General features: G+C 43.4%; 2 protein-coding genes and 1 long non-coding RNA gene across 6 annotated transcripts; 1 reads left to right on the forward strand and 2 right to left on the reverse strand.

Annotated features, from left to right (window-relative positions):
- Nucleotides 1-6,432: 6,432 nt before the first annotated feature.
- LOC107970102 (uncharacterized) lies at nt 6,433-18,153 on the forward strand. Of its 2 annotated transcripts, none has more exons than XR_008537199.1 (3): nt 6,433-7,160; nt 7,619-11,901; nt 12,903-18,153. It is a non-coding gene; the product is annotated as an uncharacterized LOC107970102 (long non-coding RNA). The 2 variants fall into 2 exon arrangements; XR_001712394.3 differs by having other exon boundaries at nt 6,804-7,160; nt 7,619-8,370.
- A 582-nt stretch (nt 18,154-18,735) lies between these two features.
- Nucleotides 18,736-21,028, reverse strand: GARIN4 (golgi associated RAB2 interactor family member 4). The gene is given in 1 exon segment (NM_001246439.1): nt 18,736-21,028. A coding segment is annotated over 1 exon segment (1,785 nt). The 5' UTR covers nt 20,632-21,028; the 3' UTR covers nt 18,736-18,846.
- A 3,737-nt stretch (nt 21,029-24,765) lies between these two features.
- On the reverse strand, nt 24,766-80,440 carry ATF3 (activating transcription factor 3). 3 transcript variants are annotated; one of them, XM_063792364.1, is made up of 4 exons: nt 80,294-80,440; nt 30,273-30,516; nt 27,306-27,413; nt 24,766-26,182 (listed from the first exon to the last, which is right to left on the reverse strand). In XM_063792364.1, exons 2-4 carry the CDS (start codon nt 30,510-30,512, stop codon nt 25,985-25,987), a joined length of 546 nt encoding a protein of 181 aa, XP_063648434.1. In that variant the 5' UTR covers nt 30,513-30,516; nt 80,294-80,440; the 3' UTR covers nt 24,766-25,984. The 3 variants fall into 3 exon arrangements, with proteins under 3 accessions (XP_063648434.1, XP_016793872.1, XP_016793874.1); XM_016938383.4 differs by lacking the exon at nt 80,294-80,440 and adding an exon at nt 36,571-36,930; XM_016938385.4 differs by lacking the exon at nt 80,294-80,440 and adding an exon at nt 36,230-36,822.
- Nucleotides 80,441-118,267: the final 37,827 nt, after the last annotated feature.

Raw genomic sequence — 118,267 nt, forward strand, 5'->3', positions numbered from 1 at the left:
CTTGTCCTGAGTGTCTGCTAGAGCTTGTCCTGAGTGTCTGCTAGTCCCAGGACAAAGACCCACAGCCTGAAGCGGAGCCACAACATCTGATGTGCAGGCTATTGAATGAGAAATAAATACAATTGCCATCTGAGATTTCAGGGTTGTTTGTTAAGCAGCATGGTCAGAGCAAACCCTAGAATACAGTTATTTTGAGAAAGACTGAAAACACAAATGACCAGTGACTTAACACAAAAAGGTTTTCTTCTCTCATGTAAAAGTCCAAAGGTAGGCCATCCAAGGAGTCACCGAGACCCAGGACCCTTCCAGCTTTCAGTTTCACCCTCTTCAGGTTGTGGCCCTCATTTTCATGATCCAAAGTGGAGTGAGTGATCAGGGTCCACATTCTAGCCAGCAGGAAGGAAGACTGAAGGATGGCAGAAGGACGTGCCTGTCCCTTTAAGGAGACTTCTTAAAAGTTTTACACCGGGAGTAATTTTGGAAATATTTAACGACCAGTAAGGCATGGGTTTCAGTTAATCAGAACGAATACCAGCTATAAACAACAGGTACATCTCTACCTGGGCATGTGGTGTAACTATCAGCCCTGATCACATCTTTCCATTTATAGATCTCATTGGCAGATCTTAGTCACATGCCCACACCTAGCTGCAAGGAAGGCTGGGAAGCATAGTCTTTACTCCAGACAGCCTTGGATCCAGACACAAGTTGGAGGTTGTAGTATCGAGGGAGAAGGAGAAAGTATTTACAGTGGGACAGCTAGTGTCTCTGCTACGCAATTAAAGACACTTAGCGGCCGGGCGTGGTGGCTCATGCCTGTAATCCCAGCACTTTGGGAGGCCGAGGCGGGCGGATCACAAGGTCAGGAGATCGAGACCATCCTGGCTAACATGGTGAAACCCCCTCTCTACTAAAAATACAAAAAATTAGCCGGGCGTGGTGGCAGGTACCTGTAGTCCCAGCTACTTGGGAGGCTGAGGCAGGAGAATGGCATGAATCCGGGGGACGGAGCCTGCAGTGAGCTGAGATCACACCTCTGCACTCCAGCCTGGGTGACAGAGCAAGACGCCATCTCAAAAAAAAAAGACGCTTAGCAGAGCTCTTGGTACAGGTCCATAAGCCCTTTCCACAATTTAAAAAAGAATTTTCCAAGTTTCTCTGAAAACTTTTATGAAAAAGTATTTTCGTAAATCATTAGCAGAATCTGACCTGATGTGTCGATTCCATTTGGTGTGAATATTCATACATTTGCTGCAGAACTATAATGTGTTTGATTATGAGGTACTGCCCTGGATCCCTCTGCATACATACAGTATATATACACATACACACATATGCATGTACACAGTATTACCTTTATAAAATCTAAAAAAAGTCTGAACTTAAAGCACGTTTGCAGGGTTTTGGATAAATCAGGTGATCATACATCCCAGTTTTACAACTGTAGTCCTGGTGAAATTATTGATAGCTCCCCCACCCCTCCTTTTCACTTTCAAAATTGCCTGGTTTGCAATGATAAATTATATGGTCAACCTGTGGATAAAGGATTGTGAATCTGTACAAAGTTAAGCTCTCAATAAACGGCAGCAGTTATTACCATTCCCAAGTCAAGCTCTTATAGAGCCTATGTATATACAAGAATATACTAAAATTTTTTAAGCTAGCCATTCAGTTCCTCACACCTAAACAGCACCCTCATCCCCATTTTGGCTCCATTCTTTATGAATTGGCTTCCAAGACAGCATGGCAGCCAGCTTCATCCCAGCTGCCTCTTAGTGGTCACAGGCTTGGAAGTAGTGAGCACTAAATCAAAGCTGTTTTATTGAAGCAGGAAAAGGACTAGCGCATTTTGAATGTTGACAGGCTTTTCTTTCTTTATTTATGGTGAATTTAAAAATAGGCCTGGAGATGATTTTTTGCAGCTGAATTCTACATTCATGATACCCCCTTTCCACAGTAGAGATGTGGGGAACATCCGACTGGGAAGTCTGTTTCTTGATTTGAGGTTCTTCCTCCAGGTTCCACAGTCAGGACCTCAACTCCTGGGACAGGCACCAGTGTCTGTCTAAGCAGGGCCAGCCCTGAGCAGCACTGTAGAAGGTCCCTTTCTTTTCCCTCCTCCCTGCATTCCTTCACCATCCCCGCTCGACTTACCCTCTTCCAATTTCCCACGGCAAAGCACAGTGTGATATTTCCCAAACTTGGCTCATCTTCACTTGCATCTGGGGGTGTTTGAAAACACAGATTGCTGAGCCCTGCCCCTAGGAGAGTGATTGAGGAGGCTGGGGCCAAGGCCAGGAATCTGAATTTTTAACTGTCCCCTTGGTGATTCTGAAGAGCCCCCCAAATCAAGAAACACTGGGCCGGGCACGGCAGCTCATGCCTGTCATCCCAGCACTTTGGGAGGCCGAAGTGGGAGGATCATTTGAGGTCAGCAGTTCGAGAACAGTCTGGCCAACATGGTGAAACCCCATCTCTACTAAAAATACAAAAATTAGCCAGCCGTGGTGGCAGGCATCTGTAGTCCCAGCTACTTGGGAGGCTGAGGCACAAGAATCACTTGAGCCTGGGAGGTGCAGGTTGCAGTGAGCCAAGACCACATGACTGCACTCCAGCCTGGTTGACAGAACGAGACTCCATCTCAAAAAAAAAAAAAAGAAAAGAAAAAAAAAGAAACACTGGCATAGTGCAATGAGCAAGGGCTTTGGAATCAGACAAAGCTGAGTTCAAATCCAGCTTCTGCCACTGTGGTCATGGGCCATTACAAATTTCTCTGAGTCTCAGTTTGCCCATCTGTAAAAGGTGAAAATTGAGTAAAAAATATATATATGTAGTTGTTGTTGTTGTTGTTTTGAAGGGTAGCATTTTGCTCTGTTGCCTGGCCTGGAGTGCAATGGTGTCATCAGCTCACTGCAACCTTAAACTCCTGGGGTCAAGTGATCTTCCCGCTTCAGCCTCCCGTGAGTAGCTAGGACTACAGGCACGTGCCGCCATGCCTAGATAATTTTTAAAATTTTTGTAGAGAGAGATTCTCACTATGTTGCCGAGGCTAGTCTCAAACTTCTGGCCTCAAGCAGTCCTCCCGCCTCAGCCTCCCAAAGTGTTGGGATTACAGGTCTGAGGCACGACACTCAGCCAAAACAATGTATTTAAAGATCCTGAAACCATAATTGGCAGATTATAAGGACTCAATAAATATTAATTCCCCCCAAGTCCTGAATCACAATAAAGCATAATTGATTAATAAGACAGTTGTGGGTTACTCTTCCAGAGAGACCAGCCCAGCATTTAAAGGGGGAGGGACAAAGTGTTAAGACCAAGAATCAATTCTCTCACTGGGTACAGTGGCTCAACACTCATAATCCAAGCATGTGGGGCTGCAGTGAGCTGTGTTTACATCACTGCACTCCAGCCTGGGCAACAGGCTGTCTCAAAAAAAAAAAGAAAAAGAAAAAAAAACAATTAATTATTCTCTAGACCTTGGTGGAAATGTTTGAGGGGAACAGGAGAGATCTTCCTAGCCCCTGTAAATTATGCCTAAAGGATTTCTTATCTTTTTTTTTTTTTTTTTGAGACAGGGTTTTGTTCTTGTTGCCCAGGCTAGAGTGCAATGGCACGACCTCGGCTCACTACAACCTCCACTTCCTAGGTTCAAGCAATTCTTCTGCCTCAGCCTCCCAAGTAGCTGGGATTACAGGCACCTGCCACCACACCTGGCTAATTTTTTGGTATTTTTAGTAGAGACGGGGTTTCACCATGTTGGCCAGGCTGGTCTCTAACTCCTGACCTCAGGTGATCTGCCCGCCTCAGCCTCCCAAAGTGCTGGGATTATAGGCGTGAGCCACCTCGCCCGGCCAATTTCCTATCTTAATGGAAAAATTTTAAAACCTTTACCCTTTATTTTTCCCTTCTTGCCAATAATCCTTTTCCTGCCCCTCATTTCAAAATCAGATTGGTCTGATTCTATCATGCCAAAACTACTGGTTAATCTTAGCTTATATTTTGTAGAATGACAGCCTATGGGGGAAAGGCTGATTAAGTCTGTTTCTTTTGTCATGATCATAGTGTAGTCCTTATATGATATTTACTCAGCTCTTATTGGCTTGGGGCAGGGATGACAGGATGCAATGGTGAGTTATCAATCACTGATAATGGCTTTGGTAGGCTTTCATAATGGCCACAACCATGTTCCATGTCCTCTAAATTCATAGCTCCACATACATGGGATGAAGCCACAGGTGGACATCGTTCTTGGACGAAGGTGGTAGAGAGGACTCTTTTTGGCATGAATGCTGAAAGGGTTTCTCCAGCTCTCCAATAACAACAAAAGCAGCTTTTTCTCCCATGTTGTTGTATGCAGTCAACAAATATTTATCAGTTACTTGCTTGATTTTATGTTTTTGTATAGGCAATTTCTCTAAAATCTTTAGGAATCTAAAGTTCTTGGTTCTAGGAATCTAGTTCTTGGTTATGGGAGACGCATAGAGGGGGAGAGACGAAGTAGATAACATTTTATAGTTTAACTTTTGCATTTCTGCTATATTGTTTGGCCATACGGCTTAATGAGAAAAGAAGGTCTTTGGAGTTTGACATGCTTGGTTTCAGATCTTGACCCCAACACGCTGTTATTGAGGATAAACTCTCAGTGGCATAACACAGTGAAACTTTATCTCATATAAGTCATAGTCTAGTGCAGGGGGCAGAGGGCAGGATGAAGGATGCTCTGTTCCATGTAGTCATTCAGGGATCCAAGCTCCTCCCATCTTCATCACATGGCTCCATGGTACCCTGGGTCATCCAGATAGTGATGTGAAAAAGGGAAGTGGAGGTTCATCTGCAAAGTCTTTATGGGCCAGGCCTGAAAGTGGAAAAAAATCACTTCTGTCCCCATTTCAGTGGCCAGAACTCAGTCATGTGGCCTGCCTAGCTGCAAGAGAGCTAGGAAATGTAGTTGAGCATGTGTCTAAAAATGAAGAAAATGGATACTAATGAGCATTAAGAGGTTCTGCCACAGCTATTCATCAGCTTTGTGACATTGAGCAAATGACTTCAACTTTCTTAGCCTTAGTTCCCTCATCTGTATAATGGGAGTAATACAAATCTCGTGGGACTGTTGTGAGACTTAGAGGAAATAGTATACATGAAGTGCTTGGTACCCAGTGCGCCCTTCCCATTTTAAATATACAGATGAGCACTTTTTCCTTCCTCTGGGCAATCCCAAATATTGGCTAGTTGAAAGTTGTCCTTCAGCAAACTTTTATCTCATTAGGGGAATATGGATCAGCACACACAGCTCCTATGCCCTGGGAGTAGAGGGTTGAGTTTGAGTAATCTTTCAGGGAGGCAGCAAGGTGGTCCCTGAAGCTTGAGGGAGTTTTTCTTAAGGTCTTTTCACAACATATGTGAAGGTTTTGCTGAGCTATTATCTGAATAACCAGGAACAGTGGTTCTTTAGTTACCTTGAGGAAAGTACCAGAACAAAATGACTTCCATGGCAGCACCAAGCATTTATGTTAATAGAAGGAAAAAAATCTGATGAAACTACTGGACTATTACAAAGACTTTGGAAAGAAGACTCTTTCCTTCTCTTGAGATCTTTAAGAAAAGGTCAGTTTCTTTTTTCTTCTTTTCTTTTCTTTTCTTTTCACCTCCCTCCCTTCCTTCCTTCCTTCTTTCTTTTCTTTTTCTTTCTTTTCTTCTTTCTCTCTCTCTTTTTCTTTCTCTCTTTCTCTCTTTCTTTTCTTTTCTTTTTCTTTCTTTCTCTCTCTCTCTCTGTCTGTCTCTCTCTGTCTCTCTCTCTGTCTCTCTCTCTCTCTTTCTTTCTTTCTCTTTTTTGACAGGGTTTGGCTCTGTTGCCCGGGCTGGAGTGCACTGGTGTCATCTCAGCTCACTGCAACCTCTGCCTCCCAGGCTGAAGTGATCCTCTTGCCTTAGCCTCCTGAGTAGCGAGTAGCAAGGACTACAGGTGCCACCATGCCCAGCTAATTTGTTTGTGTTTTTGTACAGACTGGGTTTTGCCATGTTGCCCCAGCTGGTCTCGAACTCCTGTGCTCAAGCGATCTGCCAAGTGCTAGGATTATAGGCATGAGCCACTGCTCCTGGCCAGAAGAGGTCAGTTTCTATATTTTGGGGTCGTTCAGCACATTTCTGTTTAGGATCAGAAGAATGGGCTGAGGCTTCAGGGGCCACCTGCATCCCTCCTGTCCTTTCTCAGAGTGGTCCTTTTCTCCCTTCTTCAAGAAATGAGGCACCTAAGCCTTTGTGGCTGAGTTGACCTGCCCCTTAGCAATCCTCTGAGGGCTGCTTTATAGGAATCTCCAGGATGCCTAACCCCTGATCGGGTTCCAGAACAATGTCCCAGAACATTCTGTGCACTTGACTGGCCATACCCAATGAGAGCCAAGTTCAAGAGGGTCAGTGTAGGGAGATGTAAGGGAAGAGGAGAATAGTGAAGTGCTGTCATGGGAAGTAAGATATAAATAAAATGACCCTGTTTCCAAAGAGGCAGTACAGCCCAGAGGCTCTGTTCTTGGGCGTGCACATTGTTGGGTGGTTTTGACAGGCTGTGGAGCTAAACCAGAGCTCAGAGTCAAGAAGGAGAAAGGAGGCACAGGCTTGGCAGCCAGATGGTTTTTCTTCCTCTGCCTTCTGTTGGGTGGCTTAGAGGATGCACACGGAACCCAGACTGCGCTCTTTCCTCTGAATGACTTCTAGCCACATCCCTCCCTGACCCCAAACTGAAAGCCATTCTATTTTAACATTTCTCTTGGGAAGTAGATTCCAAAATTTCCCTAAGTCTTCCCGTAAGGGGAGCCTCTGATTTCCAGTAAATCAAGGGTCACATAGTTTTCTATATTCATTTGCATTTGGTTTGCATAAATTAGCATGCTACCAAGTCCTGGACTCTGAGTCAAAGCAAGCCAGGGAATTAATGCAAAAAGGCTCAAGCTTCTGTGCCCCTGGGAAATGGCAGAGGAAGACAGCTTCAGCCTCAGAGCGCACAGCACTGATTTGTAAGAAACAGGTCTCATCATCCCCTTGGCCAGCAGATTTTCACCCTGGGCCCACTAAGAAGCCTGCCAGGGGGTCCTCTGTTGTCTGGACCCTGAGGCTTCATCCTCAATGTGTTGGAGCCTAGGAGAGAGGATTAGAGTTATGCGGTAGGTGTGGGAGTTGTGTTTGATGGGCTAGGAGTTGGGTGAGGAGGGAATCCTCAGTTTTGGGTAAAGGCAAAAAGGCAAGGAAGCCAGGAAAAAGCAAGGAGTTGGAATAAAGACAGTGTGGGAGAAAGAGAGTGAGCTGGGTACAGGGGTGGGAGCAGATGTAGAAGGAGGAGGACAGAGAATCTGACTCAGGATTGAGACAGCCCGTGGGAAGTGGATCCCTAGTGTAGGAACAGGAGAGAGCCAGAGAGGAGAGGTAAGAGGGGGCAAGACTCGGGGTTTAAGTAGAGGCAAGCCGGCAGGCAAGCACTGCATGGCTAGTTGAGAATGGAAAGGGGACGTGGTGATCTAGGAAGTTTCTGTTTAAAGGCAGAGAGTGTATGGTCAGGCAGGGGCTGTATCTATTTTCTTGTTTGTTTATTCTGTTGTTTGTTTGTTTGTTTGTTTTGAGACAGAGTTTCCCAACGGTGCAGTCTCTACTCACCGCAACCTCTGCCTCCCGGGTTCAAGCAATTCTCCTGCCTCAATCTCTTGGGTAGCTAGGATTACAAGCATGCGCCACCACTCCCAGCTAATTTTGTATTTTTAGTAGAGATGGGATTTCTCCATGTTGGTCAGGCTGGTCTCGAACTCCTGACCTCAGGTGATCCACCCAGCTCAGCTTCCCAAAGTCCTGGGATTCCAGGCATAAGCCACTGCACCTGGCCTGTTTCTATTTTCTTTTGCCAGGCAGGTTATGTTATACTGGGGTTTCTTGCTGAGGTCTGTCCTGGGACTGTCTGAGGTGTCACAAAGAGCCCACAGGTACAGACGAGAAATTTGAAAGTGACTCCAGACGCAGCAGATGACAGCAAGATGGGACTCCAAGTTCTTTTTCTAGAAATTACAAGCTGCTCCGCTACCCACACATGTAGCTCATTCTCCCTGTGGCCAAGACACTCCTGTGCCTGAGGGAAAGGCAATGCCTGCGGCAGAAACGGAGCGGTCCCCCAGCCAGGGAAGAGAGTGGCACCTAGTATGGTACCCAATGCTCTAAGGCATGGAGCTTATTGACTGCTGACTGTAGACCAGCCACTCACCACAGTGTAGGTTGGAAGCCTTCTAAGGCCATGCGTTTTGCAAACTCAGCCCATGATGGGGCCAGGAGTGTGGGCTCCAGTGTCACCCCCTTGGGATTTAATCCTGGCTGCACCTCTGGGGGCCTTGGGTAAGTTCTTGTAACTCCTCTATGCCTCAGTTTCCTCATCTGTAAAATGGGAACAATAATGCCTACTTCATAGAGTTGTGGGGAAAGAACTAAGCACGATAATCCCTGTAGAGCTCTTAGAAGAGTGGCTGGCAGAGAGGAAGCACTCAGTAGAGGCTGTGATGACACACGGCAGCCCTGATAAGATGCAATAGAAAGATTGCAGAGCTTGGAGAGAAACACCGGATGGGCCCCCAGTTGCTTGGCTCCGTGCCCGATATGGCAGCTGCTCTTACAATTTCAACTTCAGTTGCTGCAGACACGGCAGCTCACTGTGTGGATGAGGGCCAGGTTCAGGCTCTGGCCAACCACAGGTTGGGAAATGACACTGTTAGCTGACGATGTATCATCTGGTTTAATGATGTTTCTTCCTGTTTTAAGTTTTCCTTTCCTTTTTTAGGAGAGTATAAGGGAAAGAAATAGTCCCTTCCTTTCTTTGGAGAGAAGGAATCCATGAGCTGGAAGGAGGGACCCTGGCACGAAGAAAGGCACAGGCCCCTCCCTAACTTGTTTCTACCACTCCCCTTTGAGGGCCCCTGGGGAAGGTTGGTTAGTCTTGAATCTGTGACCAGGAGAAACCAAAAATCCTTAGTGGGGTTTCTCCCTGTCCTAGGCCTCCTGTCAGAGCTAGCGGAGATCTGCTGGAAGGAGGCTGGGAGGAGGGGATGTACAGATGCCATCATGCCTGGATGGAGCACCAGAAGGTCTTTATAACAAGTATTTGTGGAGCTCCTAATATGTGCCAAACTGTGGTAGACCTGGATACGCAGAAACACGGCCACTCCCCTAAAGGAGGTTGCAGGCTATACCAATTAAAATAATTATTTCAGTCCCTTCTTATCAACAGAGTCGTCCATGGAGACTATTTCTCCCCCTGCCCCAGGCACACAGAAGCCTTGAGGCTTTCACTGTGGCCCCACGGTGACAGCACACCCAGGTGGCACTCTCAGCTTATCACTGATTTGCAGAGCTGCTGTCTTGCAGCTAAAAGCAATGTGCTGGTGGATTTTTAAAAAGAAGTTCTGAGAGGCTTCTTAGAAGGTCATTCTCCACATCACTAACTATTCGGATTCCGGAGCACGGTGCCAAGCCCCTCCATTTACTGCAGCCTTGCCCTTCCTCTCAAGATCCAGCCGCTAATGCTATGGGATGGCTGGTGGCCCCACTTGGGCTCCCCCAACCCCCACCTCGACCCCTAGCTTCCGCCTGTTTGGAGCTGTTATCAGAGGAAACAGACTTGAACATGACGGAGTTGCTGTCTCTTGGGCCTGACCAGAGAGTTGTGTTTTCTTGGCCTATATCACCTCAGATTTATCCTCGGCCTGACCGCAGTCATTATCAGCTAAATTCACCATCTCTAGATGCCCAGAAGATTTCAAAAGTGGACTATAGGCTGCCAGTTGGTGTTAGAGTTCAGAGAATCCCTGGACTTCAGCACTAGAAAGGAGCAGCTGCTATGTCGGTGGTGTCAGGGGCTGGATGCAGGGGCTGTTGCACTGATCCCAGCTTGCTCCATTCACAAGCCCCTCATCCATCTCTGAAGACTGGGACCAAAGCCAGGGCTGGGGCAGGCCTCTCTGGGCACAGGGGCCTGTTAGCATTGGTTTCATTCCTTCACCAAGAGGCCTAAAGACATTGGAATGATGAGGCAATTAATGTGAAACGGAAACAAGTGGCTTTAGTTCCAGGCATTTGAAACTGAAAGGAAGCTGTTGACATTCTTTGAGACCCACTCTAGGCTATGATTTATGCTGTGCTAGCCAGAACTCTGCTACTTACTTGAAGTAGGACCTTGGGAAAGTCCCTTCTCTAGGCCTCAATTTCCTCATACGTAAAAGTGCATCTGGGATTAGTCAAGACCCTTCCAAGCCTGACATGCTATGGTCTAAGTGTCCCAGTAATCTCTCTGTCACCCAGGGATCAAAGATTTACAGATGTGTAGGAGAGATGGGGAGGAACGGACTAAGATATGTCCTTGTGAGTTTAGTTAACTAAAAGACTGGGGGAAAGAAAGGGAAGTAAGAAAATAAAGTGAAAAGGTGGAAGAAGGCAGAGTGTAAAAGAGGGAGATAAGGAAAGTACAAAAGATAGAGATGTCTGCTGCAATTTCTCAGTACTCTTCAGATACATCCTGGCCAGGTTTACTTTCTTAGGGGCAGGGTAGATTGTGAGGGTGTGGAAAATGGTATTTTTTCAAAGAGAGTCACAATAGTATTGCCATCTCACATGCTCTTATACAATGTGATCTTGCCATTTCTCTACCAAGATAAATGCAGTCTAGTTTCTCTCCCTTTAAATCTGAGCTGGCCTTAAGACTTGCATGAACAATAAAATGTGGTGGAAGTTATTCCAAGTGACTTCTGAGGCTTGATCAGAAGCAGCTTTCCCTTAGTTACTTTGAGACATTTGTTCTGAGGGAAGCCAATCTGACTACCTGAGGCCATTGTGCTGGAGAAGCCACACCTTGGCATTCCTGTTGACAATCCTAGCTGAACCCTGCCTTCTAATCATTTCCCTCAAGGCTTATCAAATAAGTGAATGAAGCTATCTTGGACTCTCCAGACCAGCCCATGCTGCAGCTAAGTATTACTGATCAATTTCACTTTATACCACAGGGAGCGGAAGAATCACCTAGCTGAGCCCTACCCAAATTCCTGCGGTGTTTGTGCCTAGATTTTTTTTATAAAACAAAACACACTGGAACAGGATGGTAGGAGATTTTTTTGTTTTTGTTTTTTAAACGCTTGTTTCAAACAGCAATGAAAAATCCTTAAAAATGTATAAATAAGACTTCAAGATTTTAGAGGTGTGAAATTTCAAAAGAAATCTGGAGGCTGGGCGTGGTGGCTCACGCCTGTAATCCCAGCACTTTGGGAGGCTGAGGCAGGTGGATCACGAGGTCAGGAGATCGAGACCATCCTGGCTAACACAGTGAAACCCCGTCTCTACTAAAAAATACAAAAAATTAACTGGGCGTGGTGGCAGGCGCCTATAGTCCCAGGTACTCAGGAGGCTGAGGCAGGAGAATGGCATGAACCTGGGAGGTGGAGCTTGCAGTGAGCCAAGATCGTGCCACTGCACTCCAGCCTGGGTGACAGAGTAAGATTCCGTCTCAAAAAAAAAAAAAAAAAAAAGAAATCTGGAAGCCAACTTTCAATTTGCCCATTAAGGACTTTAGTACAAAACTACCATCTTCTATAGGTCATTATATCGTTTTTGTTTTTGAGACAGAGTCTCACTCTGCCACACACATTGCAGTGCAGTGGCGCAGTCTTGGTTCACTGCACCCTCCCTGTCCCAGGCTCAAATCGTCCTCCCACCTCAGCCTTCCAAGTAGCCAGGAATACAGGTATGCACTACCATGCCCAACTAATTTTTAATTTTTTTTTTAGTAGAGATGAGGTCTCAATGAAGCAGTGTTGTTGTCTGGGGTAAATACCCGGGTTCATCATCTCGAGCCAAGAAGATTAAGGACATGAACACACATGAAGAGTAAGTTTAGGAGCAGAGGTTTAATAAGCAAAAGAAAGAGAAAGGAGAACAGCTCTCTCCCTTGCAAAAGAGAGGGGCTCCCAAAGGGGAAAACCCAGCCTGCGGTGGACTACGCCCGATTTTATAGGCAAGCTTGAGAAGGCAGTGTCTGATTTATGTAGGGTTCACAGATTGGTTTGACCAGTATGATGTTTACATAGTATTCACGGAAGGCTGCACGCCCCACCCTAATCTTATTATGTAAATGGGGTCTTTGCCTGGCTGGCGCCATATTGTCTTCTCCTTACTGTACATGTGGCTTGACAAAGGGAAGGGAAGATGAAGCTGCCATTTTGAACATGCCTAGTCCCAGGTAGCCTTTTCCTATTGGCACAACTGCTGGCATTCACCTGTACAAGCTTCCAGCTTGCTTACCTATGTCTGCAGCTCGATTTTACAGGCTGCTCTTTGTAGGAAAAAAAAAAAAACTATTTTGGGACTGCTTTTCATGAAAAGAAAAACCTTACCAAGGACTCCCAGACCCTCACTATCTGCCTAAGTAATTTCTTCTTAACTCCTGTATCATTACTATATTGCCCAGGCTGGTCTCAAATTCCTGGGCTTAAGTGATCCTCCTACCTTAGCCTCCCAAAGTGCTAGGATTACAGGCATGAGCCACTGTGCCCAGCCATGTTGTGTTTTTTAAAGTACAGTTTATCATGAAAAAGGGAGAAAAGGTACTACATCCAACCAGAATGGCTAAAATGAAAGAGATAAACACTATCAAATTTTGACAAAGATATGAAACAACCAGAACTCTCATATATGCCTGGTGGCAGTGTAAAATGGCATAGCCACTTTAGGAAATAGCTTGGTAGTATCCACTAAAGCTGAAAATATGCATATATTCAATTCTATTCTTAAGTATATATCCTACAAAAATTTATGAGCGTTTTAACCAAAAGATCTGTGTACAAATGTCCATAGCAGTAATCTTTTCTTTTCTTTTTTTTTTGCTCCAGTCAAGGGAGAAGCAGTGATGTTTTAGTATCCAGAAAGTGGAAATAACCCAAATGCCCATCAACAGCAGAATGAAATTGTACTATATTCACACCATGGAATGTTGTATAGCAAAGAGAATGAATGAACTATTACCAGAGAAGACATGGACAAATCTCATAAACATGATGCTGAAAGAAACCACAGTCAAAAAAGTACATTATTATGTGATTCCATTTATATATAGTGGGAAAAGGAAGCAACATTAATTTATGGTGTTAGAAGTTAGGATAGTGGTTACCCTTAGGGGTAGTAACTGAAAGAGAACATGAGAGGGGTATTGGGGGTGCCGTGATGTTTTGGTTCTTCATCTGGGTGCTAGTTGCATGGGGTTGCTCACTTTATGAAATACCATTGAGTGGTATGCTTTTGACCTGTGCACTGCTCTGCATGTGTGATATACTTCAAAATGAAACATTAAGATACAGGAGGAAGGACATAGTCTCAAAGCAAAGGACAGTTTTTTTGTTGTTGTTTGTTTGTTTGTTTTATTTTGTTTTGAGACAGAGTCTTGCTCTGTTGCCCAGGCTGGAGTGCAGTGGTGGGATCTCGGCTCACTGCAACCTCTGCCTCCCAAATTCAAGCAATTCTCCTGCCTCAGCCTCCCGAGTAGCTGGGATTACAGGCGTGCACCACCAGACCGGCTAATTTTTGTATTTTCAGTAGAGACAGGGTTTCACCATGTTGGCCAGGCTGGTCTTGAACTCCTGACCTCAGGTGATCTGCCTGCCTCAGCCTCCCAAAGTTCTGGGATTACAGATGTGAGCCACCATGCCCAGCTAGAACAAGTCTTTAAAAACTAAATTTAACTTTATGAACAGTTTTACGAAAAATGTACTATATTTGTCCACATTTTCCTCATCTCTCCTTGAAGCAGTGTAAATTGCTTTAAGACAGGGTTCTGGGGCTATGCCAATGTCAGTGGGAAAAGAAAACAGGGGTGACAAGACTGGCATCAACTGATGCTGTGAGGAACAGGCCAGCTCTTTAAGGAAGGTGCCTCTCATCTGCTCCTGGCTTCTGTGCTCATAGTTCACACTCACGGTGTTGTGTGCATGTCTAGGAAGATGCTTCCCAACCTTTTGCAGACCATGGCATACGCAGAAAATGACAACATCGGAATGGCACACTGGCATACCAGTTGGAGATCCTTGCAGTCAATGCTGACTGGACTCATCCTTCAGCCGCCCCCAGGAAGAGAGAGATCAATACCTTGGCACATCTGTGGGAAAGCTCCCATTAGAGAGTGTGGGGAAGACACAGGCCTCCACAACACATTTCAGGTTCTCTAAACTGGCAAAGGGGAAGAGTCTGGGCTTCCTTTGCCCTTTTGTTCTCGAAGAGCCCAGCTGTGCACACCCCTCACCCCTGCACTATAGCTCCCATTTGGGTAGTGAAAAATCACAGGACTCAGGGGAGTTATGCAGCATTCGGGAATGGAGACCTGGAAAGCCACACACTCCTCCTTGCTTTCCTGTGAGCCTCTCTTCTTGCTGTCCCCTTTACAACCAACAGTCCCTGCAGGGGGAAGACACTCTGCTTTAGTCAGTTCCACCTCCCTTCCAGATCTCATCCTCCTTCCAGCCTAATTTTCCTCACACTGTCATGCTCCTTCCCACTGCTCGCCCCCCACCCCCTACTCTCCTCCAGCACATCACACATTGCGCCTGGGCACACTGAGCTTGTCTGCCATCTATGAACAGGCCCACGTCACCCAAGCCCTTCTCTTTCCCTGTCATGCCATAGCCTCTTCCAGGAGCGCTCAGCCTGCTGTTTCTGCTCAGACCTCCCCTCCTCTGCAAAGCCTCCTTCTGTGTGCTGCCCGAGAGCCATCCCCCACTTGGGTTTGTGTTACTGCTGTGTATGGCAGCATCTTCACTGTGCCTGATTTCCCGTCTTGGCCCATCGTAGGTGCTCAACAATTGTTTCTCAAATGACCAGCAGCCTGCAGAGGGACCCTGACACGAACTCCACCCCACCCCGACTCTTGGCAGTTACTCACTGTCCCCTTGAGTTGGGATCCCAGCCCCTCAGGGGACCTGTCTTGCAGCCATTCCACGCTCTGTCACCCCACTGCCAGGAGACTAGAGCCACACTGCCTGGATGACACTCATCTTTACCAGCTCGCAGCTCTGCCGGCTGCCTGCTCAGGGGTGGCCGCCAGCTGAGGGATTGAGCTGATTATAGGTGAATCAGCACCAGGCTGATTGTGGTGTGAAAAAGGGGAAGGGTGACTGTGTCTTAGCCTCAATCCTGGCTCCCCTCCTTCCAGCCCTGACCGCCTCAATCCTGGCTCCCCTCCTTCCAGCCCTGACCTGCAGTAACAGCACAGGGCCACCAGAGGCTCTATTGGGCGACTCATGCCCTGCGGAGAAAGGCCCAGTGGGAGAGCATCTGACCCAGTTCCCAGCAGATGAGAAAGGAAGAAGAGTTCAGGAGGCCTCTACTCTCAGAGGTCTCCAGCACTGAAACCCCGCAGCCCCACCTGGCTGCCTTATCCTTGTGTTTTGCCCCTCATGGGTCTAGAAGCTGTTGCGTTACACCTTAACATCTTCCTCCTTGCTTGCCATGAGCCCCTCTGCTTGCAGCCCCCTTTACAGAACAACAGTCATGGTAGAGGGAAGATGTCTCCACTTTTGTCAGTTCTGCCTCCTTTAGGAGAGTGTCAGGCCTAACCCATGTGTGCTCTGTCTTTCAGGGCATGGAAAAGACTATTGTCCTGTTTCGTCTTTTCAACACCTCTTGACTCTCTCCCCCTGGTTTCCTAACAGCCAGCTAGGTTCAGGGCCTCCCATCTCTGGCCAGGATTAGTGCAATGGCTTTCTGAAGGGTCCCAGGCTCCAGGGAGCCCCTTGCCCATCAAGTCTCTACCCTGGAGCCAGACAGCCCTTACTCCCATCAGACATCAGCCTCCAGTGGCTCCGAAAGGCCAGGCATCCACACAGCACCCCACGGCCCCAAGAACTGGCTGCTTGATTTTCCTGCCCTGTGTCCCTCCTCTCCTTGGCCCTCTACCCAGCAATCACCCCAAAACACTGTGATGTTTCAAGCCTTTGTACTTTGCACACATTCTTCTCCATGGCCTAATTCCCTCTCTCCACCCCTCACTCCACACCTCCTCCACCTTTACCCTTTCTCCCCATTCTTTCTTCATCGGGCACAGCCCTACTTATCCTTCAAAACTGCCACTTCCTCTGCGAAGCCTTTCCTGACCCGTGTCCCCGAATCCCTCCTCTGAACAAATCCTGTTCCCTAAACATGCATCTCTCATTGTATCTGTCACTCAAGGGTTGCAATAATTACACACACGCCTGTCCTTTGTCCTCCACTGGCTCTGTACCTCCATGTGGGACCCATGGCCAGCACACATTGGTGGTGCCCGAAAGCTGTTGCACTGGAGTTGTTCCTTCTGCCCCGTCACCTCCCACCTTGAGCAAGTCCTTTAGATGACCCGAACTCCAGTTTGTTGATCTGCAAAATGGAGAGATGTGAGAATCAGAAGAGAACACGTAATGAAAGGGTGTTATAAACTGCTAAGGGCTGTACAAATGTTTGTATTGCATTTTTGTCTTCCAGACTAGTGTTTACCTACACTTGCCTGTGTGGAAATCAGAAGATTAAAGGAATGCGATGTGATCTTTTTGTAATTTCCCCACTTGGGTCAAGGGAAAAGCTGGTCAAGAGTAAACCATTAATTCATCCCCCTGCAGGCCCCCCAATCTTCCCTAGAATTCTGGGTTAATGATTCTGAGGTTGTTTTCCTCACAGAGCCAATTCATATCTAATCTTTGGCATGTTCCCCCCTTTATTAAGAATAACTTGACTCACTCCATTAATTCCTCATCCTGGGGTCAGGAGCCTTGTTTTGCAGAAGGAAATGGTGGCTGTGTGTATGTCTTGGGCCTTCTTTCTTTCTCAAACCCCTTTCATGGATTCATGCCTAAAATTCCCTCTGTGGACAGAAGAGACCTCTCCTTACCCGCATAATGAAATGTGTGACTTTTCTCAAAAGTAGCTTTAGGAATTAACTGTGGAGGTCCAAGTAGCAAGGATGCTGTGACCTAACTCGTTACCCCCTCACGTGTGGTTTAATTGCTTTTGGAATCCCAGCAGAAAAAATTTCCTGAAGATCTGGTACAGAGAAACCATTCTGGGCCTGGCTTTTAAATGTTTTATTAGCAGCTGGGCAAGTACTGGGCTGCAAAGAGATGCAGCCCCCGTCAGAAGCGATCCCTGGTGGGGAGCAAGGCCTGGAATTCCAGGAGGGAGGTCTGTTTATAGCTGAGGCAGAGGCTGGGGAGCGAAGCCTGGGAGCCAGACATGGCTTAAGGGTGGTCTGGACACTCTTGAGATAAGGCCAACTAAGGACTATGAGCTCATTGAAGTTCCAAAGCCAACTCACAGCAGCTCACCACCAGACATGTCCCCTGCCCCCACATTCCCTCCTCTCAATCCAGGAATTTTGGTGCTCATCTCTATAAAGTTTTAGACCATGGTGGTAGGAACCTGGTAAGTCTCAGGTTCTTGCGTTGCCCGATTCTCCTTTGATTTGCTGGGTTTGCCTCCTTCCCATGTCTCAGACAGGGCTTTGCATAAAGAAGTGGGCTGGTAGATCTGCAAAGGTCCCTCTGTGTGACTGGAGCAAGTTACCCTCTTGAGCCTCAGTGTCCTCTTCTGTAAAATAGGGATATCATTCTTTCTTTCCCAAGGCTTTTGGTAATAATGTCATTCTCATGTGATTCTTAACAAAATGGGCCTTTCAGACTTAGATCACTTTTGTGCATGCATAAAAATGAAAGCATTGAGGAGAAGGAATTGGTGAATATATGTCTGGAGCAATAACTTCATCAGAACTGCCACGGTGATTGTAGGACCATTCTGATTCCAGAGGTATTAAAATGCAAAACACAATATTGAAATGCAAAACCCAACAAAATAATAAACAGCCTTGTACCTACCTCCTCCCTTAAGAACTAAAACAATTCCCAACACCACTGAAAGACTGTGTTCACCTCCTTGATCCAATCTCTTGCCTTTCCACCCCAGAGAAAACCACTGTCCTGAATTTTTTCCCACTCCCTTGGTTTTGTTTTACCAAACATGTATCCAATATGTAACATATTATTTGTATTTGATCTTGTTTTTGAATTGTCCTGTAGGTAGAATTATATCTTATTCTGCAATTTGCTTTTTAAAGTTTTTGAAAGAGCAAAACTTATCTATGCTAATACGCTAATGTGTGTAGCTGCCATTTATTTGTCACTGCATATACCCCTCTCAATTCTGTTGATGGAAATTTAGGCAGTTTCCAGTATTATTTTGCTATAAACATTCTCATGGCTGTCTCCTGCAACATGTGTGTTTCTTGGGAGTGTACTTAGGAGTGGAATTGCTAAGTCTAGACAATGCTCCTCCCTGTTCTGGTTGCCAACACATGCTGCTGCTCCCTTACTCCCTCCTATGAATAGTGCAAGCGGGTGAGAGTTCTGTTCTTGCTTCGTCTTTGGATTTTCCAGGGTTGGGAGGGGGCAAGTTTATAAAAAGGATGGGGAGATGGTGGAGGTAGAGCTTCAAGCTCCCAGCCTGACTTTCAGCCATAGTCCTGGCGAACCAAAGCCAGGAAGGGGTTGAGGAAAGCTGGAGCACTCATCTGGGCTCTGCTGAGCATGGGTGTGAGGTGGGGCTACCCTTGACTGGATCCTGGGGTCTCAGGCTGCAGCACAGTTGACATCACAGAATCCACTGTGAGGTCACTGCTGGGCTGTGGGACACAAAAATTCAGCCAGCAAGCCACTCTCAGATGTATGATTCTTTATTTAAACGGCGGTAAAGAATGCCGGAATAGGCTTTCCAGGGACACTCCCATGAGCTCTGGGCTCCTTTGCAGCTTCCAGCTCTGGGTCTTATTTAATGGGCTTCAAAGGTCACTGTCTCCATGATGTCCGGTGTCATAGAACCAACCATCTCCAGCCCCTGGCCACCCTCTGCTGTCTCGGCGATGGCCACGTTGGTGCTCCTCTCCGCCATCTTAGCCATGATGTCCACATCTCCGCCATGTGGTGTGCCCACTGCTTTTGTAGTAAGGTTGGCTCTGACGTTCCTCAGGAAAGAGCTGATCCTGCCAAGTCCCTTGCTGGAACCGGAAATGGTGGTCGATAAGCTCCTCCCAGATTTGTGAGAGGTCCTGGACTCCTTTGAGATGGGCGTGTGGCTGACACCTTTATGCGAGTCCCCGTGCCTGCTGCTCCCCGGGTTGCCACAGCCTTTCTCATTTTTGTCATCTCTATTGGCTCTGTGGCTGAATGAGGACCTGCTGGAGGACTTTCGGGCAATCTTGTCTCCCCTTGTTTTGTGGCGGCTTTCACCTGTCCTGCGGCGATGGGAACTCCTTCCGAGAGCCCTGTCCTTTTCCCTTCTTTCCCTCCCCTCCTTGCAGCCTTCAGCGCTGGCCTGGGTTCGCTCCCTTCCATGCTGTCCACTCAGGCTGCTCTTGCTCTGCCGGGTGGAGACGGGAGGTCCCGCTGCTGCATCCATGTCTGTTTCTGCAGCTGTCCTGCTGGTCAGTACTACTCCTGCAATGGCCAGGCTCACGCTGCCCTCTCGGGAAAGGCTCATGGATGCGCTGGAAACATGCTCTGAGGACTTGCCTGCAGCCCCTGCCACAGCCACCTTCGTGCTGTTTGGAGCCATGCTGGCAGTGCCTGCAAGGGCCATGTTGCTTTTGTTTCCTCCTGCACCGATGGTGGCCGCCCCAGCTATGGCTGTGCTCACCTGTCCAGGGGCAGAATTGGCTGCTGCCACACTCAAGGCACCTGCTATGGTGCCTGTTGCTGTCCCTGCAGCTGCCCCTGCTGCTGCTGCCTCTTTAATCGCCCCTGTTGCTGGCTCCTCAGCAAGTTCTGTAGATGTTTTGGGGATGGATACATTGAGCACATTAGTGGGTTTGTGAAAGTCATTTTGGAGTCCCTCCCCTCCAGCATAAGCAGCAGAGGTGGCCCCACACACCTCAGAGACCATGTGGAGGCTTTGAATGCTGACATGGTCCTGATCCCCCTTTCCTTGAAGGTTCAAGGCTCCCAGGCTCCTCCTGTCTTCCTGAAACACAGGCATCCACATCATGTCTTCAGCTGGAATGCCACAGGTACTGCTGTTACTCTCCATGGGTGGCCGCAAGAGGTAAATTAGTTTTTCCCAATAGGCAAAGAGGTCATCCCGTGTGTTGAGAGCGGGACACAATTGCAGATAGCAAGATCTGCCAGTGGCAAACTTCAGGCGCAGCTGTTGTTTCTCATGGTCTTGAACAGAGATCCGTACAAACTTCAGGGGCAGAAGCCTGGTGAGCTCTAAGTTCTTTGCTGCCTTGCGTTTTTTTCTCTTGGTGGCCTGGCCATGTCCAGCATACTCTTCGCAGCCGGTGGCCGGTCGCGCCAGTAGCATGACATCTGGGAGTGGGAGGATGGGGCTGGTACGTGCAATGCCCATGGTCACCATACGGACACGGTTGTGCACATCAATCACTTCTCCCCTTTTGGTGATCTGGATAAAGTCGCTCTCAAATATCGGTGCATACTTGAATATATCATACTCCCCCTTGTACAGTTGTCGCTGCAGTTTCCCCATGGTGGTGTTGAACATGCTCATGCTGGAGCCACTCTGGGCCGTATAATACGGCAGCAGAAAATCAGCATTCATGGTTGTCTTTCAGCACAACGGCAGCACTGGTGAGGCAGGTCTCTGGGTCTTCCTTGGCCTTGGTGGCAGATGAGGGACCAGTGGTGCTCCTGGGTCACAAAGATGTCTCTGCAGCTCGTCTCTCAATCCCACCCCACCCCACAGGCCCCCGCTGTTGCCTCAGAGCCTCCCAGAGGCCGGGGTGGGGGTGGGAGCACGGATGATTGCTGTGGGGGGTGCTGTAGGGTGCCTGGACTCCAGACTCTTCCAAGACGTGGAGATGCAGGGTGGGCTCCAGAGAGGTTTTCTTCTGGACCTAACCCCCTGACCTCCACCTCTGATTTTTTTAACTACAGTTTGTAGTCTCTAGAGAGACTACAAACTGTAGTCCTAGTGACAGGAAGTGACGACCCTCTCTGCCTAAACCCCCTGTGCAGCCATATTTATCTTCTGCTTCCCTTTGTGACCTGTTGCTGTCACATACCCCTTTGTTCTCATCCCCCAGGCCAGGGCCACAATGCCCTCACTAATACTCCATTGCCCCCATAGAGGACAGCCCCACCGTTCCAGGTACTCAAGTGGGTGCTAAAATAAAAATTTTTCAAATGAGAAAATGTGTGGTTGCTTCCCCTTCCTCACCCCCAATTCAAAAGATTCAGCAACTAGGCAGAGTCTACAGGAACGCAAGATGATGGGATAAATTTGAACCATTTGAGTACACGGTTTAAATTTTTTTTTAACCTAGAATTCGCAGTCTTGGTTCTTAGCCCACTCTTCCATAAAATCTCAGTTCATGCTGACAATGGAAATCTTTAGTAATAACCTCAACCTTTAATAATAACATGAGAGATTGCTTCTTCTAGGCGCCATACTATGTATCAAACTCCATTCCAGTTTGATACTATTGCAACTCTTCTCATCTTACAGGTAAAAAAAAAAAACTGAAGTTGTGTAACTTACCTACATTCGTAGAACTCGTAGGCAGTGGAGGTATTATTTGAATACAGGTCTTGCTGCTTTTAAAGTCTTCCTTCTGAACCACTACAGAACTTACAAAAAATGCTTGGGCAAGCCAAATAAGTTGCATAATTAATTCTGTGTGTGTGTGTGTGTGTCTGTGTGTGTGTGTGTGTGTGTGTGTGTGTGTGTGTCTGTGTGTATGCATGCATGTTATGGAGAATCCAGGACAACCACTTCAGAAAGGGGCTGGGCTGAGTTGGGGATTAAATTATCCAGGGGGCCACCTCTATTCTTCTCCTCCATCATGTTTATACCAACATCCTGTGTCAGGGAGCCCAAATATTTTCTCAAGGCCCCCAGTGTTTGCCCCGTGCCTCTTCTTACCCCCTACCCTGTGAAATGCCACGAGAAGAGGGTAGGATGGAAAGTGTGAACTTACATTCCAGGAGCCTATCAAAGGCCCTCCTCTACTAACCTCTCTACTATGCAGAAGTACTTTGGAAGCCATTTACATCCATGTGGAACAGGTGCCACTATACCTCCTGCCTTGCCATGCCCACAGAGCGAGCCCAGGAATAAGTAATTTCCAAGCTGTTACCTGGAAGTTCTGAGAAGGAGCCCCTGCTTCCAACTCTCTTTTCTCCCAGCTTGACATCAGGCCTGAAATCCCACCTTAGAGATTCAGTTCTTGAAGATAAAGGCTAGCTCTTTCTTAACATACACACACCTGTCTATCAACTGATGAATGGATAAACAAAAGCTATAGTATCCATACAACAGAATACTATTCAGCCATAAAGAGAAATAAGGTACTATTACATAATACGCTAGGCTGACACTTGAAAACATCATGCTAAGTGAAAGAAGCCAGCCGTATTGTGCGAAAGGCCACATATTGTATGACTCTATTTACATAAAATATCCAGCGCAGGCAAGTCCATAGAAACAGAAGACAGATTAGTGGTTGCCAGAGACTGGAAGGAAGGGGAATGAAGAGTGACTCCTTAATGGGTACAGGATTTCCTTTGGGGACAGTGAAAAAGTTCTGGAACTAGATAGTAATGGTTACACTGCATTGTGAATGTACTTAATGGCACTGAATTGTACACTTCAAAATAGTTACAATGGCAAATTTTTTGTATATCTTACCACGCACACACACACAAATGTATATACTCTTGTTTGAAATCATTGCTGTTGAAAACAAGCATAGGCTTCAGCTTTGGAAAGATCCACTGTGAGACCTCGAGCAGGTTACTGAGCTCTCCACTCCCTCATCTGTAAAATGGGGGTAGCAGTTGTTGTGAGGATTAAATGGGATAATACATGTGAAGTGTTTAGTGTATTGTCCTACGCAATAAATGTTAGCTTCTGTTAGCATTAGTCCTCAACAGTCCTTTTAACCTCAGTGTAAATTCCTCCCTGAAAGCAGTGTTTGATGAGACCGTGTTAAAATCTTCTGGAGTTAGAGCCACCATGAGAACACAGGATGCTCAGTGGGCAAATGGGACCTCCTTTCAGGCAGATTCTAATTGGAAACGCTGTTCACGCCACAAAGAAACAGTACATGAACCCAACCAGAGGTTACGGGACAGGGAAGAGAGGAGAAAGCTTGATATGGGTTGGAGTGTTGAGGGTTTATTCAAAGCCCATGGGGAGAAATTAGGATACAGACGGAAAATAGTATTTTAGTTAACAGAAAGTGGAAAGATTCCATTCCAGAACTCCTGTCCTGGGCCAGAACCCTTTAAAAGCTCTTGACTCTGAAACAGGTGTCAGGCCAGCTCTCAGGGAAAGCCAAGGGGGCAGGTGGAAGGCAAGAGAGAGGAGGGAGGGTGGCTTTCCACACCCTGGCAGTGTGACATCACCACTACCAACAGGAGACAGCTCAGTGCAGACACTGCCAAACCGGGTGCTTGATATTGGTGGTGGCCCCATCTAAGTTTATTCTCTCAGATCCCCCCACCTTCCCTTTCCTCTAAATGTGAAACAAAAGAAACTAAATGCCTTGATGGTAAATGCATAGTCATCATCCTTTTTAAAATTAAAGTATCAAAACATAAACTTGGCTACATAAAACAATTTTTAATGCATTTGTGATAGACCTTCATTTACACTTACCATACACATCAAGTTTTCTTGCCATAGCCACCATCCGCCCCCAGCTTCCTTCCTCTCTAATCCATTGTTGTCCCTGGCAGCTTACAAATTGTCTTGCGTTTCATAATGGCTGGTGGCTGGTGCCTCTACCCATAACTAGAAGGTAAATGCAAGGGATGTTTTCCCCTCCACCAAGAAAAGGAACATAAATTATCTCCTGAAAGAAGTGCTGAATGGTATTAACATCAGATGGCTCTTGATGGATTAGGAAAGACCCCTGATGTGCAATTAAGAGAGTAAAATGAAGACACCTGTGTCTTAAGAGATCATTTAAAGGAACCATACATGAGGTCAAAGAAGTAGGCACAGAATTCATGTGTACGAATCTGACATTTAACGAAGACATTCTTCTCTGAAGAACGGCACCAGCGGCGAGTGGCCAGTTTTTATGTCTAGCCTGTGAATGTTATAGAGAAGCACAAAAAGCAAGGGGGCCTGGCTCTCTTGCAGGCCTAAGGAATCATACGCCCTGGAAATTCCAGGAAATTCAGTGGAATGTCTTTCTTTGAATTATCACACCCATGCTGTCTAAAATGGTTCTTTCTTCCTCCGGTACCCCTTCCCATTCTTTTCTGATATGTATTTGCAACAATGAGACACACGTTTAGACATGAAACAGATGTAACTCAAGTGAGTAACTCTCTGAGACGAGTTCTGTGGCAGAATGTTAGGGGTCAAAGGTTCAAGCTGAACAACAGGTGTATGTTTTAGGTGTTTGTACATTCAGAGAAAATACTTAAGGTATCTAGTAATTCAGTTGTATATCAAAATTCTAAACACCAAACTGTTGATCTAAAGGATATATTTGGTGCCATGTTTCAGGGTTTGTCAATGAAAAATTGAGCATAAGGTGCCCGAGACTGAGGAACAGGACTGAAAGCCAACTATCCCATCTAGTGATGCCCCAAAGAGCAAAGGATGACATCTGGAGAAGTTTAAAGCTAGGTACCCCCCATAATGGGGAGGGAAAGGCAGGGAATCGCTAGATCTCAGCAACCGACAGATTTAAACGAACAGAAACCAGCACAACACATGTTTACCATGTCTTGGTTCCAATATTTATTATTCTGACAGGTTAGGATACTAGGATAAATAAGTAATATTTTCTCTTACAGAAAATTGTAATGATACTATTGAGTACAATTAAACACTCTGAGAATTTCACAGAAACATCAGAATTTTAACAGACAGTAGCCAGCGTCCTTGTGGCCAGTGTGAGTGACTTCTCACAGCTGCAAACACCCTGGGCCAGATTTCTTAAAACAGCTACATGACAAAAACAATGCTATTGACATCCAATAATGCTAAAGCCTGGGTACCACCTAGGCTCCACTGACTGTGGTTTCCAAACATGTCTCCACTGACTGTGGTTTTCAACCACAAGGAAAGGAAAATGGAATATTCTTTGGCTCTTCCAGCCTAGACACAACTCCTGACCTAAGACATTGAGTGGAGAGTCCTAACCCTTTGGAAGTTGAACTTTCTGCTTTCTTCCTGTGACTTTGGAACTGAGTTTGCAACAGAGGACCTGCCATCATGCTGCCCATGGATTTTGTGTTAACGCTGGGAGAATTCTGTCCTCCTCTTGCTGACAAGCTCTTCTGGCCACCTGAATATCTTGAGATACTGCACGTGGTGACAGCCCCGCCCCCCAAAACTCTTAGAAACCAGATCTGAGAAAAAGCATATAAAAGTCACATCAGTGTTGTGTGACACAAACATCGGAAGAGTACATTGCCTAGTTTTCTTGCACACACAATTTCTGGACATAACAGCATATTTGCTAGAAAGCACAAACCTGGCCATTGCACAACTTCACTAAATGCTGTTCTCACTCCACATCCCCTACGAGTGACAACGGTAGCCACGGTGAAGGAGATGGCCCCATCCCTCCCACCCGAGGTACAGACACTGCTGCCTGAATCCTAACGGTGGGCATCCTGGTTTTTTGTAGAATCCAGATGAAAGGCGGGCAGGACACCAGCTGGGGGCCATCTGGAACATAAGAATGGCCAGTGTGTTAAGGCCTAAATCCTGGAGTTGAGGCAAAGATGCACTTGCCCTGGTCCAAGACCCACTCTGGGGCAGAATGGGAAGGGCCCGCTGAATCACTGCAGGCCCTCCCGCCTTGATGGTTCTCTGCTGCTGGGATTCTAGAGGTACACAGGAAGACAGCTCTCCAATGGCTTCAGGGTTTTGGGTATAAAATGAGGATTCAATGAGGACTCCCCAATCGCCCCCATACCATGACTGCTTAGCTCTGCAATGTTCCTTCTTTTATCTGTTGGATAAAGAGGTTTCTCTCATCTTCTGGAGTCCTCCCATTCTGAGCCCGGACAATACACGTGGGCCGATGAAGGTTGAGCATGTATATCAAATGCTGCTTCTCGTTCTTGAGCTCCTCAATCTGAGCCTTCAGTTCAGCATTCACACTTTCCAGCTTCTCCGACTCCTGGGGGACAAGCAACAGAGGCATCAAGAAAGGAGCCAAGGGCCAGTGAGGAGGGGGTGGCCTGGGCTGCTGCCTGGATGCAGGGGTGTACCTGGGACACACTGGGGCTCATGAAGCTGCGAGAGGAAGATGGGAGATGGGAGAGCAGCACTGGGTTTAGGAAAATGCAGACCCTCTTCTTCAGAGAAACCCTGGTGATGCCACAGAGGCGGCCTGTGACTCTGCTAATACTGAAGCTGCAGTTCAGATACCTCATTTGCATGAGTCAACAGCCCATATGCAGGTCTTCTGGACCCAAAAGGGCCTTAGGAGCTGGGGAGAAATCCAGACTTATGGTGGCTTAGTCGATTCTGAGTCACAGATCTCAATGAGAAGCTCATCTCCCCAGAAAAAATGTATATGGCAACACACAAAATTCCCTAATTTTCACTGATCCCCTGAAGCAATCAACAGAACTTTTGGGGATCTGTGGGACTTGGGCTAAGACTCTGTCATGGCCTGTCCACATTTGGAGGAGGGACACAGCCACTGGAAAGACTGCTGAGCACCACCGGCCACCCTGCTTGCCCACAAAAGCTATTTCCCCTAGTGTCTCTCAGGCGGGCCGGCTGAACGCAGCCAGGGGCTCAGCTTACTGGCTAAGCCAGGGAGAAGGGCTCTAGAGTTAGGAACCAGACAAGAATGCAAAGCAAGTGTAACCACTGCTTGTGGATTAAGGAAATAACTTGTTTGAAGAGATTAATTAAAGGCTTTTCATAGTGAGCCAAATGAGAGCTGGCAGCTTCCTTTTCTCAGGAAAACAGTCAAGTGAAGCCTCTTTAACTGGGCTGGCATGTCCTGCAGCCTGGAAGCTGATGGACATGTATGAACCGGCCGAGGCTGCTGGGAGTCAGGCATCAGACGAATTCACACACCTGTTTTTATACATCCACAGTCACATCCATTGTGTTAACTGCTTTGCCACCTCCTCATTCTGCAACTGGCATTTCTGCTACCAGCTACAAGGCCCTTCTTGGGAAACTATAACCAAGTAGGGGGTTTTCTAACTCTTCTTCTGATAGCCACATGAAGCTGGTGAGGACAGGCGTGAGCGAGAGGAAGGGTAAGGCTAGAAGGCACTCACTTTCTGCAGGCACTCCGTCTTCTCCTTCTTCTTGTTTCGGCACTTTGCAGCTGCAATCTTATTTCTTTCTCGTCGCCTCTTTTTCCTTTCATCTTCTTCAGGGGCTACCTGTAAAATCCAAAAGAAACACATTTAAAGGGTAGTAAGAAATGCCACCTACCTCAAATACACTGCCTTTTACTGCCAGCAAAAGCTGGCAGACAAGGGCAATGCTAGCGCTAAAAGACCCCGAAAAACTACAGCTCTAGACTTTTGTGTGAAAACCCCTACACACACACACACACGCACACACACACACGTGAGTGAACAACAAAAATCAAAGTTAAAATTATACCGGCAATATATTAGTAAATTAAAAGTTAGCCAATTTTAAAAATGCATTTGGATTTTGAGATGAGGATAATATGCAAATTGATAACTATTGGTATTAACTATAATCATTTAAAGCCGAGACAGATTCTGTCTGGTAAACATCTCCTTTCTTTGAGAACCAGGAATGATCTCAGGATCACTACCTAGCCACCCACTCCCGGCCTCTTCTTCAATTCAAGACCCAAGGGCAACCCCACTCACCTCTGACTTCACCTGGAGCATCAGAGCACCAGCTTCCCAAATTTGGGAGAAGCCCATGATGCTCCTGTAGAAAAGGCACCTAAGCCCATTCCCAACCAAAGCGGCATTAATCGGCCCATGCTGGGGTGCCACCTGCAAGTGGTGAACTAGGACAGTCTTTTAGGTCAGTCCCACTACTCCTTGCCCAAAGGCTGCAATCATGCCAGTTGAGTAAGCGTGAAACACTTCCACTTGCCACCACGAGGAAAAGGCCAACAAAATTGTGGAACCTCAGCTCTGACATCCTTAAGCCACTATGGCATCGCCAGAAGCCGCCTCCCAGACTTCTCACCATGTTTATTATTCCAGGGGTCTTACCCAAGGTTGCCAAGTGTGGAACAGTGCAAGTGTGTCAGACAGAAGTGAACCTGGAGCAACACCTGGTCCCAAGGCTGTGAACATTGCTACAGGGAAGGGTGGGGCAGGCTGCCTGGTCCTTGCTCTACTGTCTGGGTGCTTGGGTCCTAGTAGTGATAAAAACAGGGACCACCACGCTCCAAGCTTCTTCAGAACAACTGGACACAGAAGGTGGCCTCATCCTGACTCATGGCTTTAAGTGCCATCTATATGCCGATAATTTCCAACTCTATTATCTCTAGCCCAGACTGTCCTCTGAACTCCAGACTCACATATCCAACTGCCTGCTTGACATCTCCACAGGGGTCTGCAGAATAGGACAGACCTCCTGCTCTTGCCACCACCCTAACCCCTATAATCCCAAATCTCAGCAGCAAATGGACGCTCCATTCTTACAGCTATGCTGGCCAGAAAACTCAGTCACCCTTGAGTCTTCCCTTTCTCTTACACCCCACATCCAATCTATCAGCAAATCAGCTTTACCTTCAAGTCAGATCCAAAGCCAACCACTTCTCAGCACCTGCACTGCTCCCTCCTGCTGCAGGCCCCCTGACTCACGTGGATTCCTGCCACGGCCTCCTTTCTGTGCACTCAGCTTCTGTCTTACCCCTACTGCCCATTCTCAACGTAACAGCCAGGGTGATCATTTAAAAATATAAATCAAGGCTGGGCATGGTGGCTCACACTTGTAATCCCAGCACTTTGGGAGGCCGAGGCGGGCGGATTACCTGAGGTCAGGAGTTCGAGACCAGCCTGGCTAACATGGAGAAACCCCGTCTCTACTAAAAAAATTCAAAAATTAGCCAGACGTGTGGCGGGCACCTGTAATCCCAGCTATTTGGAAGACTGAGGCATGAGAATCCCTTGAACCTGGGAGGCAGAGGTTGCAGTGAGCCAAGATCATGCCACTGCACTCCAGTCTGGGTGACAGAGCAAGACTCTGTCTCAAAAAAAAAGTGTGTGTGTGTATCTGTGTGTGTGTGTGTGTCGAATCTTGTTGCTTCTCTGCTCAAAAGCCTTCTGTGGTTTCCTACCTCACTCTGAGCCCACGGCTGCATCTATACAATAATAGTCTGTAAGACCCAATATGACCAGCCCCTATTTATCTCCCACCCCTATACTCTGCCCCACTGCACAGCCCACCAGGCACCAATACTTCCACCTCAGTGCCCTTAATTTCTTTTACCAGATACCCACGTGGCTTCTTCCCTCTCCTCTTTCCTTCTTCCTTTCCTTTTGACCTCTGCTCGAAAGTCACTATCAGTGAATCCTTACCTGACTTCCTAATTTAAAACAGCAACCCCGGCTGGGTGCAATGGCTCATCCCTGTGATCCCAGTGTTTTGGGAGGCTGAAGCAGGAGGATCGCTTGAGCCCAGGAGATTGAGGCTACAATGAGCCGTGATCACCCCACTGCACCTCAGCCTGGGTGATAGAGCAACACTGTCTCTAAAAGCAAAATGAGTCTTGCTCCATCACCCAGGCTGGAGTGCAGTGAGGTGATCACGGCTCATTGCAGCCTCAACCTCCTGGGTTCAAGCGGTCCTCCCACCTCAGCCTCGCAAGTAGATGAGACTATAGGCCATATACCACCTTGCCCAGCTAATATTTTCATAGAGATTGGGTTTCATTGTGTTGCCCAGGCTGGTCTCAAACTCCCGGACTCAAGTGATAATCCCATCTTGGCCTCTCAAAGTGCTGGGATTATAAGCGTGGGCCACCATGCCTGGCCTGAAAAGTTTTTAAACCCAGCAACCCCAACCCTACCCGTTCTCTCTGCCCCGCTCCCTGCTTTTTTCTCCTTTGCACTCATCTCTTAATGTGTACTTACGTATGTTATGTACTGTCTGTCTCCTCCCAGGAGAAGGTAAGCTCCCTGAGGGCAGTGGTTTTGTTTGTCTCACTCTCAACAACAGCCCCCTGCCTAGAACATGCCCAACACACAGTGGCTGCGAGCGAAACATGTGCCGAAAGAATGAATACCTGTGATAGAACCCACCTCGGCTTTTGTGATGGACACCCCGAGGGGTCTGTCGCTGACAGTGACTGACTCCAGCGCAGAGGACATCCGGTGGCAGAGGTGCTTGTTCTGGATGGCAAACCTCAGCTCTTCCTTGACAAAGGGCGTCAGGTTAGCAAAATCCTCAAACACCAGTGACCCAGGAGGGGACAGGCAGGGGACGATGGCAGAAGCACTCACTTCCGAGGCAGAGACCTGGCCTGGGTGTTGAAGCATCATTTTGCTGAAAGACACATTGAAACCCAAACTGTTTCAGGGGCTCTGGGGCATGGGATCAAGTCCCCCTCCCCCACCAGACCTCCAACACCAGAGCCCCACCCTCAGAGAAAAGTCCCATAAGCCCTTGGGTTTCTGTTTTGTTTTCATTTCATGCCATCCTCATCTTAAGTAAAACAGGTTCTTAAAATACACATAGCTCAGTGACATGAACAAAATGCCTATTTGAAATTTATAAGGGATGATGTTTCAGGCTACTCTGAATTCACAAGATCTATGAGTTTTGGCTGGTGTGCCTATGTGCAAATGTGACCACAAACAGTCCTGAAAGAGGAAGAACATTTTTTAAAAATCAGTGAGGCCATTTTAAAAATCATGAGTAATCTCATTTTCAGCTTCTTTTTCTTTCTCTCTCTCTCTCTTTTTTTTTTTTTTGTATATTACTCAAAATAAAGTTTCTTTCACTTAAAAAAGCCTCTTTTCCAAAGAGGCTTGACGTCAAGCTGAAACTATCAGTGAGTGGAAGTAAAAGCAAAAAGTGGGGAATCCTTGAATTTAGCAAATACATCTCTGAAGCTTCTCCCCCGAAGTTGGGCCCAAGCAATGGGAATGAGAAAGGTAACTGTAGCCAGGTGCGTTTCTTCACCCCAGTCTTTGGCAGGGGATGGGGAGGTGGATTCTTAAGGTTAAGGTTGGCAAAGCAAAAGGTCTTAAAGAAAAGTGAGGCACTGTATTGTGGGGGAGTTGTTCAGGCCTGTGGTATAGGGATAGACTTAGGCTGGGTGTGGGGGCAGGGAACCCTGGAGCTGGCTCTGGCACTAAACAGCAGTGACTTGAGCTAGTCATTTCAGCTCTCTAGGACCCAGTCTGTGTCTGGTAAATGACTGACAGCTCCTCCAATGCAAGCATTGAGTCTCCACCATTGCTTTACCCAGAGCCTGGCCTCATTGGCCAACTGATAAATGAAGTGGGGATGGGGTCATCAAATCAAATGGCCCCCATGGTCCAAGGTTACCTTTCTCATTCCCATTGCTTGGGCCCAACTTCCGAGGGAGAAGCTTCAGTGATGTATTTGCTAAATTCATCTCCCTCTGTTATTCTATAGCTCGGTGAACCCAAAAGGATGACAAAAGGAAAATAAAGAGTAGAAATAGTGACAGTTCCATGGCCCCAATTTGGAAGAGTCTCCCATAAGTCTTGGCCTGCTGTGTACTCCCTCCAGCGGTGGCCATTCCCCCTCCTCCCTGCAGTTGGTTCCCAAGGGACAATGAGTATAGGGATGAGTGGAGGATGAGTGTGGTCTGGGCATTCCTCTCAACCGGGGATCTGTGGTCATTAGCACAGTCCAGACAGAGAAGAAGCCCTCTGGCAAGTCTCAAACATTTAAGGAGTGCCTCCTTCATACCAGAAACCTTAGGGGCACTATCTCATTTAATCCTCACGAGAACCCAGTGAGTTAGGATCTAGCTGCCTTTTATAGATGAGATAATTGAGGTTTAGACAAACTAAGTCATTTGCCCGAATTCACAGAATTAATATGGGGCAGCATCAGGATTTGGAATTAAGTTAGTTTGGCTCCAGGATTCATGCCCTTAATTTGTACATTGCAAAAAACAAACAAATATTATTCTACATTACAAAAACAAACAAGCATTATGTTATATTGCACAAACAAACAAAAAACCAGAGCAAATTTTCTGGGGGCAGGCCTTAAGGTAGGTGGGAGGCCTGGAAATGAAGTGATAGAGGGGAGGCTAAGTAAAGATTCCTCGGGATAAATTGAACTCTGTTTAATGAACTGCTAATCTTTATGTCACGGTGCATACCCAGGCTGCTTGCTACCTGCCTTCTGGGAGTGTGAGCAAGTGGGTCTCTTATCCACAAAATTCCCAGACTGAGGTCAGAAGATGAAGATTTGAAGCCCACTTACTCCATTATGTGTTATCATTGTACCTCCCCGTGGCTTTTTCTCCTCTGTTAAAGAGGGCTTGTAATAATCGCCCTATTTTCCCATAATATCCTATGAGGAATTGAGGAACTAATACATGAATATGCCCTGGAAAACATTCTTTGGCCAGGAGCTCCATGATTACTAGGCCTCCCAGAGATCTCTCCAGCCCAGGGCTGGCTCTCTGACAGAGGCTCTGTGGAGTCCAGGAAGGAGGGCAGCTGGTCACCCGCTTTGATCTCAAAGGCTTCTGAATAGAATACCCTGACTTCAAACTCCCCCTGGAGATCTAACATACACCAATGGAGGCAAGACTTCCAGGCCAATGAAATCTGCCCTTGACTAGTCAAAGAAACCCAGGCTATGTATGTAATTCTTTTCCCAAAGCCCTGTGTCATGAGTCAGAACTGAAGTTCTTCTCTCAATTTAATCCTATAATCTTAGGATGCTGGGAGGATACTTGTCACTGTCAGGCAATAAACTCTGAGAAACTAGCCTTCTAAAGCCAGAGGCTTAAGATTCTCCCATGCATTCATGTTTCCCTTCCCTTTCCAAGTTTATTAAAAACTCAGTGATTCAGGGATGACATTCAGAGCTACCACTGGGCTGGTCTTTGTTTGGAGGCCTGGATGGCTCCCTTCTACACGGGTACTTTGAATTCCACTGCAGTAGAGTGTAGTTCCATTTTGCCACCCAACTAGGTTTATTAATGAGCTCTCAGGGCTTGGGGTCTGCTGTTTATGACTCCCGCCCCCTACCCTTCTTCTTATGTAAAGTCAGCAGTCCCAATGAAAGAAGCTGAAGAATGTCAGTGGTATGGAATGCTTTTATGAAAAGCATTGGGTGGGCTTCCTTGGGGACATAAATGGTTGTAAAAATGTTAAAAGCCTTTCAGAAAATAAAACAGATGTATCTGTCGAGATTTGGGTTTTCTCGGCACTAGGCTAAAGCTTAACTTCTTGGGATACTTTCTAGTTATTCCTTTACTCAGTCTCTTGAGGTATGATTCAGCCTAGACTACGGCTGTGTCCCCACAAGGAAATGAAGTTAAATCTTCACACAATTTTTCAGAAAGTTGAGATCCTCAAACATCCCGGTCATTGAAAAAAATTGTTTGGGGACCTCAGATCAGAGTTGACTTTCTATGCTGATCATAAAATTGTTCAGACTTGCTACCAAGAACTTGCATTTTGTTTCTGCTTGATTATTTCCAATCAGAAATCATGTTGTATCATTGGCAGTTTCATCATTTTCAAGAAAGTGAAAGTTTACTCATGTATTCCTTTAACTGGAAATTCAGCTCCCAGATTTTTATTTCCTAGTAGCTACAGCTACATTGAATTTTCACTTTTAATTTTCATCCTCTTTCCACTAAGCATTGCTTGCTAACCATCTTATGTTACTAGGAAGCCAGTACTGGCCTTTCACTAACTCTTCATATCTTGGTCTTCCTCCCAGACCTCTTGAAGAGGTGCAAAGCTGGGCATCAAGGGCCAGAGACAATGTTTCTAAGCCTATCAGTGCCACTCATAAGCTGAGCACCCACCAACAAATCACTTAGGCTTTCTGGGCCTCTCATTCTCTTCCTCTGTAATTTGAGATCAAAACTGCCTTCCCCAAAGGGCTGTTGAGAAGGACATATGAGATTTACATACACACCGGGTAGTCATTACTACTGTGACTCCATCTTCTCCATTTCAGGAAAAACTCATTCTGTTGTTATCAATTCAATAAAGCCCTGTTAGTGAGGAATTAACTGGAACCTTCAAGACATTCAGGTCAGTCAGAGCCTCTTTTGTACTCTCATTGACCCCAAGTTCTTCACAGACCAGGTAGGTTTCACCCCACTATTTGCTGATGCCAGCATTTCTGCATTACATATTTGAAAGAGAACCAATTCTCACATATAAACCATTTCTCCCTTGGAAAGCTTCTGAGGCATCTTGGCTATGTCCTTCCTCCTCCCCTGGCTGGGTAACACTCGAAGCCACTGGCCCTGTCCCATGCCCAGCCAATTTTAAAAAGGAAGGAATCATGGACTCTATCTAATGGAAATCACGCCCTCTCAATATTAGAATCATCTAGGTCAGATTCTCATTTTATAATGAGTACATTGGTCCAGGGAGGTAAAAATGACTTGCCTGAGGTCATAAAGCTGGTGAGTGGCCCAGCCCATGCCAAGCTGCTGAACACCCACCGACTGCTCATTTTGCTCCATCACCAATAGGTATCGACCGCCTCAAGGGATCAACCAACAAGGCAACCAGAGAACAGAGCCATTAGCCAGGTAGATAAGGGGTCAAGAGTCCTGGCACCTGGTACCAATCACAGAGGAGACTTTGACAGGACTGAGATAGGGAGGGGCTATCGAAGAAAACGGCCATGGAGAAAAAGGAATTCTATAATGGCTAAAGGGCAAGGAGGAAGAGAGAGAGAAAAAGAAGGCTCCCATCACTGCCACAGATGCTGGGTGCTGTATCTTATCCCCACTGCGGGCGTGGGGTGCTGCCTTCTTTGCTGTCTCTGAAACCATTCCGACAGTAACTGCAATCCTCACCCCATCCCATCTTTGTCCAGGATATCCTTAAAGCAGGAGCCTGTATGTTGTAGCATTATTCTACAACCAATGCTAACTGCAAAACAATGGGGACAGTAATACCAATTTTTTGCCTTCACTTTAAGTTACAGAGACAGAAACTTCGAATAGAAGATATGACTGTCACCTACAACGAAAGGGGTACACTGAGAGAACATCCAGATTTTCTGGCTCTCCTTTTCTTTCTGGGTTCATCAAGGATTTAGTAACTATTTTATTTGTAAGAAAGCATATGTGACCTATGCAATGAAATTAGGGAAAAGAAAATGTTTAGGAGGAAAGGAAGTAGATGAGAGATGAAAATGGGAGTAGGGGGAGCAGAGAAGGAGAACGAATCCGGTGGAAAGAAAGCTGGTGAGGGAAAAGATGCCCTGCAGAAAAGTCCCCTTTCCCCCACTGTCTGGACACTGGTGAATGACATTAGACAGAGACCCACCCCATTCAAGTCCCCTCACTGGCTCCTTTTCTCCCCACTACACCACTCCAAAATCTGAAAATCTCCAGACAGAAAGGACCTTAGTAGTTATCTGGTCCAACCACTGCATTTTGCCCTCCAACACGCAGAGGGGGCCGGTACTGCCCATGTGCCCTTATTTCCCGGCTCCGCATACTGAGGCCCAACGACATCGATTGCAGTGTAAGCGCTCAGAGTCCTGGCACTAGACCACAAAGCCATTCTCTCAAATATCTGCACAAGTGGCTCCACACCCTCGCTTCCCCGCCACGGTGGGTCTCCCGCGGACCCGCCGAAGGAAAAGCCAGAGTGAGAGTCCCAGGTGTGTGGGAGTCCCGGGCTCGGGGTTCGGACACCAGCCGTTGCCGGGAGCCCTCCCCGTCTTCCGCCCCGGGACAGCGCGACACCAGCGCTCGCCACTTCCAAGCTTATCCCAGCTAACTTTTTCTCGGGGTTGCCTTCACGGTCCTGCCGCCAGTGCTGCGGGGTACCCAGGGCGACCCCCAGCGGCCGCGCCCGCGACGCCTCCCGCCCTCTCGCCCCTTCCCCATTCATTCCTCTCAGCGCGTGGGGCAGCCCTCCCGCAAGCCTCCGGCCTTCGTGCCTCTCTGCGCGCCCCCCCGGGAAGGATCGGCTCCCACAGTGCCGTGTCTCGAAGCGAGGGATGGAGCGGGACGGCGAGCGAGGCAGCCTCGGACACCCCAACGCACCCGCCCACCCACCTTACGCCCTCTCCCAGCCGGGCAAGCCAGCGCCGTCGGCGGAGAGAAGCGGCGCTCGAGGCTGGCGGCAGAGTGGACGCCCGACCTCCGTCACCAGGAACCTTTCGCGCCCCAAGTCAAAAGAGAAAGTTAGTTCTTTCGCTTTGAGGGAAACTTTTCGAAGCGCCGAGGAGCAGCGGTGGCTTAGAAGAAGTTTAAGCCAGAGTTATTTCCAAGCCGGAGCCTGGGGGCGCGGATCCGGGGTGGGTCAGGGGTCGGCGGACTGGTTACTTAGAGGGGCGCGAAGGGAATGAAGGCGAGCAGCCCTCGTCGCGCTCACTCCCTCGGCTTCCAGCGCTCACCTCCAGGCTCCGCTCGGGGCGGCCAGGGTCCGGAGGACGGGCAGGGTCGGGACGGGGTCGGGCGGGCTGTTTGTCTGGCCGGCGGGCGAGCACCGAGGACTCACGGCCGGCGCGCGGGCTGAAGGGTGCGCTCGGGCGGCGGCGAGAGAAGAGAGCTGTGCAGTGCGCGCCTGGCTGCGTGCGACTGTGGCTTGGAGAGCGTTGCATCACCCCTTTTATAGCCCTCAGGCTGGCGGCGCGGTCGTTTACTCCGTGTTGCCAGTCCCAGGCTGACGTAATGCTATTAATAGCTTCCCGGGAGAACCGGCCGAACGGAGCGGAGGAAGGGGGGTGGAGGAGGGGCCAAGGCGGGGCCGAAGGCGGGTGGAGAGGGGGGGCACTGGTGATGCAAGTTCGGGGAGGAGCCAGCCCAGGCGCGTTCCCCCAGCCTCGCTCACTGAGACACACACCAGCCCGCCCTCTCTCTCCATATCAGGACCGGAGCCGCCCGGGATAGCCGCCAGATGTGCGTACTCGCTGCTGCGTGTTCCAGGCATGACCAATGGTGCCCAAGCCAGCGGCATGACTCCACCGCGCTGGCATCTCTCCCTCCGCTAGGTTGAGGAGCGGGGGGGCGGGGAAGGTGGGGAGGCGGGTCCCGGCCCCAGCCCAGACTAGGTGAGGCTGGGAAGCGGGCACGACCTTTCTCTAAAATGCGTGGTCATTTTCTGGAGCTTCAGGAAAATACCCCCTCCCCCACTGGCCTCCTACTTCTCTAGCAGGGGCGGAGTAGGGGCAGAAGCGTTAGTCTGTGGTGTGGGGAAGGTGTCCAAAGTCACCCTTCGGTGTATCCACGCCGTTACCCGCCGGGTGTGACCTCTGCGGCGGGGACCGCGAGAAGCCCGCCGGTTAACACAAAAGCGGAGGGCAGCCCTCGGCTGGCACCATGCGCCCGAGCCCGCAGCCCCGGACACTCCACATGGACGCACACGCAGGACAGCTCCGGGCTCCGAAACTAGGGCGAGTGGTAGGACCGTATCGGTTCGATTTTTTTTTTTTACAATCACAAAGCGTTTGAAATTGACAAGAACATGTCAGTGAAACCAACAAGAGCGTGAAAAGATCGGAGTCCAGGAGGAATCAGAGGCAACCCGGTGGGAGGGTAGGAGGGGGCGGAAGCCAGCGGCCAGGAGGAGGGGGAAAGAGAAGGTGCTTTGGGATCCGCAAACCTGCCCAGGCCTGGGGGTCGCCCCGCTCTCAGGCAATATTTAGGGAAAACCCATCTTCAGCTTTCACGTGTTCTTCTGCTCCCAGAGCCGATTGGACTGGGACCGGACGGCCCGGAATGGGGACGCACTGACCACAGGCGGAACCCGCAGCAGAAATCCCCTCTGCCCTCAAGCCAGGGTGGCGGGAAAGGCGGGGCCCCGTGGTCCGAGATTCGAGCTGAGACCTCAGCAGAACTGGGTTTGAACCTTAAAAACGATTTCCTGGTTCTTATTCCCCGACCCCAACAATTTCTGCTCAGAGAGCGGCAGAACCAAGGAACCTTCTTGACTGCCCGTGGATGACTATTTGTAGACACAAGTGTGGCCTGGGACTTTCGCACCTGCCTGGGAGGGAGACCTGCGCGGCCGCAGGGTGTGGGGGCACGGTGAAGGGCAGAAACACCTGCTCCTTTCCACCTGCCTCTGGGAGAGAGGCGGCCGAAGGTCACAGTTTGGTAATTTGGGGTAGAAACTAGAGGTGTCTGGAGCCTGGGTCTCACTTGAAGTCCCCAGTTCCCCCCACCGGGGTTCCTCGCCGCCAAGCCCGACCTCACTCAGACCACCCACCTCCCCACGGGCCTGGGAACACGCGGAGGGCGGCCTCGGAAGTCTTTGCGCCCCGGCGGACCCGGGAGCCCTGGGGTTCCACGCGGGATCCTCCGAGATCCTGCTCTGAACCTGAACCGATTTCCAGCGGCGTCGCGCGGGAAGTGCAGGGCGGGTGTTTTCGCTTTACTTTTCGCCCCGGTAACGGCTCTCCGGGCCCCACCCTCCGCTTCCACGCCCTCACCCCCGCGCGCCGCTCAGCACACCTCCACAACCCGCCCTCCCGCTGGAGTGCGCGCAGGTAAACCCCGGGCGTGTCGGAGCAGCCCCGCGAACACCGGGCGGGATTAGGTGGAGGAGTGTTTGTGCATTTGAATGAAGTTATTTGTTATCTCTACTTAGCTATTTTATCTACTTATAGATTGTTCTGGAATAAATAGCACCATTATAAAGTGAAGCAAGGAGAGGAGGGAGAACACGTGAAGCTTTTTACTCTTTCTGCTGTGAAACAGAAATTTTGACCAGTTTACAGGTTGAACTATGATTCCATTAATACACCCAAGCCAGATCTGTGGAGATCTGCTCCTGTCCTTAAGGGGAGATTCAACTTAGGGCGTCAAGTAAACAAACAGCCAGACCGTCCTCCACAAAACAATGCAAGGGAAGGATAATTGGGGTGGGGGGAGAATCCCCCAACACCCCGGTAGGTTTATTCTTATTACCATTGTGCCTCCAGTTCTTTTTATCAATCTTGCTTCATTCTAATTACTCTTAGTTTGGAATCTCCAAGTTACACCTGGATAGAAATGCTGTCAGCTGTTCACGGAAGTCTGATCCTCATATTCTAAACCCGAAAAGTGATAAGAATCTTGACAGAGAACTAAGTCCACTCCCACTTGAATGAAACTCTTACCCAGGGAAAACAAAAACTACTCCTGCCTGCCTCCCTCCCCTCAGCCCCCAGGAGAACCGTGAAATGCCTGCTGAATTGAGAGACTGGAAAAGAACAGAGCAAGGCAGAGCCCCTGAGGTCTTTGCCACAGGAGAGTGATCAACATCTGAGTCCTTTGCATCCTTATTTTACCCTGACTTAAGTTAATGCCACCAATGTCCAGTGTGCACACTCTCAGCACACACACAGGCAGTGCCATGAAGTGGAGGGGACAGAAAAGCTTTCCACACCAAAACTCTTCTCTATGCAAACCAAAGAATGGCTGTCTCGCCTTAGAAGGAAGCCCTGGCTAGGGTGATTTCAGGGGTTAATCCTCAATGAAAGAGGGTTAAGCAGAGACTTGAAGATTGCTGAGGTTTTATGATGGTGAACTGCCTGGGGAATCCACATTCAGATCAGCCTTGGTATGTTTTGCTGAGTGAGATAAGAGTTGGAGACTTCATGCTGGGACATGTGCAAAAGGAAGGGAAAAAATTAAAAGGGGAGGGGAAGGAACTAGGCAACTAAAAACAGCCCACTCGTGGCAACCAAATCTAAACAGAAAAACATTGCAGGGAGCCAAACGCAAAAGAAAAAACAAAAAAGTTTGAGATATTTAAAGTTTCTAGCAGTTTCTTAGTTCAGTGCACAGTCCCTTCCCACATTCCTCCGCCCCATTACTCTGTTCTCTAAACCCTAAGACTGTATTCGTGCCCAGAATGCTAGAAACACAAGATAAGATCTGCCAGAGAAGAGGCAGAGTACTAGCAGCTCTGTCTGCCTGGCTCAACCTACTTCTTCGCTTTGGAATGGGAGTGGAGTCCATTTTCTTATACTTTATTCTGTTTCCGAAGCTCACTCTTTCTACAAAGTCAGTTTGAATGTGGGGATTGCTAGTTTAATAGTGTCCAAAATGGGCATTGTCAGGAAACAGGGGCAGCATCACACAGTAGGCACCAAAGTGTGGAAGGCACTTGGATTCTGGATTCAGCACTTAGATGCTGTGTCACCTTAAGTAAGTTATTTCCTCAAATGAAAAATGGCACTAACAATAGCACCTAATGCATAAGATTGTTGTGACATTTCTCTGAGGATGTGGCACCCAGTCAGCCCTCAGTAGTGGTATCATTAATTAATTATGAATCAAGAGAAGCTTTCTGAGGTACCCTTGAATCTCTCCAGGAACTCATTCAGTATCACTTGTCAGTGGAAAATAGTGGATGAAGTCAAGCGATCTCCAGGAATGACAATCAAGAGGGGGCGGGAGCGAGAGCCCAGGCAGACACCAATGAAAGCCATCCTCGTTCCCCATCACAGCAACTCAACCACACACCTGGGGCTCTCCTCAATGCTGGGTGGCCCTGCCAAGTATCCTGGGCTAGGAGCAGGGGATTTGGGTTTGGGGTCTGGTTCTGTCTTTGGTATTCTTGAGCAAGGCACTCCCCGTTTCTAAGGCTCCCAACTTTTCTGAAGTGAGGAGCCTTGGGCTGAGCTCTGACGGTCCTGAATGGGGACCCTCTGCCAAAGCCACCCTATGAGCTTCTGGCAACTTTCCCTAAGAGAGATGGGGAGAGAGAAGACATCATAGGTAAGGCACTGAATAGAACAAGGACAGACCCATTTCTGCAACCTTTCTTCCCCTCCAAAAACTAGAGTTAAGAAATGTTGTCCAACTTAAACACAGCCTGTCCTTCTCCCACCTCCAATACTTCCAAGGCACCCCCATGGACTAGGTGCCTTGTGAGAGAGGGACGTGGCAGAACACCCCAGGCATGGATTACATCTCTGGTGACTTCTTGCGTGTAGTCCATCATCAACAACCATAGACATCTACCTTGGTCTACAGGGCCAAAACCCAGGTAGCAGATATTCCCATTTGAGAGATTGAATCCGGAGACCCCAGAATCCAAGATGAAGTCCTGGAAGTCAGTGGATTAGCAGGACTCAGGAGACCGGGGATTCATCCACAGGTTTACCTCCAGTCAACTGAGTGAGTATACAAGTCATAAACACGATGTCTCAGTTTCCCAGTCTATAAAACGGAACCGCTTAGCATTGACTCCCCCTAGGTTGTTGTAAGAGTCAAATGAGATAGTATATGTGAAAGTGATTTGAAGATAAAAGATTCATAGTTTTAAAGATTTCTTTGGGGAAAGTTTTACTATAATTTTTTTGTCATTATGAAAATTTGGGAAACAGACAAGGGAAAAATATTACCCACAATCTCAACACTATTAACACTGTAGTGTGTTTCCCTCTAATCTTTTTTCTCATGTACATGATTTTAAAATACAGTTATGATTTTAGATTGCATGCACCTTTGAAATTTGCTCTTTTGCTTATTACCTCGAATGGCATATGGTCTTTCTTCTTAAAAATATGTCTTATTATAAAGTATAGCATATATACAAAAGATTATATAGAACACACACACACACATACACATATATATACACACACATTTTAATAATCAAACACATTAGGAACTCACCACTCAAGAAGTAGACCTCTTTGCTTCCCAGAGGTAACCACTATCCTGATTCTTATTACCATAACTTGCCAATGGATGTTCTATGATTTACTTAATCATTTCCCTACTTTTAGAATTTAGAGTGTTGCTAATATTTTGCTTGAATGCTATACAAATTGAAATCTTTGTATAAGAGAAAGGATATCAAATACCATCATTGCTCAGGATGCTTAAATGGGGTTAAAGAATGAGTCTTGATGTCTACCTTCAAATGCTACACACGGCATATATATGGTGGAAGATGGAAGGACCCCCAAAGATTGTGACTACTTGTGCATTTTCCTTGTTTCCTAACATCCAAACAAAAAATCCTGCAGGCGCTTTTTCCTTTTTTTAAATCCCTGCCCCTCTCTGCTTCCCATCCTCCTTTATTTCCTCTTCATCTACCTTGAAGCAGAAAATGTAGTCTGCAGCATGGGCTAGTAATACAGAATTAGAGCAGCCAGGCTGTGCTTCTCCCTGTGCCTTCAGGCAAAATTCTCACTGTAGCTCGGGCAGCTCTAGCATCTCTATGCCAGTTTGGTGACATGAGTGGCTACCATGTAGCTGGTCACTTCAGTCTGCACCTGAGCAGGTGCAGATGTTTGGCAGTGATTCTCAGAACTAAAAGACACCATAGCCAAAAGGACCCTAGAAGTCATTCACTTCCATTTTCTCAAACTGGACATGAGCACACACAGGTGTACCAGGGCCATGAGATAAACAAAGGAGATCTTACTTGAGTGTCTGCCTTAAATAAAAAATCCTTAAAATATTGTGTTGTATTAAACATATATAGATATGTGGAATTTGAATGTAAGTCATGCAAGGATTTCTAAGGAAAGAGAGAAGATATCAAATACATTCTGGGTCTAGCATGGGCTGCCAAAAGTTTTATTCCTGGGACCTTGAGAGGATTAGTTCCCTCCCTTCTTTCTAAGTGTAAAATGTTACTATGTAGCATTCTGGGTGTTCCGTGCTATGTACTAAGCCCTTTACGTACAGTTAATGCTTTTAATTATTGTAACCACCCTTTGATGGACTGTAAACATCTCCATTTTATAGATGAGGAAACTGAGGCACAGACAGGGTAAATAACTTGCCAGAAGTTACCTAGCTAGTGAGCAGTAGAGCAGGACTCAACCCAGGCAGTCTGACTCCCAAGTCTGAGTGCGCAACCACAATACCTACCACCTCCTGGCAAGTGCTCACGGGAAACTTGGGATGCTCTGATGCAGTTCAGGGCCCTCCTTTGATGGATGAGGAAACTGAGCTTACAGAGAAAATGTGGCTCTACATCGTGTCAGAATCATAAATTCTCATACCAAAAGGAACCTTAGCAGCCATTGAGACTTGTGAACCCCTTTTTTGCCCTCCACCTGGGGAGATGCTGCTTTTGCTAAGAATAGGGCCAAGGTGAAAAAAGCTGATTGTAAGAAGAGCACCCTAAAACATTTTAGGGGCACCTTAGCTAGTGGCTGGCAAGGCATACTATCCTTGGGGCTGAAAAGGGGATGGTGTAGGGTAGAAGCCAGGGATGGCAGAAAGAACCTGTGGTCAGATAGAACTGAGTTCAAATCCTCTTTCTGCCACTGCTTATTTAGTTTTAAGAAGGTCTTATAACCTCAGTTTCTCCTGTAAAATGAGGATAATGTCTGCTTCCTCATTTATATCTGTTTCCTTAATCATGGGATTAAGGAACAATACACCTTTATTATACATTGTATGCCTGTATCAAAATATCTCACATACCCAATAAATATATACACCTACTATATACCCCCCAAAATTAAAAAACAATTCACCCTCAAAAGTGACATTCAATAAATATTGCTTTTTTCCCTCTTCACGCCTTACCCTTGAAGCTACCAAGTCATGTGGAAACCTGAGACACCAAAGTGTCTAGACCCTCATGGAAAGTTCCATCTCTCAGGCTGGCTTACTGACTGATTTTAAAACAAATTTAAAAAAACTTGATGTGTGGCCAGGTCCTATTTAGTAATTACTATTTACTGAGCACATACTACATGCCAGGCACAATAGTAAGCACTTTTAAAAATACCCAGTATCTTATTTCATCCTTATAATAACCTGTGAGGTAGGTTTTTTATCTCGGTTTTACAGATGAGGAAACCAAAGCACAGAAAGGTTAAGAAAATTGCTCATAGGCACTTGATTTAAACACAAATCTAACTTATTTCAAAACTTACATTAAGCGATACTGTCCTCAAAATCTTAGAGAGCATGATGTGTGTTTACTTTTCTTTAGCCTTCCCTACCTTGTTGAAAATGAGCACCCTCGCTTTACCAAAGTCTTGCTGAATGCACAGATGCTTCTAGAGTTGACCTTACCAGAAAATTCTTACTCCTGATGTCCCAGAGGATTCATGCTTAATAAATTCCAGATCCCTGTGCCCTCAGGGATACTTTCCCCCCTGCCAAATTTGCAATTATTTCATAATTTGCTTTAACCACAAACATAAGCCCTGTTATTGACTGAGTAAACTGAGTAGGGCTTTTTGGACTTTTATTCTTTTCCCAAAATACGATGAACTTGAATCATCAGATGATGAACTTGTACTTGAAACTAGAGTGGCTGAGGGCAAAGTGAGTCACTCCAGTGAGTTTATGCCTATCAATCAATGCATCAAATTGTGTCCTATTACCAGACACTGCTCTCAGCAGTCTACTTAGACACCTTGGGGTTACAAGGACAATATAAGAGCATTTCTTGACCTGAAGAGTTAAAAATCTTGTTTAGGTGGCAAATTAATATACATGAAGCAGAAGTCCAGCAATATAGTAGGTATTTTATATATATGCTATATATATGTATGTATGTTTAGTCCTCCAACATTTTAACGAGCACCAACTATATGCTGGATACCGTGTCAGAAGCTGCAGGTACACAGTGATGCGTATCTGCCTTCCAGGTGCTCACAGCCCATGGGGAGACAGACTTGATAACAAATAGTTACAGCTTGATGCAGCAAGGGCTAAAGTGGGGCAGGACGGCTCTGCCCAGGAAAGCTGGCAAGAGCTGATGGCTGAGGTGACTGTCAAGCTGGATGTTGAGCCGACCATTTTCTAGGCAAGGGAAGTGGACGGGCATTCCAGGCATAGAGAAAGTCATATGAAGAGGCTGTGAGTGCCAGGAAGGGGCTGTGCCCTGCTCATCTCTGTCCTTATTTCCAGCTCTTTGCACAGTTCCAGGCACATGCCAGACCCACAGTGAATACGCATTCAGTGGATGAAAATACGGAATGGAGAGAACATGCAGAGTGTTTGGAGAACAGTGAGGCAATTGCTGAGCAGGAGTATTTGTGGAAGGGAGGAGACGTTAGGGAAGCAAGTCTGGGAAGAACAGACTGTGATAGCCTTTGAAGATGTAATAATCAGTTTGGACTCTGTCCCCAGGGACAAAGGGAGGGGGTCTGTCAGTGGCAGATGGACACAAACAGATGTTTTTCAGGAAGACTGCTGGTAGAGGGCTGAGGGTGGGCTGGATGGGAGAGGAAGATGCCCATGGAGGGCCATCAGGAGGCTGCAACACTGGTCAGGTGAGGCCATCGGAGGCCAGATGAACTGTGAAGATGGTGGTATCCCCACTCTCATATGTTGTTCACTCAAAATAAAAATTATTCAAAAAACACAATGCTCTTATGTGTACTGAAATTAAAATAGCCTTTTTCCCCTGGATCTTTTCATTGCAAAATTCAGGATTGCTTTATTAAAACTGAGCTTCCCTCACTTTCGGGGGCCCTCCCCATTACAGGTACCCTAAGCAGGCATCTGATCAGTCTTGGGAGTACAGCAGCGTTGCCTCACCTGAGGCAGGGCTGGTAAGGAGAACACAAGGGGATGATTTTGGGAAACTTCTAGGCAGACATCTTTGGATTTTGGTAGAAGCTTGGTGTTAGGATAGATGGAGAGGGGAGGAATGCCCCTATCTCAGATGTTATAGAGCATAGCATTGGGGTGGGAAGGAACTGATTGGGTATTGTAGGCAGTAGAAGTGGGAAAAGACTAATAAGGGCATTTCGGGACAAAATGCTTAGCAGTGGGATGTCAAAGAAGGGAATGGCCCCTGGCCATCAGCATGTTGGGGATATCAAAGTAATGGCAAGACTCAGAGGAGAGAGGAGAGAGAGGGAGGAAGAAGAGCCAGGTTGGGGCCTAAGGCATAATGTAGAGGTCAGTGTGGATTATTGGAAATTTACGGATAATTACCAAGTACCATGAAAATCTACCTCACTGGTTCACAGCTGTAATCTATGCTTTCCCTCAGGCTTTGGATAACAATATTTATCCCAGCTAGCTTTCTGATAAAGTGATTAATGAAGACCAGAAATGGTCCCTCAAGAACCAGGAAAAGCCAGTGATCCTTAGCCTGACATAATTGAGAACTGACAAACTAGACACTTACTTAAACAAGTCTTTTTTCAGTGCTATGCCACTATTTTAAAAGATATTCAAAAAGAGATTACAACTTAGGGAATGCTGTAGAGATAATGTGGGTTTTAAATGCAAGATACATATCATCTCACCCCAGTTAAAATGGTTTTATCTAGAAGACAGACAATAACAAATGCTGGTGAGGATGTGAAGAAAAGTTAACCCTCGTACACTGTTGGTGAGAATGTAAATTAGTACAGCCATTATGGAAAACAGTTTGGAGGCTCCTCAAAAAACCAAAAGTAGACCTACCATATGATCCAGCAATCCTACTGCTGAGTATATACCCAAAAGAAAGGAAATGAGTATATCAAAGAGATATCTGCACTCCCATGTTTGTTGCAGCTCTGTTCACAGTAGCCAAGATTTGGAGGCAACCTAAGTGTCCATCAACAGATGAATGCATAGAGAAAATGTGGTACTTATACACAGTGGAGTACTATTCAGTTATAAAAAAGAATGAGATACTGTCATTTGCAACAATATGGATGAAACTGAAGGTCTTTATGTTAGGTGAAATAAGCCAGGCACAGAAAGACAAACATCATATGTTCTCACGTATCTGCAGGATCTACAAATAAAACAATTGAACCCATGGACACAAAGAGTAGAAGGATGGTTACCAGAGGCTGGGAAGGGTAATGGGGGTGGGGGAAGGTGAGGATGGTTAATGGGTTACAAAAAAATAGTTAGAATGAATAAGACCTACTATTGATAGCACCGCAAGGTGACTGTAGTCAAAATAATTTGCTTGTACATTTAGAAATAACTAGAAGAGTATAATTGGATTGTGATACAAAGGATAAATGCTTAAGGGGATGGATACCCCATTTCCCAAGATGTAATTATTCCATCTTGCATGCCTGTATCAAAGTATCTCATGTACCCCATAAACATACACACTTACTATGTACCCATAAAAGTTAAAAATAAATAAATTTTAAAAAGTAAGATATATATCAACACAGAACAATCATAACTCAATAAAAGCTATAAATAAACAACAAAATACATAGAATAAGGGAAATAAAGAAATTTCCATAAAATATTAAAAGTATTTAGTTGTTGGAAGTATGGGTGGGTAACTTTTTTTCTCTTCTACTTATATATTTCTGAATTTTCCCATTGTTCTATAGTGCGGATGTGTTAATTCTTAAAAGATGAAAGTATAAACTTTCATGAAGGCAAAAACTAATATTACTGTGTGTCTTTCGAAGAGTGTATTTGCCTACTTTTTTCCAGTCCTGCCATTAAGGGGTACCTAAGACTGAGATTCCATCCAAATCAAATCCTGGCTTAATTATGTATCAAGCACTCCTTGAATGCCTACCATGTGCCAGGGGCTGAGATGGAATCCAGGAAAGAATAAAATTGTTTCTAAGGTAGGAGATGGAATGATGAATTAATCTTCAATAAGCTCAGTTTTTGTCCTGCTAAACCTCATAGTGACTTATATAAGCGAAACGGAAAGAAATCCAAAGTGTACTCATCTACACTGAGAACACTGTGGTAAGTGGAAACGACACTCGGGCCAAGGTTCAAGTTCTGGTTCTGCACTAGCTGAGAAACCTGAGGTCCCTCTCTGAGGGTCAAATTCCTCCTGTGTTAGTCAAGGAGGCTGTGCTAAGGGAAGGGCTCCAGAAGGCAGCAAGAGTCTCAACCTCTGCCACTTACTGGCCTGGAACGTTGAACATAAAGCTAATACGACCCACCTTGCAGGGTTGATATGGGGCAGGGGGTGAAAAGATAGATGATTACTAGATAGATGAATGGATGGATAGCTAGCTAGCTAGCTAGAGAGATAGAGAGATAGATGATAGATAGATAGATAGATAGATAGATAGATAGATAGATAAACAGATATAACTCAGTACCCAGAATATAACAACACATTAGTAAATGGGAGCTTCTATTATTATAAATTCTGAAATTCCTTACAGTTCTTCAATTTTGTGATTATAAGCGCTGTGTCTACAGTCAATGATGATGAAGATGATGATCATGATGGTGATATTATTTTCTAAGGGCCCCTTTTTTCTTGTCGTCATTCCCTATTGACCAAGTTTCTACAGAAGAGACACATACCTAGTCACATAAAAGTGAGTCACCGAGGAGGCCCCATATTGTCTCTGTCTGTGTTGGACATGTCTTGCTGGACAAACCACCCTTTCTCTCAATTTCCAACACTTAGTGTCTGTTTTCTTATCTGAAGATTGCCCCGCAACTTCCTCACATAAAAGTGCTGTGAAGAATAAATTCATACACTCATTCCTCATGTATGTATTGAGTGCCTACTGTATGCCTGGCATTGTTCAAGAGCTGGAAATCCAAGAATGAACAAGACAGAAAGAGGCTCCACACTGGGCACTTAGCAGATACCCCAACATTAATCTCTCCTCTTAAGCTTAATTTAAATGGAAATAAGACAGCAGTGGGAATTCAAAGAGATTCTCAATTCAGAAGAACCAGTGTTATCTCTTCAGCATTCCTTTAAAGAATTTGGGAACAAAACACTGACTGTTAACTAGCTCACCATTCACGTGCCAGAGGGAAGCCACCTTCTTTTTCCCCCTTGGCATTGGCCTTGAAAGGGGAGCCAGTGGGTGAGAGGGGACATTGTCCTTTCTTTCTGGCATATAGAGCCTTAGCTTTAACTTTCACACTCTCCACAGCACTCTTCTGCCTTGGCTCTGTTGCATGTCCTGACATGTAGAACCAAAGGAAACACAAAGTGAAAATGAAACGAATGTTCCACCTGAGTCACTGTCTGTGTTTCTCTTTTATCACCAAAGCAATGAACTCCCACACAACTGAGGCTTGTTCTATTTAGGTTGTAAAACGTCATCTTTGTAATTAAAGCACACTATTATTGTTATAAAGTAAACAATTGGAAAACATGTTCTTAGAAACATCTCTCTGATTCATAAATATTTGGGTGGTGAAATCACAGAAGTGGAATGCTAACCTTGCTAACACGCTAGTGATAAAGATCAGTAGGCACTTATGTTACACAGGGGAAAGTTAGCCTTAGTGTGCAGTAGAAAAGTGAGGTGGAAAATAGGAGTTATCTTGTAATGGCCATTTGGAATCATGGAGGTTTAAAAAATATAAACTATTTTTTCTCATGTTAAATTTCACTTCACTTGTGTTTATTAATTCATTGAAGGAATATTAATTCATCGAAGGAATATTTTGTTCCCACTCCACTGGGGCCACACCCCACAGTCACTTTAAGCCCCAAGCACTTGAGGCGCTAGTGGTTTCATTTTCTCATCAAGCCTCTCACATCTAACATTCTTGCCTATGATGGAATTTCCTCCTCCTCCTGCCACCCAAACCTTTCCATTTGCAAAACTGCTGTTTCATTTTATCTTTCAAAATCCAGTTTCAAAGTCACTTCCTTGTGTAGGTAATATAATGTTAGTCACCTCTAGGACTAGCCATGTAATTAGTGGTGCCTATTACAAAACGCAAATGTGGAGCCCCTTGTTCAGAAATTATTAAGAATGTTGAGTCAGTGACAGCAGAGCATTAAGCCAATGTGAAACTTGTTAAGGGTGGGACTGAACAGATCATCCGGCTTATGAGGCTAGCCGTGGACACACCTTTTCTGTGTTCCCATAGTTCTTAGAGGATATTTTTGTTTCTTGGCCATTCAGCATCTATCCATCCCAATTCGAGTAATGGTTTCCCAGTTTTCGTCCGAGAAAGCCACTCCCCGCACATTTCCGGTCCCTGTGCATTGGGTGACCAGTCAGAGCAAACCAGGCCAGGGACCACTGTGGTTGGTCCAGGAAGGGGCTCAGGATCCATGTAGAGCCACTGAGCTGCGGGAGCACTGGGCTGGGGCTGCTGGAGGCAGCTCACTAGCTGGACTTGAAGGCAGGGGGCTGTAGCCTGGGGCTGCTGAGGTTGCCATGGGCAACTGGAGAAAAAGGATAGAGCCAAGAGGCTCTATATCAAGCTGGGTGGCAGCCACACTTTCTGCAGAGTTTTCAGCTATATGAACCGGCAAATCCCCACTTTTTGTTAAGCCATTTTGTACTGTTTTTTCTAACGAGCCAAAGAGTCCTAGGGGCTACACATCTATTTGGTCTTTATATACATATTTTTATACATGTGTTTCCCTACAGTTTTATGAACTCCTTGGGAGTGGGTATCCTATTTTGCTCATCTTACCATCCTCAGTGGTTGAGATATTATTAAAATATCCTTTTACTTTTTAAATAAATATAACTGTAATAGTAGATGGCAAAACAATAATTGACAACCCTGCAATTATCCTCAGTTTTTGTTGTGAAACTTAACCAGTCTTTAGAATCGGAATGGCTGTGAGCCCCTGCACATGTATTCAGTTCAATACATGCTAAGTCCAGGTGGCCAGGCAATCAGCCAATGGGTTAATTCTGCTCACAGGTGCTGGCAACACTCTCTTCTTTCCCCTGACCTGTAGGCCTGTAAGGGGCCCAGTAGCTTCAGCCCACAAAGCACATTCACACCCATTAGCTCCTCTGCATCTCCCACAACCCTAAAAAGGGATCAGGCGGGGCGCTTCATCTCCATTTTACAGACTGGAGATTGAAATAAAGAGTCTGGGCAGTTTCAGCAACATGCTCTGTTTCTGTCTATAGACCCAGGCTCTCTTGTACCCCTGCCACCCTCATCTGAGACTCTTCTGCCTTGTGTCTCTGCTCTGTCTTCTCCCTCCTTGCTCTTTGACCCTTCCACCCTAATAAGGCAAAATGTTTAAGAGGTAGAGTGACTTTTTAAATCTGACACCAGTAGGACTCTGTTCATCTATAAAGGCACAAAATAAGCACAATGCCAACTCTGGAAAATTGTTAGGTTTTTTGTTTTCTTTTTTGTTTGTTTCATTCATAGCCTCTGAATATTTACTTTTTAGAAATAAGTTATTTGTATTTAATTTTAAAAGAAAAATAATGATTCCCAGCTAGAAAGTTGCAATAAAACATATTCTAGTCCTTGCCAGTCTTCCATTAAATTCACGAAGCATGTAGACTACCTGGAATGTGTCTTAGCCTCATGCATCATTTCCCCAGGCCTCATCTGCAGGGGCTGCTGGCCAGCTGCTCGTCAGCTCCACCGAGCCCCGAACTGGAGGAAATGGAATTTAACTTCACAGGGAGGGCTAGACCAGACAGAGGGAAGACTTATGCTCTGGGAGTGCTTAGACATTGGAACAGGCTACCAAGGCGGGTGGGTGATGATTCCTTCCAGGTGGATGTGTGTGCCTCTGAGTGAGCACCCATGTGCAGGCAACTCAAGGACTAATTGGAAATAGGGTGCTATCTTACGTGAAATCTGAGAGCTCAAGAATTCCAGGAGTGGCTACTCAACATCACAGATTGAACAGGGACTTTGGGGAGTTTTAAAGATCTACAGAAAAATAAAGACAGCCCTAGGGCTGAGAATGGTGACTGATATAAATAGAGACACAGGCACATAGGTATGCTTACAATCATTTACAAAGTCTTAAGAACACTTTTTTTTTTTTTTTTTTTTTAAAGAGACAGGGTCTCTCTCTATCATCCAGGCTGGAGTGCATTAGGGCAATCATAGCTCACTGCAGCCTTGATCCCCTGGGCTCAAGTGATCCTCTAGCCTCAGCCTCCCAAATAGCTGGGACTACAGGCACATGCCACCATGCCTGGCTAATTTTTTAATTTTCTTTTTTTTTTGGTACAGATGATCTCACTTTGGTGCCCAGGCTGGTCTTGAATGCCTGGGCTCAAGCCACCCTCCCACTTCAGCCTCTCAAAGTGCTATGGTTACAGGTATGAGCCACCACACCAAAGAATACTTTTTTTTTTATACTTTAAGTTTTAGGGTACATGTGCACAATGTGCAGGTTTGCTACATATGTATACATGTGCCATGTTGGTGTGCTGCACCCATTAACTCGTCATTTAGCATTAGGTATATCTCCTAATGCTATCCCTTCCCCCTCCCCCCACCCCACAACAGTCCCCGGTGTGTGATGTTCCCCTTCCTGTGTCCATGTGTTCTCACTGTTCAATTCCCACCTATGAGTGAGAACATGCGGTGTTTGGTTTTTCATCCTTGTGATAGTTTGCTGAGAATGATGGTTTTCAGTTTCATCCATGTCCCTACAAAGGACATGAACTCTTCATTTTTTATGGCTGCATAGTATTCCATGGTGTATATGGGCCACATTTTCTTAATCCAGTCTATCACTGTTGGACATTTGGGTTGGTTCCAAGTCTTTGCTATTGTGAATAGTGCCACAATAAACATATGTGTGCATGTGTCTTTATAGCAGCATGATTTATATTCCTTTGGGTATATACCCAGTAATGGGATGGCTGGGTCAAATGGTATTTCTAGTTCTAGAACCCTGAGGAATCGCCACACTTACCAAGAACACTTATTTTTAAATGCCATGTTATCAATGGATGTATCGGGCTGGCAGCACCCAAACCCACAGATCTGTTTTACTATCTCAAGAAGTGAGACCATCAGATACAAGGGCCTCTTGCTGTGATGTAATAGAAAGCACACAGCCCACCAAAGTAGTTGAACCTGAATGCAATCCGGCCCCTAGATCTGACCGTTTGTTTTTGTGAAATTCAGAGGATAGAGGAAATGGTTAAACAATGCTGAGGATGTAATCAGCCAAATCCAGAATGAGGGAAATTCTACAGGACAAATTAACTCATTTCTTCAACAAATAAATAGCATGAAAAATAAGGAGAAAGAATATGGTAGGTTAAAATAGACTTAAGAGACATATCAACCAAATATAATGTGTGGACCTTGTTAGGATCCTGATTCTGTCTAACTAACTGTAAAATGACATTTAAAGACATACTTTTGGAAACGTGAACATAGATTAGCTAATTCGATGATATTAGAAAATTATTATTAAGTTTTTTAGATATGTTGTGATTATTATCTTAAAAGCCCTTATCAGTCTTTAAAAGGAATAAAATACTTAGATGAACGTTGAAAACATGAGTGAAATAAACCAGATTTTTTAAAATGCTGTATGATTTCACTTAGATGAAGTGTCCGGAATGGTCAAATTCAGAGACAGAAAGTAGAATAGTGGTTACTAGGGGCTAGGTTAAGGGAGAAATGAGGAGTTATTGTTTAATGGGTACAGAGTTTCAGTTTATGATGCAAATGTTCTGGAGACAGATGGTGATGATGGTTGCACACAGTGTGAAGGTACTTAATGCCACTGAATTGTACACTTACAAATGGTTAAAATAGAACATTTTATGTTATGTACTTTGTACCGCAATTTTAAAAGAAGTCCTTATCTGTTAGAAACATACTCTGAGATGCCTATGATTTGCTTTAAAATACTCCCACCCGGCGGAGTTTGCAGTGATCCGAGATCGCTCCATTGCACTCCACCCTGGGCAGCAGAATGAAACCCTTTCTCAAAAAATAAATAAATAAATAAAAATTTAAAAAATGCCCATCCTACCCTACCACCCCATAAAAGAAAAGTGTGCGGAAGGGGAGATGAGATAAGATTGGCAAAGTATTGCTAATCATTAAAGCTGGATTTCAGGTATATGAGGATTTATATGTGTATGTTTGCAAATTCCCATGATTAAAAAGTTTAAAAATGACTGCAGAATGCCTTACTATCAAGGATAAATGAATACAGTGCAAATCTGCCCACAAACGTAGCTGAGCCCAGCTGATTGGAAGAGTACACACAATGGACTGGGGAGGGGGGGATGGAGAGCATTCCCCATGGCCAATCCTTGGCCATCGAGTGTCTAAAGAGCACTTACGTTTTCAAAACTACATCCTGACCTCTGCTCTTGCCAGAACATCTCAATGACCTTCTCAACTGGTTTCCTGAGCTTCTGGATTATATTTTTCCCACAGACATAAGCCAAGATATCACTTTAGATTTTCTCCCTTGCAAGAGGAGCCTGGTGGCAGTTGTTGAATATAGTTGAGGAACAGAATGTCACAGGCTGGCGAGAACAGTCAGGAGAGGACCTCTCTGTCTAAGGAGCCTGGGGAGACTGCGGTGCAGGAGGCTCCATTAGGAAGATGGGTCTTAACACATGCCCTTAAGAAGGTGGGGAAAAGCATTCCAAGTAGAGGATCAGAATATGCAAAGATATGGAAGCATAAAGGAGTATGTATCTCTCCAGAAAGGGAGAGCAGCCACACGTCCCTGGTACAGGATACAGGGGAAGAGGCGGCTGGAAACGTTGGGATCAGATGATGGACGGTCTTATGTGTATTGCTATGAATTGTATTCTTTCCACAAACTGAGAGGCTACCAAGAGCCATGTTCTTTGCAAAGATGCACAAGAAACCAGGCACATGATAAAGGAATATTTTTCACTTCTGTGAGGTCTTTCCTCCTCATCTAAGTGGTTGGCGCACTTACCTTATAGTAAGAGCCATGAAAGTACATTATCCTGCTTCCCTAATGCTGCCCATATCCAATGCTAACTCGGTAAGTCTTTCAACAGGAGACACATTAAGCTTATATTACCATTCAAAGTGGTGCCCGGGAAATGTGCAATTTCTGATGGCACAATAATACAGATGGCCGTTGCAAAATGAGTATCCAAGTTTATGGCTCTGTGTTCACACTGAATTCAATTTTTGAGTATTTCCACCTGTTACATTTTAAAAATTGAAGTAATATATGCACAAGATAAAAGAAATCAGATAATAAGGAAGTGTTTATACTGAAAACTAGCAGGGCTCACCCCACACACATGCCACCAACCAGAGACTACTACCTTTAACGGCCTCTTTTAAAAATTATTTAGATGGTGAACTTCCTAACTCCAAAAAGTATGCTTATGTGACTTTTTTTTTTTTTTGCAGTTTTTAAAAGGATTTATTTGACAAGTTTCACTTAGCGCAATATACCTAAAAGGAAATCACAATACAATGAAAGATTTAAATCAGGGCCTCAGAATTTCATACAAACACCAAGACCAAAATCCTAAGTATTGGTATTGTGTCTCAAATTTTTCCCATTAACTTAAAAAAAAAAAAACTTAAACTTACGTGCCTTACAGATTATTAAATGAAACTAGAATTAACAAACATGCCAAAATGTTTCACTTTTAATTGTAGACACAGTTCCTATATTGTTTTACAAAAAAATAAAAGCAAGTCTTTCAACATGCATCCAAACAGTGTTCAATGTAACGTGGCAAAGGGCAACATTTAACATAATTCCACTGCTTTTACCTAAATACACTTACTGGTTAAGTACATCCTATAACTAACTTGAGAAAAGCTGGAACTTAAGTTTAACAGTTATAGTTTACTCAGCTTCACTGTTACATCCTAGATGAGTATTGTATTAAAAAATACTGGGCCTTAAGTCTTCATAACAATCCTGATATCCACTTAGAGAGTAATCATAAATCACAAGCTTGCATTGCAGAAACGTTAAACTGAAGTTTTGTTTTTTCCTTAAAAAAAAAAAAAAGTTGACCAAGAGTCAGTGATCAGGACCGATCAATTAGCTTATGTGACTTTTTAAAAACAGTTTCTTGGTCAATTTAAGACATTCTTTTTTTCTTCTTCTTTTTCTTTCTTTCTTTTTTTTTTTTTTTTTGAGACGGTGTCTCACTCTTGTTATGCAAGCTGGAGTGCAGTGGTGCAATCTTGGCTCACTGCCACCTCCACCTTCCTGGGGTCAAGTGATTCTCCTGCCTCAGCCTCCCAAATGGCTGGGATTACAGGTGCTCTTTGGACTCACCTCTATAAAATTGAACATAATCTCTTATTCCTTTCCCCCAACTTTTTTATTTATAATTTAGTTCTTCTATGGGTTCCCTCTGTACACTTATATGATATACTTAACCTTCTATTTCTTCCTCCATCTAGAAAGTAACTTTTGACTCCCTAGTACATTAGCTGAGGATATCAGCACAGTTCCCTTCTGTCTCTCCCTTGCTCCCATTATCAGCTATTTGTACCTTTAATTTTGCATCAAGAATGAAAACATTTACAATGAGCTCTGTTTCCATTCTCATGTCTTCCTTGCTTTGTGGGTAGGTTGATTTTAAGAGCGGAGAGCTAATAGACAAGGTTTGCATTATTATGACTATGTCAACCCGGGAGTGCTGTGATGCCGAGGAGTGTGCTAGGATCACATTTCTCCACCCGGCCACAGTCACCACTCATGGCCACTTCAAGGAGAATGTGCCTAGTGAAAGCAGAAAAACAGACTCTCTCTCATGACCTGGGTTCAAATGTTCAAAGCGATGCTATATTTTAGATGGCTTCAGATTAGAAGAATAATTTTGTTTTAAAAATATAAATATGTCTTCATATTCACAGAAAAAACTATATACATGTATTACTTATATTTTTGAAAAGGAAGTTATTGCCAAGTATGAAGGCGACTAAAATATGGCATCATTTTGAGCATTTGAAGGAGTGATTATATGGATGGTGGAGGAAGAAAGCAAAATTCAAAATGTCCAAAATAAGAAATAAATAGATAATGTCCAAATGGAAAAAATCAGGAAATGAGCAGTATACACACATGATTTATAAATATGGAGAAGATACAGTGAAAAGAATTGAAAGCAATTGCCTTCAGGGAGTGGGAATCAGGTGTGGGGTTGCATGAGCTGGGAGACTGTTTTTGTTGTTGTTGTTGTTGTTGTTGTTTTTTCATTATAAGCCTTATAGTATTGTTAGAGTTTTTAAACTTTGTACATGTATTACTTTGATAAAAAGTAAATTTAAATTTAAAAAGAGAGTAACTGTCCTTCTCATCCTACCCACAAGGTAATTACTGCTGCCCCAATCTGATAGGCATGAGGCGCTAAAAACAGACTCCAAGGCTCTTTGTGTGAAATGAATTTTGTGTCCCGGTGGTGACACCCTAGGGTGACGAGATGTGATTCTTTATTGGTGGACACAATGTCAGCAAACCTGTCTTCACTCTTGAGCCAACTGGTTCTACCTTTTCCTTGGTGGGAGCTGGTGGAAACATGCCGGGTTAGGGCTGTTTCTGAGCAGGGTGGGGAGTGGAGAACGTGCAGTTTCAATTAATCCCCTTGTTTTCAACCAATCCACACCCTGCTGGGAGTCTCCTAGTCCTAAGCCTCTTCTGTTGGGTTTCAATGTCTCCTTAAAACAAGCTTCTCAAGGAGAGAGGGATAGACACCTGGCTGCAGGGGTAGAAGAAGCTACCGAGGAAAGCAAAATTGAGTCAGACTTAATGGCTAATTTTCCCTGGTCTCAACATTCTCCCTCTCACTCACCTCCCATAATCGCTGTCACCCCACATGCTGAGTCTCACAGGGGTCTACAGAGGGAATGAAACCCGCCCCCGCCCCCGCCGCCCCAGCAGGTGCCTTGCTTGGACTGCTGCATTGCTAAACTAAGTACAGTCACCGTATCCCACACTCCCTATTTCCCACAATTCTGTTGACATCTCTTGTCTGCTGTTATCTGTCTTCCTGTCCTGTCTGTCCTTTAAGATAATTCATTTTTTAAATCCCTGCAGTGTTATTTGCAGGGGACTTGGGACGAAAGACAGGAGATACACACATATGTATGAGTGAGTGAATGAATGGTTAATGCTTCATTTTAACTGGAGTTACAACTGAAGTTCCATTTGAAAGGCTGGATTTTATTTCAATGGAAATAAAATGGAAAGGCTGGATTTTATTTACTGTTTTCTGCCCTCTGTTTTAAGTTCATATTCTGGGGTATTTCCGTCTTAGCAAAACTTTGTTCCTTGACCAATGGCAGCTTCCCTGAGTCCAGCCTGTGGGCTTCTAAGCATGTGGGTTGGTCACAAGAGGTACAGACTAGAGATTGTGGTTTGCGTCACATAACCCACCCCCATGGCAGCAATCCTGACTTCTGCAAAAGCCCACTCACAAGTCAGTTGTTTGGAATGCAAAACATAATTTCCCATAGAAACAATATCATAAAGGAGTATTTTAGTTCTCAGGTCAGCTTTCCAAAAAGTCTGTCTAATGCAGATAAAAACTCATAGGTACAAATATTCTTCATTTATTAATGTATTCATCCCAAGCATTTATTGAACGCCAATTATGTATAATTTAAGCACGATATTATTATTGTAGGATTCTATCAAACACGGTCTTTTAAATATATCACTTTCCTCTATTTTTTAGCTTCCATTGTTTTCAACTTGGAAGCTCTTCTCCAAAACGTAATCTTCTTCTCCCGCCTTCCCTCTAACTCACCTATTCCACTTTAAGAGAAAAAAGCAAACCTTGTGTCAGAGTCGGTGAAAATGTTCATTCGTCAAAGACAGAAAGTCCCCAGAGCTTCTCTGCACCTGGAGGGCTCCTCTGCCCTGCGGAGGGCCCAGCCCAGCGTTACTTTCACAGTAAGAAGCTGCTCATTGTACTTTCCCCAGGGCCCTGCAGGGACTTGGGTGAAACTGAGAATTGGCTCCCCATCAATTATCTTTGGGATTCCTAAGGTTGCAGCACTGACCTGAACAAAAAGTCACTTTTTAAGGCTTAGCGTGATAACTGTTGGTTATTTTTTGCCTTCCCATAAAATTCAAAGGTAACTGGGGCATGTTGCCAGCTCAGCGCTTCACATGTTTATTTTCTCCCACGTCAATTCATGTCTGGCTTCCAGAGGGCTCATGCTGTCACTCTTGAGGCATGGATGACAGCTACTTTGTGGTGGAGATTGGAAATTCTCACCAAATGAAGTTCTTTGGCACTTTCTCCAAAGTTATTCAGGGCAGGAATATTATTCAAGATGGCAAACTCATACCGATGTAGTCATTCATTCATTCACCGAATACTCCTTTAGTGCTCACTGCATGCCAGGCATTGCTCTTGGTGCTGAAGATGCCCCGTGGAGTCACTGCTACGTCATTAACTCTGCACTTTGAGCAGCAAAGAGGAAGAAAGTGCCATGTCCTAAGAAGAGTATGCCCTCCCACTGGCTTGCCCCAAATAAAAATTCACCAGCTTAGCAGAAAGGGAGAAAGGGGAGAGGGAGACATAGGGGAGCTGCCTGTGTGTGTCCTCCTTCCCCAGTCAAGCTCTGGGTCAAGAGATAATAGAAACTTCATGACAAATTAGGGAACCCCAGGATGGAGGTGCCCTGAGCCCCCTTCCACAGGTAATTTCCCCCAGAATCCTGTGTGTGAAGGTAGAAGAGGCATGGCTGAGTGAGGCATCCAGGCGGATGGGCTGAGGACAGACTCACAGTCTGGTGCAAAAAAAGGAGCCAGGACCTCCCCTGCCCACGGGCAGGACCCCAGAGGGTTGAGAGGGGCTGGAGGACCCAACAATTTTGGGAAAAGGAGAATGCCAAGGCCACTGGAGACCACAACATATCCTGGGTCATTTGGGAGGAAGTCAGGAGGATGGGTGCCAATGACTAAAGGCCCGGGGAACCTCACACCTCAACAAAGCCACTGTGGACAAAGAGCAACAACCATGGAGCAGGTGCCTCTCTCTCTTGGCACCAGGGCAAAAGTAACCCTCGTTACACGCATACACATACACACACACACACCTAGAACTGAGACCCCTCCAGGAAGATGGGAGAAAATCTGCCTAGGTTGATAACCAGAAATGATCCTGTAACCCTTCGTTTGGCTGAGTTTATCTGAAGAAGACTGTTTTCTGTGACAGAGGGAGGGTTCAGAAACTAAGAATTACAAAATATAATCGATTACAGTTTTGCACACATGAATATGTGGCCTATGAAACTTGCTCCTGCTTCACACACAAATAAATCTTTAAAACCACATGTCTTCATAAATTCTCTGGGAAAGCAAACAGGTGGTGAAACAGAGGCAAGCTCCTACATCGGATGGGGTGGTTTGAGGTGGCCCCTCCACGGAGAGCTCCCCTGATGGTGAAGCCTGAAGGAGAAGGTGCCAGCCATGCAGAGAATCCTAAGAAGAGGGCTCTAGGCAGAGGCAACAGCACCAGCCAAGGTCCTGAGGCAGGAAGGGATTCAGCTATTTGAGGAACTGAAGGAAGTTCGCCAGGACTGGGCACAGGGGCAAGGCAGAGGGAGCCAGGCTGAGTCTGGAGAGGTCGACAGGCAGGAGGCTCCAGCAGCGCCTTCGCGTCCCCAGGGCTCAGCAGCCCCAGAGCTGCCACACATAGGAGCCCCGCTCACCTTTCACCCCCCAGCTCTGTTAGTAATCCTTCCTCTCACCATCCTGTGGATCGGCCTCACTATTCAGGCACTTCTCTCTGTCCCCTTAGAGGCCTTCCCACCCCCTCGACACTCAGAACACATCTTATCTTGCAGGGTTTCTCTTCTCCTCCTTTTGGTATCTGACAGGTTGGAGAGGGGACACCATAAGGTGATCACAGGGCTGGAGAATGGGCAGCCACAGGGCTGTGTTTACCATGCAGATTCCTGAGTCTCTGTCCCAGGTATCCTCACACACAAAGCCTGCCTGGGGCCCTGCTATCTGAGTGACCAGAAAGTTCCCACAAAAGTTCCATCCAGGTGGCCCGGGAGCCGCACTTGGAGAGACTTCAGGTGAAAGAGAGAGGCCGTGTTAGGCAGGAAGGGGAAAGTGAGGGACAACTTTATAAAGAATTTTAACTCCAGCATAGCATGATGATGAATTTTATGTGTCAGCTTGACTGGGCCATGGGGTGCCCAGATATTTGGTCAAGCATGATTCTGGGTGTTTCTGTGAGGGTGTTTTGGGTGACCTTAGCATTTAAACTGATGGATCAAGTGAAGCAGATTGTCCTCCCCCTTGTACGTAGGCCTCATCCAGTTGTCTGAAGTCCTGAAGACAGCGAAAAGGCTGAGTAAAAGGTAACTCCTCCTGCCTGACTGCCTTTGAGCTGGGACATCAGTTTTTTCCTGCCTTTGGACTTGAACAGAAACATCAGCTCCTCCTGGGTCTTGAGCCTCCCAGCCTCAGACTGGAACTGCACCATTGGCTCCTCAAGCTTGCTGACTACAGATCTAGTGGCCCACCAACCTCCATAATTGCATGAGCCAAGTCCCTTACAATAAATCTCTTATACACATGCATCTTATTGGTTTTGTTTCCCTGGAGAACCCTGACTAACACAGGGAGTAACAGCTGTTTTCTGCTTTCAGGATGCTCAGAACTTTGTATTCCAGTGGGAGAAAATCTGTCCGGACGGTAAAAGTTGTTCATAAATACATATTGGTATAAGAAATCAAGAAGTGGTATGCAGCATAGGTCTCTTCGGGGGACTTTAAGAAATAATTATAGCTACTATTTACAAGTACTATGAGTACCCTGTGTGTGAGAGGTGATATTTTATCTCCTCCCCGTTGTAAATACTTATGTAACGTCTGGCTTTCTTGCGTTTCACCTACCATGAGGGCAGAGATACGGTCTGTTTTGGTCATCACTGTATCTGTGGGAGACAGCCCAGGATATGGTAGATACTTGGTAAATACCTGTTGAATGCGTCAGTCTATGTATTTCTAATCTTTACAACAATGCCACATGGTAGATACTATGATTCCCATTTTAAAAAAAGGAAACTGATGCCCAGCGGGAGTGTTGTTATTCTCCGATTACTATGCCCCACCCCTTCCATCCACTTCCTGCCCTCCTCTGTGCCCTGAGGGGCTAAACTCTACAGACTTATAACCTGCACTGCTGGCTAGGGAAGGAGAGAGGTCAAGGTTAGGACCTCTGTTTCAGGGTTTTGTTCCGACAGTGGTCGTGTTTCTTCAGGGCCACAGCCCCTGTCAGTTGGCCCTTGTCCATGATGCCAGCTTTCAACAGGATCCAATAAAATATTCCCTCCTCTTGCCCTGTAGGCCTGGGTGGTGACAGCTTTCTGCAATTACTAGTTCCTCAGTGCTTCACCATCCCCTGTGGGTTCCTGTAATCCTGCCCAAGCCTCAGTTAATAGTCCCTTTGCTAAACTCTCCTCAGTTAAACCTGCTGTGTGTGCCATCAGTTTCCTGCTGGCATCTTGACTGATAAAGAGAAATGAAACTCGGGAGGCTGAAACAGGAGGATCACTTGAGCCCAGGGGTTCCAGAGTGTAGTGCACTATGAGCATGCCTGTGAACAGCCACTGCACCAGCCTGGGCAACATCACTTAAAAAAAAACAGAGAGAGAAATTAGGTAACAAAGCCACACAGCTAAAAAGCAGTGGAGGCAGGCTTCAGACACTAAAGTGTCTAGCTATGAAGCCCATTTTCATTTTGTTATACCTCATATTCTTCTCTCAGAAACCAGTTAGGAATGAGCCTGCCCCATGACAGCCTATGCTCTCCCCTAGAACATTCCATAACCCTGGCATTCTTTAGCGCTTTCCCTTTCCCTGGAGAGATGAAGGGTGGTACCATGGAAATAGGGGTCAGCCTTTTGCAACCCAAGAGACCTGGATTGGAATCCAAGCTCTGCTACTGGCTCTGTGACTTGGCAACAGCTTGACTTCTCTGAGCCTCTGTTTCTCGGTGTGTAAACTGAGAATTATACTTCAGCGGGAGCTAATGAAGATTAAGTAAGCAAATGTATTTCTATCAAGAGCTCAGTCAAGTTGGGCTTTCCCCTCCTTTCTCCTAAGTGCAGGTCTCATGGAAAGGCCGGAATACTTGCCTGAAATCACTCAGTCTCTGGTTTAAAAGTGCTGCTCAATCCCTCTGCAGGGAGAGATGTCAGGAGCTTTGACTGTTGGAAAAAACGCACAGGCATGTTTCAGAAGGTTACTACCAGAGTGCTCAGTGCAGGGGACGGAAGCCCAAGCCTTCTTTCAGGCATTATTTTACTGACTTTCTTGTGACATGGCAAAAGGTGAATCCCATGACCAGTGTGTGTTTTCTCCAGCACTAATGACTGTGACTAAAATAGAGCTTTGTGGGGGAGAACCCACACAGCCCTCCCCTTGGAGAAGTTCTGAAGGCTGCCCTGCTTTGCTTTGCCAGGGTGCATTGGGTTTGAGAGCCATTGGTTGGCGACTTCAGTCTCTTTATAAGCCTCAAGATGTGCAAAAGAAAATGCATTAATACGAGCTCACCATTACAGAATTTACAGAGGCTGGCCTGGTTCCTTCCTAAAAGGTGGTGCACAATGAAGGTTAACTTCTGAGGTGGGAAGGGTTGCCAGATAAAGTACGGGGCACCCAGTTAAGTGTGAATTCCAGATAAATCGCAAATATAAGTCTGTCCCCTTCAATGTTTGGGATATAGTACACTAAAAATTCTTTGTTTCTATTTGAAATTCATGCTTACCTGGGCCTGACGTATTTTCATTTGCTAAATTTTGCAATCCTGTAAGTGAGGGGAAGGGAGATGTTTCACTGGCTTACAAAACATTGTTTTCAAGCATTCTTCACACATTTCAGAAGCTTCATTTTACTCAGAAACCAATGTGCTTGTTATGAATTGCTTTTTTATATTCATTAAAAGAAGACTCCAAATAGCATCCTCTTAACTGAGTTCTGATGTCTATTCCTCGAAAATAATAAAACTATATTTCCTTAAGAATATGCAATTATATCCTTTATCTAGAAGCCATGTATCTGAAAACTTCAAATATCAAAATGCTGGCAAGCTTTTATTATATCTGTGTGTAAGATATTTCACATGTATATATTAAGTATGTCTCCGGGTACTGAGTAATTATTTTAGGATTTTCATTTTATGAAAATCAAAATCACCATTGTATGGTTTGCATTTTCACAGTATGGACCATATTTTGTTTATGCTGTCTATTTCTCTTCAAACCATTAATTATACGATAAAGTATAATTTTCTATTGCAGTGCAAGTGTCTAAGGAACCACAAACAGTTTTTGTATTTCAAATTCCATAAAACATTCTTCCACTGACACAAACAAAGTCATCAACAACAAAATAAAACTCCTATGACACCCATAAGAAATGCCATGGGTTCATGCAGTTCACTCAGGGCACTGCTGAGCTTTTCTTACATATCTACTCAAAAAGATCTTGGTTTTTTGACTTTCCGTCTCAAGCAGGTGCAGGGGAACAAACTAGGAATGTGGCTAGGACTTCCACTAAAGTCAGGTACACTGAGAGCATACGAGCAGAAACCCCACTGAGACACAAGACCAAGAACTCCAAGAGCCCTGCAGGGGCCGGCAGACCTGGGCACGCGCCAGCCCTTAGGCAGCACTGTGTTACTGAGTCACATAACCATGTTGCATGTCCTCATGAAAACTTTAAATTATATCCAAGTCAAAAGTTTTGTCTTCCCATCCCTCTCTGGAAAAAGTACCACAGCACTGTAAAATATACTATTATATGGCCAGGTGCAGTGGCGCACGCCTGTCATCCCATCACTTTGGGAGGCCAAGTTGGGCAGATCACTTGAGGCCAGGAGTCCGAGACCAGCCTGCCCAACGTGGTGAAACCCTGTCTCTACTAAAAATACAAAAATTAGCCGGGCATGGTGGGGGGCACCTGTAATCCCAGCTATTCGGGAGACTGAGGTGGGAGAATCACTTGAACCCGGGAGGTGAAGGTTGCAGTAAGCTGAGATTGTGCCACTGCACTCCAGCCTGGGTGACAGAGCGAGACTCTGTCTCAAAATAAATAAATAAACAAACAAAATATATTACTACAGTTTTGGAAATCCTAGACAATGTCACAATTTTCTCAGAAAATTAGAGTGCTGCAAATGTGGGATAATTACTGGATTTTAATGTTTGTCCTCAGTAGTGAACACAGAGTGAAGAATGACTATCATATATTACATAAGAAAGTGAAGGCTGGGTATGGTGGCTCACGCCTGTAATCCCAGTGCTTTGGGAGGTGAAAACAGGTGGATCATCACTTGAACTCAGGAGTTCGAGACCAGCCTGGCCAACAGTCTCTACTAAAAATATAAAAATTAGCCTGGTATGGTGGTATGCACCTGTAGTGCCACCTACTCAGGAGGCTGAGGTGTGAGGGTCACTTGGGCCTGGGAGGCGGAGGTTGCAGTGAGCAGAGATCGTGCCACTGCACGGGCAACAGAGCAAGACTCCATCTCAAAAAAAAAAAAAAGTGGAAATTTGAAAGAAAACAGTAGTGAAAATGAAAGCATTCTTCCTCCCAATAGAGCTCACACTCTGTAGAGAAGAAGGATACAAGTAAGTAATTGTATCCATCAGTATAGCTTAAATTATGCTGTAGTAACAAACAACTCTACAACTGTTTCTTTCTTTCTTTTTTTTTTTTTTTTTTTTTTTTGAGACGGAGTCTAGCTTTGTCACCAGGCTGGAGTGCAATGGCTCAATCTCGGCTCACTGCAAGCTCCACCTCCCAGGTTCAAGCGATTCTCCTGCCTCAGCCTCCAGAGTAGCTGGGATTACAGGCACACAGCACCAGGCCCAGCTAAGTTTTTTTTTTTTCTTAGTAGAGACGGGGTTTCACCATGTTAGCCAGGATGGTCTCGATCTCCTGACCTCATGATCCACCTGCCTCGGCCTCCCAAAGTGCTGGAATTACAGGCGTGAGCCACTGTGCCCAGTCTACAAATCTGTTTCTTAACCAAGATAGTTTATTTCTCATTCACCCTACTCCACATCGGCTGGGTTCTGCTGTTTTTCTCAGAGCCCAGGCTAATGAAGCAGCCATCACATCTGGATACAGCATTGTTATTCTACCATGAGATACTCATTTTACAGAAGAGGAATCCTGGATTTAGGGTGATTAGGTGACTTAACTAGGCAAGGGCAGAGCCAGCCCTAAAACCAAGGTCTTTTAACTCTTACACCAATGCTTCTTCTCTTCTACAGATAAAAGTTGTGCTGTGTACTAGGCTGACCGTTCCCCCAGAGGGACTGGGAGTAAACAAAGCTCCAGATTAAACTCCAAAGGTTCAGTCCTTCAGTTTTTGACATGTTAGCCATCATTCATTCACTCAGTTTGCCATGTGTTGGCACTGTTTTATGCACTGGGGATATGCTGGTAATAAAAAAATATATACTGCCCTGCTCTTTGTGGTGCTTAGAGTTTTATGATGGGGAAGGTACATGGAACTGAGTTTCCCAAGCTTGGAAAGGAAGGCTAAATAAAATGGCTCCAGAAGGCTGGGAGCCATGCCTGTAATCCCAGCACTTTGGGAGGCTGAGGCAGGTGGATTGCCTGAGGTCAGGAGTTCGAGACCAGCCTGGCCTACATGGTGAAACCCCGTCTCTACTAAAAATACAAAAATTAACCAGGCATGGTGGTGCATGCCCGTAATCCCAGCTACTCGGGAGGCTGAGGCAGGAGAATCACTTGAACCTGGGAGGTGAAGGTTGCAGTGAGCTGAGATTGTGCCGCTGCACTCCAGCCTGGGCAATAGAGTGAGACTCCGTCTCAAAAAAAAAAAAAAAAAAAAAAAAAGTCTCCAGAGAGCTGCCTGGGGCTCTAGCTCCTAGAAGTTGCTTGTCTAGGGATGTGGAAGGACACAGACACAGCCTGGTGGTTGGGAATGAGTCCATGCCTGGGTCTGCTCTGTCCCTATCGTCACTGAGCAACAGTAACCCTGAAATGCCCCCAGAGACTCTGGTTCTGGGACGGGGAGCTGGAGGGCTGAGTGGACCACTGCAATAGTGGAGAAGAGGGAGGGATGAGCACCGAGTGAGGGAGAAAAAGACACAAAACCAAACAAAACAAACATCACTTTCCCCTGAAATGAGCCTGCAAACTCAGCTTTCAAAATACATGAAGAAATCTAATGCTAAGGAAGACAGCCAACAAAGTGAATAGTCAGGACAAGATTCTACTCCCGGTTAAAGGTAGAAAAAAGAGCCAACTAAAAAAAACCTCAGAAATGATTAGTATAAACATTGAAATTTAAAATGCACCAGATAGAAAATTTCTGCCTGGATAAAGTTGAAGAAGGCATTAGTGAAGTGGAAAATGGTGCGGAGGAACACATCCAGAATACAGGCAAAGAAGAGAAAGTATTAAGAGACATGGAAGATTGATTGATCATATTGTACACTATAAATACATATCATTTCATCTGTCAGTTAAAAAAGATTAAAGAGTTAAATGAATTTATCTACAAAGGAATAAAAATTAGTCTGACAGCAAGCAGCCTTCTCATAGATACCAACTCTAATGTAACAAAAATTCTGAAAGAAGAGAAAGGAGGAAATGACAGTGATGCAATATTTAAAGACATAATGGCTGAGAATTTTCTCGAAGTGAAGATACATTGCAGCTGAATTGCAGAACACTATGAATAAAGAGATAATCGTAAGTTAACAGGTATCACCTCACACGTCAGAGTGACTATTATCCAGAAAAGATAGAAAATGTTGGTGAGGATGTGGAGAAAAGGAAACCCTTTCACACTGTTGGTGTGAATATAAATTGGAACAGCCATTATGAAAAACAGTATGGAGGTTCCTCAAAAAATTAAAAATAGAATTACCATATGATCCAGCAATCCAACTACTGAGTAATATATTCAAAGGAAATGAAAACAGTATGTCAAAGAGATATCTGCACTTCAGGTTCATTGCAGCATTATTCAGAATAGCCAAGATATGGAATCACCCTAAGTGGCCATTAACAGATGAATGAATAGAGAAAATGTGGTATATGTACACAATGAAATATTATTCAGCTGTGAAAAAAGAAACAAATCCTGTCATTTGCCACAACATGGATGAATCTGGAGGACATTACGTTACATGACATATGCCAGGCAAGGAAAAACAAATACTACGTGATCTCACTCATATGTGGGAATTGAAAAAAGTTGATCTTACAGAAGCAGACAGCAGAATGGTGGTTACCGAGAGCTGAGGCCGTGGTGGGGGTAGGGTGGGGGTGGGGCTGGTGAGTTGAAGCGATGTTGGTCAAAGGATATAAGATTTCAGTTAGAAGGAATAAGTTTGAGATCTACTGTACCACATAGTGACTATAGTTAATAACAATATATTGTATTCTTGAAAAATGCTTAACAGAGTGAATGCTAAGTGTTTCCAGCACAAAAATGATAACTATGTGAGGTAATGTACATGTTAATTAGCTAGATTTAGTCATTCCATGTTATAATTTTACTTTAAAAATCACATTGTACACTATAAATATATATCATTTTATCTGTCAGTTAAAAAAAGGTTAAAGAGATAAATGAATTTACCTACAAAGGAATAAAAATTAGTCTGACAGCAGCCTTCTCATAGACATCAATAGATTCTAGGAGATAATAAGGGTAATATGTTCAAAGTGCAGAGGGAAAATAAATATCAGTCTCGAATTCTATACCCTGAAAAATAAAGAATTTCAGGCATCCAACGATGAAGAGAGTTTACCAACCACAGACTGTCACTTAAAGAACTACTAAAGAATATTTTATTTTGGGCCAGGCTCGGTGGCTCACGCCTGTAATCCCGGTACTTTGGGAGGCCAAGGCGGGTGGATTACGAGGTCAAGAGATGGAGACCATCCTGGCCAACGTGGTGAAACCCCGTCTCTACTAAAAATACAAAAAAAAATCAGCCGGGTGTGATGGCACGTGCCTGTAATCCCATCTACTCAGGAGGCTGAGGTAGGAGAATCACTTGAACCCGGGAGGCGGAGGTTGCAGTGAGCCGAGATCACACCATTGCACTCCAGCCTGGGCGACAGAGCGAGACTCTGCCTCAAAAAAAAAAAAAAGAAAAGAATATTTTTTAATAACTTTTTTATCTTTAAAAACTTTAACTCTGGAATAAAAATAAGATGGGGAACAGGGTCCACATGTAATCAAAAAGTGCTGAGGTCCTTGCTGTGGTCAAAAGGACAAGTAGAGTTCTACTTACGAAAAAAAATCAGTAAAAGCAAAATGAATAAACAAATAAAAACAGCACAATAAATAAGTAAAGTGTTCAACTTAAGAAACTAGGTAAGCACAATAGAGAAATCTAAACTAGAAATAAGAAAATAATATAAGAGAAGAATGAAAGAAATTATATTTAGGGAAGATGAATAAAACACAAAGTTAGTTTTTTGAAACAACTTACAGAAAAAGATCAACCCTGAGCTCAACCAATCAATAAAAATGAGAAAAACACAAACAGAAAGTGGCAATAAAAAGGGATAGAAATAGATACAGTGGAGATTTTAAAATACATAAAGAATACTATTAACTGCATCTGAATAAATATGGAAACTTAGGAAAAATAAATAATTTTCAAGAAAAAAAAATTTGGTAATTTATTCAGATAAAACCAGAACTAAGCCTTAGCTACTAAAGAAATTAAATTATTAATCAAAAGTTCTTCCATCTCCAAAGACATCAGGCCCAAACATTTACCAGATTTTTAAGAAATAGATAAGCCCTGTTTTAAACGACAAAAATTCTTTCAGAGGGTAGGAGGAAAAAGGAAGAGAATTTCCTAACTTATTTTTTGAGATATTAAAGCCAGACAGGGACAATCCAAATAAGGAAAATTATAACTTAATCTCATTTTTCATGTAGATACAAAATCTTAAAGAAAATATCTTGACCAAGTGGAATTTCATCTCAAGAATGAAAGAATAATTCAAGATTTGAAAACTTATTAAATTAACAAATTAAAAAGAAAGGCCTTTTTCCTTTATCTTTTATCTTTTTAGTATCTCAAGAAATGCAGAAAAGGTATTGACAGAATATAGCATTCATTCATGGTTTTAAAAATCTTAGCAAACTAGGTATAGAAGGCAACTTTCCTTACCTGACAAAGGCTATACATCAAAACTCTACAAGCAAATATTATATTAACTGGTACTATTTTAGAGACATTTTCATTAAAGTCAGAAACTACAGAAGGATATAAGTTATAAGCCTCTATTCAGCATTATACTGAAGTTCTTAACTGATGTAATATAAAACAATGGAAAAAGAGAAAGATTAGAGACTGTTTTTGTTTGCTGAAAATGTGATTGTCTACATAAAGAACTCAAGAACATTCACATACTCTTAGAACTAAAAACTGTCCAGCAAAGGTTGCTAGATACAAAAAACATGCAAAAATCAATAGCATTCTTAATAGTAATAACTAATTAGAAAATATAATTGAAAAAATCCCATTTATAATAGTAACAGAAATTACATGGCACCTAGAAATAAATTTGTTAAAAGGTATGAAAGACCTCAAGGAAGAAAACTATGAAAGTATTATTGAATAAAATACAAGAAGACCTAAATAAATGGAGAGAATTACTATGTTTATTGATTACAGTACTCGGTAATATAAAAATGTTAGTCATCTTGGTGGCACCTCTGGTGTCGTGGTATCATGCAAGATTCCCATAAAAATATTAGCCATCTCCATATTTATTTGTAGATTTGATGAAATTTTCATATTAAAAATCTTCAAAATGTGTGTGTGTGTGCACAATTCTTAAGAAGCTAATTCTAAAATTCATGTGAATGGGTCAGGAAGAGCCAAGAAAATTTGGAAGAAGAAGAAAAGAGGGTAGCAGGACTTGTCTTGTTAGATATTTAGACTTATTGAAAAGATTGTGGTAGTACTGGCATAGGGAATAGAAATAGATTAATGGAACCGAACAAAAGCCCATAAATAACCTATATACACGAGGAAGCTCTGTACCTGACTGAAATAGCCTCACAAAGCAATGGGAGGAACTCGTGAGACTGGGACAACTGGTTATCCATATGGGAGTAAGTTAAATTAGATTCTCACTCACATCAGCCATAAAGATTAAAGACACAGATGTGAAAGGCAAAACTTTGCAACCTTGAGAAAAAACAATATATAGGAAGATACACTCATTATCATCAAGTACAGAAATATTTTATATAAGATACAAACATACAAACAATAAGAGGGATATATTTGATTACATTAAGAGAAAAAAACTATGTGTTAAAAAAGACAATACAAACAAAATGAAAAGATATTATAGAACAGGAGAAAGCATTTGTGATGAATATACCAAAATGAGAGATATTTTAAGAAACAAAAATTATATAAGCTTGATTATTTGATCACAGTGCAGTATAACTAGCTATTAATAATAGAAATTAAAACAAAAAATCATTAAATATAAGGACAGAAAATTAAAACAGAAATTAAAGTATAAGAACATAGCAGTTAGAAGATAATTAAAATAAGAGCACAATATATCAAAAGGTATGAAATATTGTACTATGAAAATATGAAAATATGAAAGTTGTACTAAAAGTTGAAGTTACAATCTTATTTGTTTTTATTTTCAAGGAAAGGAAAAATAAAAGCATTCAACCCAAGGGTTTATAAAAACAACAATGACAACAAAATCCCTAAGAAATCAGTAGACAGAAAAGACTAAAGGCAAAACCAAAACTAACTGAATTAGGATATAGGAAAACTTATGGAATTAATTCAAGAGCACTTTTTTTTAAAAGTAATAAAGTAGACAAATATTAGAGAAACTAAAGAAGAAAAAAAAAACCCTATGAATAATAAAATTAGAAATAAAAAGGGGAGGTTCAGCACCAGATAAGGAGGAGATATTTTAAATATAAGACAATACTTTGCAAAATTATAAATTATAAATCTGAAAACCTAGATGAAATGAATAGTCTGAAAATATATACATTATCAAAATTAGAAGTATAAAACCTACATATGCCAATCACGGCTGAAGAACTTAGAAAAAAAGGAAAGATTTCCCTCCAGGAAAAAAAATGTGTCTAGGCCTAGAAAACTTTATAGGAAAAAAATCTTTCAATTCTTAAGGAATACGTAATCACTATGTTTCAGTAATTTCAAACACTGACAAATATGGAAAATCTATCTAATTTACTTAACAGATATGACCCTGATATAAAACCCTGAAAAAGACAGCTCAAAAAAAGAAGATAATAAACCTATCTAAATTATGAACATAGAAAAGAAAATCCAAATTCAGATAACAGTATCAAAATAACCCAAGGAGGGTTTAATCTAAAATAAAAAGATTTTATGTTTTAAGATCTTTAAAATCCAATACTATAATATATTACATCCACAGGCTAAAAAAGAAAATCCAAATAAGATTCTCAATTAATGCAGGAAATACATTAGAATTCAACAGCTGATCCCTATTAAAAAATAATTACAAATTTAAGAACTTTTATTAACATAACAAAAAGTGTTTATTTCAAACAGTCAAAGTCATCTTTAAGGATGAAATACTAAGGCAATATTATTAAAATCAGGACCAAAACAAAGATATAGTTTGTGGCCATTTTTACTAAATTTTGACCTGAAAGTTCTAACCAATGAAATAGGGCACTTATAAAAATAAGATGCACAAACACTGGAAGGGAGAAAATAGATTTGCAATTACTTGTACATGATATAATTACATTCCCGGAAATTCAAAAGAACAATTCAACTAAGAATTATTAGAATCGATATGAGAGCCCAAGAAAACTGCTAAATATAAAAAAGACACAAAAGCCAAGTACCTTTTGTATATACAAATTGTCTGTATAAAAATTTGTATATAGAAATTTGCTACATTGCTTTTCTATATAGAACTATTATCCAATTAGAAAATACAACTTTTAGAAAAGATAAAATGACAATAGCAAAAATCAACAATGATGACATTGGAAACTTCTATGGAATGCCTTGGAAAAGCTATAATGAGAATGCGAAGGACCCGTAGGAAAAAATTATAAAATGCTATTGGGAAATGCAGATTTGAATACTAAGCTTTATGGCAACGAAGTCAGTGCTTTGCAAATTAATTTTGAATGGTCAATATAATTTCAATAAAAATCTCAATAGTATTCTTTTCAGAATTTCACAAAATCATTCTAATGTTCAACCAAAATAATAATTAAGTATGAACAGCAAATAAAATGTTTTTTGTTTGGTTTGGTTTTTGAGACTGAATTTCACTCTTGTTGCTCAGGCTGTAGCTCAATGGTGCAATCTCAGCTCACTTGCAACCTCCGCCTCCCGGGTTCAAGCCATCCTTCTGCCTCAGCCTCCTGAGTAGCTGGGATTACAGGCATGCGCCACTATGCCCAGCTAATTTTATATTTTTAGTAGAGATAGGGGTTTCTCCATCTTGGTCAGGCTGGTCTCGAACTCCCGACCTCAGGGGCTCTGCCCGCCTCGGCTTCCCAAAGTGCTGAGATTACAGACGTGAACCACCATGCCCGGCAACAAAGAAAATGTTGAACATGAAAAGGAATGATGAGACAGGGGCCTTGCCAGCTCTTAAATCATTTTTAAAAACAAGTATCGATAAGAGTATGGAACTTGCAAAAGAACAAGTGTAAAAATGTACATATCAAGACATAGAATAGATATTCTGAGACCACTGTACATATGAGAACTTTATGGTAAATAAAGCATCACAAATTAGCAGAGAATAAAAGTATTGGCGGCCGGGCGCGGTGGCTCACGCCTGTAATCCCAGCACTTTGGGAGGCCGAGCCGGGCGGATCACGAGGTCAGGAAATCGAGACCATCCTCGATAACATGGTGAAACCCAGTCTCTACTAAAAATACGAAAAAATTAGCCGGGCCTGGTGGCGGGCTCCTGCAGTCCCAGCTACTCAGGAGGCTGAGGCAGGAGAATGGCGTGAACCCGGGAGGCGGAGCTTGCAGTGGGCCGAGATTGCACCACTGCACTCCAGCCTGGGCGACAGAGCCAGACTCCGTCTCAAAAAAAAAAAAAAGTATTGGCTGGGCGCGGTGGTTCACGCCTGTAATCCCAGCACTTTGGGAGGCCAAGGTGGGTGGATCAACTGAGGTCAGGAGTTCAAGACCAGATGAAAATGGCCAAAATGATGAAACCTCATCTCAACTAAAAAATACAAAAACTAGCCAGGCGTGGTGGTGGGAGCCTGTAATCCCAGCTACTCAGGAGGCTGAAGCAGGAGCATTGCTTGAACCTGGGAGGCGGAGGTTGCAGTAAGCTGAGATCGCACCACTGCACTCCAGCCTGGGCAACACAGTGAGACTCCCATCTCAAAAAATAATAATAATAATAATAAAAGTATTATTTAATGCATTGTTCTGGGTTAACTGATTATTTAGAAAAAAATTAATTTAGAGATTTACCTCAAATCATAATCAAAATAACTTTTGATGGATAAAGAGATATAGTTAGATGTAAAATACATACACATTAAAATAAAATAAAGAAAAACCAGAAGCACATGAAAAAATGTTCAATAACTTTATCAAGGGAATGTAAATTTAAACTACAATAAGCTACCACTGCACACCCAACAGAATGGCTAAAATAGAAAAGTCTGACAACACCAAATGTGGACAAAAATTTGGAGCAACTGAATTCTCATGCATTGTTGGTGGGAGTGTACAATGGTATAACACCTTTGGAGAAAAGGCTGGTAGTTTCTTATAAAATGAAATATACATCTATCCTATGCCCAGCAATTCCACCCATAGGTATTTATCCAAGAAAAATGAAAGCATATGTCTATAAAGGACATTTACAACGGTGTTCATAGTTTCATTATTCATAATGACACCAAACTGGGGACAGCCTAGGTGTCTATCAATAGAGGAATAAATAAACTGTCATATAGACATACTATAATGAAAGCTTACGTTTAGTAACAAAGACACAAATTCCTGAAGCTCACCAACACAGATGAATTTCAAAAACATTATGCTGTCAAAGAAACCTTATGCAAAAGAGTTCATGCTGTGTGACTCCATTCCATATAAAGGTCAAAAACAGACCAAACTGATGATGAAAAAACTAAAATCTGTGGTTGCCTATATGGGTAGAGTAGGAGTGAGGACCAGCTGGGAGAGAACACGAGGGAGCTTTCCAGGATGATGGTAATTTCCATTTTTTAAAAAAGTCTATAGATATGATTTATATAACACACTTATTTAAAGTGTACAATTCATTGTTTTTTCGTATCCTCATAGATATGTGCAACCATCACCTGAAAAAGTCATACCCTTTGAGTTTTACATCTTGCTAGGCATATGCATCTGTCATTTGTCAAAACTTACTGAATGATCCATTTAAGATTTGTGCATTTCCCTGTAATTACATAAAATATGGAAATTTTACCTTTAAAAGGCTGTTTTCTATTAGAAGAAAATATGAAATAATTTTAAAAGTTCTATGTGGAAAAAGTAATTCTCCAGAAAAAAAAATTGACAGATTCGATTACTTTAAATCTTAAAATCTCTCTGTGCCAAAAATATATAAATATAACTTACATTCAAATGTAAATGTCAAGCCAGGGAATTATTATTACTTTAAAAAAATAATAGATAGGGAGGTCTTTGTTGATATATTTTATATATTATAAAACATTTTAAATCACTGCAGATATTAAGATTCCAACAGATGTACAGGCAAAGGCTCTGAACAGAAGATTCATAAACAGAAAATAAACTTGTTAACAAACATGTGGAAAATTTCTTTGTGTCTATAGAAATTAAAATTACATCAAGAGCAACATATATCAAAGACTATGATTCATATATTGTTTGGTTTATTTATTTTTGAGAAATATGTTGATTCTTTTTGAGGAAATATATTTGAAGTAAATAAGAATTGCCATGAACATAGATTTAGCTACAATAATGTTTATTACAGTACTATTTACAATATTGATGAATCAGATATTACCCAAATGTTTAACATAGAGTATTAGTAAGGTAAACTACAGTAAAAAAATTACATTAATTGGAACTCCTGTACAATCATTAAAAATTATGTTGTAGAAGAAGAAGAATTCTTATGAGGTGGAAAGAATGAAGTGGGAAGATGTTTACATTTCGAGTGGAAAAAAAAAAGCCAAAAAAAAATTTACTGGTTCTATTACACTAGCTCTTTCCCCTGCGTCTCCACTGTGGACACACAGGCATTGAGCTTCTGTCTACTGTCTCCTTTCTCTTCTCCCCATTTCCCTTTGGAAGCCATTCCTGTCTTTCATCCTAGTAAGGAGGAAATAGGCTCGCATTAGAAAAGTGGAAAAATGAAAACAAGAAGGGTGTACAACTCTTTGTTATACAAACTCTATGATATATGGTGTACATATATGTACACTATGGTGTACAAACTCTATGATATATGTACAACTACGTACATATATCATAGTCTTTGATATATGTTGCTCTTGATGTAATTTTAATTTCTATAGACACAAAGAAATTTTCCACATGTTTGTTAACAAGTTTATTTTCTGTTTATGAATCTTCTGTTCAGAGCCTTTGCCTGTACATCTGTTGGAATCTGTTCTGGTTAACTTTTTTATTAGGGAAAAAGTATTGCCACTATTAAAAATTCGAAGTCAGAAAGTGTATATGATGAAAAGTCTCTCTACCTCGTCCTAGGCTCTTTAATCAGTTTCTCTTATCTCTTTCCAGACATACTTTTTAGAAAGACGTTTACCAAAAGCAACAAACAAACAAATGAAACACAAGATAATAAAAAGAAAAGAAGGCAGGGAGGAAAAAGACGGAGGGAGAGATGGGAAAAGAGGAAAGGAAGAAAGAGTAGAAGAAATAAAGAAAAGGGTGCCAGGGGAAAAATTCAAATAAGTTTATTCTGTAAGGGCTCTAAACAGCCAATGTTTATTTTAGAATATATGTTAAACATTTAGATCCTTCAGCAACCTGCTACTAACTTAAAAACCCTATTAAATTAATATTAAATTTACAAGTATTTTTAAAATAAATAAACCAGGATCAGAAGTAAGGAGCCTTTTTACTTGAGATGCCTTAAGGAATAGTCATCCACACCCAAATTAGGATGCCGGTCCAACAAACATTAATAAACCTACAGTAACGACGGAGTTGGGGAGGTGAAATTATCACTGTGTTGGACAGGCAATTTTGAGAGAAAGAGAGCAGTGGAGGTTTAGACATTAGAAATGCCCTAGCCTGTATTTACCCCGATCAGAGAATCGGCCTAGGACAGAAATACCAAATGACAGTCACCAGGAGGACACACTAAATTTGCCTTCTGGCATCATCTTCAAATATTTGGGATGGGACCACAGATCCTGACTCTCCTTAATGGCCATTTTGGATTGATTTGCCATGAATGGACTGGCTTAAATTTACTACTCGAAGTAAGCCTAACAATAATTATTAATGGGTCCACGAGGAAGAGATCACTCAATACAAGTAGTCCGCAAAAACACGCCTGAGCCCCTTAGTTCAGGGTAGGTCGATGTTTTTGGTGTGCTCTTTCTCTGGGGCTCCTTTTCCCATGATGCAAATGTGGAGCATGCAAAGGATATATACTCAAGAGACGAGGCTTAATAAAATTGTGTTGGTCATTAAAGACATTCTTAAGTAAACAGAAATATTTTTGTGTGTAATTCAGCTTGGTAGCCCCAAAATAATAACCAATTTGTTTATGAATAACTTATGTATAAGTGAATGTATAATTAGTTCATGATTTTTTTCTTAACACATTAAAAAAATTATTGACCACTCTCCATGTGAATGACACCTTGCTAGATGCAGTAACAAACCACAAGAGCAGAGCTCTGGCATTCATAGCTTTTATCTCATTCGTTAATTCTGCAAATACTTACTGAGCACCTTCTATGTGCAGGCTCTAAGTTAGAAACTGGGGCTATAATAGTCGGCAGATCCTGTCCCTACCCTACAAAAGTTCAAGGCTCTTCTTCTGACATAGGCAAAGAAAGTGTTATTAATATTCTCATTATGAGATGAGGAAATTGAGGCATTCCCATTCCAATATTCAGTTCTGGAACAGGACTGGAGCCCAGTTTTTCTCTCCTGAGGTCTAAATACTTGGCACACTGCACTCCACGGCTCTCAGAACTTTCCCCATAATAATGAGACAAAGGAGCTTTAAGAAGACATTCCCCAGTCCCCCTCCCCATGGGCTTCTGCCCCCATCTTTAAAACTGGGGGAAATGATTTTTGTCCTTGTTCCTATTTTAGAAGGAGCAGCACAACCTTAGACTATTATTATAATTATTAACACCCGTAGCATTATAAAAAATAAATAATTTGCTAAGCTCTTTAAATCCACCTTTCCCTAGAGTTGAGTAAATGGAAAATAAGCTATAAAGACATTTTTTTTCCCTATAAAAGGATCAGACATCAAGGCATTCAGATAACAATGCTAGATCTGGATTGGTCCTCAGGGAACTCTTAAGTTCACCTGCCTTTCATGACATCTGAATCCTTTGCACAGAAACAGAGACGAGAGAGAAGGGCTGTTTTTCCTGAGAGCATTTTCTTATTTCTTCACTCATTGCAGCTGTTAACAGCAGCTGGTTTCTTGAGTGTGCTGAAATGCCCACTGCCATGTAAACACTCTCTCTAACACCCTGCATTACTCATAGTTTGAAAATCACTTTGACTTCTGAAACATAATTATGTTAATGTCAGATGAGTCAGCAGGGGGACAGCATGCTGCTCCTACGGCAGCTGCACCTCCTGCCAACCTCTGAACGTCTCAGTGCCTGGGGCTTCAAAAAAAAAAGAAAAAAGAGAGAAAGAAAGAAAAAGAAAACCCCTTTCTGTGGGCGGGAAGAGAAATTATATTTATGGCTCAAAGAACAGCTTCAAAGAAGTGGCCAATTTCACTTTCGCTGCAACATGAAAGGAAGAGTTAAGTAAAATCGCTACCCCTAGGTTAATCTGTTTATGTGAAGAATAAACAGGAATTTGGAGACTTTCTCTAGGGAATCTGTGACTTTCCCTCAGAGATGGCTCGAGACAGGTCACTCTGGTCACTGTTCAGTCGTGATCCATTAGTCGCCGTACGAGTTTTTACTTTCCCAGGAAGTGATGCCAAGCAGTGCAGGAGGTGCATCCTCTTGGGCACCAATAGGAACCAGGAGGCTGCTCAATTTTCAGGGGTCCCCAGACCCTGGATGGGCTTCCCAGCGCGTGCTTTGCTCCAGCAGCATGACCCCCTCAGACACTTTTGTGAGCTGTTTTCAGCGTCATTTATAACCTCTCAACTGTTTCCCCTTCCTCGGCTGCTGGGAAAGGAACAGGAACTGAGCAGGACAGGGCCGGAGGTTTCTATGGCACAGCTGACCGTGACCTCCACCCCCTCTATGCCCTGGTCACAGTTCAACCTGCCAGTAACCCCAAACATCACCCCTCAGCCTGCCTTACCCCACCTGCCCTGTCCAAACTCAGGGTGTTGCTTTACATCCACATTGTGCCTCTGAAAAGGCTCTCAGCTTCATCCTCACTGATGTCTCGTAATAACCCATATTTTATAAATGGGAAAATTGAGTTTCAGAGAAGGGGTGTCCTTGTCCAAGGTCGCACAGCAAATGGCAGAGCCAGACACTCAAACTTGTGCCCTTTCTGGTCTGCCAACAACAGAACCACAGATCCACACTTAAAGGACAGAAGAGGACTAGTGGGGCTGGAAGAACCCCAAGTGCACATGTTTTTACAGATGAGAGGAGTAACCAAAACCTAAAGAGAAACAATGACTTGCCCAAGGTCACACAGCTTTTACTTGGCAGAACCAGCTGCCAAACAAGATCTCCTGACCCTCACTCCAGGGCTTTTCCTCTCTAACCTCTTTACTTCCTCACTCTGGACTTATTCCAGTTTAAACACAGGAAGAACCAGCTCTCCCCATATCCAGCCCATATCCAGTTAATCTATCCATGTTACACTGCTGATACAAAGCATTCTATTCCCAAAACACAAGGGCCCCAGAACAGGCAGGAATGTCAAGGAGGAGAACACACTAGAAGGAAGGGGTTAACCAACTCCAATGGCTTCCCATTATGAGTAATCAATGCCCTACATTGACTACAGCACTGACTAGTGGTATCCCCAAACCACGGTTTCATCCTGGATGAGACCGAGACGGCATCGCTGCCTCACTGGGATGCCACAGGTCGTCCCACAGGTGTTATGTAACCTGCAGAGGGGTCAGTAAAAAACTTAATCCAACCTAGAGATTCTGCAGCACCCTAACTCCAGGACTTTTGGATCCCTATCCCTCAGATCACTTCATTGGGTACCAGATGCACCGAACTGCTCACTTTCCCCCCCCTCTTCTGGGTGGCACCCACCCAGCAGGGCCACAGTGGGTACTCCCCCAGCTGGAGGTTTCCTGACCAAACACCTTTCTCCTGTAACATTTTTCCCACTTAGCCCCAAAGCCAGAGAAAAAGTCAAGACTCACGTTTTGGGGCAAGGTGCTGAAAATCCTTAGGAAACAGCAGAGCATCCTATATAGAGGAGGATTTCTCTTCTTGTCACATCTTCCCATCTGATCCCATCCAATTTATCCTCAAGGCATGGTTGGTCAACTAAAGCTAACCCCACCTCCGCCCCACAAAGCAACCAACAGCTGTTACTATATTGAGTGGCCATATGATGTCATATCATAGGTGACTAACCCACCGAGGCTTCCCTACGAGCCATCATCTAAATATGACAGCCTTCCATCATCCTGACCTTTTCACGGGAGAAAGCTGAGTGAGGGGCTTGACACTGATCTGGGGCTCCAGTGCATGTCTGGCCTTCTGTAGCCAGCACCTCTGGGGACACACACGAGCAATTGAGGACACACATGCCCCCATGCACAGATTCCTTTCCTAGTAGAAGACACTTTCACCCAAGACAGTTTTCTTCCCCTGGCTGACTTTGAAAATAGTAGCCATCAGAATAGATAAGAATCACAGTCATAGGGAGGAACGGGGAGGCCTGTATATATTTACCATGCTGTATATCCAGGTGCTGGATTAGATTCTTTACATACAGTTTTGCATTTAGTTCTCAAAACACTCTGAGGAAGGCATTACAATCTCTATAAAGTTAGAGAAACTAAGATTAGAGGGGTAAGTAACTTTCCCCAGGTTACAGGGCTTGGCTCAGATTCCAGCCCAAATCTGTGTGACACTACAGCGGAATGAACTCTACAGAAAGTTGTTACCACATCACTTGGCTTTTTTAAACATCAACTTTATTGTGTAGAACAGTTTTAGATTGACAGCAAAATTGAGTGGAAAGTACTCAATTTCCCATATACTTCCTCTTCCTACACTTGTATAGCCACCTCCTTTATCAATAGCCCCCACCAGACTGGCACATTTGTTACAATCAATTAACCTAATTAACAAATTATTAATACCTGAAATCCATAGTTTACACTGGGGTTCACTCTTGGTGTTGTACATTCTATGGGTTCAGGCAGATTTTTAAATACAAGTATCTACCATTATCGTATCATACAGAATAGTTTCACTGCCCCAAAAACCCTCTGTGCTCCACCTGTTCATCACCCCCACTCCTCAACCCCTGGTAACCACTGATCTTTTTAGTCTCCATAGTTTTGCCTTTTCCAGAATGTCATATACAGTCATTCATCACTTAACAGCAAGAATATGTTCTCGGAAATGTATCGTTAGGTGATTTCATTGTTGTGCCAACATCATAGAGTGTACTTACACAAACCTAGGTAGTATATAGCCCACTACACACCTAGGCTGTATGGTATAGCCTATTGCTCCTAGGCTACAAACCTGTATGGCATGTTACTGTATTCAATACTGTAGGCAATTGTAACACAATGGTAAGTATTTATGTATCTAAACGTATCTAAACATAAAAAAGTTAATAGGTTGGCTGGGTGCGGTGGTTCACGCCTGTAATCCCAGCACTTTGGGAGGCTGAGGCGGGCGGATCACGAGGTCAGGAGTTCGAGACTGGCCTGGCCAACATGGTGAAACCCCCATCTCTCCTAAAAATACAAAAAATAGCTTGGCGTGTTGGCAGGCATCTGTAATCCCAGCTACTCGGGAGGCTGAGGCAGGAGAATCGTTTGAACCCAGGAGGTGGAGGTTGCAGTGAGCTGAGATTGTGCCATTGCACTCCAGCCTGGGTGACAGAGTGAGACCCTGTCTCAAAAAAAAAAAAAAAAAGTTAATATGTTTTACTACTATGTTATGACAACTATATCACTAGATGACAGGATTATTTGAGCTCCATTATATCTTTTTGTTTGTTTTTTTTATTTTTGTTGTTGTTTGGATACAGACTCTCACTCTGTCGCCGAGGCTGGAGTGCAATGGTGCGATCTCAGCTCACCGCAACCTTCGCCTCCCAGGTTCAAGCTATTCTCCTGCCTCAGCCTCCCAAGTAGCAGAGATTACAGGCATGTGCCACTGTGACCAGCTAATTTTTGTATTTTTAGTAGAGACAAGGTTTCACCATGTTGGCCAGGCTGGTCTTGAACTCCTGACCGCAAGTAATCTGCCTGCCTTGGCCTCCCAAAGTGCTGGGATTACAGGTGTGAGCCACAGCTCCTGGCCCATTATATCTTTTGGGACTCCTCTCGTATCTGCGGTTCATTATTGACTGAAACGTCATGTGGCATATGACTGTATGTCCATGTGTTTTCTATCCAATTACCACACAGGGTTATCTTTTTTTATTCCATCCATTCATACATCCAATATTTATTGAGCACCAAATAAATGGGATGAATATTTGTGTCTCCTCCAAAATTGTATGTTGAAGCCCTAACCCAAAGTGTAATGGTATTTGGAGGTGCAGCCTTTGAGAGATCATTAGGTTTAGATTAGGTCATGAGGATGGTGCCCTCATGATGGAATTAGTGCCCTTAGAAGAAGAGGAAAAGACAGGAGAGCTCTCTCTCTCTTCACAGGCACAACACCAAGGAAAGGCCACGTGAGGACACAGCAAGAAGGCAGGTCTGCAACCCAGGGAGCCGGTCCTCACCAGACACTAATCTGCTAGCACCTTGATTTTGAATTCCCCAGGCTCCATAACTGTAAGAAATAAATATCTGTTGTTTACACCACCCAGTCTTTGGTATTTTGTTATAGCAGCCCAAATTGACTAAGACAAGCACCTACCATATGTTGATCTTAGATAACAAGTCCTTAGAGGACATTGAATCTGTTTAGGTAAGTTTCTGCACAGAGTTGCACCCATTACAGCACCTAATTCCATTAATAAATGCTTCCCCAGCCCCTCATCTTCACTACGACACTTAAAAACAATTTCTGGCCAGGTGTGGTGGCTCACACCTGTAATCCCAGCACTTTGGGAGGCCAAGGCGGGCAGATCACCTGAGGTCTGGAGTTCGAGACCAGCCTAAACAACATGGAGAAATCTCGTCTCCACTAAAAATACAACATTAGCCAGGCGTGGTGGCACACGGCTGTAATCCCAGTTACTCGGGAGGCTGAGGCATAAGAATAGCTTGAACTCGGGTGGCAGAGGTTGTGGTGAGCTGAGATCGTGCCACTGCACTCCAGCCTGGGCAATAAGAGCAAAACTCCATCTCAAAAAAAAAAAATCTTTAAAAATTGAGATGAGGTCTCACTATGTTGCCCAGGCTGGTCTCAAACTCCTGAGCTCAAGCAATCCTCCTGCCTCAGCCTCCCAAAGTGCTGAGATTAAAGGCATGAGCCACTGTACCCAGCCAAGAGATACTTTTTGATTGGGGTTGGGGAGAGGTGGGTGGGGGGATAAACACAAAGATAGTGAGTGACTGAAAATATGAAGGCTGTGAGGCCATCTGCATGAATAATTATCATCAAACTGTAATATATTTATTATGTATAACAATATAGATATCAAATTATTGTGATTATTATAACAAACCATTATGCAGCACTTCCTGTGTTTTAGAATTAAGTGTTTTTACATAAATGGTAAATCTACTTGTTGCCTGAAAAAGCTGTACAGGCTGAAATATAAATAGAATAAAGAAAGTTTCAAATAAATTCCTGGAGGGCAGATCCAGAACAAGTTATTAAAGTGGAGTTAGAAATAATCAGGGTGCATTCCTAACCTATGAGAATGATGTCACGAAGGGCAAGTGCCACAATCCAGTCCAAGCCATGGTAGTGTCTCCATTGGAGGCACAGCTCATGGCCATTACTAAGGAGTTACTATGGAACTGGATTCCAACAGGGACCCCTGAGCTTCCTGCATGCAGGGAAACCCCTCCACCTCTGTCAGGGCCCAGGCTATGTGTGTCTCGCTGCCCCACAGCTCTCCCTCCGCAAAAGTGGAGCTTTGCTTTGTGTCACACAGTGAGTCACAGGCACAGTTGGAAACTGACCCAGGATTCCTGTTCTTTTGCTTGCCGGAGATCACAATCCTTCCACATTAGTGGCCAGTTACATTTATGGTTCTTAATGACATTTAATGGGGCTTCTGGGATAAAGAAATGATGGAGAGTAAAGACTGGAAGATAAAAAATTAAAACTGAAATGACACACAAGATCTTTATTATTGAAGGTTTAAAAATGGCAATCCACTTCACCGTGTCATTCCACTGGGAAATGATTCCTGGGTCTGAGGAGGAACAACTCCTCACCTGTCTTCAAACAAGGTGGGAGGGAGAAGGAAAGAGGAAGTGGGAATAGCTGGTGGTCATCAGAAATCGTGTTCTCCAATTCTTCCCTATGATTTCATGTCTATATTTACTTCGTGTCATTTGTCTTCCCTTCCATCGTATATATGACATGTTCCCGTTTGCCACGCATGTTCATTTTGCCATGCATGTTCATGCCCTTTGTCCTACCTGTGTCTTGTAACAGTAGTGTGTGTGTGATCCGTGGAAAAGAAGCAGGCTGGAAGTCAAGTGACTAGAAATCTCTACCCCTCACAGGCCATGGGACCCCGGGCAGGCCACCTCACCTAGACCTTAGTTATAAAACAGGGACTTGCCTGGTTGGCCTGGAGGTAGTACACCGCTCTAAGTTTCCGTGTGTGTGTCCACCCCCAATACAGAGGAAGAAGTTCCTGTCCCCACAGAACCCCCATCCTCCCCACCCCCAACAATACCTGAGGCTGCTAGCGGTTTTCTCTCCTGGGGAGCACACACAAGGTGTTTGGTCACAGGCACTAGGAAACCTGTAAGAACAGGAAGAACAGCGGGCAATGCTTCTATCAGCATGAGGGGCAGGAGCTGGGGACACCAAGGAGAGAGCTTGCTGGTGGCTGGAGACTGGGGAGGGGAGAGGAGTCAGCTCTAAATATCTCCCAGAAGTGAGCTGGAGGCGGAAGGTGCTTCTGGTACACCTGGCATGTGTAGCCTGAAGAGGTGGCTGCAATATTTAGCCAAGTACCAGTAGTGATTGTCAGATGTAACAGTGACAGTGGCTCACTCACTTTGCTCCATTTCCAGGACACGGTCACCATCATTTTGCTCAAAATTTTGAGAAGTTGTTGTTTCTAATTTGTTTTTGGCACAAGCATGCTGTTCCGATAGGAAACTTTCTGTTGTTTTATGCTCGAGCGGGGACGATGAAAGAGGAGATAACCAAGTGTTTCTTCTGCACTTGGGCAGATCTGGTCGCTGGTAGGCCAGGTGAGGACTCTTTAAGTAGAAATGGCCTCTCGAGTTTCCAGAAAGGAAACACAGAGTCAAGGGTGGGTCTGGCAGGGCTGGGACGAAGGGGAGCCAAGTGGGGTGCCTAAGGTGTAAAACTGAAGGCGGCGCTCATGGTCAGGCCCTGCAAGCACAGGGTGGGCGCCTGATGCGATGCCTCCTCATACACCTTCTCATGGCTGGGCCCTGAGGCCGACCACCTCCATCTCTGGAGATCTGGTCTGGCGCCGGTTACCTGCTGAAAGGCACTGAGATTGTGTTCCAAGTGGAAAAGCTGGTTCTAGGGGACTCACATGCATAGAATAAGACACACATTTCACAGCCCACCTTCATCACCAAAACCATGGACTTCCGAGTCTGATGACCTGGGACTGACTTCCAGCTCGCCATTCATTAGCTGTGTGACCCAGGGAAACGCTTAATCGTGTGCCTTGATTTCCGTCCTCATCAGTAAAATGGGGAGGACTCAGACAAGAGGACTAAACGACAAGGGGATGGAGGATCATGAAAACACCTGGCACAGAGCAAACCTCAGTAAATTGTGAGTTCCCTGTGAGGCCCTGATGTTGTTTACGATCACGTGTTGGCCAGGGATCCTGGCCTCTGGAAACTTCCATTGGCAACATTAGCACAGTAGGAGGGTTTGGAGATCAGTCCACGAATTTACCACCCAGCGAAATTAACTGGTTTCTAGTCACACCACTAATGACAGTTTAGACACAGTCAAAACAGTGATAAATGGACCTAGTTGGCCCAAGTTGATGGATTCATAAATAAATATTTAAACCACAGCCTTTCTCTGACAGCAGAGGCATCAGAGAGCAGAGACGCTATAAGCAAAGAGTTAAGGAGTCAAGGGCCATAGAAAACTCTTCCTGACACTTGGTTCAGGCTCAGAGGGCAACTGAGATGTCCATCTGGTTAACCAAGGAGGGCTTCCAGGAGGAGGTTCTGGGACTTCAAAGAGCCTCCAACTAGGCTCAGTTGTTCTTCCGTTTTCATCATCATCTCAACAGTCAACTCTCTTAAAGTATAACACGGTACAAGATGGGCTCTCAGTCTGCAGGTGAGTGAGTGGAGTCGTTTCCCCAGATGTTTCACGATCCCAGGCCTGGTCCCTTTAAGGCATCGAAACTCAGAACATTCTATCAGCTGCCTCGGCCTCCCCGTGGCGCGCTTACGTCACCCTTCGGGGAAGCGGCTGACGTCAGCGCGTTCTTGGCGAGTGGGGCGGGGCCGGTGACTCACCCGGACCGCGCCCCTCGCTCCCCGCCCCCGCCGGGCCGCGCGCACGTGAGCGCGCGCTGCGCGGGTTGCTAATTTTAGCTCCGGCGGCTTCCCTGGGGTCCCGTGAGGTGAAGGCGAGTGGAGGGGACGATGCGGGCAAGGAGCGTGGCTCTCCTCGTTCCTTCCTGCCCCGCCGTGGGTTTTCCTCGAGGACCGGGCCCGGCCCGAGGGGTGGGGGCCCGCGGGCGACTCGAGGTGCTGGAACACGGGCGCTTACCGAGGCGAGAACCTAGGGGGTCTCCCCGCGTGGAAACCCCGCCCCTCCCTCGGCCCTGGACACAGTCGGCGCTCAATAAATGAATCGAAGTTTCTTCCTGGACGGCGACCCTGGGCTTTCGGGAGAAAGCCAGAGGGGCAGGGTTCTGGAAGGTTCCCTGGCGGCTGGGGTGCGGTGCGGGCTGAAATCCGAGCAGGAGCTGGGCGCGGCCCTCGGGGACCGACTATGGGGGACGGCGCCGCGGGAGTGGGGCAAGTGCGGGCCTGGACCCTTGGGGCCACCGCGTCAGCAGTCGGCGGGGCCGTGGGAGGGACGGTGCCCGCCCGCTGTGAAGGGCGGTGGCCCTTCTAGGGTCAGGCCAAGCGCAGAGGCCTGAAGGTCACCGGGTGAGGAGCCAGCGCGGGTGCCTCAGAAGCCAAGCGCCCCGTCCCGAGCCCTGCGCGAACCAGTATGACCTTCCAGGAACCAGATGAGAGCTGCGTTTTCAAGAAGCAGTGCCAGACACCTTGGGAAATCGACACTGTCCTGTCCTCGGGTGGGGGTGGGGGTCCTGGAAAGAAGCTCCGTCAGCGTAAAGTGAACTCTAGTTTTGACTTTGCAGAGGGATCCGCTGTGTCACAGTGACCCGCATTCCTGTCATTGGTGTGGTGTGTTTCACAGCCATTGCCTCCCTAGGTGGACTGTAAAACGGCGTTCGTAGAGCCTTTGACCTCATAATATTATGTTGGAAATTACACGATGGTAAACATAATGATAAATGGGGAATGTTAAGTGGTAGTATGGGAACATTTTCTAATGGTTGCATCCTTAAAATTTTCTATTTCAAGTTTTTAAAGGCTATAGCCTTAAAAAAAGCTGACTAGGAAAATGGTGGAAAGAGTCGTGGAATAAAGGTAGCTTTGGGGATTATGACGTGAATAAATGACAGAAATTAGTATGTGTCATTTTCCTTTGTTTTCCAAAAATACCACAATGTCCTTTGTAAATTGGAAGTTTTTCAGATGTGAATGTGGAAGCTGCAAGATTTTTAGGGCTTTATATCCATCTTAAAACTGGTTTTAAAGGATTGGCAATTACAATCTAATACTGGTATTTGTAGCAAATACATCCAGAGGTAGGCATACTGGTTTTTTAATATTGTTATATAGCAACAAAGGTCTCTTTGTCCTAATTTGTAGGACAAAGTTGCAATCACATTTTCCTCAATGTAATGCTTATGGGGGGAGGGTCTTAAATTGATTTGAAAGCAGGTTGTATTAGGATTCTCCAGAGAAACAGTACCAATAGGATATACAGGCATACCTCATTTTATTGTGTCTCACTTTATTGCACTTTGCAGATAATGTGTTATTTACAGATTGGTACCGTTGGTACCGTTTTTTCCAACAGCATGTGCTCACTTTCTGTCTGTCAGCATTTTTTTAGCAAGAAAATATGTTTAAATGAAGGTGTGTACTTTTTTTAAAGTCATAATGCTGTTGCACACTTAAGACTACAGTGTAGTGTAAACATAACATATATGCACTGAGAAACCAACAAATTTGTGTGGGTCCCTTTACTGTGATATTTACTTTACTGCAGTGGTCTTGAACCAAACCTGCAATATCTCTGAGGCATGCCTGTGTGTGCACATATATGATTTATTATAAGGAATTGACTTATGCAGTGATGGAGGCTGGCAAGTCCCAAGATCTGCAAGGTGAGTAAGCAAGCTTGAGACCTAGGAGAGCTGATGGTGTAGTTCTAGTCCAAGTCCAAAGGCAGGAAAAAGCCCGTGTCACAGTTCAAAAGTAGGAAGAATTCACTCACTTTGGGGAGGGTCAAACTTTTCATTCTATTCAGGCCTTTAAATGATTGGATAAAGCCCACCTACATTATAGAAGGCACTCTGCTTTCGTCTGTCAATTTAAATGTTAGTCTCATCCCAAAACACCCTTACAAAGATAACCCCAGAATAATGTTTGGCCAAAATATCTGGGCACCCCATAATCCAGTCAAGTTTGACACAGAATTAACCGTCACACTGACCTATCTGATTTCTAAAGATCTTGGCCTTAAAATTGTGACTTTGGTCTCTAAGGCAATTATGAGGGTGAGTTCTTTGTAAATGGTTTCTCGGATGTATTTGCTTCTATTGAAACCTTAGTAGAGAGGACCCGTCATTTAATTACCTCTTCCTATGTTCTTGATAGTCTTTATTTTTAAAATCTAGTTCAGTTGAATATAATAATTTCTTTCACCTTTTTTAGAAGCTGAGCTACAGTTATGTTTTAGGAAGCTAGTTGATCTATCCAGTAATCTATCAAGTAATGTTGATCTGTCAAGCAAGTTAATCTATCAAGTAATGAAGCTAGCTGGTATTAAATAATTCTTTGTTTTTAACTATTAAATACAGGGCTTTGGGTATGTAATATAAGCAGCATTATGGTAATATTCTGGAAGTTTCAATTATTGCAATGATTGAGAGCATTAGAGTGTTATTTTCTGTTTGAGATATTTTTTAAGATAGAGTTGCTTCAGCAACATGTAGTCATAATATTTTGCAGTCTAAATCCTTATTTTAAAAAATCTCATAACTTTTTATATCCTATTTAAAACTATTGATATTGATATATTGGATTGGATTATTAGCTTTATAAATAAATACAATCACTGGACCTCTGTCAATCCCAAAAACAAAACTTGTTTTGCACCTAAATTGTTTATTTTATTTTATTTTATTTTTAGCTGAGTAGTTAAGATTTCAGGCCTTTTTAAAAAGTCATGTGTTTAGTCAGGTATAATTTACATGCAGTAAAATTCACCCTTTTAGGTATAAAGTTCTGGAATTTTGACAAACATAGTCATGTAATCATTACCACAATCAAGACAAAACATTTCCATCACCCTAGGAAGTTCCCTTGTGCTCCTTTGCAGTCAATCCCATTCCTGAAAATAAAATTTTAAATAAAATTAATAAAACTTTCTAAAAACATGTCTGATTCATGCCACTGTCTGTCACCATCATAAATGGACTTACTTGGTCTCAATATGGAATTCACAAGTTATCACATCAGTCGAATAATTATGTTCTTGCTGATTTAGTCAAAGTGAGATCATTCAGTGCTCAATGGATGGCTGCATACTAACATTTAAGACTTGAGAGGATACAGCACAGCAGGGGACTATCATGATGACTGTTAGATAGGATTTGGTATTTAGGATAATACCAAAAAACTGAAGCGTATTCCTTAACAGGAGCCCTGAGGGACCAAATTGATCCAAATCAAACAAGTCAAAGCTTAGGTAAGTAATATAGGCAGCTTAACAGTATTTGAGTCCATTTGGCCATAATCCTTATTCAAAGTGTGATGGAAATTAAGGACCACAGCTTGCTATAGAATGATCTGATTTAAATAAGTATCCAATTTTGTCATTAACTTGATAACACAAGCCTTAGTAACCTGGAGACCCACTAGAAGAACATAGATTAGAAAACCCTGGAAAAGCCAAGCTTGCCATCCACCACTCAGGATTCCTGCAAACCAACTGTTAGCTGCTGCCATGGACACAGCATGTGTTCCTTTCCCTTAAGAAATTTCCGTCATGTATTTGATGGCAGTGTCTAAAGAAACAGCAGTTTCACCTTTGTTTTTAGTTAAGCTTCCTCTAGTAACAAAATTAGGGGACAGACAGGCACAATATTCAGTTTTGTCAATACTATATACAAGCCTCCAATTTGGGCGAAAAGAAGCTCTAAGTCCACATGATGTTCCAGTAAATGTTTTTTCTTAAAACATATGCTGTCTGGGCACAGTGGCTCATGCCTGTAATCCCAGCACTTTGGGAGGCCAAGGCAGGTGGATCACGAGGTCAGGACTTCAAGACCAGCCTGGCCGAGATGATGAAACCCCATCTCTACTAAAAATACAAAAATTAGCCGGGCGTGATGGCACGCGCCCGTAATCCCAGGTAGTCGGGAGGCTGAGGCAGAGAATTGCTTAAACCCAGGAGGCAGAGGTTGCAGTGAGCCGAGATTGCCCCACTGTACTCCAGCCTGGGTGACTCCATCTCAGAAAAAAAAAAAGTATATATGCCATCATCCACCTTTCAAAGGATGACTTCTGCCCGTTTGAACCTCTGGGAGTTCTGGTTAGCCACAAAGTCCAGGATTTTTCCCCAATTTATGGATTGGTTTCAAATTCCATATGACTGATACACTACTACTGCCAAGAGTGAGCCCTCAAGAACCCTATTGGAATCATTCCTCAGTGGAAACTAGCTTATCTTCATAAGCCTAACAGTTGCTCTGGTTTTTTGCTAGAGCATGAGCCTTACCTAAAGCCATCCATAGATTATGGTTCCATGGATTTTCCTTCAAGGAAAAGGAAGTAATTAGGACATAAGGAAACAGGGGAGAAAGAAAAAAGATAGACCACAGTAAACAATTGCCAGCTGAGAATAACAAGACTTCAAATGTTCGTAGTTAAAGATCTGATGAGAGTTCATTACGATAACACAATTGAGAAGGAAATTTGGTTATTTCTGTTGCATGCAACATTTTAAGATAGTAACCAGAATTATGACTGATAATGTTATTCCAGAACTATCAAATTTCTATGAATTTCACACAATTTCTGAAACATGTTAGTAACACGTTCATACAAATATAATCCAAAGAAGGTTTAGCCTTACTTCTTATTTGGCAATGCTTCCCGTATAATTTAATATACCAAGTAAGCCCAACTAGCTTAATATTTCTCTTTTCATAAGAAGAAAATCAACTTACAAAAGGCAGATTAATGGGAGAAAAAGCATACAAACTTATTAGCATGCATAGGGGAACTATCACAGAGTGATTACACCACCATGCAATGGGACACAGATGCTTGTATATACCCTTCTTCTTAGGAGAAAGGGAGATGGGGAAGTGTGGATGATTTTAGGGTAGTAGTAAATGAATTTTGGGGAATTCAGTAGGCGTGAGGAACATACAATGGCCTGAGACAAAGTCTGTTGGGCCCGCAGAGCAGACAATGGTTTGTGACAAAAGTCTGTCCAAATTTGTTGACAAACTTCAGTTTTTCTTCCTGTGATATGAGTTCAGTTACTGAAAACTCAGGGAAGGGACCACAGGTAATTGTTTTCTTCTTTGGTGGATCCAAACTTTAGGCCGATCAGGGAACTTCAGAGAACAGATTCGCCTTGTGCTCTGGGAGAGAGTGCGGAGAGGGGTGGGGCATGCCAGAGAGACCTTGAGAGGCTTCATCTGAAGTTCAGCATGTTAAAGTGCCATACTTTAGGGTGTTGGTTTCTGAACCCCAGCACCATTGAAGGAGTTCAGGAAATGCCACCCCAAAATATGTATATTGGTATATATATTTTTTGTGTATTGATTACTTTGAGCTAAAGGCACTTGAAAAATTTCAAAATGGAGAGGTTCTCTGAGTTTCCCTCCATATGCCTAAAGACACATCCTGCAAGATGAAGTCAATTGTTACCAAACCTCTGATGATTAACTCTTATCACAGGAGAGGAGGCCAGAAGTCCACCACACCCAGACCTTGTCACAAACCATCATCTATTCATCTAAGGACTCATTCATCTTTCCCCAAAACCATTGACTCTGAAGATCTTTCTTTTCTTTACCCGCTGGTCATTTTACCCATTCCGGTAGTGGACTTGAGTCAAGGGACCCTTGCCCTTTTCTTTCTTTCTTTCTTTTGAAACTGTTTTGCTCTTGTCACCCAGGCTGGAGTGCAATGGCATGATCTCGGCTCACTGCAACCTCCGCCTCCCAGGTTCAAGGGATTCTCCTGCCTCAGCCTTCCAAACAGCTGGGATTACAGGCACCTGCCTCAGCCTTCCAAACAGCTGGGATTACAGGCACCTGCCACCATGCCTGGCTAACTTTTGTATTTTTAGTATAGACAGGGTTTCACCATTTGGCCAGGCTGGTCTCGAACTCCTGAACTCAAGTCATCCACCTATCTCCGCCTCCCAGAGTGCTGGGATTATAGGCATGAGCCACTGGGGCCTGGTCCTCGATTGGCCCTTTTCTTGATTGGCCTGCCTGATTATTGCCCTATATGATTATTAGCTAGGCTGCTCATTGTAATCTCCGTCTTTTCGCTTTTATAATAAAATTTCTCTACACTGTGGCAAACAGAGCAGACTGAGTTTGGGGCTCCCTCTCTGCCAACCTTGGTTTGGGAGTGGCTGTCCTCCTCTACCTAAGGCCACCCTACCCACACAACTATAGCTCTCTCTGGCTTCTAAGAAGAGCTCTTTCCCCTGGCCTTTTCAGACCTGGGGGCAGAAAGGCTTCTTGCTCTAAGGATTCCCTGGCTGTTCCACCATTTATAGTCAGTTTTCCTTAACCCTAGCCTCACTTTTGTAAACAGTCACTTAATTGAATCATTTAAATCACACTTGAGGAGTGTGCTTACTCTTGTAAGCAGGGCCTAAAGCAATCCTTTCCCGTCCATGTCTATCATTCCACAGAAAAAGTTTCATTAGGGACCATGGAGCAATAAAAAGCACTTTCATGTTTGGTTTGGTTTGATTTTGAAACGATTAGGTTGGTGCAAAAGTAATTGCCAAAGTAATTTTGCCATTGAGAGTAATGGCAAAAACCGCAATTACTTTTGCACCAACCTAATAATAAATGTCTCAATTCACTAGTTGGGAAGCTAAAAGTAGTGCTTGCTTTGGCAGCACATATAGTAAAATTGGAGTAGTGCTTGCTTTGGCAGCACATATAGTAAAATTGGAACGATACAGAGAAGGATGACAGGCAAATTCGAGAAAACTAAAAGTAAAAAGTATAAAATGTAGCAAATGTGAAAATAGAGAATACTTCAAGTCTTTACTGTGGCCATGTAAGTGGGGAAGAGAGAAAGGAGGCAAAGCAAATATGAAGGGGAAAGTGACACGTCCATAAAGGTAAAGAGAGAGGAAAGGGGACAACAACAACCCAGAGACAGAAGCACTGAGGCTTTGGAGTGTTAATTAAATGATTTAACTGTACTCTGCTCTCATCACTCTTTGAAATGCCAGTTCTTTATCTGCTTTTTACCCTCAAAATCTTCAGAAATTACCTTAAATAGGATACCACACCTGTCGCTGGTAGAGAAGGATTGCCTTTTAGAATGCAGATGCAGGCGGCTGGAACTGGCCTGTGGGCTCAAGGGGAATAATTACTCTCTGATTTTTCTTTTGGGTAAATACAGGTTTTCATATATTGGATTTTCTCAGAGTGAGAAAAGAAAGAGTGACAATGGAATGAAGAAAAATTAAACAAGATGGAGAAATTGAGGACGATAATTGTTTATTGAACCAATGATGAATGAATGAGTAAATTGTGAGGGCAAAACACCAAAAAATAGTAACATCATCCTACAACCTACAATATATGCTGTTTTGTCATATGTCACTCATAATAAAAAGAGAAAAGGAACGGGTGTGGTGGCTCACACCTGTAATCCCAGCATTTTGGGAGGCTGAGGTGGGAGACTCTCTTAAGGCTAGGAGTTCAAGGCCAGCCTGGGCAAAATAGGGAGACCCTGGCTCTACAAAAAAAAAAAAAAGTCCGGGCGAGATGGCTCATGCCTGTAATCCCAGCACTTTGGGAGGCTGAGGCAGGCAGATCACTTGAGGTCAAGAGTTCAAAACCAGCCTGGGCAACATGGCAAAGCCCTGTCTCTACTAAAAATACAAAAATTAGCTAGGCATGGTGATGTATGCTTGTAATCCCAGCTACTTGGGAGGCCAAGGTGGGAGGATCCCTTGAACCTGGGAGGCAGAGGTTGCAGTGAGCCAAGATGGTGCCACTACAATCCAGCCTGGGCAAGGGAGAGAGATTTCATCTCAAAAAAAAAATTAGCTTGTATGGTGGGCATGCGACTATAGTACTAGCCACTTGGAAGGCTGAGGCAGGAGGATCATTTGAGCCCAATTCAAGCTACAGTGAGCTATGGTAGCAAAATTGCACTCCAGCCTGGGCAACAGAGTGAGACCCTCTCTGCAAAAATAAAAAGTAAAAATAAAAAAAGGAAAAGATTAAGGAAGTTATACAAACAACACAGAGAAAATCCATGTCTAAATGTTTGAAAAAAGTAAGTGAGAATGCAAACGTTTACTTTTATAGAGTGTTAATTGGATATATTACATAGTAATAAATCTCAGTAAACAGTGGCTCAAAGTCATATACCTGCTCTGATTTTCTAAAGTTGCTGAGTAATTTGACCAGTACTATGGTATTAGAGCCCCTAAATTATGAACATAATGAAACAAAGAGTGCCACTTTTTCTTGCCCAATGCACACAGAAAAGAGAATTTTCTATGTATGCCCAGCCAAACTGTCAAGAGTGAGGGTAGAATAAATAAAATATTAAATAAGCCAGGTGTCAAAAAAATCGCTTCTTTTTTGCCCTTTCTCAGGAAGCTATGGAGGGGGTATTCTATCAAATGAAGGAATAAATTAAGAAAGAGGAAGGCAAGGGATGCTGGAACCAGGGGCTTCAACTAGTGCTACCAAAGAACAGAGAATAATCAAAAATACTCATCACATGGAAGATTGAAATAAAAATTTGGAGATAGGGGAAAGAAAAAAAGTAGGTAAGAGAATGGAAGCTAGAGATAAGAGGAAAAGAAATGCATACTCTGAGCCTATACAGTTTCAAAAACTGGATGGCAAATCTGTCTCTCAGGTTTCCTAACATCGAAAGCCAAGGAGAAAATACGCCCAGTTGCAAGTTGCATAATATCCTTTACAGTTGATTCCCAAAAGACCTCCTCTGGATCTTATGAAAAAGATTCTTTGCTCTTAACCTCATCCCTACAGTCAACTATTGTGTTTCATTTTACTGTTTCTTGTAGCATACCTTATGGCCCCCAAAGCATTGTTAAGTAAAGGCAATTCTATAAGGACTCAATAGGGATCTCAGAGCCTCAGAGGTGGACCAAGGGCACGTGAATAGCTGGTCAGGTATTTTGAATTGGCATCCCATAGACTTCACGGGAGGCTAGGAGGAGGATGGCTGTGGCAGGTTAGGCTCTCTAGTATCCTGAACAATTTCACTCTTGCCCCAAACTAGCACCCTCTAAGCAAAACAAAGCGCTCTTAACTGCACTTATCCTCAGGGCACAGTTTAGCAGCTGTCTGGTTACTGGAGCATGTTCATTTGGGTTCTCATGCCTCACCCCGCCCCACCCTATCCCACCCCAAATGGCTCACCAGAGTATACCTTCCTACTTTCTTTTCTGCTTCCTTCCTTCCTTCCTTCTTCTTCCTTCCTCCCTTCCTCCCTCCCTCCCTCCCTCCCTTCCTTCCTTCCTCCCTCCCTCCCTTCCTCCCTTCCTCCCTCCCTCCCTCTCTCCCTCTCTCCCTCCCTCCCTTCCTTCCTTCCTTCCTCCCTCCCTCCCTTCCTCCCTCCCTCCCTCTCTCCCTCTCTCTCTCTCTCTCTCTCTCTGTCTCTCTTTCTCTCTTTCTTTCTGATGGAGTATCACTCTGTCACCCAGGCTGGAGTGCAGTGGCGTGATTGTGGCTCACTGCCACCTCCGCCTCCCGGGTTCAAGAGACTCTCCTGCCTCAGCCTCCCAAACAGCTGGGATTATAGGTGTGCACCATCACACCTGGCTAATTTTTGTATTTTTAGTAGAGATGGGATTTCACCATGTAGGCCAGGCTGGTCTCGAGCTCTTGACCTCAAGTGATCCTCCCACCTCGGCCTCCCAAAGTGCTGTGATTACAGGTGTGAGCCACCACTCCCAGCCACCTTCCTACTTTAATTTCTAAGAGAAATTTTGGTAAATAAAATTTACTAATGTGTTACAGTTCCAATAATGTTTTACTACTTTTAGACTAGATTACCTGGCCCTCCCATTAATCCAATTCTGAACACAATCTAAAGGGAACGCTTTCTGATTATCCTTCTTCCACAGGTAACACTCAGCCTATCATGCCCTCAAGCAATCTGCCATAGCATTTATTTCCTGCAACCAGGCTTCTATTAATAAGTGACATTGCATTTAGTTAAACGCAATAAAGTTTGGACAACTAATCAGAATTTTCAGTTACTGATCGCATATCATCTCCCTAAAAAATGATGAGCATTCACTGTACAGCTTTGAAAAAGTCAACCCCTTATCTTCTCATTTGATATACTTTCCATTAATAGTTTTTGAAAAACCAAGTATAATTTTTCTGATCCATTCAGTGTTGGACATTGTTTAACCTATAGTTCACTAGTTATTAAATAAGCGTTGGAAATAAATATATTCTTTCTTTGCCATTGAAAATATTATTGGCCAGGTGCGGTGGCTCACTCCTGTAATCCCTGCACTTTGGGAGGCCAAGGTGGGCGGATCACCTGAGCTCAGGAGTTCAAGACCAGCCTGACCAACATGGAGAAACCCCGTCTCTACTAAAAATACAAAATTAGCCAGGTGTGGTGGTTCATGCCTGTAATACCAGCTACTGAAGAGGCTGAGGCAGGAGAATCGCTTGAACCTGGGAGGTGGAGGTTGCTTTGAGCCGAGATCGAGCCATTGCACTCCAGCCTGGGCAACAAGAGCGAAACTCCATCTCAAAAAAAAAAAAAAAGAAAAAAAGAAAAAGAAAATATGATTATATTATTTCTTTGCCATTGAAAGTAATGGCAAAAACTGCAATTACCTTTGCATCAACTTAATACTTTTAAAATAGCTTCAGAACTAATCTCTAGGAAGATAAAATTGTGTACCATTAGCGCTTTTATGCTTAGTATGTTATGTTTAGTCACAGAAAGATAGCTAAGTCTCTCTCACATCCTAAAATTAAAAACCTTAAAAGATTTCTGTTTGTACAGTATGCTGTACAAACAGATTTTTGTACAGATTTCTCTTTGCCAGGAAGCTTATTAATTATCTTTCAGCGTAACAAACTACCTGCCTGCCAATAACAGTCCACTTATATTACTGTGTTAGAATTTATATTGTCTTTAATAAATGCTTGATATCAAAGACTAGAAAATGCTATGGTAGTCCAATAGCGTTCATGGTAACATTTTTATTCTGACCTGAAATAAATTACCAGGTATTAAATGAAACGAAGACTCAGGAAAAATATTTCTTCACAGTTAAATCTACATTTAGCATTGTTATAAAAATAAATGTGACCAGTTCTTTTATTTATCATAACTACTATTAATTTTTAGCTCTCTTTAAAAACAGAAAAATGTTTTTCTCAAACTTGATAAGATTTATAAACAATGATCCATGAAGTACTAACTGATGTGTTCCTGTAAATAGAACCATCATAAATTTAGAAATAATTTTTATAAGTGAGAATATATCACAAATGTTGAAGCTTTTTCTTCATGAAGTTTTTTTTCCCAAATTTAACAGACTATTTTGACTTTGGAAAAATCTATACAACAAGAATATAATTTTCATTTGTTTGAAACTTGTATTTTCTGCATCCAGAAGCTCTCAAATTCTGTGCTATGTAAAAAATACCACTTAATAGAGAAACTAGTTAACTTGTATGTAAATCTATAGCCATAGGATATTAATAGTGAAAAACGGACTATTGCCTTCCACAATTCCATCAATATTCAAAAGTATATACTAACGCTTCAATTTAACTGGCTAAAGACTCTTGTATATATTTATGTCATCCAATTATGGGGAGAACCAATATTACTCCTTGTTTGACTGACTTAGTTTCTCAGTGTTAAATTCATTTTATGGATGGAATAGAAACAAAATATTCTTAAACTTTTTAGAAACTGGAAATTCGAAGAATTGCTAAGTACAATGTTTAAAAAGGTTTTGCTTTCTAAAAATCAACTGTCCGGTTAGCTATACTTTTAGCATATGACACCAAATCTTCTTGTTGCCCGACTTACTTATATCTTCCTCTAGACTGTGAGCTCCCTGAGTGGGAAATTATGTCTTTTCATATTTAAATACTTAGTGCTTAAGAAGCAGAAAGCACTCAGTACATTCTTGTTGAGTGAATTTGACTAGCAAATCACTACAAAGGGTGAATTATAATCAGCAGTATTTTGAAATGAATCAAATAAGGCTCTCTACTCTTATCCTTTCTCCTACAATCTCTATCATATAACCAATAGGCATGGTCTGTTTTTGTCTATATGGTGTGTGTGTGTGTGTGTGTGTGTGTGTGTGTGTGTGATGTGAATGTTTCAATGCCACCCTTATAGTCTTGGATCAGAAAGATTTAAGGGACAGCCATGATTTTCCCACTTCCAAAAGAAGTGTTTTCACATAATTTAGATGTCCATTAAACACTTTCCCTGGTAACGATACCTGATTCCGATTCCTTTGTGTTAGATGTGCAATTTCATACAATTAGAAGAGAGAAAAGATGAACATATTGTCATTTTTTTAAAGAGAGTGTTGCCATGGGATGGAGTAAACATCAGATGACTGGAAATAAATGCTCTATTGGGGGGAGGTTCAGTAGTACAACCCAGGCACTGACTGGGGAGATCTGGATTCTAGTCCCACGCTCCTCTGACTTGCTGTGAGAGCTAGACTAGCTTCTGGGTGCCTGTTTTTTTCTTCATCTGTAAAATGAAGATGCTTCATGACCTTTAAGATTCTTTCTAATTCTATGCTTTGAATAACTTCTAAATAACAGAATACTTGAATTGCCAAAATTTAGGCCTTAAGCCTTTTTTTTTCTTTGCTCTATTGTGCCTTCACTAAATCATTATGATGCAAACGTGAGTTTTTCAGAATTTCCATTTTTCAGATGGGAGTCTGAGCCGCCTGACTTTGAGTCATGTGATAGATTGCCTAACCTCATCTTAGGCAGCTAGCTCCTTTGGAGGAGGAAAACAAGCTAGACTCCTCAGGACAAAAGAGCTTATTCTACATCACTGTGATGCTGGCTCAATCTGTTATTCACTAATATTTTTAGATCAAATTGAGTAATTTCACTGTTCAGATTTTCCTCCTGCCTGTCTTGTACGCAAACAAACCAATATTTTTTGGAATAAATGCAATGTAAAAATCACTGTTCACGCTTCCTGGTATTCCAAACTCCTTCCATAATTCCTTTTACCCTCCCCAGGTAGCTCCCAACTTTTGTCCCCTTTCCAATCTTAGAGCATTCTCCTGGATTCTTGATGTTTACCCACCTCTTTTCTACCCTGAACGCTGGATCTCCACTCCTTCCATCAGCATTTTAAAGGCTTTGAGATACAGACCCCCTAGATAAAACACAAGGACATCAAACATTGCAAAATGACATAGATACTTTTAAAACTTTCTTCTCTAAAGGAAAATTAAAAACTTGTCTTCTTTGAGCAGTATATACTACCTGATTTATAACTATCATCTAACACCATTACATAGCAAACTTTAATTTTTAAGATAAACAATAAATATAAGTCAGAATTATATTAGAAACAAAAAGGATTAAAGGAGTACCAAATTGAAAGCAAAGATTTGGTCTTGGTACAGACTCTGCCACTTGAACCAAGCAATCTCTAAAAGCCATCCCCTCAGAAAGTCTGTGATTCTGTGACTTACTACATCTGTGTCTACCCATGGATGATAGAATCCTCCAGAATCACAATACAAATCCAGGTGACTCTTCTGTTAAAGAAAGGGAGGAAGGAAACTAATATTTTTGAGAGCAGAATGCACCCCATATCTGGTGTTGATCGTGATACAGAATTATCTCATTTATGTGTTTGTTTTGTCTTGTTTTTTGTGATGTCCCACAGGCTGCAGTGCAGTGGCACGATCTTGGCTCACTGCAACCCCTGCCTCCTGGATTCAAGCAATTCTCCTGCCTCAGCCTCCCATGTAGCTGCAATTACAGGTACATGCCACCACGCCCGGCTAATTTTTGTATTTTTAATGGAGGTGGGGTTTCGCCGTGTTGATCAGGCTGGTCTTGAACTCCTCACCTCAAGTGATCTGCTCTCCTTGGTCTCCCAAAGTGCTGGGATTACAGGTGTGAGCCACTGCACCCGGCCTCATTAGTTTTTTAAGAACTTTAGCAGATAAGCCTGTTTCCTGCGTGATGTCATAGAAATATCTTCAAGATGAATTGTTTTTACAAGTGGTAAGATACATGTGAGCATCCATGGCATAATCTCATTAATGAAAAAAAAAGTAGGTCTTGCATATGCCTAGAAAATTCTGGAAAACTACACAAGAAACTATTAATAGTAGTTAACTCTGATAAATATTATTGGAGGTTAGGAATAAAGAGAAGATTTTTACTTTTTCATTTTATATTCTTTTGCACTATTTAGAAAAACCCAGGGCAGGCACTAACCTTGTTCTTATATCTGCTTTAGGAGAAAAGAAACGAGGAGGCTTTGAAGATCTAAGAAAATCAGTATTTGTAGTGTAACTTATTGTATTGTTTTCTTCATCTGTGATGAGAATGATATTAAAGTATAAGAAAAGACATTTGCCTAACTATAGATAAACTCATAACGTTTTCTTTTACAGGAATAAGTGGGGAGATACTAAGTTGTCTTTGCTCTGCCTTTGGAATGTAACTTTCAATTTTTTGGTTAATGTAGCTCAAACATAAATGAAAGTGGGTGAAATAAAGACTTGTGTGTGCAATGTGATGCAATTACAATCATACTTCGCTTAATGACAGGGTTATGTTCTGAGAAATGCATTATTAGACAACTTTGTCATGAAGTATCCTAGAGTGTGTTTACACAAACCTAGATGGTATAGCTTACTACACACCTAGGCTATGTGGTATAGCTTATTGCTTCTAGTCTACAAACCTGCATGGCATGTTACTGTATTTCTTCTGAAAAGGAGTTTAGATAACCTCTAAACAAGGTATCTGATTCAGATATAATCACAATTGTGAGGGGACATTACAACAGAATTTTACTATTCTCTAGAAAATAGCTGATATGCACGTATACAGGGAACTTGGAAGTATTAGTTGCCAAGATCTAACTAGGGCAAGGCTGGAGTTACTGATGGTCTTCCTCACCACAGATAACTTTCTTTTAGTAATGAGATTTTCCAAGTTTTTACAAGAAAGAGGGAAAATGTGTTTACACTGAGAACTATAATGTATGAAAAGTTTAGCAGTAGGTTATCTAATCCTTTCCACTCATTATACTAGTAAGAAAACAGACTCAGAGAAGATAGATAACTTGCTAGAGATCACACAGCTAGTTACTAGGAAAACCAGGACTTGGTCTAGGTCTCTGGCCCTGAATCCAGTATTTGTTTCCATGTGCTCTGCTGCCATGGCCACTTTATTGAACCATTTAGAACCTGAATTCCTGATCAGGACCAAAACGACACTGGGTAGAGGAACATCCTTACTTCCAAACAAAACAAAACCTAACAAAATATCCAATGTTGTGGTGATGATGATAATTTCTGTTTATGAGTTCTATTATTCTATGTACTGAAATAGTACAAATAGTCCAGAATTTAACTAGAACGCCATCAGTGGAAGCCACCAATTTTTCTCTCTCTCCCTTCCTCTGCATCTCAGCAAGATAATATTCTAACCCCTCCATCCCTCTTCCTTCTGTCATCGTTTATTCTTTCTTTATAAAAACAAAAAACCTGTAAGCACTTTATAATCCTTCTCAGTAAAATATTCTAATGCACTACAGCACTTAAATCAGAAAATTCTTTGTGAAGTCTAACCTAGAGGACTCCAACGGAAACCCCTTTCAGATAAGTATATATGTATCAAAAGAACACAGGAAAACTAGAAAACTTCCAGTGAACAAAAAAGGGATGTCAACCATAGAAGGTAACTTCACTTGGCTTTGTGCAGACTATATAAGGAACCGAAACACAAAGGAAAAGGCACAAAAACTGGAACTTAGGTCAAATCCACCAAGAAGAGAAATGAAGCAGGGCAGAACAGAAGGCTCCGTGTCAGAGAAGCAGAAAACCCAAAATGGGAAATGAAAGTCAAATGACAAAAGACAAAGGGAAATTAAACATTCTTTACATAAGGAACTAGAGGAAGAAAAAGGAAAATATTGCCTTATTAGGTGTTGGAGGAGGACGTACATACTCACCAGCCTGGTCAACACAGATTCAGAGGCAGTCACACTGCTCTACGGGAACAGGTGGGCTGCCTGTCTCCCAAGAGGGCTTCCAGCCTGCCATTTGTTACTCTTGGGGAATTATTTCAAAAAGCCCCAGTTTCCTGAACTTTAAGTTGAAGGTAGTAATGGTGCCTTCCTGCAAGATTATTCTAAAGGGTCAATCATACGTTGTTTATAAAGCACTTAGCGCGATGCCTGGCACATAATAAATGCAGGGTAAATAAAAACTGTTATTAATAGCATTATAAACTTGTTAATCCACATTTTTAGTTTTCCTTTATGTTTTTATTTATTTATTTTTATTTTTACTTTTTTTTTTTTTTTTTTTTGAGACAGGGCCTCTCTGTGTCGCACAGTCTGGAGTGCAGTAGCACGATCATGGCTCGCTGCAACCTCCAATTCCCCGGCTCAAGTGATCCAGCCTTCCAGGTAGCTGGGACTACAGATGCGTGCCACCATACCAGGGTAATTTTTATATTTTTTGTAGAGACAGGGTTTCACTATGTTGCTTATGCTGGTCTCGAACTTATGAGCTCAAGCAGTCCTCCCGCCTCAGCCTCACAGGTGTAAGCCACTGGGCCCAGCCTTCCTTATGCTATTATTTATTATAGACATGGTATGGTATAAAGACACAGGTAACTGCCTTCCCAGTATATAAGGCCATCGTTTCTAATAATCTGTTTTAATCAACACCCTGATGATGGCCCATTAGTGACAAATTTTACTATCTCAAATTCATAAACAGGGAACAGAGGTGGCTTAAGCCATTTCTCAATGAGATACAGCAAAGCAGTGGCTTAGCTGAATACAAGACCTGCATCTCAGAGTCCTGTACTGTGGCCAGGAAGTCCTGCTAAGACAAAAATAGCCATTTTGTTATTTTACATTCTTACTTACCATCTCTACCATGTAAGCAGTAATTTAGACTGATTTAATTATAGAAAATCTACATTTGCCCTATGGCATTAAATATTTTTTAAAAGAAATGTCTAAAGCACCACTTATGTTTGCAAACTAATGGCAGCAAAAGTTGAAGGGACAGAAGCATGCAATTTTAAAAATTTTTTCATATTATCACAAAACAAATCACTCACAAGTGATATACTCATTAGAAAAACTTGTTCTATATTTATCATTCTAAAAAACTGTATGTTTTATTTGGCCTTATTTTCTGCCCCTCTGCAATACCAATATAAATACCAGTGATATTAATATAAATAGCCGGCAGGGCACAGGTGGCTCACACCTGTAATCCCAGCATTTTGGGAGGCTGAGGTGGGCAGATCATCTGAGGTCAGGAGTTTGAGACCAGCCTGGCCAACATGGCGAAACCCCGTTTCTACTAAAAATACAAAAATTAGCCGGGCATGGTGGCACATGCCTGTAATCCCAGCTACTTGGGAGGCTTAGGCAGGAGAATCTCTTGAACCCAGGAAGGGGAGGTTGCAGTGAGCAGAGCTTGCACCACTGCACTCCAGCCTGGCGACAAAGCGAGACTCCATCTCAAAAAAAAAATTAATAAAATAAAATAAATAATAGCCATTATTTATTCCTGCTTCCTTATCATGCCCCTTCTCTCTCTTTCAGGTCTCCAGCTTTCAGTTGTAAGATACTACATCAAAAAAGGGTGTAAATTGGTAAAGAGACTACAGAGTAAGCATTTAACCATCCCATATACTTCAGTAGGGACCAGAAAGGCCAGAAAACTAGAGACTGAAGCCATCCAGATTAGGGGTTTCCAGATTCAGAGTGCTGGGCTCAGTAAAATTTCAAAAAATTGGGTGGGGTGGGATTGGCATAGAGATAATTAGAAAAACTTCCTTCCATGTTTTGCTCTTACTTTTGCCACGTAAGGATATTTAAACCAACAATTGCTGCCATATACTGACAACATTCTTTATTAAAAGACAGAGTGTGTCAACTTTAAGAAAAACCTGGTAGGCAAGACAAAAATATCAGAGTCAAGGCAGTTCGCAAGAAGTGGCCAGTGATCACTTTAAACCATCTCACATGTATGCATGGGTGTTTACTCAATTATTTCAAAAAATAGTTTCTTCTCATTTTGCTGGAGACCACTAAAAATGGACTGGCCTAGTTCTGTGGACTGCTGTTTGGGAGCTGCTCTACAGACTGCTAACTAATCCATTTGGGGGCTAGGTAAATGTGAAATCCAAAATCAAGCAGATGACCTTCATTGAGGGGTGACTCTAATTCCAGGCCCTGTGCCCAGTGCTTTGCTTGCCTGAGGAGGGATGAGCTCCCCGTCGTGTGCGAGTAGAGGAGCCTACTCCTGCCTTTGTCTGATGCTGATCACCACGACAACCACCACAACCCAGGAAAGCTCACTGGTGACTTGCTTTTTTCAAAAACATGACCACTATGTGAAATTTTAAAACTCCAATATAACAAAGCCATGAGCAGCCTTTTGGAGGCTGCCGCAGCAGAATCTAACCACACTGGGATTCGATGTTCTTCTTTCACAAAGGGACAGAAAGTTACCAGGTTTTTGGGCACAAGCTTCTGTGCCGTGTGACAAAGCACTCCTTTGACCATTGTGCTGGGCCTGGTCTGAGACCGCAACAACCAACCAGTGAGGACAAACCAAAAATAGCCCCAACTTCTAAATCAAGACAGGCGGAGAATGACCACCCTGAGTCACCCAAGTTCAATTGTTACACATTTGATTTTTGGATAGCTTTAGTGGGCACCAAAAGTGTTTCATTTGCTGGTTCTCTCCAATAAAAGTACAAAGAAAGGAACTAAGTCATGTGGTTCTGTTTGACTTACCATGAAGGCTGCAACTAGTATGGATAATGTGATTCCTCAGCTTTGGAAAGCCCACGCTAATTGTTTGGGATGGTATGTCTCTCTAACATACTAAACTGCCAAAAAGATCTTGGCTCACAATCTGTTGCACAAGCAATTTTGCCCCCAGGAATGCATGCATGTTATCATTTCAAGGTCTTTGTTGCCATTCAAAGTGACAAAACACAAGTATATGAGAGGTGGGTCTGGAATAGAATGGAATAAAGAGCTTATTTGCCTTATTTGGGCATTTTTCCTTTCTATTTAAGATATTCAGTTAATTTTATGTGTTTATAATTTGCACTGCAAATCTTCTAAATGTATTTCATCTTACCAAATGTGTTACTATCATCCTTAAAAATGATTTTCATGCATACATGTAATCCAAATTATTCACCATCATCTGGTCCTCCTACCACTCCAACCTTATATTTTATTGTTCTCCTTCCATTCACTGCTCCTCATCATTCTCTTTGCTCTTGTAAAATGCCAAGATCATTTTCACCTTAGTGTCTTTGCATTTGCTATTTCCTCTGCCTGCAATGCCTCTGTGATCTTTACATAGCTGGTTTCTTCTTGTCACTTAGGTCTCTGTTCAAATATCATTCCTTGGAGAAGCCTTCTCTGACCACTTTCACTGAAATATCCCATCTCCATAAGTCACTCTCTAACATATCATTTCATTTTGTTATCTTTGTAGCATTTATGAATATCTTTTTTCTTTTTTTTGAGATGGAATTGCGTTCTTGTTGCCCAGGCTGGAGTGCAGTGGCACAATCTTGGCTCCCTGCAACCTCCGCCTCCTGGGTTCAAGCCATTCTCCTGACTCAGCCTCCCGAGTAGCTGGGATTACAGGGGCCTGCCACCACGCCAGACTAATCTTTGAGATGGGGTTTCACCATGTTGGCCAGTCTGGTCTCGAACTCCTGACCTCAGGTGATCCTCCTGCCTCGGCTTCCCAAAGTGCTAGGATTACAGGTGTGAGCCACCACGCCCGGCCATGAATATCTATTTTTAAAAATCTTGTTCACTTATTTGTCAGCTTGTTATTTGTTTGCCCTCTCTAGACAGAAAGCTCCACAAGAATAGGGACTCTGTCTTGTGTATTCTCTTTTTTTTTTTTTTTTTTTTTGAGATGAAGTCTTGCTCTGTAGCCCAGGCTGGAGTGCAGTGGCGCAATCTCGGCTCACTGTAACCTCCGCCTCCCAGGTCACAGTTCAAGTAATTTTCCTGCCTCAGCCTCCAGAGTAGCTGGGATTACAGGCACATGCCACCATCCCCAGCTAATTTTTGTATTTTTAGTAGAGACGGGGTTTCATCATGTTGGCCAGGCTGGTCCTGAACTCCTGACCTCATGATCCACCCACCTCAGCCTCCCAAAGTGCTGGGATTACAGGCATGAGCCACCATGGCTGGCATCTTATTCTTTTTTTTTTTTTTTTTTTTTTTTTGAGACAGAGTCTCTGCAACCTCCACCTCCCGAGTTCACGCGATTCTCCTAACTCAGCTTCCCGAGTAGCTGGGACTACAGGTGCCTGCCACCACACCTGGCTAATTTTTTGTATTTTTAGTAGAGATGGGGTTTCACTGTGTTAGCCAGGGTGGTCTCAATCTCCTGACCTCGTGATCTGCCCTCCTCCGCCTCCCAAAGTGCTGGGATTACAGGTGTGAGCCACTGCACCCGGCCGTCTTGTTTATTCTTACAGCTCAATGCTGGAATAGTGTTTGGCACATAGCAATACTAAATAAATATTTGTCAAATGAATGAATAGATGATGAATGAAAGGATAGACGAATTCATGAGCATTTTCATATTTTGTCACCTTTTCCCAGAGATTTTGTGTCTAAATGGCACAAAGGCTAATGTAGGTTCACCAATTCTCTTGATGATTTTATCAGTAAAGATAGGCCAAATGACTCATGATTTATGTTATCTGGCTTGGCACTCTATAACTGATCCTATCACCAAATAGTAGCCAAATCTCCCCTTCACTTAAGTTATGTAGCTCAGTTTGACAGAGCAATTTAATAAGTGTACAAATAATGTTTATTATAAAAAGAAATGATTAGGTGCAATTTCATGATTTAGAATAGACAAATGTTTTTCAAAAGTATGTATTTCAAACCAACAGCTAACATAATAATTGCTAGTAGGAAAATTTAAAAAAAAAACCCACTAAGGCAAAAAGCTTATTCTTCCCATTTTTAAAATATTGATCTGGAAGTTCTAACCAATGCAATAAGATAAGAAAAAGAAAGACATGATATAATTATTTTGAAGTACAGACAAAATTATCTTTATAGATAATGATAATCTATCAGGAAAACTCAAGATAACTTTTTTAATGGACCAAGAATGGAATTTAACAAGGTAGAGTTAAAAAGTGATAGCTTGTAGAGCAGCAATGGTTGCTTAGGAAACTACAAAGGCCAAAACACAGCTAAAGAATTTTATGGAGGCTGGGCACGGTGGCTCATGCCTGTAATCCCAACATTTTGGGAGGCTGAGGCAGGTGGATCACTTGAGGTCAGGAGTTCGAGACCAGTCTGGTCAATATGGTGAAACCCTGTCTCTACTAAAAATACAAAAATTAGCCGAGTGTGGTGGCATGTGCCTGTAATCCCAGCTACTCGGGAGGCTGAGGCAGGAGAACCTCCTGAACCTGGGAGGCAGAGATTACAGTGAGCCGAGGTTGTACCACTGCACTCCAGCCTGGGCAGCACAGCAAGACTCCATTTAAAAAAAAAAAAAAGAAATTTATGGATGTTAATATACCAGCTATATACCAGCTATAGGTTTTTCTTTTCCTAAGATCCAAACATGGCATTATCTTAAACTGAGGAATATAGCCACGGATTTTGATTTAATATATATTTTCCTGTGAAAAAGCATATCTTATCACTTGTTCATTTGGCTAATATTTATATTCCTCCTCTATTTATAGTTCTATGCTAAGAACTATGGAGAAAACAAAGTGAAAAGAAGAAAACATTTCCTCTGCTTTTAAAGATTTTATAATCCAGGCCAGGCATGGTGGCTCATGCCTGTAAACCCAACACTCTGGGAGGTCAGGGCGGGCAGATCGCTTGAGCTCATGAGTTTGAGACCAGCTTGGGCAACATGGCTAAATCCCATCTCTACTAAAAATACAAAAATTAGCCAGGCCTGGTGGCAGACACCTGTAATCCCAGTTACTTGGCAGGCTGAGGCAGGAGAATTGCTTAAGCCCAGGAAGTGGAGGTTGCAGTCAGCCAAGATCGCACCACTGCACTCCATCCTGGTCAACAGAGTGAGACTCAACCTCAAAAAAAAAAAAAAAAAAAAAAGTATAATCGTGTTGGAAAGAGATATTGTAATGTATACATGCAAATGACTAGAAAAACATTTCTGACAACAATTATTTGTCAGCAATAAGCATTTACTTATTACTGACAAAAATAAGAAAATACCTATTAAGCATCTGTAATGAGAAGGTTCCTTTGCAAGTTGTATGCAGATTGGTGAGTGGACTTACTATAAATATAAATAGAACCCAGTCCTTGCCATTGGTGCAAGATATTAGGGGAAATAAGGCACAAATCTTTAAGTTATAAAGCCATTAAGCTGAACTTTGAAAGAGGAAAGAAGGCTTTCAATGAACAGACCACATGGGATTCCAAGTGGAAAGCATAACTTTGGGTAAAAAAGCATGGGACGTGTTTGTGAACACAGAGTAATTCTGTTTGGCTGGAAGACAGGTAAACATGAAAGGGGATTAGGAGGTAAGACCAGAAAGAAAGATGGGAGGTCAGGCCTCAGATGGGGTCTTGAATTTTTTTTTTTTTTTTGAGACGGAGTCTCCCTCTGTTGCCACTTGCCAGGCTAGAATGCAGTGGCGTGATCTTGACTTACTGCAACCACCTCCCGGATTCAAGCAATTATCCTGCCTCAGCCTCCCAAGTAGCTGGGACTGTAGCTGGGACTACAGGTGCAACACCATGCCCAGCTAATTTTTGTATTTTTAGTAGAGACGGGGTTTCACCATGTTGGCCAGGATGGTCTCAATCTCTTGACCTCGTGATCCGCCCATCCCGGCCTCCCAAAGTGCTGGGATTACAGGCATGAGCCACCGCGCCTGGCCTTGAATTCTTTACTGCAACTAATATAAGAAAGCAGCCTTACAGGAATATTCGTCTGATAGCGGCATTTGGGCTGAGTTGAAACGTGGAGAGACCGTTAGGAGGGGCTGTTAGGAAGCTTGAAGAACAGGGAATAGGGACCTGCCCTGTGCTGGAGAAGCCTTGAGAAGCACTGCAGAGGTGGGCTTGACACTTTGGCACCCAGACAGTGCTTGGCCTTTAGTAGATAGTCAATAAATATTCATCAAGTGAATGAATAATTTTCCTGTCGTCCCTTTAAAATAAGTTCTCAGGGCAGCATCTAGCTTTCTTTCAAGCACTATTTACATGTGATCATCAACTTTTTTGTGAGATTGTTTGCTGAATGTCTTTTTCTCCCGTTAGACCATAAGCTTACCAGGGGTAAGACCTTATCTCTCTCTCTCTCTCCTCTCTTTCTCTCACTCTCACTCTTGCTCTTTTTCTCTCTCTGCTTTAATTTTTCCACACTACATCCCCTGAGTCAGGCATATGGTAGGCAATCAGTGAATGCATGTTGACTCTGTAATTAGTCAACTCATTAGATATGGGCTTAAGAGAGATGGAGGAGTGAAAGATGGTTCCGTTTTAAATCTTATTTCAATGTTAGTGGCTTATGTTCTTTTACAAATATTAATAGGGAAGTTAGGAGGAGGAGGTGGTTGGAGGGACAAGATTATTTGTTCTCATTTTAACCCCTGCATTTGAAAGACTAGGAGAATCATCTAGATGAAGCCATCCAGTAGACAATTGAAAATATGAGCCTCAGCAACATGGTAGAACTCCATCTCTACAAAAAACAAAACACAAAACAAAAATTAGCTTGGCATGGTGGTATATACCTATAGTCCCAGATACTTGGGAGGTGAGGTAGGAGGGTCACTTTAGCCTGGGAAGTAGAGCTGCAATGAGCCATATTGTGCCACTGCACTCCAGCCTGGGCAATAGAGCAAGACCCTGTCTCTAAAAGAAAAGAAAATATGGACTGGGCATGGTGGCTTACGCCTGTAATCCTAGCACTTTGGGAGGCGGAAATGGGTGGATCATCTGAGGTCAGGAGTTCGAGACCAGACTGGTCAACATGGTAAAACCCTGTCTCTACTAAAAATACAAAAATTAACTGGGTATGGTGGTGCATGCCTATAACCCCAGCTACTCGGGAGGCTGAGGCAGGAGAATGGCTTGAACCCAGGAGGTGGAGGTTGTGGTAAGCTGAGATCATGCCATTGCACTCCAACCTGAGTGACAAGAGTGAGACCCTGTCTCAAAAAAAGAAAAGAAAATATGAAACTAGAACTCTGTAGATAATTTAGTCTAGGGATAAAGATCTGGACTAGGATAACATCTGCATGGAGGTGTTAATTGAAATAGTAGGGGTACTTGAGATCATCAGAAAGGAAATACAGAAAATGAAGAAAAACAGAATTGAGGAGAAATCTTGGGACACACCTGTGTTTTAAGTAAGGCACAGATGAGCCAACAAGGAGAGAGAAGTAAGTTAGTGCGAGGTGAGAGGCAAACTGTTTTCCAGTCACTCCAAAGGTAAGGGAAGAAAATTTTCAAGGCAGTCGTGAACAGAACAGCTGCATCAAACTCATTAGGAAGATTAGCAAGGATAAAATTCAGGAAAAGCTATTACATAGCAGTGAGCAATTTCAGAGCTTGCATAAGTGTGCAGGGAGCATGGGAAGCGAAATCAGATTTAAATGGACAAGGTATGAGATAAAGGCAGTAGATACAGATTACTCTTTCAAGAAATTTGGTGGGAAGGGGTGGGAGGAGACAGAAAAGAGTTGTCTGACTTGTTGTTTTTGTAGACACCCATTATTAGGTAAATAGTTTGCCCAAAGTATTGAAACTACACACCAGTCCAGGTTAGGATCTGTCTGTCACATAACTTCCCATGACATGTTCTGTTCTTGAGGGCCAGTCAACAAACAGTTGCTAATGACCTCCTAAAGCAGCAGCGGAAACTGGGAGCTGTGGAAGGAGATGCAGAGGTGCAGACATAAAAGGTGACGAGACAGTCGGTGGGAAAAGACCACATATGTAACACTCACCTTTCTAGAACAGGAGGAAGGAAAAGAACTGTGCCAAGAGTGGAGCCAGAATTAATCAACTGGGTTCACCAACATCATTGACCATTGTTCTGTGCCAGGTTTGGTATCTGGGTAAAGGAAGAATTGGGGGAGGGATGAATCAGGTCTCTGCCTAAAGGTGGGATCAGTCTACTTGTTACAGGTGGAGGGTGTCCAGGTTCTTGGCATTTTGAACAAAGAATTGGACAAAAAACACAAAGCAAGGAAAGAATGAAGCAACAAAAGCAGAGATGTATTGAAAATGAAAGTATCCTCTACTGGCTGGGAATGGGCCCAAGCACAGGGGCTCAGGAGTCCCCTTAGAGAATTTTGGGGGGGTTAAATACCCTCTAGAGGTTTCTATTGGTTACTTGGTGTACACCCTATGTAAATGAAGAGGATGAAGTAAAGTTACAAAGTTACTTACTCCACCTATGCCCTATGTAAATGGAGAGGATATTTCCTGGCATAGCTGAAGTGTTTCCATTTGATTTAGTTCTAGGAAGTCCTTATGTTCTCTGTCTCTAAACCCTATTCTCCTGCCTCATACTGACAGGTTCTCAACTGGAATAATGAGGGGCTGGAATAAAAGGGGAGGTATCCATCCCTAAGCTGAATTTGAAGGTTGGCTTGAAGGAATCAGAATGAGTAAGAGAAGGCAACCTTCAGCCTGGGGACAGACTTGAAGACAGCGCAAGCATGAGGACTGCCTTCTGTGGGCAGTGAAATTGCCTGGCTGCAGGGGCCTAAGGGCAAAGGAGGTTACAAAAGTGATCTTGAAAGCCATTCGCTGACCTGCGGAAGGAGCTACCCCTCCTTAAAGCCTGAAGAAAAAGTTTATTTTCTGCTCCTTCTCTGTTGCTCCCACACTATTTCTCTGAGCTGGAGGTGGAAATAGACTTCTGTGTCATGATCACACTACTAGTTAAGAAAACATTTTCCACCAGAATAAAAAAATAAATACAATCTCATAAGATCCAATCTTCACAGATCTTCACAATGTATGATATTCATTTGAACGACACTTTCCAGACCATGCAACATCCGGCCACTCACCTTTTTAGAATAGGAGGAAGGAAAAGCTCACCATAGTCATCAGAATCAACCCACTCTCTCACCCACTGACTGCAAGGCAGATGCAAACAGCCTTCCCAGATGCCCTGTCATCTTGTGTCATCTTTGTCATGAGACCTGGGACGGCGTCCCTCAAAGACACATGTGACTTCAGACCTTCTCCTGCCACGTAGCCCTCATCATCACAGTTGCAGTTTTAAAGAAACTGGTTGAACTTTGTCCTTCTTAATACCACTTTACATCAGACCGTTTTCTTAAGAGCCACTTAATTTCTAATACTCAGCTTGTTTACTACATGATGAAAAGCCTAAAGATACAAGGAAAATAGGCCTTCCAAAACTTAATGAGAGCATAGTTATAAAGGGTGACTTTATAATTCTACAAAGGGCTGTTACTTCCTGAGGGCAAAACAAAGGGAAGCAGAAAAAGGAGATCCACTGAGGCTGAGGACTATAGGTGCACACGGCAATTTAGAGGACTAATGGGAATTCCTTTCCACTATGATATTCCAGAATGATTATCCTTGAGTTTAATGCAGTATTTTGCACATCTTCCCTGATTAAAAATTTACTAATAAGTGCAAATTTGCAGAAAAGTCCTGAGGGCTTAGAAACTGTGTAATCAGTATGAGATATTCACAGAGGAATGGCAAAGGATCCTGTCATCCAAGGAGTCTGTAATAACCATGAAATGGATGGGCTAACAGCTGCTCTCTGGAAAATCATGACCACTCCAACAGAGGGGTCAGTCAGGCTCATGAGTTTTGAAACATCCACAACGTGACATTTCCATCCACTCTGGCTTGGAAACTAGCTTCTGGCAGCTCTCTGTCTAGAAATAGACAAGTTCATGTTCACTTGGGAGTTTTAGTCTATAAAATCAGGGAGCAGATATAGGAAAATGCCTAATATCTAGGAGCAGAAACAATATAGTCTTCTTAGGCATCTCAGTGTATTTATCTCAACTGGCCTCTGTAGAAGGGACTAGGTGGGTGTATATTTGTTTTTATTCTTCAAACTTACCAAACAATTTATATCAATGGCTCAAGAACAAATGGTGTAGTTGTGCTACACTGATAAGCACTCTGGAGATAGATGCAAAGAACAGTTTCTTTTGGCATAGTTGTTTTTGGCAACTGTAGCCTAGTGGCTCAGATATGCAGGTTGCTGTGAATAAGACGAGTGATACACTTTGTTAAAACTAGCCACTGTTCCCAGGTAGAGTTTGGATTTGGATTTCCTTAACAGAGACTGAAACCAGGAAGAATTCTCACTTTCATTTACAACATGGCATTTCCTGATTCCTTTACTTTATTTTTTTCTCCTTTGATTGTACAACAAAATGCAGTCATGTTTTGGTATCTGTGGGGGATTGGTTCCAGGACCTCTGCAGATACCAGAATCCTTAGATATAAAGTCCCTGATATAAAACGCACATCCTTCTGTACACTTTAAGTCATGTCTGGATTATTTGTAATACCTAATACAATGTAAGTTCTAAGTAAATAGTTTTTATACTGTATTGTTTAGGAAATAATGGCAAGAAGAAGGTCTGTACATATTCAGGACAGGCGTGCTCTTTTTTCTGAATATTTTTTATCTGCGGTTGCTTGAATCCACCGATGTGGAACCCATGGGTAAGGAGGGCAGACTTATTTGGGATAATCAACCATAGAGACTCAAGGTTCTTCCTCACTTTGTGTTATGAGTTTTTCACAGGCGCTTCATGTTTTACAGAGGAAGCAGGACCAGAGAGAAGACCACACATGCGAGAGGAGGTCATATACACATGTTAATCCCTCAGTCATTCAACCTGCCCAATCACCACTAACCTCTCCATTCCACAGACTACCCAGTGACCTTGTGCTATGTATTTTCTCCCCAAAATTGGTGCTTGAAGTTTATTTTAACCCAATTTCACCTAGATACAAGTGTAATTGAGAAGAAAGCCCATTTCTAAACATGAGAACTTGAATTTTTCTTTAATGACTCAAAATTTTTCATTTATTTGATACACTTGCTTTTTCTATATATGCTTAGTCTATATATGTTAAAGCAATGATTAAAGTAAAACATGAACACATTCCCCTTTTTAAAAAGTATTAGAACATCACAGATAAAGCTAAGTGCTCTTTTCCTATAATAACATAATCACTCCTTATCTCCACCTACCTCCTTTCCATTTCTTTCTCTCCCTCTCTCCAAAACTGCCACATATAATCAACTTTGTATGTAGTCTCACAGTCCTTTAAAAAAATGCTTTTACATCTGTGTATGTCCAAAGGAGATATGCATTACTGATTTTTATTTTTCAAGAACTTGAATTTTTCATACTGTCCAAATCTAGAATTTAGGGACCAATGGAGATGTAGAAGGGGACAGGCTTGCTCTGAGTGAAGCTTTCCCCATTCTCAAAAAAATAAAAAGGGGGCAACTCTTGGGTTTGCTTCAACCACTGGGTCAAGTCTGTGGTCCTAGGGCTTTACCTTACCACCCACTTCAGTGTAAGCTTGATAAATCCACAATGGGAGTCTCTGAGAGATTACCGAGGTTCTCAGCTACTCAGTTTCCACCAGTGTGAAAGTGGGAGCAATGTTCCTCCTCTCTTGTGGTTATGATGAGAATCATGAGTGAAGGTGTTTGGCAGTGCCTGCCACGGTGCTTCTCGAGAGTCTGCTTTGTCTGAGAGCCTCGGTAATCTCTCAGAGACTCCTATTGAGGATTTATCAAGCTCACACTGAAGCAGGTGGTAAGGTAAAGCCCCGGGACTCCAGACTTGACCCAGTGGCTGAAGCAAACCTGAGAGTTGCCCCCTTTTTCTTTATTTATTTTTATTTTTTATTTTTGAGAATGGGGAAAGCTTCACTCAGAGCAAACTTGTCCTCTTCTACATCTCCATTGGATCTGGACAGCACGAGAAATTCAACTCTTTGTCAGCTTCTCCTTGAGCTGCTGAAGGCACTCTTTCTCCTGAAAAGTGCTTGTGATGCTGCAAGTGCAGAGTGACACATTGTCTTAGTATCCCGAGAAGTACAGCTAATGGGAAATGACTTCAGTTTACTGCATCTTCTAGTAATCCTGTGATGCCATCGCAAAACAAAAAGCACATGACTACTCGTAAGCCCACTGCACCTGAAAAAGAAATTGGATTCTACTCGGAAAAACAGGCTGTAAAGCTAATCGCTCTGATCCAATAACGTGGCCCTGCAGAGTGGCATCATCCGCCCAGAGACGCAGAGAGGAGGAGGGAGAGCAAGGAGGGAGGGAGAGCACTTGGGGAGGCAGCTGCCCAGCTCTCCAGACACTCAAGCCAATAAAAAATTCATAAGGAGATGTTTTATAGCCAATGTCTAATACCCCTGCTGGGTCACAAGCATATCTGAGCCAATCAATAGTATTCATCATGCTGAAAGGAGCTAGTGATTGCATGTTGATGAGAACTGGGAGGTTTTCCAAGCCAAGGCCAGTTTCTGGTTACTTGGTATGTGTCACCCTTAAAAATATAGAACTTATTTTGAAAATGGAACCCAAGACCTTTTAAAAAATACAAAGTGGGGAGAAGGAGAGATACTTTTTAAATCTAGGGGGAGGGGATGTTTGAATTCTTTTTAAGTCAACCCAAGGACTACTTTTAAACTGGAACAACTTTTTTGTTTCAATCCAGGTGGCCATTCCTTGTATATGATTTCTTTTTCTTTAGCTCCAGAATTTTTTTAATAACACTTAAATAACAGCATCTGTGATAAACTCCTTCAAATACAAACGGGAATATATGACAATGAAGTCATAAGAACGAAAGTAAATGGAGTCAACTTTGTCATTACATACCACTACATTGCAGGTTGATTTTTTCTCTAAAAGCTTTTAAAATCATAGCAACTTCAACTTCAGTTGCTTGCTTAAGGGTTTGCTTTCTACACAGGCAGTGATGGAAGGGCAGAGTGAGTAGAGAGACAGCGAGATGAGACTTACAGGCTGTGTGCTCACCATCTGCTGAGGATTTCAGGGGAAACCACACTTTACCATGGTCAGATGGGAACAGCTGAGGGAAACCTAAAGCTTTCACATGTGTATTCCAGGCATGGGTAAATTATAGGCCTCCCTGAGGTCTTCAAAGCAGATCACATTGGACATCATCTCTTCCACTCCCACCAAAATTGTTTTAACAAATTTGAATGTTGAATCCTCGATGTTGAATTAAACATCAAGAGCTCACAAATGGAAAGTCTTGGAAAATCAACTCATGAGCTGGCAAGACAGGAGAGGAGGAGGGTCCATGGGATGAGGAGAGGTTCATCCTTTCCCTGGCAATGGTATCAGGAAAAAGCTGTGCCTTGCAACTTTGTAAGCAAATAAGATCTCTTTTCATAGCTGTAAAGGTACCGTTCAATGTGTTTGAAATACAGAAAAGTAAAATCAGAAAACTAAAATTATTCATGAGCCTCACATCCTGAAAAATCCACTGAACAAGATGGTAGATTTTCTTGTAGTCACACACACACACACACACACACACACACACACCTCTACCAAACTGGCATCTTGGTATATACAGTTTTATATTCTGAGTTCAATGTATATTTATTTTGTAATCATTTTCACATCTCAAAATAGTCAGATGTGGCATTTTATTGTCCAGTTAGAACCGTACTAAAGGAATGTGTCGTTAGGCGCCATTCCTCTATTGACAGACAGACCATGCATTTTCAAGCCCGGGACTTTGTTGATGCAGGCCTATGGCATGGCCTGCCTGCCCTCCCACCTGTGTCCAGTGAACCCTGCATTTCGTTCCAATGCCAACTATGCTGAAGCCTGCTCCATTTCCCTGGTTGGAAATCATCATTGAGGAATCGGGTTTTGGGCCTTAGAGGCTGACAGTCTTGGGCTCCATAACTAGAGCAATGCTTACCAGCTGTGTGACCTTGGGACACCTGTTAACTAAGTTTCAGTTTCCTCACCTATAAAGTGGGGATAATACTCCCTACCTTCAAGTGTTAATATAATGATTGAGAGGAATGTATGTGTTCGTTTTCTCCCCTCCACCCTTTTTTGGTTTTCTGGTTTGTCTCCAGAGCAGCTATAGAGTAGTGGTTAAGAGCTTAAGTGAGCTTGAGCAAATAACCTAGTCT

The sequence above is a fragment of the Pan troglodytes genome, chromosome 1 (genome assembly GCF_028858775.2).
Source record: "Pan troglodytes isolate AG18354 chromosome 1, NHGRI_mPanTro3-v2.0_pri, whole genome shotgun sequence".
Classification (NCBI taxonomy): domain Eukaryota; kingdom Metazoa; phylum Chordata; class Mammalia; order Primates; family Hominidae; genus Pan; species Pan troglodytes.

Coding starts and splice junctions, on each gene's coding strand:
- ATF3 (XM_063792364.1), bottom strand. CDS start 30,512: ATGATGCTTCAACACCCAGGCCAGGTCTCTGCCTCGGAAGTGAGTGCT. Junction 27,414..30,272: donor TGTCCATCACAAAAGCCGAG/GTGGGTTCTATC, acceptor TGGATTTTACAG/GTAGCCCCTGAAGAAGATGA. Junction 26,183..27,305: donor AGACGGAGTGCCTGCAGAAA/GTGAGTGCCTTC, acceptor CTTGTCCCCCAG/GAGTCGGAGAAGCTGGAAAG.